This window comes from Limanda limanda, chromosome 12 (assembly GCF_963576545.1).
Source record: "Limanda limanda chromosome 12, fLimLim1.1, whole genome shotgun sequence".
Classification (NCBI taxonomy): domain Eukaryota; kingdom Metazoa; phylum Chordata; class Actinopteri; order Pleuronectiformes; family Pleuronectidae; genus Limanda; species Limanda limanda.
The window spans coordinates 10,406,396-10,528,291 of NC_083647.1; the positions used below are offsets into that span (position 1 = coordinate 10,406,396).

Consider the following 121,896-nt stretch of genomic DNA (forward strand, 5'->3'; position numbering starts at 1 on the left):
GACTGACTGACTATGAATCTGTATGAGCCAGGACTGAGACACATACAGATTGGTCTGCTGAAAACGACGCTGTCACATTTACTTTTAGCAAGATGCGTTACTCACCAGTGACGGCTGGATTTGACTGGGCGAACAGGTTGATTACATAATGTGTTTTCCTTTGGTTGATTAGCATGTTATCTGTGTGTCATGTTCGGTTTGGCTGTCTGGCTTATTCCACTTCCGTTTGATGCCCGTTTTTCCCAAGAGTAGCAAATGAAAGACGAACTGATATTTGTGTACACACACATGCACACACACACACACACACACACACACACACACACACACACACACACACACACACACACACACACACACACACACACACACACACACACACACACACACACACACACACACACACACACATTAAGTAATGCACAGATGGAAGAAGCGTTCTGAGCGTTGTTGGCAGCTCACGTTGGCTATCTGGGACAATGGACAGCTTATGATGTCATGGTCTTGAACACTCAAACGCTGACGCTCATCGACGACAAAAACAGCCCAAAGTGTTATCATCCCTCCTTCCCATCTCGACATGCAGCTGTAGCTGTGAGACCACGTACAGAATATTGCCATCAGCACCTTGCAATACTAATCTACATCACTTCACATGAAATATACGTGCGGTGGAGGAATCTGTAATGACTATGACAAGGAGCTATTCATTCAATTTGTGCGAGGCGCCTTGGGTCACGCGTCTTGAAGCGAGTTATGAGGGAAACCAGGGGTCTTATAACAGGACGAGCCCGTGAAGGTTTGCAGATAGTTAATTGGTTTTTTAAAAATGCGGTTGACGTGGATACAGGTCTGTTTGCGTCGTCAGGGTAACAAATCCTGTTTGCAGCGCTCCCGGTTTCATGGTTCGCGGCCCACTCACGTTGATTTGCAAAGATTAAGGACGCATGTTTCCACAGGCCAAGTTAAGAGGAGCGTCGACTGGAACGACAGTGGAGTGACTCTGGAAATATGTTCCTTATGTAAAGAGACACACATTCTTTATTTCCGTTGCAACGCAGCTGCAGGAACTTTGCAGGGAAGGAACGTGTTGGACTGAATGAGATAGAAACGGGCTGACAGCTTAATCTGAAAGAATTTAATTTGTCATGGATCATTGTTTCAGCAGCTGACATGGATGAAGGCTATGGCAGGGCACTTTCTTATTTCTGGAATGAGAATAATGTGCCACAGCTCTGGATGAGTGCACGAACTGTTGGACACACAGATGGTGGCCTGGCTTGTTATATGAAATCCCCGGTCAGTACATGTTGTTCCAATGTGCGTCCTCTCGCTGGAGATGGTCACTAGCTGGTGTCAGATGTGTCAATTTGAAGCATGTGTGTGCAGTTTTTTTTATTGTGTTTTATGTGAGGCTGAACAACTGTCAGTGCACAGTCTGTCTGCTTGGTTCATGTTTTTAGACTCCAATCAGTGTCCGACTGACTCCATCAGCCTCTTTCCTTTTAGAAAACACACAAACCTGCAGAATGCTAGAGAGGCTTTGAACAGTCACCTCTTCAGAACAGGCTTCCCTCCCTACGGAGAATCCTGAACCGAACCCAAAAGAAATACAAGAGAACAAAGTCCTCTCTTCTTTTTTCCTCAGGCTTCCTCTCTCTTTCCCTCTCTGTTTCCTCTTCCTCTTCTCTCATTCTTCTCTCTCTCCTCTTCTCTGGCCAGTTAGTTTGTTTGAATGCAGCCTGAGCAGGTGCCAGAGCTCAGCCCCTGAGCCACAGGTCAAGAATCAAAGCCAAAAGTCTCATTCACCGAAAACTAAACAACCTCCTTTGCTTCCTGAAAGTTCGACTCCAATGAGCTGCGATTCTCTCTCCCTTTGCCTCCACCAGCAGCTTGTTGATACACCTTCACGCCTCTGCTAGCCACCAAGTCACAGGATGATAAACTGCTGTTCGCTCCGGCACGCCAACATTCTACCGTTGCCTTTTGCTAGTGTAACAGGTTCCACTTCCTTTCTGCAGTATGGCTGCATCCACATAGTGTGTCAAAACTGTTTTATTTCTATAGCCCATTTCCCACAATGTCGATCCATCACACACAAACCATTCATTCCTGTTTCAAAGGAGTAATTCAGCATTTGACTTACAGAGACTAAGACGAGACAATTGATTCATTCTTTGAACAATGAGCTATAGAGGTTGGCCGGGCTGATTGTTTCCATCTATTTCTAATATATTATGCTAATCTAAGCTTCCGAACTTCCTTTTAACATTTACTCAAAATATTGAAAAGACATTTGGTTGTTGAGGTTCCAGAGGATCAGGCTCACAAACTCTGCAAAACTTCAAACCTACAGTTCTCCATTTTCAGTCCTCGTGGGAATCCAAAAGTTTTCAAAGACGGTGAAGATATTCGGCTGAATCTGGAAGAAGTTATATGAAATGATGCCCAAGACTTGCTTTGGTTTTATTGATTTACTCATAATCTGTGGCTTAAATGAAGAATCAGAAGATGATTCACGATATAAATTATATGATAAAACTGTATAATATACGATTTTTTTTATTTTTTTCTGTACCTTAGAAGAAGTTATAGTGCATGGATATTTTATATTATGTTATTAGAGTAGAATTGTATTGGTAGAAGCTGCACTTCCTGACACAACATCATGCATTGATGGATATTGTCATCTAGCAAGAGTGTCAGAACTTATCCCCTCACACCATCACCACTAAACACAGTTCCTTTCATTGCAATAAGGTTTAAAATCCTGTCTGTTTGACAGCACATCACAGGACCTTGCTCCTTTAGTTGCCATGGAGACACCATTAGGCAGTGGTGCCATACAGATTTTTGTATTTCTTTGCATAACCCCACGCCAAACCGGCTTGTCAGGCGGCTCGGCGGTGCCAACTTCCTGCGTGGGTGTGTAGATGGGTGCACATGCACGTTTTTTCTGACTGAGAGGAGAGCGAGTGGGAGAGAAAAGAAAAAGAGATATCAAAACAAGGTGGGAGGGACAAAGAGAATGAACAAACGAGCGGGGAATAGAATGAGAGGAGTGAATGATGGAGACGACAAGCAGGAAACGTACACAGAAGTAAACTGTACACACACCAACACAAACACATACTCACGCATCCTCCAGCAGAGATGACTAGGTAGGGACGTGTGAGTGAGCAGGGGTGTGGGTGGAGGGATGCCGCAACAGTGCAGCTTATTTTTGCTCCAACCCTCTCTCAGGGGCTTCTCCCTGCATCACTTCAAGTTTTCTCTGAGGCCACTTCACACAGCGTGATCCCAAATACAGACTCACTCTCATTATAATCACACATGAGAGTTTGATTACGACTCTTAACGATTTTTAGATCCCAGTAAAACATATTGATTTGTTTTCTGAGAGGGCATGAGCAGTACGGTGCAATACCATTTTAAAAAACAGGGCTAATTTGTCACCTTGTTTTCACCTAATCCCCGTCATTCACTGTGCATAATCATTGTGAGTGACCCAATTTGGGTTAATCCATTGGGCTATTTGCTCCTTCACAAATCTCAAGTTACTACATTAATAGTCTGATTTCCTTTACTTGGCATTCACTGGCAAATAGAATATTAACATATTCAATGCTCAGTGAATGATTTCTGGTATTTCTGTATACAAAGATACAAATATATTTAGATGTGGTGTGAAGAGAGTCTTATATTATTAATATTATATAATACATTCTATTGAGTTTCACTGTTTTTATACAATAAGAAAAGATTACAAAGCATATGAGTTGATCATCTCTCCAGTACAAAAACCAAGTATGTTGAGAAGTGGATAGCTCCATTGGCTTCCCCAGCCATCACAGGCTGAAGAACACATATGGATAAAAGGTTGAAAATATTATGAAATATTCATAAATTGATCAATCAAGTTTATACAAAGTATGTTTTAATAACATTTAAAAATAATCTAAACAAAAGCAATAGGGTCCTTGCAGTGTGAGTGCTCAGGCCCTCAAAACAAAGATGGTATTGTAATGTAATAGCTCTTCGGACACACTGAAGTGCTTTGAAATGCTCCTCGGTTGCATTGTGGATTCTGGTCAGCAGATGTCACTGTCCATGTTTAATACTGTAAATGTATTATTAATGGTGTAATGGGTGTAAAAGGTTTTAGGGCTTTGCATCAGGGTAGGGTTCTCTGTGATAAAGCAAATGTCTTTGTGAGAAAGTGCTCAAATGACCCTTAGGACAACATCAAGCTGGTGATGCTTTTGTCGCTGTCACAGATATGTCTCCAAAACAGGTGTGCGGAATAGGTTAATATGTCATTTAACATGAAGCTATATTAATAATGATCGTTTCTCTCTGCATGTTGCATCTGTCTTAACAACCAGTTCTGAATTCATGACTGTAAAATATCCTCGTTTCCATTTTGACATTTAAAAAATCATTTAGCTTGTGTCATACATACCACGGAATATGTGGAACAGCTGCTGTCTTCATCATGTGAGAACCAAAATGCAGATGCCACATAAGCTCAGATCCAATGCACAGTCTTTAATTTGACTTACAAGTAGGGTGGACAGATTGGGAGTCGGTAAGGTCGCGGTCAGGCAAACGGACCAGACGAACTGGCACTTATCAAAGAGTGACTAAATGCACAGAGTTATCTATACATAGGTAAAGCTAATCAGGGTGGGGCAAGTTATCAACGAAGGGCAGGAATGCAGATTAAGACAGGAAGTGAAATTCTCTGGAAAAACAAAACACAGGTTAGTACAAAATAAAACAGTAAGTAATAAACTCAAATTGCAAATAACTTAGTGAAATCCAAGTCCAAAACCTCAACAATGAGTCCAACAAAAGATCCACTAAGAAATCAAAAAGTCATGACACTTTTCTGATAATATATATGTACTGTATATAACTGTAAATTGTACATAACGATCAACAATGATGTGCATAACAGCACAGGTTGTTCCTTTTGCACATAAACCTATCCAGTGTGTGTAATTTACTGTTTCTAGATATATCACAGAAAGCCATTTTACTGCTCAATGGTCGTCTATCCACATGACGCAACCCTCCCTCTGTCGAGTGCCTCAGAATCATCGCTCCATCCGTACACAGCTCTCTGGTAAAGTGACACAACATGAACTGTGATGAGTATTGGGACTTTTACCATTTGTTTCACAGGAGGTTTGGTATATAAGGCCAGGAGTTCCATCAATCCTGCTTTACTTTACATTGCCATCACAGAGGATGGAGCTGCTGCGACCTGAGACAAATACTCAGGACTTCTGAAACGTGCTGTGGACGCAGTGGATGCACCTGCAGGTCAAAGGCGAGACTGTGCAATCAGAGCGAAAAATGGAGTGGCGGTTGCTAGGATTTGAGATGGAGAGAATGGGGGGGAGACCTGGTGAGATTTCACATCTGTCCAGTGTCATCAGCAGACGAGTGAGGACGATGGCAGTGGCGGCTGTAAAGGTTTTGTTTTGGTTCCTTCATCGATTGATTCAACACAATTGAACTTAATCTTTATATAATCAAATGATTCCACAAATCTCTCTGTGACTTGCATATCTCAAAAAACATTCAGGGAAGTGAAGTGTCACATCCGGACATAAATGTGAATAAACCAGCAAGCAGCTCTTTGTGCAGCAGCAGTGTGACAGTTCAGGATTAAACTGCAACTAGCATCACCAAAGGCCAAACAAACAGCCCAGTCCAATCAGCCATGTTTACTAGGGTTACTGCCGATAAGTTGATTTGAATCATTTCATTTGTCTTTTCGGAGCTGGGTCTTTTGGGAACACAGTCCTCCGTGCGTGATGTTTACCTGCAGTGTTTGTCTCTGCACAAACAAAAATTCAAACATCTGATAAAGATCCAGGATCGTTCATCACAGTTGTAACTGGTTTAAATGACTAAGTAATCATTGGCAGGGCACCACAGAGAGACAGTGTGTTTTCTTGGTGCAGGGACTCAGGGGTTTTCAGGTGCAGATTTTTCAGCAGCTTGTGCCAAATCCTCGGTTATGCCAGGACACAAACGTCTGTGTACATACAGTGTGAACACACTGACCCTATGGATCCGTACCTTGACCAAAATGCTGTCTGGAGTACTTTTGCTCTTTCTCTTCTCCCCGGAACACTTGTCTTTTCCTTTCTTTTCTTACCCCTCCCAATTTACTCTGTCTTTGCTCTCTCTTGTCCGCCTCGTTCACAGAGGTACACGCACAAATGTTCTCATCCGGATCCTGAGCCTCTCATTCCCACTTGTTTACTCTGAGTTTTTTCTTCTGCAGTATGAGCGCATCCAAATTTTAACATTGCTCCGGTCATCTTTAAAGATCCAGTGTGGGGTTTTTTTGTGCTGTAAATTCTCTCCGAACATCTCTCTCTCTCTCTCTCTCTCTCTCTCTCTCTCTCTCTCTCTCTCTCTCTCTCTCTCTCTCTCTCTCTCTCTCTCTCTGTCTCTCTCTCTCTCTCTGAAAGTGTGCAGTTTGGCACCATCAGACACTGAACTGCACAAATACACCATCCTGATCTCCCTAATGGTATTAATGTATTCTCTCACAAGTCTTGCTTGTGTCTCTCTCTCTCTCTGCCCATGCCTTAACAGACCCGGCATTAAAAACACAGCCAGTGCATTTCAGACCATCTGAGGGCTGATTGAAGCACCAGGGTTCTGACCAGACTCTTGCTCGCTAATGAGAAGTACGGGCGCTGCGGCCACATCACTTAGTTCAGTCATGTGATGCACTGACCTGCTCTGAAATTAGCATTTGCATTGTGTCAGGCAAGACAGGATTAGACCTGATGTGGTGACGTCAAAGGCAAAGATTTTTATTTATGCATTAGCCTGTCATTATTCACATGGTTTCTTATTCACATTGCATATACAGCATAGAAATTATGCATTAAAATTAGCATCAAATGGATTTTGTTGCAGACCCAAGATGAATATATGTAACCAAAGCGTGTTTGGCATATTGTGATGTTATGGTACTCTCTTGATGTTATGCTGTTTTGCATAGTCACTCGCTCCTTTAAAGAGCTAAGTAACACTTGTGAAAGCAGCATCATGAGGGGTTAAACCCGATGTGGTGATGAAGCCATTTTGTCTATTCACAGTTTTTTTGTGTTTTCAAGTTTTTTAATAAACGTGTGCAGGGGTGTGCAAAACAAATAATCTGCTTTTTGCATCATCCCCAGCAACTTATACAATACTTGAGTATTGTATTTAGTTACTGTACATAATTTCAAGCTAACATGACAAACTAAAGTATTAAACCAGCATAACCAGGTTTTAATCTGAGTTGTTGTAAACTGGAGTGCAGCCTGCATTAACTAGCCAAACCTGACCCGAACTCCACAGGTTCTCTGGTCTTTGTATCCAAACCTGACACAAGTCTGATATTATCCGTGCAGTGTAAACAGTGAGGTTGACAGCCCGGCCAACATGACCAAACTGAATACCATTTCAGTCTTTTTTCAAACCCGACTCCAGCCTGTCATGCCTGTCAGGCTGGGACAAACATATCTCATTGTTACCCCCAGAGCTTTACTGTACTGTGAGACTGAGCTATATCCGTAGACGGTCATTAAATGAGTCCAAACTGATGGCTGGTTGATCACTGTGTGTGGAGGATTTGGATTTATTCAACAGCACCTTTGAAGGAGCTGGGTGTATTGTAATAACTAATTAATCAATTATGAGTAATTGATTGCGGAGTAACTGCAACATGATTGCCGCATCGTGTTTTTCTTTCCTGACACCAGCAATCACTGGATAGGCTGAATAGCTGGCTCCTGTTTGTGCTCCGCAGTTCACCAAATTGCTGGGTAGAGTTGGTGAATCACAGCTGATGTCTCTGTCACACTCCAAACTGAATGACTGGGAGTCTTTCCTGGAGCTTTTTCAGTCAGAACCAACTGGAATAAAGACGCAGGATGGGGCAGAGGAGGAGAGGGGGTCGTGATTTAACATGTTTTTGTCACTTGGAAGTGTGAAGCTGTTTCTTACTGCAGATATTTAGTTTAAAACTGATCAGAGAGGAAGGGTTATCCTTGAAGTGACCAAATGCCCTGCACTTCACCGCCATCTACTTCTATTGCTCACCGCATTACACAGTCAGTCATCACCAGAATGCAATTACACCCACTCCCCTCACAGCTCCTATTAATAGCTGCAGATAAATCATCAATGTGACATGTCCGTGACACGTTGCCAAATTTTTATCAAATGTCTGTGGCATGAGTGTGGTTTCCCAACAAAATGCATATCTAGAGCATTCAGAAGCAAACATTAAAAAATGTTGAATTAACGCGACAGTGCCCCTTGTGAGAAATGTGCTTAAAAAAAACACATCCCCTTTCTACAAGTGTAGTGCGGGCCCTTCAGGCACAAACACAATTTGCACATTTGCACCTTCTCCATGTGGGCTCGGTAGCAATGTGACACGTTTGATGTGATGTGGTGGCGAGCTAACACCTGCAGGTTTGTGTGTGTTAGGGGAAAAAAAGACACAAATTCATCCACAACTGGAGCCACTCCACCCTCCTCCTTACAGCTGATGGGTACCAGGTCGATCCAGAGACCTGCTGACTAATGGAAGGGGAGGGGGGGGTCATTAGGCCAGGTGGTGCCGCTGTGAGACCCACTGAGCAGCACATGTCTGGCATTATCACCTACAGACAGGACTATAGATTAACACACTCTAAATATTAAGCATTGTTCATGTAAAATACAATCGGGACCCAACCTGCTGGAATGCCATTCGTGTTTGAGGACACATGACAGTTTGTTTTGGAATTAACCAGTGTTTGCTAACAGGTCTAGAGAGGCAGGCTTAAGACTGTTTGTTAATTGGAATCATAGTGTTGCTGCGGCATTGATGCGAACACCTCAGTTGTCCTAGATGACATTTTAAGAGCAACCAACACCAGAGTTTGGTTTGTTGTACAGCTCTTGTGTGTGTTTTTTGTGTTTCTAACTGTTTGAGAGTGAACCAGATCAGATCAAATAATGCTCAACAAGCAATTTGTGCTTCTTATGTTACATTGACGTCACACAGCCCTGCATCCAGAAGGTCATTTAAAAACATTTGCCCCTGTTACTCCTGAAAATGTTTCCAGAATCCTCAGACTCTTTATACCGTCTGGTTAAAAGATGTATTTTTATTTGCTAATTTAGAAAAATGATGACACTCCTGTGAGCACCAGCATTTCAGACACACACAATGAGAAGCTCAACTGGAATAAGGGAGCAATGGAGCAATAATAATTCGTAATAGAGGTAACAGCAAATTAGCTAACTTTACCATGCTTATACTCTAGGAAGTCACAAATAATAATGAATGCAGACATGAGCTTAGGAAATAATTCATCGCAGAGTCTTATGCCTGTTATTTTTTTACTGTGCATGTGACAATCTTGAATCTTTAATCTTGATTAGGAGCGTTTGGGGGGACTGTGGGACCAAATTGACCCCCACCCCCGAAAGAAAACTGGATTCTCCATCTTATGAAAACAAATATTTAATCTGGTCTTTTCTCTTTCATTGTCAGAGGCCCAACCAAACAAGCTGGTTTCTTCAGCAGAGGAAATTCTCTAAGGTCAAATTCACCTGAAGGCTTGATAAGGACTCTGAGATCTCACTTTATAGTAATATAAGAAGGCCTGATGGTTTCACTGGGAAGGTCCCACATGCATTAGTATGCAAATGTAGCCGAATTAGCTACCAAAACAAAGAATAGAGACGCTTGGAGAGAAACTGTGACTTTGCTTCTTTCTCTGCTCAGGGAACATGCACTGCACTATATCTTCACAGAAACAATGAGTGTTGGCTGCTGTGTGAATGTTTAAAGTGTCATATGGTGCCAGTTTGGCTCTCAGGAGGATTGGATGGAGAGTTATGAGACGAGGACGGCACTCAATTAGCTGTTCAAATGCAAGAGTGAACCAGGCTCTGTTAAATGACAATGGGGCATCACAGTGTCAGCTCTCCAAACTATCTGAGTGATTTCAGGAAACAGATGCACTGTACAGATGGGCATTGGTCCTTTTTTCAATAGCAGGCATATGACGCAGGCTGTAAATGTGTTTAATGGGCTTTTAGAAAGTTTGCGATTCTATCATTCAGGCAGGAAACTTGAACGTTTAGGGCCTGACGCATCTCTTCTATTACTGATACGCTGGCATTGTATTGGCATTAATGAACATTTGTAATGGCTGCATACTTGAAAATTACCTCAAAGGCTCTGAATTCAAGTATCTACAAAACAGTTCTCTCACTGGGCCTCAGGCAGGATTTTCTTAATGAATAGAATAGAGACAAGATGGAAATTCTTCGTGCTGTGCCTGTCAGAATAAGTTGGGCATCCATGAGGTTGTGAACCCATCACTAGGATGTCCCTTTTCTTTGTTCATCTGTTTCTTGGGTGTAAGTAGCAAGTAGCTATTACCAGAGGGTCAGGCTCACCTTACCCATCATGTATTACCAGAAATATCACCACAAAGAGAACGGGAAAAAAAACACTGTGATATAAAATTGAAGGTCACATCTCTCACCTTTAACGTGGAGTAAAAAAACTGTGTGTAATAACTTAAGACTATCTCTGGTTCTGCTGCATTGAGGCTTTTAAAAAACAATGTTTTAATATTACGAAGCAAATCAATGGAGCACTATTTTAGAAGAAAACCAAAGTAGACACACACCGATAATACCCCTACGCACAAAATTCCAAACCTGGCAGACACACAACAACTCACTGGTTATTAACCATTTATTAACCCTGTTAATAATCATTTATTATAATTAAAGAGCTTGAGTTTGAGAACATGGAGCTGGTGCAGCATAAGGTAGTTCTGAAGCTGATGATGACGAGCAAAAAAAAACAAATGGACAGAGGAAAATGACTTGAGTCCTACACACGTGGCACATAGAGGGTGGGAAACAGGGAAGTGTAGGATTAACAAGGAGCTGAAGTAAAAAGAAAAGAAGAGGCAGGAAGAGAGCGACTCTTTGAAGTCAAAATCGTTTCAGACCAGAAATTACTTTCACAGTCAGCTGAAGGCTGCTAAAATCACCAGCGAGGGTTGGAGGGTAAAGGAACCGGAGAGTCACATCAGAGTCGCTGAGGAGGAGATTATTATTACATGAATAGAATATAAACTCTGATAACTGTATGCAATGTGGTGCAGATACTATACTGTGTGATTGACAGCTAGTGCCGCTCAATGGGTGCAGGTGGTAGGTTCAAGTGGTAGGTTCAAGGTTCAAGAGCTCTGTCAGACCGACCCTTGACTTGTCCTTTTAAATTATTCAGACCTAAAATACTCCCCTGACCTAAGAAAGACAGGGAAAATATAAACAACTTCAATAAAGTTAAAAATAAAAAAAGTATTTGTAACTATTTGTAAGATTACCAACATCAGACCTGAGCAGTTTTCACAAGCCCTGGATGTCAATGACATTGCCCGTTATATGTCTGCTCAGTCTGCACCTAAAGAAAGGCAAAATTTCCAAGTTTCCTCTTGGATAGCGCACACACATGCACACGCACGCACACACACACTGTACCATCATTCCTGCATGTCATTACTGCTGTTGATGAGGTGCAGGACCTTTAAGCCATAACAGCATTGATTGGAATCATATTTCTTTGCGGGGGCCACAGAAGCTGATCAACTACCAAACTCCAGGCATGTTCCACATATGAGATTCGATGTGCTTGACATTAATTAAATCACCCTGGGCCAGAGACCGCCGGTGTATGAGGGCTTGACATAAATCAGAGGCATCGTGGGAAAAATGCAAACACCTCCCAAGCAAAGTGTTGTTTGATTGGACGAAGTTATTCCCTACAGCTTTGTCACTATGATTTAGACTCCATTTATTTTCTGCAGCCATGGATTGATGTTTACATGTCTGTATTTTATGAGTCATCCCAGCTCTTTGGTTTAATCCAATGCATATTCACACATCAATGCTGTATGTTATAATTTTGCACTCATACACCCCTGTTGTGTTAAACTCTATTACATATAAAGGTGGTTTGCCATCGCCCTAGCAACTTGTCTGAAATTTAATATTATATCCCAGGGTCACTTTGTGAATTAAATGACAGACTCATGTATCACTGCATGTTTTCGGCCTTAACCAGCCACATTTGCTCAACTTTTATCCTTGGGAATTCAAGGCTGGTCCTGACACAGACAGACCGCTCCCCATAAGTTCCAGCTGTTTATTCTCGCCAGGCCATCAATCTCTGTGCGCTGTCTCCAAAGGGACGACAGACTAATGGAGATGAGCCTCAACATCTTTTACGTCTTTCTCCCGGCAAAATTGATGTCTGAGCCTCTAAATGTGAACCCAAAAGTGAACCATCTGTGAAACGCTGATGCAAATCAATTTTTTTACCAGGTCCTCCACCTGTTACTGAGGGTCGTAAATCACGTTAAGAGAATCTACAGTAAGGACGCGGCTCTCTTCTTTTTCCTCTTCTCTGGTTGTCTATTTTTGAGAAGAAATTGTCAGACACTTTTAATCAGTTTTTCTGTTTTGGTGTTCGGCTGTAGCCCCCTTCAGTAACTGTAACTCGAAACATGTCCTCGCTCTCTCACTCATATGACTTCACTTAAAACAAAGTAACTCTAATTTGCTGCATGTTTTTCTGGTTTAGGTAATTTGCACTGTCCTTTTATCTCAATGCACCATTGATGAAAGGATAATATTACAAATAGCTAATTTTGCTTTTTTTTAAGACTATCTAATGCTACATTATAAAGAGATGAAAGTCATTGTTAATCTCAAATGAATGTACAATATTCAATATAATGCATTTTGCTAAGGATTACTGTAAAGATACTATTTCCATTATCAACATACAATTAAATTCTGTTGTAATTATCTTTATTTATTGATTAAAGGTTGAGTTAGTAAGTTGTGTTTTGAAACTTGTCATTATCTTATTTGTCAAAATCCTCCTTGTATACCAATAGCCATCAATAAACAAAGTCTAATGAAAAAAATCGAAGTCCCTCGTCTGACTGTAATATACAGAATAACTCAGTTCATTTGGACAGAATGAAATGATTGGCTGGCGTACATGCCTGTCACTTACCGACTTTCCTATCTGCTCACATTCTTCCTGTGCTCTCACTGCACATGACCAGAGTCTTCACTGAAAATACATAATACAATGAAGGAGACGATAGCTGAAAGTTAGTGAGTGAGTCACAGAAAAGTCAGATTCTAGCAGTTGTCACTCAGGGCGTAGCTCTGAATGAAAGAGCCAATGGGAGGGGTTGGGATGTATCGGTTCCATTTTTTGAAAGTGTAGCTTGCTCTTACTAACTTCTCCAGGATTACCAACCCTATCTTTAATTGTTTGATCAGAAAGAAGATCTGAAAGAAAACAGCAGCTAATCCTTACATTTGAGAAACTAGATACAGCAAATATATCTGACAATGTCAATAATGGCAAACACAAGCTTTTAAAAACTATTGACCTGCAATGAAAAACAAAGGTTTTTTATCCATTACGTCCTTTGACCCTTTCTCTGCAGTTGTCAGTTAAACGATTAACTGACTGATGGGTCAAGCAACAGGTTGCCTCAACAAGCACTTTGCCTCATCTTGCTGAGTAGTTGACTCACTAAGGGCTCAGGTGCTTCCGATTAGCACCAACACTCACTCACATTAAGGAAGTGCTCCACTGTGCTTTTAGAAAAAATAGGGCCAATTCTTTTCTTTTCAGCTACTCCCCTCCAATCTGCCTGTGGCATGTCCCTGCTGACCTGAATGTAAAACAAAATGGAAGTGGCCTTTAAAAACAAAGAAGAATAGTGTGAAGACACCCTCGGGATGTTGCAGCAGCTCGCCTATTCACCTATTAAAGCTTGAGCAGACCAGAGGCAATGCCACACTGACAACCGCTCATTTGGATTAGTGAATAGGTGTGAAGCATGGTAGCTCACGGTGTGTTGCTTGGCAGGAACAGCTTTTTCTAGTCACTGTTTTGGTCTAGTTCAATAACATCTCCCCTCAATTAGCAGTGCATTCTATTCTATGTAAAATATATAATGAAATAGTCGTGCTTCACTCTCTCCTGGCTGTGAGCAGTTTGCGGCCAGGAGAGAGTGGAGACTCCCCAAGAACCTGAGTTGGCCCCATCTGGAGCCGGCCACCACTTAGTCATGGATGTTTAAAGACAGCTCTGATGGACTCCTGCTGTCCTGTTAGTTAGAGCCTGTTAACCGAGATGCTCTGAATAGAAGGTCAGGGCTAATTTACCCCAGTCATTTGGGGTGCAGAGCTGAAACTGGACTGGACTGTCACTATATTCAAATGCACTGACTACATGTATTTATACGCGGCGGGGCATGTCCGGCACATGCATCTACAAAAGCGCATGACTGTTCACATGACTGCACATAGCAGCATATAAATCTGCCTAAATACATGGGTGGACACATGCTAATGTAGGTTAGTGTACTGTATATGTTTGAGGCTGGGGGGGCACTTACTGCTGATATAATCACGTTGGTGTGGGTCATCTGGGAATCAACGCCTGTCTGCTCACCACAGGGCCCGCTGATCAATGCTGAGAGAACGTCTCAGGGAGCGGTGACATTTTTTTTTTATAGATCAGATGCCATTCCCACATTCATCACGCACCTGCCGCTTCTCCGCATGAGCGCGTGCTTTGTGCAAATCAAGGAGGATTAAACCTAATAAGGCCGCGTGCATAAGAGAGTGATTTTGTCAGTGCGGTTCTTGCGGCCTTAGAATGACATAACGTGCTTTGATGAATAGCAAGGGGCTCTTATGTCGTGGCGACATAAAAGAGGACATCGATGTAGTATTAATCAAATTTGCAAATAAACTTCTACTTCAACCCTATGACTCACAAGCATGTTTATCCAGGAGGACCAGGCAAGCATGTCATATTTATTTTTCTGTCGGGGTATAAACCCTTCCTCATGCCTCAACCCCTGACTTCAAGCAGCATCATCATCATTTTCCGATGCGGAGAGAGTAGAGAGTGAAGAGTTTTAGCATCCTCGCTCCACGGGGGCGTCTTGCTATCTGGAAGTGGGCCACATTAAATCAGTCCTGGTGGAGACGGTGGATAAGCTTTATGCATCTGCTCTAAGTAAAGAGAGTGTGAGGGAAAACACTTTGCACGCAGTGAGGAGACTCCACCGACACCTTGCTCGCCTCCTCCTCCTCTGATATCGCTATGGCAACGGATGTCTTCAATATAGGGTGCAAGTGTGCCACATAGCTGCATTGGCTTTTTGTGTATGTGTATGATAAAGGTCTGTGTGAAAGAGTTTGCGAGTCTCTCGAGATGATTGGTTTTGCTGGCTGGGTTCCGTCAGCTGTTTTTTGTCTTTTCAATCCTTCTTGTTTTCTTTCTCTCCGTTTTTCCCTTTCTCTGCGTCACATTCTGTCGCACATATGGGCTCCCTCTTGTTTATTTTCCTCTTTTCTTACGTGTCGTTCCTGATTTCTGAGGCTGTTCGCTCCTGTCTTGTCTTGTCATTCTGCAACTGCAGTCGCTCTTCTTGAACCTATAACATACGACACTGCAGAGCAAAAGAAAAAAGATCTGTATTGTTGTTGCTAGGCTACAGAGGGACATGGAGGATCCCTGAAGATTTCCTCTGTTACGGATTGCCACAATGTTTGGCCTTCAGCATTGAGAAGCTTTTGAAGCAATTGCATTGTTGTTCATAGTTAGAAAGAAAGAAAAAACTCCTCTGCTACATGCTGCACTGCAGTGGCCTGGTGTTCCCCCAGTATACGCCTCTCTCTTCTGATTGTGAGGCGGATGCAGATGAACAGGGCCAAGCCCCGTGTCAGCTTTCTTGTAGCCCCTTGGGTCTCGCACTGTAAGCATTTGCCCCTGTAAGCCACCCCTGCAGAATCTAATGGTTATATCCTGTGGAGAGCAGTAGTTACATTGTATTCCCATCAAGCTGCCTTGACACAAATTCAAGCAGCAGTGACGGCGAGGCACCGGAGGAGGGATGTGGTTACAAGCGCTGAGAGGAAAACAGGTCAGTGGTGCTAAAATCAGCGTCCAGGGGGAAACCCAGCGTGATAATGTTTACATTCGATCAGCAGGCGTCAGAGCATGGAAACACATCCTTTTTCATCCAATATCGTCAAAGTAAACATCTCTCTCTGTGGACCATCAAGCGTTATGTGAGGCTTCTCGATTCCAGCCTATCATGCTTCCTTATTTCCTCTTCCTTATCTTCCGCAGGTCATTTATTGATTTGGATCTTGTGCACCAGTGTATATGTTGTCTGTGTCTCGGCTGGTTAAGGTCACAAGACTGAAATGTCATGCTGTTGTGCTGTGAATTCATTTGTTGTTGTTTAGTGCATTGGCTCTTCTTTTTAATAATTATTTTAGCACAATGTCCTGCGGGAGTTTAAAGCTGCTCAGATCGATATTTTGTGTGTGTAGGAGGGTTGACTGTAATAATGAGAATAATCTTCCAACTGCAGTGCACTTCCATTCCGCTGTACGGAGCATTTTGTCATCTCGACGGCCCACAACATAATTGTTTTTGTTCGCTCTCATCAATGTCATCTCCAGCAGCAGCAGCAGATAGTTGTTCTCCACAAAAAACTAATGTCTAAAGACCAACTGTAGGCTATGTCCAGACAGCAGGCAACTTGCTCGTCACTATAGTTGAGCATTTAGCAGCCAAAGACACATGACTCCAAATATGTGCTTGAGTCTGTTCAGTTCTTTTGTTTGTCAGCAGGATTAAGTTAAAAACACTGGATGGATTTCCACAAAACATGGTGAAAGGATGCGGTATGGGTCATTAGGGAATTAGACTTTGTGGAAGATCCAGAAATTCTTTTGTAACTTTTATGCTATCTCGGGCATTTTTTTACATTTCACCCAAGTTTCCCAGGAAATAATTCATGACTCCTAATGGAAATAAACCTGGCACATTAAGAGGACTGACAACTATGACTGAGTGCATTAAGAGGAGTTTGATGGGATTTGAATGGACTGTTAGGCCTGTGGTGATGGTATGCACTCTACTGAGTGTCAATCTGCTTTTAAAAGGTGTTAATATAACAGTGCTGTGATCCCAGCTTGCTGCACTAACACAAAGTGCACATAAATGTAGGTTTAAGATAGTTTCATGTGGCAGGGCTCGACTTATGTTTAAAATATAGATTGATATTAATTATTAACAACCAGGACCAAACTGGAACAGTGTCTGAGTTGTTTAAGAAAGAAACAATGGACAATTTTCCGATGAAATTACATCATCAGTTTCATAAGGCAAATACAAGAAGGCTTTTTAATTAGTTTAAAATCTAGAATAACACTTTGTTAGTCTGCAGGCGGCAGCATTTGGTTTGGATTCAAATATCACTGAAGGCAAAGTCACCCTGGCTATTCCCCCATGATGCATTTACTAGTTAACAAAGAGACAGAAGGACCCCACACACATCCAATATGGCCGCCCAGTGACATGGCCGACCAGGTGTTAGACACATTGTACGTTGCCTCTGGGCCTGCTTCGTCTGGTTTCTCCTCACGGCCCATTAGGCCTATTCCTGGAGACGGAGAATAATGCAATACCCTGGACAGTACTCGTAAAGTACACACAAACGCACGCATACACAAACACGTGCACTACTACATCTGTACTGTGCTCCAGTTCCAGGCAGGGGCAGTCTGCGCCAAAGGCAGCAGGTGTGTGGCTGGTGAAATCTGCCCTGTGGTGATGCCGGATGCCAATCATTCATCGTTACACAGGCATCCAATCACATCGAACAATGTTGTGACATTATGGTGACAGAGAGAAAGAGAGAGGGGGGGGGGGGGGTGGTTAAAGAGGGGGAGAGGGGAAAGGGGGGGGGTTCCTCAGCTGTGCCAAGTTCTCGGTTACATCTGCATCCAACACATGGGGAGTTTGGCTGTTTGATGTTTGCTTTGATTTGATAGAACTGGTGGGATGCTAGGTTTGTGGATGAGTGAACAGATGAGTGTGTGTGTGTGTGTGTGTTTACCTGAAGGGATGACTCATAACTCATCTGCACACGTGGGAACCTCTGTAAGTTGTGTGTGAGAAAAAGAGAAATAAACGGAAATCAAAGGACGTCTTTACCTCAAATGTTTCCATTGAGCAGAAGTTTTCCAAAGTGAGTTGTGTTTCTGTCCAGAGTGACAGGATATGTTGTCACCGCACAAACGTGCACATACACACTCGATGCAGCTGAGAGTGCTGGTAGCCAGAATAGTTTTCTTTAAATCGTGAGTTGTCAGGAGGTTGATTCTTCTGAAAATGCTCTGTCGCTCCTTCCCTCCCTCTCCCCGTCCATGTTCCCCTGTGTAAATCATGAGCATGGCAGCCGTGTAAATCTGGACAGGAGATAATGAGAGTTGATCCCCGCTCAGTCCAGTGGGCCACCGGCCATGCTCGGCGCCAGTGACATCATCCTCAGGGAGATCAAGTAGACTGATGAGTGCGGTTACACTGTGCCATTGCTTCTGAGTCAGACACACACTCACACCCTTTATGAAGTCTGTGTGTGTGTGTGTGTGTGTGTGTGTGTGTGTGTGTGTGTGTGTGTGTGTGTGTGTGTGTGTGTGTGTGTGTGTGTGTGTGTGTGTGTGTGTGTGTGTGTGTGTGTGTGTGTGTGTGTTTGTGTGTGTGTGTGCTCATGTGGTGCTGGATGTTGCTAGTGTGATAGGATAGTACTGTGATCTATAAGCGAGTCTATACATGGTTGTATATTTTATTCAGTGCAATAATGAGGCTTTAATTGACACTTGACACTTAATATATAACAACAAGTTCCTTGCCTGGCTTGCTAAATGTTCACTTCACTGAATTTATGATTCTCCTCGGCTTACTGTGTTCGTTCCCTGACTTTTCACGTTGAAACAACACATCATAGTTTTCCCCGTCGCTGAAAAATGTGTCTGAGAGAAATGGTTTTGTCCATTTATTTAGCTTTTTACTAAACATTCGTGTATTGAGCAAATTAACATGCTGAGCTACGATGGTAAAGATGCTAGACATTATAGCCCATCTGGTAAAACATCAGCATGTTTACATTGTCTCTGTAAGCATGATCGCATTAGCATTTATCTCAAAGCCCCAGACTTCATATACAGATGGACGACATGAATGATCCCCAAAAGTGAAGCCAAGGCATCTTGATTGCCACCTGGTGGTTGGTTGCAGTATAGGTCCAAAACCCTGGCTCCTCCATGTTAGTGGATGGGACATGGAACAAACTGAAAAGTACAAGTAATTTTAAGTTTCTGAGAAGATTGGAGTTATTTGATGCTTTAAAACTGGGAAGAAACATCATGATTGACATAAGAGACTGATTCATGATTGGTTGATTGTGTGTAACCTGGGACCTTGTTACTGCAGCTCCGTCAGGTGAGTCTCTGGCTCCTAATGACGTTGTCGACATAGGATGGCAGCGTTCGTACCCAGGATGGCTTCATTTCTGGGAAGTGGGAGGGAGTGGAGCCATCATCCATCTTTACATATATTCTATGGTACATCCTCACACATCCACTAGCATGGCTGATGTGTGCCAGTCTCGTTGATAATTTTGTTCAGTAAAATTATGAGACATTGGTGATACACGGCCCTAATATGTTCTTCAAAAAAGCCATCCATCTCCATTGGTGCAAACTTGTCTGGCCTCAGGGTAAAAATCATTCCGCAAATTCTGTGTGTGCAGTGAACTGAGTTTCCAATTCAGGTCAATTTACGTACTTCAATCAAGTCTCATTTGCTTGATGCAAATGGAGTAATTTGCATTGTCTTGTTACATAATTGAAAACTACTGAAACAAGGAAAACTCCCTCAGAAACAAATAGAGTCATCGTTTTCAGTGATTTCAAGAGGCAAAAAAAATTCATGCCTTCAGACAAAGCCCATGCACATACACATGCACAAATAGACTCACGCATTTACTTTTGTGTGTCTGTGTTTCTCCCCCTCTTCTCCCACTTTGTCCTGTCTGTGTCTTGTTTGCTTTGTATCTACGGAACTAAAACGTCGAAGTGAATAAGAATAACAGACAGTAGCCCCAGTACCATTGTCACTGACCTTGCTGATTACTTTAATGCCTGACAGAATATTCTCCTGCTTCTTCACCCACTGTGGTCGAGTACAATGCCGTGCACATGTTGCCGGCAGTGAGCTGCAACAGAGGGCGACAACCATAAAATGTATTGATTCATAACAGTAACAGTTATGAAACGTCAAACCCAGATTTTTCTTGTGCGATTCATTACATCTGTAGTTGAGTCTTAAATGATGTGCCTGTGAAAGTGGGATATGAGGAGGAAAATGCTTTACACGAATGGGCGGTTGTTAATGTAGGTCACATAAATAAAAAGTGATGATCTGCAGGTTTGGCCCCAGTGCAGCTTTATTCCAGTCGAGTCATGAGGTTGACTTTCTTGGATATTTACACACTGGGGGTGTTTTTTTACACTGGAGACTATTAAGGAGCATATGCATTCTGATTTACTGCATGAACCTCATATTTCATCTTGAAATTTTTTCTAAGGCTGTATCTCCAACTGTTTTTTTTATCTTCAAGGAAATGCACATATTTCCCTTCCTCCCACCATGAGTGATCTTGAAAAACTGCTTTATCTCCCTCTGCTTCACCATATTTTGTGTCATAAAGGGACATAATACTTGATTTAACATTTTGACTGGAGGTAGTGTAATATGCAGGGAGAGATTGGGGTAGATGTCTGACACCTTGAGACTGATGATGAAATGTTTCACGTACTGCAGATTTTAGTGGGTTATATTTAATGGGAATGAACTGCAGCACAAGATGACTGACTCTCAGGTGTCAAGACTTACATATAACATAAAAAAATGTATTCAGTAATTCATTTTCTAAGCGTGGAATACTGTGCACTTTGAGGAACTCTTTGATTGTGCGTAAGAGGCTTTAACCCTGTTCCTAACCCCAAGTATGTTAGCAATATGACCCTGAAGGCCATTGTAGCTCCTGTCCCCTTGTATGTTTGTAAAACAGCAAATCTGCCCCAAATATCTCTAAACAAATGAGGACCTGTCTTGGAAAACATATGGAGCTCTCAGCAAGGTGTAATCTGGATATTAACCTAAAGTTGCCCATGTGGTAATTGGGGACTATAGCCTGAGTATTACCAAACAAATTCAGGCCATCCTTTGGCTTCTTTGGTTGACATGCTGCATTGCAGAGGCTTACTTGTGGCTCAGATCCGACAAACGGAGCGGAACCCCCAAGTGGCATCATTCCACAGGATATGTGGGCTGGATTATAGTGTGGTACTGTGACGGTGTGGGCCAGATCTGGGGCAAAACAACTTGCTACGTGGGAAGGTTGTTGGGATCCCCGAGTAAAGTTGTGAAACGTTGTTGATACCTGTAAGTTGTGGATCCACCCTGCTATTGTTTCATTGGGCTGACATGAGTTAGGGTGAGGATGAGTATTGAGCTGTTCGGGGGAGAACGTAGGACAGACATGTAGGTGGCAGAACGTAAGTGCCTTACACCACCTTCTCTTCTGTCTTCTCCGGCCAAAATACTGTGTGTTCAATACCATCGCATTGTTTTGTGAACTGCCAATTTGGATTCCGCAAGTATGTCTTTTTGGCCAGCACAATCTTGAACCATATTTGAAGGAGCATGGGACCGGCACCCATTGGATGGTAGTACCTGTCAATCAATCTCTCTTAATGGGATCATAATTTACAGAATAAATATGATGCTGTACTGAAGAAGACTTGAAACTAGCGAATGAGACAATGAAGTCTTTCAGAATATGTTTAGCGATATTAATCGATGATATCAAGTGGGAATTGGGTCATTTTCTCATAGACTTCTATAGAAAGTCTTATTTTTGCAACCACCTGCTGGTTTCAGGTACTTCAACATTGGCTTCACTTTCTGGACCATATAGAATCTATGGTTAGTTCTAATTTGCATAAGGATTAAAAAAGAGAAATTAATGATGAGTGAAAGTGTTGATGGGAGGATAGAGTGAGCAAGAGTGCAGATGTTGGGGAAGGAGAAGTGACGGACATGTCACTGATGGTGACACCCGATCATCCATCAACAGGTGTCAGTATGCTCATCTACGGGGCCAAGAGCTGCTGATATATACTCCAGTAAGACAGAGGGCTTCAGTGGTGTGGAGGAGGCCATCAATATTCTCTCTTTCTCTTTGTCTGCTTCTGTCCCTTTCTGTTTCAGATGCATTCAATCACTCAAACACAGTTTCAAACATGTACGTCAGTCCTCTGTTATATTTATATCTCCCTCTTCCTTTCAGCTCCATTCACCTACCAGGAGGTGAAAGAAACAACCCATAAATCTTGCCCAGGGCCCTTGGGGGGGTTGATGGAAAAACGATGGGATGTTTTACCTCCTCCTCTTTAAAAACTCCCTCATCCATCCAAATCCATTCCTCCATCTCTTCATCCCTCCCCTCCTCAGTCTAGTTCTCACCTCCTCATGTCACAGTCAGGCTGCTAAATGTGGGGCTCAATGATGAAACTTGAGAAAAAAACTGCAAAACGAAACTTGTATCAACACCTACAGTGTGACCACAATATGTCTAGTCTCACTGTTTTACATTTCACAGTGAACATGCACACACACACACACACACACACACTCACTTATTTGTGGATAGAAACCATTGGCAGACACACATATATGAACATGCGTATTGTATGTCCATATATGTATGTGCTGCCTTTGCAGTTTCACGGCCATATATACTGCACTTAAGGCCTAGAGATAAAGTGCACAGTAGAAAGCACATATAAATGATTTAATTCACCATATAGCTGCAATTTTCCAAACCCACAGACACACTCAAAAAAAGCTGAATAAGATACTTTAGGAGATGCTCCTGAACGAATAAAAACAAACCGACCCCAGTGGTTTTAGCCTCATAGTGAAGTAGGTAAAGATTATTAAGCTCCTTTCACAAAGTGCCTCACCAACAAAAAATAGTTCAAGATAACACTGTTAGAGAGAAAACAAGTAGCATGAAGACATTAAAAAGAGATTACACACGTTAGGACTGCAGAAGGTCAAACAAAGGTCAGTTTAAATTAAAAAAAATGTTTAAGTCAAAAGAGGTCAGAGAACTTTATGTCTGTAGGATGAGCAATCTGCAGTGTCCACAACTTCAATTCAAGCAGAAGAGAAAGATGAACAAAATGTGTGGCTCTCGCACAATGACAGAGGAAAGTGATGTGACATCAATGCGACTCTAATGTCGTGGTCGGACCCCTCGTGATATCATCAAGGTTAAAAGGGTGTGAGGCAATGCTTCGTATGGGAAACCCCCTGGGGTCTAGACACGTGATGGTTGATGGGATCAAGAGAAGACCACACAGGGATCGGGATATGGAGACCAATCTTTTGCTTTAACGTTGTTGTGAAAAAAGTGACCACAATACATTGAAACTATATTAAAGTAAGATATTGCAATCATTAACGTAATTTTTTGAATCCTTATTAATGGAGAAAGTATTACATTTGTGGGTCTCTCTCCCAGCTTGCCGGTGATTTGCAAGGCATTCTGGGTACCCCTAGGGTCTGACAAATCTCAGTTTGGAGGAGTATAAAGCCCGACCCCTTAGCCCTACCCATCCGTCCTAACAGGTATTGGGATGGCCTACCCCTACACGTGAATACATAAAACGAAGGTGAAGGGCCAAGGGGTGAAATGGGATTGGGCCTTAGCTTCATAAGCGCAATCATATTTTGTTCTAGGTTGGACAACCCGTAAGGCCTGGTCAAAAGAGCTGAGGGACCTGCTGGTTATATAAGGGATGGATTCCGATAACCATTTAAACTTTGAGGAAATTCCAACATTGTTAAAAATCCCATATTTAACGAAAGAAGAGCCAAATGCTGAGTCAGGACCTTAGGCATTTGGCGCCAGTAGCGTTTGAAAGATAATATGTGTAAAAGTCAGAAGGCTCCATCTGTTATTTCACTTTGTTGGAAGTTAATTAACTTTTATGTTATTTATTTATTTATGTTATGGGGCTCTATTGTTTTCCAGATAGATTACTAACAAAGGTCAATAAAACATGATCATGTGTTTCAGTAAAGGTGTGTTCACATATTGAAAGATTTAACTCTGTAAAAATTGATTTGGAAGATCAGGATTCAAATTTTATAAAATGCTTTAAAACCCTGTTCCTGTGCAACAGTGAGAACATGAGGAAGAGACTGGGAGTGGGGAAAATAATATTGACTAATGAAGTCACTACTCTAACAATATGTGTTGATGAAGCTTAGAAACCACATTCAGCAGCTGTGTTGTGAATCTCTCATTGCATCTCAAGCATCAATGGCCTCACTAACACACGTGTACACACACACACTCACGCACACACACACACACACACACACACACACACACACACACACACACACACACACACACACACACACACACACACACACACACACACACACACAGATTTCCTGAATAGACAGGGGATGTATCTTGACATGTGACGGCTTTTTACTCGCTGCAGAGTGACAGTGTTTGTCTGTAGCTGAAGGTCGTGCTTAGATCCCTGCACCCGCGTCACACCGAACCACCCACTGCTGCCACGAGAGCTGACGAAAAGCTCTTTTGTGTTAGTTTCCCTTTTTTGGGGGGGGTTGGAGTGTGTGTGCTTTGTTCTGGTTGTACCTTGTTTAGGAGCTCACACAGCGGTAAAGCTGTTTGTAGTATTCTCACAACATCGTCATCCACAAAACCCTGACGGCTGGCTTCCTTTCAAACACTCACTGTTTGATGTCAGAAGCCTGCTGCTCCTTTTCTAGAAGGAAATATTTGGATTATTCCTGACAATATGCTCTTCATTTTTGTACTGCTTCTTTTCTGGCCCTGCAAAGTGATATTTGGGCTCCTCAGTATAAGCAGCTTTTTAATTGGTGTTCCTACTGCTTGTATTGTGTTTCAATTACTTTGCTTCTGTGTGTGAGGACGGTTTTACCTGAGGGTTGATTCAATGAACCTCTTCTCCTCTGAAGGCCTTTGCACTTTAACGGCGACACAAATAAACAACACAAATGAATGGATAATTTAAGGCAAATGTCGATGCGCCAGCATTAAGAAAGAGTAGAAAATATAGATTTGAAAAATATCTGCAGTAGTGTAGACAAGTCTTAATTTTAGGAAGGTCCCATTTGTTTGTTAGCAGTTTCAGTTTTGGTCATATGATGGATTCATTATCTTTGTCTGTTGTCAAGTTTGCTATATCATTTGCTTTTAAAGACAAAAATAACAAGACAAATAACTAAGAAAAATATATTTAGTAATATTGACTAATACACTTAATATCAGTCTGATTGGAGGAGGAAGTGGTTCTTCCTACTACTAATACTGCTTAGAATCTGCAATGTTGTCAACAACATGCTCTCTGATTGGTTAGATGTGTACATGTCGAAAGCAAAACCTTGAAAACATCGACCTTGGTTTAAAAAAAATAAAACCACAATATCTCTCAGCGAAAGGATATGATGTTAAATCTTACATTGCCCGACTATTGGTGTGAAAACTTTTAAAAGGGTGCAAATCAGCTGCAGACTACGAATACATTTAAGAAACGAATTTCCAAAAACATCAAAATCTGTGCTTAATATAAACTTAAGAACTTAGTCATCCATAAATTCTGTCTCCACAAAGTCTCATTGCCGTTGCTTGCATTTATATTCATACCCAAGCGTCTTCATGTGACAGAGCAGAGCAATTAGCCCCTGAAGAGGCAGGCAGGGTTTATACTGGCAGGCTGATGAGTTCTCCTCCAGCCCCGTGCTCAGCACAGCGTCTCCTCGGAGAAGTGCTAGATCAGCTCTGTGGGGAGGCTGCATACATACACAGGGGGCCCTGCTGAAGATGGATTGTGCTACTCAAAGGGAAGGTAAACTGAAACTGGTGACCGTCCACATAGAGGAGGCTGGAAGCCGGGGGGGTGCAGGAGTGTGCTTGTTCCTGTTGTGTGCTTGAGTAGACTTGTGTGAGTCCGTTTTTCTTGGGGCACGTGTGGTCAGGCGTGTCAGTACACAATCATGTGACCTGTAACATAGATGTGCACTTCCCTATAATGACTACACTCATTGACCCTGTCCAAATACAAAGGCCTTGACTTGTGTGCTGCCCAGTTCAGACCCTTAATGAGCTGTTCCATGAAGTAAATCCAAAGTCGTTGATCAAACTCAACAGCCTCTGAACACATTCATCATGTTTCCATCTCACCTGGATTTATATATAACCATGTGTGTTTGATCAGAGATGCAGCATTCTTGTGAAAAAGCCTGCGAACAATCTTAGCACGGGCTAATTAGCACCTGTACCTCTCGCACACGTCGTATGATCAGGAGGGAGAGAGCGAGGGAGCGAGAAAGTGGGGGTGAAGGAGAGATCAGTCAGTGGGGAAGGTGTGATCGAGCCGCGCCGATATGGAAATGCAGGCTTTAATTATGGATGAATACATTATCAGATCAAGGCTGAGGATTTGTACTCTGTGTATGTTTGTGTTTGGAGATTGATATCAGGGGACTTCACAGGCTCCTGTGAGAGTCTGCGTTAGTTTACTCACAACCAGCAAGAGGTCAGCGTTGAGTTGTGCTCCACTTTTGAAGCATGCTAACCGACTGTGGATTTTTAAAATAGACATTTGAACATCACTTATTTCTTTGCCCATGAAGTATGATTAAGACAGTGTTGATCAACTATTCAGTACTAGGCCTGATGTAAATACATTTATACTGGTATTTTCCTCTCTCCCAAAGTCTCTTATTTTGCTGCTTCTCATTCTCTGTGACTTCTGTCTATTTTCTCCTTATGTGAAAAGCTTTTGCAATTCAGGAAGTTGCTTGGAAACAGTTTTATTCAGTATCTTGAGTTGCACAAATAATTAAAAATAACTCTATTCGGCTTTTTGATTCACAATTCAACCAAGGTCACAGGACAGCCATTCTTGTTATTGTTTGCTCTTAGATGTACAACTACTTTTCATTAATCGAAGTATTTGGACTTTTACTTAGTTAAATTATTGCTATACTTAACAGCAACAATCAAAGATAAATAACTGAACTCTTCTGAAAATCTGCCTTTTACTTTAATTAAAATGCGGATAGCTGTGACCTTGACCTGAAACAACTATAAAAAGGCATTTAAAGGCAGTTTTGCCAGTTTAATGAATTTGTCGCTACATTTACTGACTTTTTACAACTTTTTTCATTAAAGCACCTTGTGAGACTGCATCTGATCTGTTAAATAACAAACAGAAATGTGGAGTAGCAGTTTGTTTCTTAAATGGAGGCAGTGCAAATCATGTAGTGCGAGAGATTCATGGTCCCCTGATGATAAATGACCATCTCACTTTGAAAAAAACATCACTCGGATTATTTTTAATTAAATGTCTGACTATAGATCCCTTCAACCTTAATCTTACACACTGGACCTTTAAGAGTTGTAGTGGGTGGCGTGTAGGAGCTAATCCCAGCTAATGAGGAACATTGTACCTCTTAGCGTCTTAGCATTGTCATTGTGAGAATGTTACCATGCTACTGTTTGCATTGAGCTGAAATCACAGGGCCTTTAGAATGGCTGTAGACACAGATTTTTCTCCCTCATTCTCAAAAGCAGAGTATTGATTGGTTTGGATGATGATTTAAGGCTGGCAGCCACTTTACAGCTCCAGCTGTTACCCAAGAACAGATCCTTTGCTGTAAAAAGTTCCTGATCAAGATCAATATGGGCTCCGCAAGGGGAAACTCAAGAGTTTTTTTAATTTAAAAAGGCAGGACAAACGAATAGGTCCAATTGCTCTGAATCCGCAGAATTATACTGTAGGGAGAAAGAGTAAAAAAGGCTAATTAAACCAGTAAATTCTCTCCAGGCTTCAGCCATCCGCCACTGCACTGCCAGCCAAGCCGCTTGTGTGTGGTGAAACTCCACAGACTCCACAGACTTCCTCCACCTGCCCAGGAAAAACCCTCAAGAACAGAGGTCCAATTAAACTTATACAATGCAATTACCTCCGGAAAGTGACAATAACAGCTGGATTATCTTAAAATGTTTTCAGACATGACCTGCGGAAAAATCCCGATATTTGGAGTTCACCCACAGTCTGCCTTAACACAGGCAAAACACAGCAGGGGGTTCTTTGCACAGACAAATTCAAAACAGCATCATTCTGGAGAGAGGTGGCACAGCTGGGTGCAGCAGGCAGAGGCAGGAAGTGATGATTTAACTCCACTGGGTAGATCACGTGATCATGTGTACTGCAAACCTGACACCGTCATCCGCTCTTATCACCACAAACTATCTTGACGTTTTTCGTCGGTATCTCTAAATGTGTGTCACCGCTTTTTCACCACGAGATATTTGATTTCATTTTGTTTTTTAAATGTTTGTGTCTGTCGAGTGTTAGAAATGTCTTCAACCCCCCCACTTGCTCACTGACAATCCAGTGGGGGATATGCTACTGTGTCGACAGATTGTTTTCTCCTGAATTTCTACAGACTTTATAATAGGAGGTCAGTCTGCAGAAACTGCGGAGCCTCTCCCTCGGACATTTTCCTTCACACATGAACCTCCTCCAGAGAAAATACAGAGGATCTGAGGTGTTCATGTCCGAAAGAAGCTTTAGTGGAATTGGCTTTACTTTCTTCTAACACTGTATGGCGGTAACAACGTTCTCAATCTGTCTGTGTGAGGTGTGGCATGCAGAAAAGTCTGACAGGAGAAAAAAGAACCCTATGATTTGGTGTTTTGCTCTGCCAAATGCAGCCATGGTGCAAAGGTAAGATCCGGCAGGCAGTTTTGTGACGAGAGAGTGTAAGGGCTGTGACACTTTACAGCCTGTGCAGACTGACAGCTACAACAAAGCTTTAAAAGTGCTTTTTCACTCATCTGCTGGTCTGCAGAACTGCCCTCACTTCACTCTGCCCATGAGAAAGGTAAACTGGGGAGAAGGGGGCCGAGATATGACAGCAGTTTAGTGTTCTGAACATTTATGGATTTGTTTTATTGTATTTATATGCCCCATGACTGGAGGGGATTGAACCATCAAAAATAGCTGTCTCACTGTTTAATAAAAAAATCTAAATAAGAGAAGTCCTAATTTCAAGGTGGCTGCTGATCTAATTAAGCCTCTAATTAGCAGTGATGAGATAGAGAGCTTTGACATAAAAAGGAAAAACACAAGATGGTCTCTTTTGGCTGCTGCAGCATCAGGGAGCAGAGACGAACTCTGACACAACACAGCTGTTCTGAAGCCGTCTGCAGGAACCATGGCCTGAGGACATGGCGCTCGTTGTGTCTGTCTCTGCAAAGAACAAAACTAATTTAACAATTTTGTTTGTTCAAATTGTTCAGCTCTTATCCAAGGCAGCCTACACTCTGTGGGCTCCTGGGAAAGACTGATACTTCATTAACAGTAATGCCTATGTATTGATTTAGACTTTGAGGCTTGCAGTGCAGTTTGCTGTTGTGTTGAATAATACGGGCTAATAAACAAAATGAAAACCGCACCTTATCTTCCATGTTTACATTCAACCCTAAGATGCATGCGAAGCCTCTTGTATCTTTGAATCAAAGGACCATTCCTAATATGAATAATACAAATGATGGATAGCATTCAATCAAAAATGACTGCTTTTTTTTTGCTTTAATTAGCATTTTGAGTCTCGGCCAGGTTTGTGACTACATATTTTTGTCACCAGCCTCTTTCGCACGTGGCAGTGATGACTTGAAGCAATATGATGTCTCATTTTGTTGTTGTTTTCTGCCTGTTGACGCCTTTGTCTTCATCATTTTATCTTTTTATGCAGCCACATGTGGCTGATGGTCATATTATGCATGGTGGCTGGGTTTCTATTATGTTGCACATGGTTACCGCTCTGCAAGAACATTAGGTGCAAAATAGGCTCCGTTCTCCATGTTGTTTATTCAGTTTGATTGTTTTTATTTGTTTTTGCCGATGACAGACAGATAGAGATGCTGATTCTTGAATAACTGTGAGCGTTTTAGCATTCATACAAGAGCAGTGACGCCAATGTTTGTCCCCGCACATACACACACTAACAAAAACTTTCCCATATGTGTTGCCTCTATTAATCCGCTGTTGTCTCTCTTTGGTCCTTGTTTAGAATCACAGTGCACACTGTGTGGTGAACCAGAAGGTGAGTGGGCCTCACCATTCCCCAAAAGCTTGTGTCATCGTCATCTCCCGGCTTGTTTTTCTTCGCTGTGTGGGGGGGGGTTGGAGGTGGAGCGGGGGCGACACGTTGCTGCAGACACACTGTTCCTCAGTCTTCAGCTCAGTAGAGCAACGGCACAGGCAAGGTTTTATGATCCATGTAGAAAAAAAACACTATACAAATGTTAACTCCTCCTGGTTTTTTATTTAATTCATTGTTAAGTATTCAAACAGCGGCCCTGCACATTTGGACCTACCGCAGGTGTAGAATAGAGAAGGTCCACAGAGTGTTAGCACCAGGAGACGGCTCTTACTGACCTGACTGATTGACAGTGTGAAGGCTGACACTCTTCTCTTCTGCTTCTCATCTCATTAATTATTATTTGTGTGCACATGTTGTTTCATGAGTGTCCGTGCACTCATGAACATGTGTAATTATGTGTTCAGGTGCACAATGTGCTCCAGATGTATTTGAAGGCTGAAAGCTCTGGAGCCTACCACTACATTGTCAGTAATCTCACTGCAATCCATTTAATTTGTCTCCTCATATTTCATTCCTAAAACCAAACGTCATCCCTCTGCATGGGTAACAGTGTTTGGTTGGGCTGCCCACAGTCCGACGCTGCATCCCTGAATGCTCTTGATCGACTAACTTAATGAAAGAGATTGTGATGGATTTAAAACCATTTTTTGATTGGCACAATGTTGAGATGCACCCCCACTGCCTGTTGCTCTTATAAAATGGACAGGGTCCATCGGTGGGATATATCTCCACCAAAGAGGTTGTATTTTCACCTCTGTTCATTTCTATGCTTGTTTGTTTGTAAGCAAGATTACACTAAAACAGATTTCCACCAAACTTGGTTATCAGATGCCGTATGTGGGTAGAACCCATTTAATTTTGATGTGGATCCAGACATTTTGTATTTGTTTAATATTACCAGACAGTGATGTTTTTTTGTTTTTTTTACATTTTAACAATTTTTTCAGTGAATAATTTGTGAATCTTGATGAAAAAAGTGAGGTATATTCAGGTAACTGATATCAATGATTGTGTACAATTTGATGCAGCTAGGTTGAATTAAAGTGGCCGTGGCAGAGGTACGTGCTTTACTACGTGCTGTTCTAGTTTTGCATGTAGATACAGCTACAATCACAGCACAGTCATGGTGTTGTAAGATGATTTTGTAAATCTATGCTTTTATTAAATCAAGATTTTAGCAGTCCAGACCAGCAGCTTATTGGAAACAGGTCTGAAGTGACTGCTGGTCAACATGCTTTTTAATGGGCTGCATTTTGTTACTTTCTCATACTTGTTCTGTTGTCTGATGACAGAACTGAAATAAAACCTGCAAATGAGAACAGCTTTGGGATGTTTGGCTGTATTTAAATATTCTATATTTGTGTACAGAGAAAAGGAAGGAAGCAAATAAGGTGCTGAAAGTGGCTGACACTTCCCACTGCACAATGCAAATAGAACGCTGTGAAGTCATGAGCACGCTAATTGGACTATTCCAGTTCCACAACAGTTTTTAACAGCATCCTTACTTTTGCATATCGACCAATTTATGCACAGTCCAGCTACAAGATAAGACCAGATAAGATAAGATAAAACCTTATCGATCCACCACCAGGGAAATGCACTTGTTGCATTTGCAGATGAATCAGAACTAAAAAAAACAAAAAAAGAAAATATAAAATAAAGATAATAGCAATAAAAGATTCAATAAAAAGAGAGAATATGTACCTGATATGCACCTTTCACAATGGAAATATTACTTTGCATTTAAATGTATACAGCATCTTGTCTGAGGGTTAATCATTACTTGATGCAGATGCTCAATATAACTCAAGCATTTTCGTCTTTTCTAGTTGTTGTTTTATAGTTTCAGATAGAAGTCGCCCATTGCTCAAAATGTTACGGTACATAATAGACCAGAAATCATGAATGCAACAATAGATTTGTTTGCATTTTGCAGCGAGGAAAGTGAATCCAGAAAAAAACCATAAACCATGTCCAGTGACGGACTCTGTGACAGAATGATATTTCCCCCTGGACTTAACCTTGTCCAGGAATCAGACATGTGACTCTGAGCCCAATAAGCATTATTCTGTGTCTCCAAAATCAATGGTGCTCTCTCTGCTTTGCTTGATTGGATTAAGACATAATCAAATTGAGCGCGATTACTGTGTGCCTGTGACCTTCCTGCTGTGATGGACAGAGAGAGGAGGGAGGCCTGAGGGAAGGAGAGAGAGAGAGAGTGTGTGTGTGTGTGTGTGTGAGTGCAGTATTTTATGTGTGGAGCTGTGTAGATGGGGGCTCCCAAGGCACGTCCATGCTGTTTCTTCATGTTGGGCATCAGACCACCGGGAAACGCACAGTGTCAATGAAAACATCTGAAGGGAGATCAGCCTTGGAGAGAAAGTGTGTGGTTGTGTGTGTGTGGTTGGTTGACTTAGAACGATTGTGTTATGAAAGTCAGTCATATGGAAGATGGAAATATTTCCATAAATATGAATATTTTAAACTACCAACAAACATAAGCTGTTTTCCAGTTCCTTGAACGATTATTTATGTTCATGCTTGTATGAAAAACAATGTGGCTTTTTGCTAAACAAACAAAAAGATTAACTTCAACACACTGTTATGTTCTCCTCCAACAGATTTAGCTGCCTTTTCAGCAGCTAAATGCTTCTATATTCACTAGCTAAATTCAGTTTACTGCTGGGTGTGCATATATTTTTCGAAATGTGCAAAAATTGTTAATAAAGATTAGTACTTTCCTTAATTTACTAAAAGAGTGGGCAACTGTTATGTAATCGTTATCCACACCGGTGTATGATATCATCGCATCATCGTGCTGTGTGTTTCAAGTAAATGAAACACACAGCACTTCTCTCTGTTTTTGCTCTGACAGTTGTTAGAGGAGAAACAAATGCATTTACAAGGCCAACCGAGGCCTCACTGCCTGCAGGTAATTACTGTCCTGCAGGAGCGAGAGACAGAGACAGACAGAGCGAGAGCGTGTGTGATGGTGTGAGGGAGAAAGTCTGAAGTGCAAAGATGCGTTTTTGCACATCTCGTCTCTATGTCTCTGTGCTGACTGCCGGGGGGCGACATGTCCTGTTATGACATAAGACATAAAAAAATGAGTCGGCATCATACTGGGGAATAGATACCTCTAATGTTGGGAGGTGAAAATTGATTTCAGTTAAGTATTTTCCAGTTAGTGGTTGTTCTAAAGACCTGGTGTAGTTTTAGGTGTTGTGTTTATTTAAACTTTGCGTGTTTAATTTAAGCTTTAAGTCATTTTTGGAGCGTAGGAGTAATTTGTCATAGAGCCATATTCTCCTTTAAGCTTTTCAAGCACTTTCTTACCATATGGAGAAGAATCTCAATGAGAACTGGAAATGCTGAAGGTGCTGCTGAATAGTTCTTGCAGAATACTTCTGTTTAGATAATTCAGTCTGTTATAACTCTCCATGCAGAAAGGGCACATGTATTGTGCATGAGAAAAAAAGAAAAGCAATATTGACCAATTACCGCTTTTCCTTTGTGCTTCAAATACACGAAGACAAGGCTCCAAATGCTGGAAAGAAAAATTCACCACACTCAGGAAGCACGGTGACATTTGTGTTAAGTGTCACACTTTAATGCAACACAAAGAGAAAATGGGAGGTGTGTGTCTGTAAACTATTACTGCTGCAGAGAGAGAAACCAGAGGTATGGATAATAGCTATTACAGAACAAGGACAGAGAGGACGCTTCCTTAGACGGGGCGGCCTTAAATCTAAACATTACTGAAAAGACTGGGCTCACCTTGACTGGTACTCTGTGGCTTCAAAGCTCAAAACTGAAATTAGGAAGACTGATACCCAGAGAATACATAATACAGCTGATGAAAATTCAAAAAAAGTGAAGTGAAGGTCTGACATATGGTGTCAGTGTCGTTCTGCATTACTCATGTGGGACGTCAGAAGAAGTCAGAGCTCTTTCTGTGTCGGAATGAGCGCCCTGTCCTTGGGCTGATGTGGGTTTACTTACAGATTGCAGGAGCGAATGTGAGAGGGAGCATTTCATCGTTAACCGAACCTTCACAGCGACCCTGAACTTCCCTGTGAGGCAGAAAAAGATAGAAGGGGAAGTGTGAGCTGGATCAGGAAAGAGAAGAGAGAGAAAGAAGGTGACAGGCTAATCTTGTCTTCTAGAAATGTTGTGGGTATACTACTGCTCAGGTTATGTTCATTAGCAGTGAACTGGGGTGAACGGTGCAGACCAAGCATTGATTGCTTATAAAAATGGACGTAGACTCCGGGTTTGGAGAGTAAAACAAATGCCAAAGTACCAGGAACCTGTATTCTATCAAATGACTATCAGAGGGCGACTAATTGGTTTCAGATGATTTCACTCTCTAGTTTCAAGTCTTCATCCATTCACCAAAATGTTAATGTTCTACATTATGGCCCCTTGCACGGTCTGTCCTGGGGGATGGGTATCGTGTGATGGGTATCGTGTGATTGACAGCTAGAAGCGCCCAATGCGTGCAGGTGGCATGTTTGTGGGCGTGCTGGTGGGCACGTAGTGTCATCAAACTCTCATTCAGGATCCATCCTACCCTCACCCAAAAGTGGTTAACCATAGTTTCAAAACACCAAGATGGCATTGACAAAAAGGCCAAACCCGAGGCTTCAAAACGTAGCGCTGGGTTGCCACTTGCTACTATATGTAGGACCTTGACACTGGAGAGCAGTGTTCACATCCTTAGATCGACCATTAACTTACTTCTTTACCAAGAACAAAATTTTTCCTTCTACTTTACCAAGTGCTTAAAGTGCCTGCTACGCCCTGTCCACACAAATGCGACGCCATTAGCAGAGTAGCAGCAGCTCCCGTCCTTACAAAGAAACAACGGGTCAGATGTTCATTTGAAAAGCACTTAGAGCCCAGCACATAAACACTGTTCTTACTGTATCAGTTACATCACTGGAGTTAGAGGTAAGAATAAGCTTTGGGTTGTGTTAATGGGAATATGAACTCCAGCAGTGATGTCCGTGGCCTCTGCAGAGAGCTGGACTGAAGACCTGGATATTTTGTTTCGCAAAATATATTTGAATAAAATGCATTTCTGGCTGATACATGAACTATTCATATTTTATGATTGGGGCTGGATGTTAACAACGTGATAAAAACTAAATCTGAGCGTAATTAAATCTCTATCAAAATATATTTCCCTTATGCTTTATCCAGCAATGTTCTATCAATAAAGCTACTGAGGTAGGATGTTGAGCAAATACTCAGATATAAAAAAAAATTGGAAAGGACTGTAAAAGGCTGTCTCTGTAATGTGGAGCACAGTCTCCTCCATATTCAAGCAGTGCATGTATTCAGTGCCCCTCTAGACATTTCCCCAGGAGAGTGGGGGGGTATCTTGGAGTTATAGGTAATATTATTATGCCCTAATGGATATTCCCCCTGAGCCCATACACACACTGTCCTATATTGAATTGGGCAGCATGGATTTTTAATTTTCAGAAACCCATTTGCATTGTATGTTGGCTAGACGAATGGAAAGCCTGCCAGACCGCTGGCCAAGGTCAGTGTCCAATACCGAGGAGGCTCGTTGGTCGGTGTGACGGGAGTACTGATGCTGTGCATTATACAGTTTACTCAGCAGATAATGCACTCTGTTCCCCTTTAGTTTTCATTTACACTCTGTTTATGGTGAACAAATATTGTCTTATTTTAAAGTTATATGTATATAGATGGATGAATAGATTGAGATGTCAGTCAGAAACTTTTACAAGCTGTACAGGGCTTCAGCTGTTACCACTACCCAGAAGTTGATAGCATGTCGCTTGGCCACAAATGCCCTTAAATGTCAGTAAACCATCGTCGTGAGTCTTTAATGGTTTAATGTCCTCGGGAAGAAAATAGAAAAGAGTGTTTTGAATTAAACTTTGAGTCACAGCACTGAACCACTCAGTGGGATCGAGAAAAATGCCAGGAGCCTCCATAACTTTGACTCTCCTTGTTAGTACTGTGTGCCGAAACCTCACAAAGCTGAAGTTTCTGCTTCCACTGCTCGACTTGGCATGTTCAGAGACCTTTGGCCTTCAGCTTAACAACTCATGTCTCTTAGCTGAGATTTCCCGGCCTTTGCCAGTCGATCTTTCTGCACTCCATACACCGTACTGTACACAGCGGAGGAGCCAGGCAGCATGGTGGCCAACCCTGGGAGGCCAACACAATGTTTTTTAGAGACTTATAGTTTTCGAGAGGATGGCGAGGCAGCAGCTTTATGTCCCTAACAGCCTGATCTGAGAGAGAAAGCAAAAAAGAACATCTGAAGATTGCCCGAAGCTGCCCACTGAAGTGGGATTAAGAAAAACACGCTATTTAAACTGCAAGCATTTTCTTTCTCCTCTTCAGGCGGCAATGAAAAGTGTAGCACGCAGTCAATCTTTTGAGCTTATCATCAACCAGAGTTGCTCTTTCAGCTATTTGCAGTCGCAGACATGCATAGAGAAGCACAAAACCACTACTTACTGTCACACAACACACTCTCCTGCCGCTTTCCTCGGCCACTTTGATATTTTTACATCTAACAATACCCTTCAGTACATCTAAAAATGTATTTTTAATGTCTCTGCAGAGACATCCATTCAGGTGCACGACATACAAAATCTTATCAAGAAAACATAATGGAGGAGGCTGTGTGGAGAAAGTTGTAGCAGATTTGCTGGCGCTGCCTCAGACATTACATGCCATCTAATCTAGCTTCAATTTGAGTGCAGGCATGACAAATGTGCGGGGATGTATCTGTCCTGGAGATTGAAATGGAACAATTCTCTCTCAGACACACTCTCCGCTGCCATCGATCTGTCCACCTCGGACTCTCCAGTAACGCCAAAAATCAGTGGCTGGAGTAATGAGGAGGCAGAGATACAGATGCCTCACCAGAGGGAGCTGAGACCTTCAGGAGCTTTGGCAGAAGTTCAAATCAGAAGCTGCTCCCCCGCTATCAGTACTTTGTTTCTACAGTGTGAGAAAACACCAGGCTGCAGGTGAGAGTAGAGCCTAACAGTGGCTCTGGTTCCAGAAGGGATTTTTTTTACTTGAATATACTCCATTGACGTTTTAGAGAATCCAGCAGCCAAGAGATGAATCGTGATCGTGAGCAGAAAAATATTGGAAAATTGAACAAAGGCAAAGCTACAACACTGTTTACAAAAGATATATAACGGGTATGGGAACCACCTGACTATAAACCATTGTGACTTCCACTTCTTGAGTTTGGCCTTGTTTTGAATAGATTGTAGTTTGTGTCTTTTATGTATGTATATAGCTTTTCATACAGTGTATAGTATAGTAACCCGGTGTTTAATGCTGAACCAACCAATTGTAGTCAATTGTAGCCAACGTGCAGTTTCAATGGTATCAGCGAGCTCAACTAATCAGAGATGTCACTATTACACATAAGGATTGTGGGTAACGAATTCTCCTTGACAACTTTAAAGACTTTTTCTTCTTAAAACATACGTGATATTGTGAAAACGTGTGGCTTCTACAGGAACATGTAACATTGTTTTACATGGTTGTAACTTATGCTTAGTCTACTTTGGATGGTTAAGATATTATGACTGATAATCCAACTCTCTGTTTTCTTCTGGAACACAAACAGTTGAGCTCTATAGGAGCTTCATTGTGTGTTTTATTTGTGCGTCTAGGTGTGTGTGTTTCCCTGGTGAGCAGCTGTCCAGGTTGGGCTGTAATGGCTGCAGGGGGGTGAATACGGTGCAGCTTTGCTCACAGAATCCTGGGATAGCGAGGGGAGAAGCTTGACATCACTCCAGGCGATAGACTGATGAGCAGCAGGAAAATCGGGGGGAAGTTTGAACCAACTCAGACGGGAATGTCTTGAAAAAAGCTTTTTGTGCACTCTCCCATTTATGACTCATTTACAAAAAGACACAGCGAGAGCTTGTTGGCTCCAAAAAAAGAAAGAAAATCATCGAGGTGACTCACAGATGAATTTATCTCCAAATATTTGTGTTGTTATTGCCCATAAGCTTCTTGTTCTGAGGCAGAATAAAGTCAATAAAATGAGAGTGATACTTTTGAATTCATCGCTGCCTGGAACCTCGCTGTAGCTCATGTGGTTTTATTGGGCTCTGGGGGTGATAACAAGAGCAACTGACCGTCTGCATGCAAATGGTCTCATTAGAAGGAAAGCTCCCCGGGGCTGTGATATAAATTGGCCAGGGGAGGTGTCATCACTCTGCTCCTGGTGCACACATCATTCAGCTCCCATTTGATGATGGCAGTTAAATACCAATCACTCCACTTGATCATTTGGATAAGTGAAAGTATTGCGGCGAGAACCAACTTGGCGTTATGTAGCTATTGGTTAGTTAACACTTAAATAGTAAACTAGAAAAAAAAATAACGATCTATAAAACTTATATAATCTTAAACATTATCAAAGCACCACTTGTCCTTCACCACACTTACCTGATGTTTTTCCACTTGTTCACTGTGTTGTCCCTGTTATTTGTACTAAATATAATCTATGTGTTTAAAACCATTTTCACAAATAGGTTTGCACTAATATAAAAGTTTGAATACTGTATGTTTGCATTATGCAAGGCTCACAAACAGGATGAAAGTGCTAACACAGGAATCACGTATTCTGACCTATATCAAAACATGTATTCATGTATATTGTAAAAGTGGAAAAAGGGTCAATGTCAACTCAAACAGACCATTAACATTTAGATTCACAGAGTTATCCTTAATGTGACACTATGAGTGTCTCCAAAGTTGGCCCATCATTCTGTACATTGCAATATACATGTATGCAAAGTTGAAAGTTGATGCAATGTAGTTATACTGCATTCAAATTTCAAAATTCTTCTTGTTTTATAGGTTTTTGCAGTTTTTTAATTGCATCACTGCATTATGTTGCATATTAATTACGTTTTAACCTTGTCTAATTGCTGGTTAATACATCAGCATTGTCTTCTTAATAAAAACCAAGAATAGTGTAACATCCGCTAATGTCTTCCGTAAATTGAGACTAAAGTAAAAAGAATCCACAAATACACAGAATCCTTCAGACTATTCTCTCTGCTTCACATCCATCTCTCCTGCCTGTGCCCTCTTCTCAATGTGAGTGTGTCCACTGCCTCTCGCTGCTGCGGTCAACAGTGTCGAGGTCTTTTCCCCCCAAGGGGAACTGCCTCTTTCTTCAGAGCCGCTTATTAAAACCCCAAACCTGGCCTCTGGGAGCCTCTTATTCTCTTTCTCCTTCACCACCTCTTCCTCGGTCTCTCCTCTTTAAACACACACACACACACTAGAGCAAAGGTGCAAGTTTCTCTCCAGTTTGTTCCACCCAGTCAGGCGTGAGCAACAAGAACCAATTACTGTAATATGACTCATAAAATTCTCTCCCCCCTCCTGAACTACCAATGTCATCATTTCAAACCACTTCTCTGCCGGCCGTGGCCTATACGATCAGGAGCCCCAATGAAATTAATCATCTCTTTGCAAAGCGATGGCACCTCGGAGATGCTAGTGATTACAGAGCAATGCAAACTCACCATATTTAAGCTCTGCATCATTTTTTGATTGGAATCAAAAGTTTACCGCCACATTTTTATTCATAAAGTCTCCACGGATGCATCACTTGGGCAGCCAAGCGTTAGGCAGGCCCAGAGATATCGGATGATGCACTGACTCGCTGCTGAATCGCGAGCAGGCTGTTGCTATGTGTATGCTCGCAGCGTGGAGAAGAATGGATCTGGAGAATAGGAGACTGCTGGCTACTGTCAGGCTGCAGCATGGGTGAATCACGAACACCCCTATTTTCACCCATCTGAATTTCCACATTATGTTCCGCTCCTCGTTGTCTCCTTTTTCGCTGGCGTTTTATTTTTATACGATTTTGCCCAGTCGGGGAAATGAGCTCAGATTCTTTCTTGTTTCAAGTGAACTGTCGTCACAGACATTTTGACAATGTGCTTCCTGAGGATAGCTCATAAAAGCGCGGGGGGGAGGATGTAGCTCGGTGACATGGCGCTCATCAGTTCATTGTGGCGCATTGTTTACAAGTTTGATAAGCTCAAACAGCTTGAGGTCACGGAGAAGCACAATCCCTTTTACGTAATAGGGGAGACTCAGTCCTCTGGGCCCTAGGACAGACAGTCAAGTCTTTTGCAGACCCTGAATCACCATGACGTGGGAGATAATGAATACCACTCGCATCCTACAAAAGAACATTAGGATTTTATTTTTTATTTTTTGTGCACTCAACGATGTGCTGGTTTCATTGCCAAACTCTGCCTCTCACTTCAGGTTATTCCTCTCTTGTCCATGCACCACAATCAAATTATTATGCTGTGCAGCCTCTTCATTTAGGCAGATATTGGGCTCAGAAGTTCTAGGAAAAGATGACAGATCCTGAAAATGTTGACCAGCAGGAAATAGGGTTTATTTTCTTCATACTGTCTTCTATTTTTCTGCCGGAATACCTCGCAGTCCTTGTGAAAACCCATAATGCGACCTAATTGTAGCGCTCCCCTTGGTCATCAAGAAATAGGGTGAGTACCCCGTAGCGTCACATTTGGTACTGTTGTAGGCGTGAACCAGGTAGCCAACATGTTTGCTCCACTGTTTTTTCTTCTCACACCCCAGGGTTCCCAGCATGGACAGAAGAGTTCTGTTGAATCTCTCGGGCTGCGGATCTCCTTGCGGGTGATAAGGAGTAGTCCGTGATTTCCGGATCCCCATCATCTGCAGAAGCTCTTTGATCAGCTGGCTTTCAAAGTCTCTCCCTTGATCTGAGTGGATTCTTGTTGGCAGACCATAATGCAGGAAGTACTTGTCCACCAGGATCTTCGCCACAGTTTGCGCCTTCTGATTTCGGGAAGGGAACGCCTGAGCGTAACGGGTGAAATGATCCGTGACCACTAAAACATTTCCGATGCCTGCAGAATCTGGTTCCATTGAAAGAAAATCAATGCACACGAGGTCCATTGGTCCACTGCTCGAAATGTGATGCAAAGGTGCTGCCCTATGACAAGGGGTCTTCCGTGTGACACACGCTCCACAGTTCTTTATATACTGTTCAACATCACATGCAAGCTTCGGCCAAAAGAATCGGCTCCTCAACAAGTCTGTAGTTCTTTCAATACCAAGGTGTCCTAGATCATCGTGCGTGGCTTTCAACACCAGTTCTCTGAACCCGCTTGGTAGGACAAGTTGAGTCTGTTCTTTTCCGGAGGGCCGCTTGCTTAAGCGATGGAGTAGCCCGTCCTTCATCATTAGCTTCCCCATCTCTTTTTTAAGACGAAAGCTCTCTGGGCTAGATCCATTTTCTTCCGGCCATTTTCCATTTTTAACAGCTTGGATGGCAAGTCGGATGGCTGTATCATCCTCTTGAGCTTCTATCAGCTCCTGATTAGACATCTGTCCCAAGGATTTCAACTCCAGGTGAATCGGGAATGCAAAGACATCAGGCACGCATTCAGGAGAAACTCCCAACTGATCTACGTACCTCGGTGGACTGCCCGCAGTACCAGGGATGCAGATTCGTTTGCAGATGGATCTCACACCAGACTGTGGTATGGTTGTCCATTCCTCGGAACTCTCATCAGACATGTTCCTCGAGAGCAGGTCTGCTTCTATGTTTTGTCTGCCTGGTCGGTACTGGACATCGAAATCGTAGGTAGATAAGGCCGAGAGCCATCTGTGCCCCACAGCGCTGAGCTTGGCGGTCGACAGCACGTATGTAAGCGGGTTGTTGTCCGTACGTACGGTGAATCTGACCCCGTACAAATAATCATGGAATTTATCCACAACCGCCCACTTAAGGGCCAGGAACTCCAGCTGGTGAACGGGGTAGTTCCTCTCAGATGTCTTCAGCTTCCTACTGGCGAAGGCAACTGGCCTCAGACCCTCACTGTGCTCCTGATATAGGACGGCGCCAAGCCCTTTCAAGCTGGCGTCTACATGCAGGACGTATGGCTTGTTGGGATCCGCGAAGGCCAAAACAGGTGCATGGGTAAGGCAGTGGATAATCTTGTGGAAAGCTTCAGTGCAGGACAGGTCCCATCGCTCACCAAAAGGCTCGGACTCTTTGCGGTAAGTCTTTGTGTTGTCTTTCTCCGGTTTCTTGCCCCTCTGGGTTGGAGCGTAGCCTTTTGTGAGCTCAGACAAAGGCCTGACGATGGCTGCATAATTGGCGATGAAACGGCAGTAATATCCGCAAAATCCCAAGAAGGATTGAAGAGTCTTCAGGTGCGTAGGCTGTGGCCGAGTGGTAACTGCCTCTATCTTGGATGAGTCAGGAGATACTCCATCTGCCGACACGATATGTCCAAGGTACTTTACCTTTGGGAGGCAGAACTGACATTTGTCGACCGAGATTTTTAATCCAACCTCTGCCAGACGATCAAGAACTTTAAGAAGTCTCTCTTCATGCTCTTCTAAAGTTCGGCCAAATACAATCAGGTCATCGAGGTAGACAAGGACTTCCAGCAGACGAGAGCGCTCTCTGAAAGGCCGTGGATCTGACATCCGGATCGTGTGCTCTACTTCCTTCGCCAATCCGACATCCCATTCGTGAAGCGAGAACACCTGGGACCTTGTGGATAGCTTCTGACGGAGTCTCTGTTTCCACTCCTCAGAGACAGGTGAGTCTCCAAAGTTGATCAGATTCGGGTCAAACTCGTTGTCAGCTGTCTTGGACGGAGAAAGGTGAGTAGCTGCATCTGTCAGATACATATGCCCGATAACTGTTCCCACTGGTATGACTGTCTCTGTCATGGACTCATTTTGGACCAAGATTCTGAAATGGCTGACGTTCACGTCTTCGCTGGGCACCACCATTGGCTGAAGTAGCACACCAGCAGGGAGTGGCGTTAGGGGAGACGAGTCCACCATCAGGATCTGTTTGTCGACTTGGTGTTTGTACTCGACTTTACAGACTGCACTGCAGTCACCACCAGGGGGCAGAGTCAGTGGGCCAGGGCCTTGCCATAACACACAGCCGATATCATCTTCCTCTTCCAGGGCTGTGGTTGTGTTAGTCAATGCTGGATGGTTGTCTCTGTAACACTGTATCCCCAGTGTCTGTGTGATGTCGATGCCGTTGTCTTTACTTTGCTGCACAAGACGTCGAATGTGACTGGCATTGGTCCCCACAATGACCGGAGTCTGGTCTGCAGTTCTGGGCTGGGGGCAGATAAGAGCAAGGATGGTCACTGTCTGGTCGGCACCTGCTACCTTTGCTGGATATTCAACGTCGACCACTACGTACCCACGGTAGGGATAACTGCCCTCGGATTCACTTAATCCCCACAGAGCTAAACCAGACACAGGGCGTATGGGAACATCAGACAGGTAGGTTTGGTACCAAGACTCAAAGATAATGGTAACCTGTGACCCACTGTCAAACAAGGCGTCACAGCAGTGTCCATTTACTTTCACAGGTACGATGCTGGGTGGACCAACCAAGCCTTCAGGGATGCCAGCCGGCTCCGATGCGGTAACTGCACTTTTCTTGACCCCACAGTTTACTTCACTGGCGGTGGAACCACCAGACTGCTGTTTGTCTTTTGTCATCTTTAAAGCATGAATTAGCTTTCTGATAACCTTGGCTTGATTTTCAGGGTTGTGACACTTGGTGGCAAAATGTCCGCTCTCACCACACCTATAGCAGAAATTCTCCTCTGACTTTTTCGGTGTTCCTTTGGGTGAGTTGGAGAATTGTTTTGAAGCCTCCATGGTCGAAACTGCAGCGTCCTGTTCAGACATCGTGTTGCTAGTTTTCTGCTTTAGTCTTTTCAGTTGTTTTTTCAATGCAGCCAGCTCGGCGTCCTGTCGGTTCTCGGGGCCAGGCGGTGAATGGATGGGTGTAGCCTCCCTGTAATCCTCTTTGACTGGAGTGGATTGGGTCACCACTGATGCAACCATTGATTTCAGTTCTTTTATTTCCGCCTTTAAACTCTGGATCTCTGCTTGCCTTGTATCCACTTCTTGATTAACATGCACTTGGTGTACTGAGGCGCTGAGCTTCTTTCTAGAAGTTTCATACTCTTCCTCAGCACGAATCTCAGTCAAAAGCTGTAGAAAGCTTGGGGGTACAGCCTTCCTTTCTCTCAAGCGCAGCTGGATCAGCATCAGGTCTGAATCGATAGCACCTCTTAGCAGTTGCTCCAGTCGGGCTCGGTCCATGCAGCTCGCAGGAAGACCACCTCGTTGAATCACTTTGGCTAGAGACCTCTCTAAGCGTCGAAGGAAATCTGACAGTTTCTCTCCTTTTTGCTGTTGCATTAATCTGAAAGCAAAGTAGAGATCATCACCGGACTCAGCACTTCCAAAAGCACTTTCAAGAGCTTCCAGGTACTCTTTTGGGCTGGCGTCAGAATGTGTGTGTCGCACTGCTTTCACAATTTCTAGTGCATGTCCCTTTAAACTTCCAATAATTCTGCGTCTTTTTTCTCTGTCAGAGCATTCAGTCTCCTCCACCATGAGCCATGCCTGCTCTAGCCAATGGTCAAATGGTTCCTCACCTGGCAGCGTTGGTAGGGCTCCCGAGAACATGCGTAGTCGACCATAACTCCCTCCATCAGCTGGCTTAGTTGTCTTGTCCAACAAATCTCCAACAGCGCGAAGGATAGATTCAGTGGAGTTAGTGGGCGGGGGTGTACTGGGGAATAATGATTGGAGGTCCTCCATTGTTTTACCTTCAGCCTGCAGCAACCCTTTCAGTTTACTGTTAAACTCTTCGGCAGCTGCCTGAGCCTTTCCTATGATGATAACAGGCCACGCCTCTCCACCATCATCTTGTTTAACCTCAGGAGGAACACTCTCTTCATTCACAGTCTCTTTACTCTCACACAAAACCATCCGTTGGTTTAGTCTTGCACTGAAGTTTCTCCCACGGACACGCACTCGTCCAAAAGACTTGATAGTTTCCAGTGTTGCTTCAACTGCACTGATCTCTACTTCTTCTGGGACGATGGTCATAATCGCATGTGTCTCATCCAAACCCTCACCACGGCACCAGCGTTTTAACTCTGACACTAGTTCTGTTCTTTCCATGTTAATGCTGTTTGTAAGTTAGGTTAGCACTTTAATTAGTTACTTTGCCTTTAACGCTTTAACTTTTTTTTTTTTAATGAGAAATCCAAAATATTCCCAGCGGTGCCTCCATTTTATGTAGCGCTCCCCTTGGTAGTCATGGTGATAAGGGCAAGGCTTTTGGGTTCTTTATCAACTATTTTTAACCCTGATTAACTCAGTTTTAATGTTAGTTTTGAATCTCTCTTTTTTGTTTTAAAGTACACACATGAACTGTTTTTAACTTACTTATAAATTCACCTTTAACCTCTGTTTTTCATAAAGATGTTAACCCCTCAGGTCTGTGTGTATTAAAGATAAGTAAATGAAATACACCACACACGGTTTTAAGAAAATAAGTTCTCAATTATTTACTTATGCAATGATTAATGCAATAAAACAATAAAATAAAAATATAAATGTTCTTTTTGTCGTTAAACCTTCACAATAAATTCCCCTTTTTTAAGGTAAAAACTCTGAATTGTCTCTTTTTTCACAGGAAACACAACAAAGGAATTATACCTCTTTTGCAAGAAATGTAATAACTGAAATAACCCTGTTTCTTCTTTTCAGGTAAACACAGTAAATAAAAATATCCTTTGTTCTGTTTTAGTGAAACACTATCACAAATATTCACAGATATCAATAGACTTTTTAACCCAAAAATATCAATGCAGAACCTTCAATTCACTCAAATTCACTGAAATGCAACATGTGGGCCCACACACCTGATAACTAAAGCCGGCACTTATTACTTTACTTCAAATAAACCTGGGTACCCCTTTAGTGCATCGGTGCAAGCCTGGATGTCGCTTGGGATGGGCTGGTGGTTGGAGAAGAGGTGAGTTGAGGAGAAGATCCGTCCGGAGGAAACGAAGACCCGTCACTGCCGATGTCGCGGTGTTCGCTCGTCGTCTGCAGCTCCACGCTCCTTTCCCCACAGTCACTGCTGAATAGGTAGCTTGCTGCTAACTAGTACAGTCACTGTGAGCTAAACTAGCCGCTGTGTTAGCTTCTAGCTTCACGTCGTCCTCACGGTTTGAGTAATCCACTCACACCCACAGGAAAATCACCATTGAGTCCTCTGGAGAGTCCGGGTTGAACGCCTCCACGACTTGGTCACTAAACGTCTGTATAACAGTCTCTTTTAGTTACTGTTCTTCCTACATACTCCGCGTGTCTTCTCCTTTTTCATCCGCCGCTCTCCCCTTTTCCGTCCGCCCTCTTTTCTTCCCGTCCCGAAACAACCTCAGAGGTTAGGTTCCGGCCCATCTCAATTAACCCCTTACATGCTGGTACATATTACGTTTACAGATACATTATACTTCAAATAAAACAATAAACACATAATATATACTTTTAACTGTTTTAACACTTCTATAGTATTTTAATGAATTTCAACCTTTTTAATCACACTATTTATATGCTTGGAAGAAATTATATTACTTAATATTTTTAACCGGCTTACATAATGTTCCATGGAAAATATTTTTAATAATATGTGTTAGGGAACATGCACATCCACCACGTTGCAACTTAGCAGTGACTCCATCTGCGGCTCTATTAGCTATTAACCTCAGTGCAATTCAGGTGAGCAAGTCAGACAGATTTCCCAGTGGCCCAGAATTCATTGACTCTGCTCGGGCTCAGACTTTGTAGCGACATAACACACAAATGCTCGGAGGACCAAAAGTTTAGCAAAGAAAATGGAACGATGCCGAGGAAACAACATCGCCATTATCGCTGGAACATGGCCGGGTCCTGCTGTATTAAACCTTTCATAATAATTCTGGTCGATAACGTCTCGTCACTGTGCCTAATGAGCTGCTTTGCCACGTTTTCCTTTTTTAAATAATTAAAAACTGTCCCTTCTTTTTAACAGGGAGCACTGGAAACACAAAACTGTATCACGTGTGTGTCCTTCCGAGGTTCAGTTTGAGAGCTGGAGACTTTTTGTTGCAAAAAAGAATTACGTCCTCCCCCATTCTGATTTTTAAGAGGATACAAACTCAAAGAGGGGAAATAAAAAAGAGACCGATGGACAGTGCTCACAGCTTGAGCTGCTGAAAGGGACGGTCATTATTTTCCATCAACAATTATGACAAACCTTCACTGCTGTGAGGTTGGGCCGAATCATCCACCTCTCCTCCCAGCCCCGGCCACATCAGGGAACATTTGAATCATCCACGAGTGAGGCCAATTTGCTCACAAATGATTCTTCCTCCCACACAAGGTTTTGGGAAGTGTTAGGCCACCGCTTGGAAATGATTTATCGTAAATGCGATTTAGAAATTCTCCCGGTAACTACCAAGGGGGCGATCGTTGGTTTTGGAGCTGAATACGAGCCTCTGATGATGATGATGATGATGATGATAATGATGATGATGATGATGATGATAATGATGATGATGATGATGTGAATCAACTTCTACGTGTCATAGCTCCACTGATTACCTCAAACTTCTTTGTCCAGGAAATTCCCTCTGTGCTGAAAAAGAATAATGAGTGCCCTTATTGTTGTCCCCAACCATGTTCAATCCCAGTACCTCCTGTGGCAAACTTAACCTCTGGACACAATAGTCTGCCCTTTTTGCCCTGGTCTGTGTGTGATAACCAGCATCAGTCTGACGTGGCAATAATCCAAGATCAGTGGGGTTAATAGTGTGTACTGTGTCCTCACCCTAAAGGCCCCTCACTTCCCCCGAGGGGTTTTCATAATGACTCTGTGCCTGGGTCCAGTGGACCTCAGGATGCATTAATTCCTCAACCAGCGTCAGTGAAAGTCACCCTGGGTTAATCTTAGTGGCAGGAACCTGGGCAGTGGAGCCGAGGATGATGGATGCCTGCCACAGCTCGTGGTCCTCCATCGGATGAGTCTCGGCGGAATGTAATGCACCCTGTTCCTTAAGCGTCAATAATCACATGAAGGTGGAATTAAACCTGTTTGCAGCAGTGAAGTTCTTATGGCACTCTGCAGCGGGACACTACCTCTGAAACCGTCTGAAGTGCTTTCAAAGAGCACACAAGATACTTAATTTTTGGTTCACCGTGCTTCACAAGGACAGCCGGGCTCACTTAGCGTTCATTTTCAAAAACCAAACAATCCATCACTGTCGGCCACCAGGGCACTTCTGTAGAGGTAATGCAACCTGTGGTATTTCCCCCTGGCGCCCAGAGGAGCTCTCTAACCTGTTGAAATCGTGCCCGCATCGCTACTTATCTGCCCTGTGTCTGCAAAACATTTTGATGGCTAAACAAGACTTTCTGTCTGAATGGCTGAATGTCTCCGTGTCTCTATTTTGCTCTGATTCACTGGGTTTGATTCATGTGGTGTTGGATGTGGGTCGACACGAGCTGCAAGGCGGCAGTGACAACAGCCTGACAGACGCTGGTTCATTATTGTTTGTCATCAGCAGGAGGAGGTGAGGAGGTGGGAATATATCGCCCATGTGTTCCTGCCTTACAGTTAGTGTCATTGTGACAGTAGCTTCACTTTGGCTGCTACAGTAAATATGATGGGGCTGAAACTTACCATTGTTTTAATCAGCAAATCATGAATGCATTACCTTTATATTTTAATGATTCATTGTTGATGAGTGAAGTTAAAAAAATACTAAAAATACTCATCCAGTGTTAAATAACAGATGGGTTGGCACAGTATTTCCACTTAGCCTGTCATGGTCTCCATATGTCTGCAGTTGTTCCCCAACTTTTCTTCTATCAGGAGGCTCACGTTCTTCTCAGTGATTCGATGGTTTGTCATGATATTTTGGGATGCAGTGGTTCGCATAGTCACCTCACAGCAAGGAGCTATCTGGGGTCCGAACTTGCCAGCCGACCAGGGTCTTTCTATGTGGAGTTTGCATGGTCTCCCTGTGTCTGTGTGGGTTTATTCTGGGCTCCTTTCACTCTGAAGCACTCGTCCAGGTTGGACCCCACCTCTCACCCAATGTCTCCTGGGATTGGCTCCAGCCTCAGTACGACACTCAAAGGACAAGCGGTATGAATAATGGATGGTTGGATATTCAGGATGAATAACTATTGCAGACTTCATCATGCATCGATTTTTATTTGACAATTCACCCTTGGTTTGGCCTCATCACATGCAAAGGGAACAACATTCTCATAAATTGCAGCTTTACTTTATGTTCAGCCCTAATTGGCCCACGTGCTGAAAAAAGATGACATTTTACATTTTAACTGCTAAACACATTCCCATGATGACAGTTTTCGTATCCAGGATATTTTGGCTTCATTTCTGAATAATGGGAGGAACTAGAGATGCATCGTCCATCCTTCTGATACAGTCTATGATACAGCCTCAAAGTGCCGCTCCAATCAAAGTATTCAAAACCTAAACAGCAGCTTGTGAGGCTGAAAATCAGTCGTTTTTTTACTTGATGTTGCGCTTGAAAGATTCATCTAAAATCAGGACGTGTTGTGGATTAATTAGTTTCACTAGAACAGGGTTGCATATTAGTGTGTGCTGTGCAGGAAGTGGTAGCAGTCATTTTGATATAGGAGGATGTTTAAGTTTGAAATTAGCTTAAATAACTATTTAGTAAGTAAAAGAGGAGATTATTCACTGCAACACCGGTTTTATGATCTTCCCTTTCCACTGAATAGTTCTTGCAAATGAGGAGATTAGGTACTGTTTAAATTCAAGTGTGCCCACTGGTCATATACCATCTTACTGATGATTCATTACTACATGCAAAATTGTGATAGCAGTTTAAAGAGATCTCAGAGTTTAGAGCTCAATCTTACACTAACAAAACTTTAAAACTCACATTGTACATCGGAGAGTCAAACTGCAGCAGTTGAGGTCTAAACATTGTGACCTTTGCTATCAACTCAGTCTTCACTTGGTGACCTGAGAGTAAACCTACAATCTAATTTGAAAACCCATAAATCTTTCATTAGTTCCAGTGTCATTTAACTTTATATACTCATATAATGCAGCTCTGCCCCTCCTGTGACTGTAACAGAGACACAGCCAGCGTTTACAAATTCATCCCTCCTGATCTGGTCATCGTCACAGCCGCATCCCGGTGGAACTTCAGTGAACGATTCCCTGCGCATTGTGAGCATACACAGCATCAATAAGTCAAGGTAATGAGTTAGTATCTATTCCCTTTATCAGACTGACAAAGCCCATGAACAAGGGGAGCAGCATCAATTAAATCACCACCTCACTGTTCACGTACGGGCGACATTAAAGTATGACAAGTGAAACATAATTAGTTATTAAATTGTATTAAATTGACCATTGAGGGAACCAGATTCACGGCGTGTTTCATACATTCCCTGTTAATTCATGCCAACCAGCGTTAATCCATCATGAGCATGCCTTGCCGCATGCTTCGTCTTGACTCACCTTGTCCTATGTTAATTCATGCTCTGCTCCGGCTCCTTGTCTCTCCCCGTCCTGCGTTTCTCCCTTTTCTGAAGGCTAAAATGATGTGAGACAGCATAACGCTTGTTCTCATTTATAAGAAGATCACATACGCTCGCACAGATTTCCTTACTAACCACCTTCGCTTTATCGATGTTTAAACCATACCTGCAAATATTGAATTCTTTGTAATTCACGTTTTCCCACTGGAGATGAATCCGCTACCTTACCCAAACTGCTCTGCTCTTCATGTCTCTATGATCCTCGGCTCTTATGGCCAAGCGGTTGATGTGGGCTCATTTGCTTGCGTCGTGCGCTCACATCACATATAGGAAATTTCTCAAAGCTCAGGCCTCAAGGACGAGCATTAGAGGCCAATCAGGAAGCAGTGTGATGCAACGATGCGGTCATTACCCTCAGGGGTTCGCCTTGTTGGAAATGGAGATGAGAGTGGGAGCGGCCGCTTAAATGGATTTCAGTCAAGGGACAGACCACACATATGTTGTGCCATTTCAATATTCATACGGATGAATATTTTATCATCCACATTTATAGCGCATTTTGTTGTGCGAGTGTTTTACTGCATGATTTAAAAAATGATGATAACAATGAGGCAAACTACCATTAACAACCTACTGTGGCATAATTGCCAGAGAGGGGACTGGGGGCAGATTTAATTGGTCTTCTCCTCTCAGGACAAAGAGCTCGCACAGCCGGGGCTCGTTCTGCCTCGTCCTTCTGATTTGAATTTTCAACTTGAATCCGATCTTTTGGTACGAGCTGCATCATTGCATATGTTTCAGGTACTCGTGTAGAATGCTTGATAAAAAACACAAAACTTGATATGCTACCTGTGTTTTGCCTCATAATCGATTCATTATTTTGTCAATGAATTGTTAATCAATAGCCCTAAACCCCATGATTATCATAAGACTAAGTATTGTCATTGTCATTTGTAGGGATGAGTATTGATAAGATTTTAACGATTCCGATTCCTTATCGATTCCTGCTTATCGATTCGATTGCTTATCGATTCGATTGCTTATCGATTCGATTGCTTATCGATTCGATTTCTTATCGATTCTCTTATCGATTCTTTTTGGGCAAGGGGGGGGAAAAAGAGCACAAACGGGTTTATTTACATTCATTTTCTTTTATATAATGTTCTATAATGATGCACACCATATACAGTATGTATACATAAACATTTACATTTTTTAAATAACCAAAAACATTCACGTATTCCTCTTGAAGTAAAGATAAACCTGACATTCTTCTGTAGAAATTACGATAAAATAAAACTTATATAACTTAAATAAAACTTACTCTGTTTAATTTAAACATGTTACTAGAAACTACAATGCTCCTTCCTTTTTTAAAAAGGGTATATGAAAATTGAGCTGCCAAAATTAAACTAGCAGTGGCAAATACCATCAAGTCTGCACCAGCAATTGTAATCAACAAAATCAACAATTCTTGTGCAGAAAAATAAGCATGTCTGCTTTCTCCAGAAGGATACGAGATCTCTCAGGACTAATTGTGTCTCCAGCCGTGGAGAACACTCTCTCAGATGGGGTGGAGGATGCCTGAACACACAGATAGGACTCAGCTAGACCTGACAGCAGGGGTAAAGTGTGTCTCTGGTCCCACCACCAAAGGGTGGCGTTATTCGTAGAGGGGATGGAGGGCAGACTTCTGTACAGCTGGACCTCTTGATGCACTCTCTGGGCCATGGACTCAGGGAGCTGTTGTTGTTGCAGGGACTGCGATGTTACCGCCGAGCGAAGCTGCAGTAGCCGGCGAGCTACTGCGACGTTACCGACGAGCAAAGCCGCAGTAGCCGGCGAGCTACTGCGGGTTGCCGCCGAGCGACGCCGCAGTAGCCGGCGAGCTACTCCGGGTGGCCGCCATGACATGTTTGCTGCCGTCTGAATGAAAAAGTTCGCGCATGCGCAACGGCACAGGGAACCGTTAGCAGAATCGTTTAAGAATTTCGCTAACGATTCCAAGGAATTGGTTCACTGGGAACCGGTTCTAAACAAGAACCGGTTTTCGATTCCCATCCCTAGTCATTTGTGAAATTGTCATTTTTTAAATCAAATGACAATCACAGTCAGTTTGTGGCATTTTTATGCCTCCACGTCGGCAACAGGCAATGTGTCTTCGGGTTCTCCTTGTGTCTCTCAGTCCACCCCAACCTTGTGAACCAGATATCTCTCAAACACCTCTATGGTATTCCATCAACGTTCACTTTGACTCATGTCTGAAATAATTAAATTTCGTGGTGAAAGGTCAAGGTCATTGTGACCTCACAAAACCCTTTCATGCCTTGTGAATACGTTATCTTTGGAAAGCCTTGAGAGAATCCTTTCTCATTTGGTACACATGTTCACTTACACTTGCATATTAAGTGATTCAATTTGAGTGGTCAAAGGTCAAAGTCCTAGTGGGGTTTAAAGAAAACATGTCTTTGTCCTCTTTGTGATGATATGTCCAGTCTGCCATAGAAGAATTTCTTGAAAGTCTGACCATTTGTCACTAGTACTTAACTTAATTAACTAATTAAATTTTTGTGGTCTAGGTCATGGTTACCATGAAACTGGAAAAAGTTGTACATACACTGAAACTGCTGTTTGGCGTTATAATGCAACAGCAGTGCAGTAATTCTTGGTTTATTAACCTTTACCAAAAAAAACAGGGATGGACACACATAGCTTTTGTTCTTCAAATTTGGGCACAGGATGCAACATTATGCAGACATTGGAGGGTAAGGCCCTGGGATTGAGACACAGCTAGTGGCTGTTCCGACTGTTGCATCTCCCCGTGCACTGCACATGCCCCAAGGCTAAGACTAACACCCTGGTTCCGGCTGTGATGTGCTCGAGCTTTGTTTCTAAGCAACATCCAGCTCAAAGCTAGGAGGTAATGAACAAGAGAGAGTCGCTGTGGAGTCTCGATGGGGCAGGAGGATGGAGGGAGACATGGAGGGATGGGTGTCTGGTGTGGTGATTCCATTTAAAGGGTTTTGCTTCAGTAACATGTCAGAGATTGTTGTAACAGCAGCGGTGCACTTCAGCAGGATCTCGAGGTATCTAACTTTCGAGCCGTGGCATCAGACTTGGTATCGACAAACATCTTATCCGTAGCTCATAAATTTTATTCTCCAGGCCTGTTTTGCCGAGCAGTTAGAGAGTGAGTGATTTGATGAAAGGTATCTTGTTTGTTATTTACCAGAAAGCTTTCTCTCTGCGGAATGATCTGCATTGCTGCCTGTGTTATTTATCATAACATTGTGTTTACCCTGTTGTTGTTTTGTATTGCAGCAGCAGGAAATATTCCCAAGAGCTGAGTTAAACTTCCAAGTCAAATTGTTTTGTCACCTCCATTTCTAGGACCGTGCGAGTGTTCCTGATAAACTTTGCTCTGTTGTCGCTGAACGCTGCCCTGTCTTTCACCCCCCCACCACTCTTGTTCACCCGCTCTCGCAATCTGACAGCAAACTGATTTCCATACACAAATACATATGTGCTAAGCATTCTGACATTACAAATTGCTCCCGGTCACGTCACAGGGATTCCAAAATGGCTTTTGGAAGAGGCTGCTGTAGGACCCCTGGGAATTTGTGCAAAAAGGAGAGTGAAGTGCGAATATCAACCGAAAAAATGGGAACCATGTTTGGCCCGTCACCGATCAATCTCTTGCTCTTGAGTTGTTTTCTCTGTCTTTCTGTTACACACTTCAACGAGCAGGTGACAGCTCGAGCTTTTAACAACGACTAAATCCAATCCAGTGCGCCTGTCACGAAAGCCTATGGCCGTGTCTTCTGCATCTCCTCTTATCCCATTACAGCTACTTGTATTGGATCTTGGAATGGAGGGGGGGTTGGGCCCATTCACTCCATTGAATTATTACTATAATCACTACCTGGGGGAAGCAAATGAAAGCCAACCTGCCCCCTCAGGAGTTCCTCAGTTGACGTTGAGGTGGCATGAATGTGCCTGAAGGTTCTCTTCTGCATTGCTCTTTTAAGTCACACAGCAACGTGCTGCAGTTGGGAGAACACAGATGCTACAAGTAGCTTTTACCAAAACCTGTAACCAAAATAATGTCCTTATTCGCTGTAACTGCCACTGTCGCATACCAAACCTACAGTATATGGGTATGGCAGTAGTTATCATGCAACGCGTCAAACAGCCCAGTCTCTTATGACCTCTGTGTCCATGGACACTTTTTCTCCTCAGTGGTCTATTATTGTCTTTGACGTTTTTCCATTACTGTGGGAAATTTTTGGCATCAACTCTTTATTTCTAGGAGTCGTGTCTAGTGAGCTGAAACCAGCCCATGAACCAGTCGCACAATATCAGTCAATACAAATGCAAAGGAGCTGAATTCCCTATGAGTGACTATTTTGTAAAATTGTTTTCTCTCCTTTCAATTTACATCATTTATGACCATTTTTATGCAGATGATGCACTATTGAGGGTGTACATTTTCAAGTATCTAAAGCTGAATCAATTAGTCAATGTGAAAATGTGAGTCTGTTCCATCTCCGCTGGCGTTGCTTTTATTGGTGAAAAACAGCACTTTTAGTGGACATTTTGTGGACTGTCGCAGCTGCTGTCGAAAGTGATCTACTGTACAGATGACAAATGTGTTTGTAAGTCATTTATAAACATACGACCCAGGTTTAACTTCTGAAATTCCCCTTTATTAGAGAACTACTTGTGTTAAAGTTTTGATTTACATTTGAACATTACAAGTTGATTTCACCTCCTCCACGTTAGATTTGTGTGTTGCATATAATCAGGCCTTATCATGTCTTATATTCCCCACAGTAATTGCGTTTACGCTCCTTCATTTATTTTGTGGCACAGAGCAACAGTGAGCTTTGCACATGTAGATTTATGGTTGCAAAAAGATAAGTTACGACATCGTTTCCCTGAGTCTCATTACTGGACTACAGCCTTGCAATTGCTGTGTTTGCATTCATTCATTTATGCAGAGTGGCGACTGCTGTGAGCAGAAGCTTTGCAAGTGTACTCTCTGCGTGAAGTGTGTGTTAGTGAAAATGAGAGGACGACTGAGGGTTTATCCTCAACTTCCTTAGAGTTGTACCATAGTGTTGATTCCCCTTCTTACGAAATCCACTCATATTGCATTACAAGCAGGGGAAAACAAAAACAGATAATCACTGTTCTTGTGGGCTGGTTTTCATCTGCATGTCTTTGTTTGTTTGTCTGTTGGCAGGATTACGTAAAGCTTTCGGACAGATTACCACAATTTTGAAGCAGATCCATATCAGGGGACAGTTCCTTTCTTGTATATTTTGGGATAGGGTGTTAATTTTTGTTTGATTCATCGGAAAATAATTCATGTATCTTGATTAAAAAAATTAGCAATTTGGTGAAGATCCAAATAAAAATCCAGATCCTGTGAATTCAAATGTGGTTTCATCAGGGGACTGTGGCCTTGGTGGAGGTGCTGTACTGAGTGATATTCTAAATGGACTTGCACATGTCAGCTATGGCGTAGCCCACTGTATTCTGTAACCTCACAGTCCTTAATGCAGGAGTAGAAATTTAACTTTAGCTGCAGCCTTAACACTATGATGCTGAGTTTTTAAATTACGCTGTAGCATAATGCTACAGGTGTGAGATACATGCTGTTATGTAGCAATAACACCAAACTGTACAGTTACATTAAAAATAATGGTGGGGGCTGTCTGCAGTACATCACTCAAGAGGTTAATTGTATAACGCTTCGTGTAGTGGCATTAGCTGCTGTTTGGCTGCTCCATCGCTGCCTGTTGAATGTGTCTTTTTTGTACGATGCATTTTCAGTGCAGCCGAGGCTTTGTCAATAGCACTTATTTCATTCTACTGCTGTGAATTAGGCCAGTAAAACACTGGGAGAGGCACTTACGCTAATTACATTTTACCGTCAGATGTGTCCAGGTTCGCCTTCGCTCCCTTCAGCTACATGCAACCTTCGTCCATTCACATCAACACGTGGGCGTTGTCGTGCGTGAGAGTGTCTGCGTGTACACAACTAAGTGCTTTTGCTTTTTTCCGTCTGTGAAGGTTTAGCGTAGCAGTATTTGAATTCTTCCATTCACACAAATTTCCCTGCGATCCTCACGGTAATTAAGAGCGTGCATACCATCAGTAGCACTTGTTTCCACCCATAGATGTTGTCAGTGCACTTCATTTTTCGGATTTTGTCCAGATTAACATCACAGCGAATCATTTAAGGCGTTGATTGACTTTGCGGCGCTAATGTTCCGGCTGACTTTGGGCGGGGGGGAAAGGCGATAGAGAGACAAGGATCTGAACTGGACTGCCTGTATCGCCTCCATCTCCAAAAAGTTATTATGGTCGTCCCCCCGCGCTCTGTGCTGCTGTGGTCTGCAGAGAGGAAAATTACATTAGAGGGAAAAGGATTTCAATTGTCTCCTTCAGACTGAGGACTGTGGACGCCTGCAGGGCCCGGGGGATCTGTAGTGTTTTTTAAAATAAGTTCCCTGATGGGATTGTCTCTGGGGGACTGAGGGCCTGGTCTGGATCTCTCACTCTGCCGGGAAATATGAGCTGGGTCCTGGACAGTTAATACGGTGAAGAACCTGCTGCCTGAAAACCTCTTAAATGCTCATCGCCGCCTTTGACGTGTTTCTTCACGTCATTTGTGCAAATAATAACACAATGACAAAATCAAATTATCTCTCATTTTTCTCCCGAACTCCTCGGTGGCTGCAAAGCATGTGAACTTCAGCGCATGTTGCTATGGCAACCCGGGAACATTTCTGAGGCTTCCTCTAACAAGTTGCCTGGCAATGCGGTCCTCGCTGTTACATAAGATGCGACTTACTCTCTTTTTCCCTCCCTCTCTCTCTCTCTCTCTCACACACGCACACAAACACACACACACACACACACACTCACAGGGCCTTTCCAGTCGCAGAATTTCACATTCAGCATGATTAATTCATAGCGGCACTAGATTTATGATTCCACCATGTAAATTCAAGCCAATGCAATCCACCACACTTGGCGAGAGTTTGCGCAGCGGCATTGTTGTGCTGCACGTCAGCGTCTGTGGCTGTTGTTAATAAAAGGAGCTTTGAAATTCAGATTGCGGTCGTCTCCGCTCGAATAAGAAAGCGATACAAAGATACTAAGACAATTTGGCTCCGTTCCCTGCTGTTGTGATGTTGTGTGGGAGGAAATCAGACGAGCAGACAAAAGGCTGTACGTTTTCCGTATAAACATTATAAAAGTCTTTTGTGTTCAATGCCGAGACACAAAAGAGGAAACAGAAATTTGGGCTGTACAAAAGCCTTCAGCCTTGTCATTCAGGGAGGAACAAGGAACGCTGATTCCGTTAAATTTCTTCCCATCACCTATCGTCCCCGTCCTTACTTTGACTGTTGGAGAGAGAGAGAGAGAAGGGAGCCGAGGAGGAGCGCTGAGCAAAGCACAGATAACACACTTCATCATTAGTGGGTCCACGATAAGTATTCAGACATTCAGCGGCTTCTCCTTATCTGGCCGCCATAATCTCTCTGCAGCTAAATACTATATGGCCGCCTTCAGCTCGCCACTCTGCTGGTGAAATTGGGTGTAAGAGAGGAGAAATTGCCATTTTACATTTGTTGGGACAGCCTGCCAATAGCCTAATCATTTTTGAAGAGATTAGTGCCGTGGTTGATAGACTCAGAGCTCTACGGGAATATGCATATCTGCCGTTATAGCTTTGCATCCGTATGATTTCTGCAGTGTGCTACACCTGTTATTTCCCAGGACTCTGCCAAGACATGAAGCCACACACACACAGCCTTCATTTCATTATTACTGTTGTTTTAGAAAATAACTCTGCTACAATCTGTCCCTCCGGGCTGACAGGCAAACCTTCAAATCCTGCTGGGAGAAGGATGATGGGCTCTCGGCTTTGATCACTGCAAAGGTGACCGGGAGTTCTCTGTCTTTGCCGTCTCTCACATCTAGAGAATACGCTCAGGTGTGTAAGCGTAACCACAAGCTGTTATGTGCAGAATTAACCAGCGGCTATGGTGCAATGAGCCAAACCTCCAGTGATGCACATGTGTATCAGTCCAGGTTAGGACTGATGTTTGCCAGAAGACACAAAACGACCACACACCAGTGGACGCTCCTGAGGTGCCTTGGAGGCATTTGTTGTCTGTTAGTCTTTGTTTCTGTTGGTGTTCATCAAGTGCGGAAGTGTGCACATTTTTTATACTAGTATATGAGGGAATAAATGCTAATCATTTTTTTTTTAAAAGTTATTTCCTGCGAATCATTTTCTTGGAAAAAACTGCATCTTTTAGCATGTTTTCTTAAATATATTGATATTAACTCATTCTGTCATTCTGTAAAGTTTAAGCAGGAGAATAGCAAAAATTTAGACATTTTTTCATATTTAGACTCCCTTTTCTTGATACAATGGCTCCACCTCCTGAGTGTTCCTATCCAGGATATTTTAGCTAAAATACTGAATAGATGCGTCATCCATCTTTACATGTAGTCTGTGGTAAACTCTGTAAACATCTTGGCTCCCCACAAGGAGACAAGGATATATATGTGTCGGCATTTGTGTGCATGCACTTAGATAACAGCATCCACGCACGTCTGCAACACTTGACTATGAGATCTGTCAACTCTGTGTCTGTCAACTCTGTGTTTCACTGAAGCAAGTTTTAAGGTCTTTTTTAATAGAGTGAATCATCACGTGTGACTAGCCTCTCACGACATGAATTCCCAGTTTGCCAGTTTGATTTATGACCATTTGTGAGAGCAGGACCTGCCCCATCGCGTAAGCGTGTGAAGGTCCATGTTACCGTAGACCTGTCCATATGTGACACATGCAGAGATGACCCGAGGAAATATAAAAGCCTTTGTATTTTTTTGATCTCATGTCTCGACATTAGGTGTCATTCACAGAATCGAGCATGAAAGAAAGTCTTTTTTCCTGACATTTGCGGTGTCTCGCTCAGCCGGAGACGGAAAAATGTCCAGTAATTGGCTCCCAACTGCTGTGGCAGCTTGAAACAGCTCAGTTAGTTGAGTTTTGCATCAGCAACTGGAATGCGGCAGGTTCACTTTCCGTTCACGGCCGACACTCCAAGCGCATGCATTAATCGTGCTGCGCCGTCAGTTAGATGGACAAGTGAGCGGGATATCTGCCAAAGCTGGAAAACTAGGCCTTATTTCCATCAGTCGCTATGAGTTGATGTGATCGGGCTCGCAAAGCTGAAGGCTTTACTGCTACTTTTCCTTTTTGTCCCTTCACTCCTTAAATCTAATAGCTTAGCCCATTGCTGATTAACCCCTAAGGTTGAGGACACAATTCCTCTTCCTTTGATTTTCTAAGGAAAGGCCAGGATTCTAAGGAGAGTGCATTTAACCTTTGGGAGACGGATAAGAAAGCTGCTCGATCGATTTGATTTGCTCAGGAAAAAAGGGCGTGTGGCTTAGCTCTGGCCATTTGAAAGCGAGGCTGCCTAAGAAGCAAGACAAGCCTTTTTTTCCGGAAAATATATTTAAAACTTATTTTGTTGCTGCGTCAAAAATGGTATCCCAAATAATTTGTTGCACAATATCAAGTGGCACCCTAACAAGTCTTGAGTTCTTGGCTTTTTGTCCAGCACCATCTTGTTCTTTTTTAAACCAGCACGATCCATGCTAGAAGTTTCTGCATTGGCCTCGGTCTCTTCAAACTATGTTAATTCACTTGTTTGTGCAGTACCTTTCAAGAGAAAACATCACAAATTGTTTCTATAAAACTTCCAGATGATTTAGAAATGAAAGATTTTTTCTGTGATGCAAGACAATAAAGGCTTTGCCTCAACACTGGGTCAGTAGCTTTTATCCTTATCTTCCCTTTAAACAAAACTGCGGCTGTGGTTGCTAGCCAACATGCTAATCACGGCCAAGTCTGAAGGTCGCAAGCTTCTGATCTCTCAGTCTAGTCCGGAGCTTTATTATCTTTTAACTTTGTTTTCAACTCCAGTTAGGGTCGGAGCCAGTGGAAGAGTGGGAGCTGTCAGTGATACTCAGTGCAGATATAATGCTATTTAAATGCTAATGTGTTAAGAGGAGCAAGACGACCTTTACTCACACTCTGCACGCAGGCGGAGAAGTAGAAGCACAAAACAGAAGCCCTCAGTAAATGAGCCTCTTCCTTTGACTCTGCTTCCCTTCCCTGCACGGCACGCCCTGTGTCAGATATAAGGTGTGTTTATCACAGTCGAGCCCAAGGGCCTCTGACAACATTATGGAGCTATGATCAGTTCAGGTGTTAAGTCAGACATGATTGGATGGTTTCGGAATGTGCAGAATGTTAAGTCAAATGTGATTGGTTTATATTTTTCTGGGGGAAATGTCTGCTCAAGCTAGGGCTTCTCGTCAGTGCAGTGAAAACATTTGTGCATCTGGTGAATTGGGTTAGTTTAAAGAAAAGATGGTTAATGATTCCTGCATATTCGTTCTTATTACAGATATCATATGCTTCTTGTCTTTATGTACCCCAACATTAGAACTGCATGACTCCTTGTAACCCATTAAAAATAGGAATACGGCCATCTTGTGCATTAGGAGCCAAACTCTCCTATGTAGAGATCAGTGGATGTAGCCGAGGTAGCAAGTTCCCATTGATAGACACACTCAGCCAATCTTTGGCTTCACTTTAAGGGAGTAGTCATGTCATCCATCTTAATATATATTCCTCAAATCCTTCCTGTTCTCAATGGCTTTTGACCATTTGTTTCTTTATCCCCTGTCTATCATTTCTACTATTATTTTCTGTCCTTGGTATTTTCATTCCCGCTTCAAACTCTGTAAAGGGGCCTTGGGGACCTTGCAAGTTCAAAGTTCTTCTTATCATTAATATTCATTAAAGAATATATTTTCTTTCTTAAAATGTGTCCTGCTGTAATTTATTTGCACTCCATCTTCTAAATTCACGCCCCCTCCTAACAGTCCATCGAAGCACTTGGCACCCAAGCCAGGAAGCCGATAATGTGATGGCAGGTGCTTGTATCAGTGTAAAAAAAAAAGGAAAGAAGAAGAAAGTCCACTCCCTGTTCACAGATGTCACAGATACTTGTCTCCCTGTTTGCAGAGCACTTGCCAGAGGGATTCACACTCACCAAGAGAGACGCTTCTCCTCAGTCTTTAAATACATAAATATGAAATAACCATCAGAATGCTATGTAGTGTTAACTCTTTGAATGTTTATTTTATCTTTGCTTTTAACTGGAGTACAATTCTGTATCAGAGGAGGAAGAGGAGAAGGAGAGATGGAGGGCGGATGAGTCTGTCATCTGTCGTATTGTCTCATGAAATACCATAACTCTCCTGCTAATCACTTATTCAGTTCAGCTCCCTGAGATACCTTGAGGAATGGTTGGGCCTCTGAGTAAGAAAGGGACATAACTTCAGACAGAAAAAGTAGCATCAGTCCTCTGTCAATAATCCACCATCATCCTTCTGCTGCAATAACCAGCGAGCAGTGACAGCAACTGACTCGGGACAAGCATGTTCACCTGGTCTACCCTGTTGAATTGTTCCCAGTAGAATTATGTTTTCATTTTCGGCTTAGTTATGTGCAGCCTGACAAAAACACTTCCCCCTGAGGGGAAAAATGTCTTATCTTTTTTTATTTAATTTTTGTTCGCACGCTCAGAGTAGCCTGGATTAATTTTACATCAGGCTGCCAAGTAGGCGTCCTCATGTAAGACCGGTAAACAGTGAGAATTTGTTTTCATCTCGACAGATGGAGGGCGACAGCAACAGAAGAGCATGGCTACACCTCGGGGGTTGAGATCTTAGACCTCATTAAAACTAAGTTTGAAAGGAATACATTTATATCTCATTTGAAAGATGAAAAGGAAGCTTCCGACCTCAGTAACAATTCACTGACAGCACAGCGAGCCATTGTCTGTGTGTGCGTGTGTGTGTGTGTGTGTGTGTGCGTGCGTGTGTGTGTGTGTGCGTGTGGCTTTGTGTGCGTGAGAGAGAGAGAGATTTTTCACAGCTCTTGTCAATAGAGTAAAATCCTCAATATAGCCAGTGATAAACATCAGTAACAGCACCCAGGGGACGTTTACAGAACACACTGGTTTCTAACTTCTGCTACAGTGAATCTTACACTTGTATTTGAATGCAGAGGGATCCAGTAACTATCAAGACATCACAAATATTTAGTTTTAAAATTGCATTAGTACTGCAGTAGTTACAGGAAAGGTTGGGAGATGTGAGACTACAGAGTGTGACTGTCTATAAATTTGTCATGAGTTCATGATTTTCTTGAAATCTGTTCATGTCTCAGCTCTTATCTGAGATGTTTGAGTATTAGTTGGTTTAATCATTATGGAACTTTTTTTCTTTCCTGTCTTTGTGAGGGGATGACATCTTGTCGCCCGTTCCATCAGCCAAACATAACTGAAGCAAAGAGATACTTCTCTCGAAAGGTTAATAAAAACTACATCATATTCTTCATTTCACTCTTTCTTTATGGTGGAACATTATACCTCCAGACACCCGAGGTTTCGTTTGAAATTTCTCCCACAGCTATCTGAGATCAGTAGGCCCTGATAAGTATAATAACTAAGAGTTGTGTTTCAACCAGAAGGAGTTGTTGAAAAAAATGATGAATGAAAATATCATAATAATAATAATCGGAACACATTTTTGACAAAAAGAAAAACGGGTGGAATTAAATCTTTTGTATAATATATTATACTTGTATTTATTTAACTGTGACAGTTTAAACCACACTAACATGCAACAGTACACTCATGAAATTAAATAGCTTACTTAATGACACAGAACAGAGAGGCATGTTCAATGTGATGAGAGTTTTTGGGAAAGACAAAATCTTTTGTCACCATTAGTAACGTGGAAAAAGGAAAAACAAACAGGAAGCAGTTTTCTGGAGAAGAACAGTGGTACTAACAGAACCAGATTAGATTTGCCATCACTGTGCCCCTTTTCTAACCATTATTTGAAACATGTTTTTATAGCAAAGCCTTTAAATGCCTAATTTTCTTTACTTTTAACATTTCTAAAGTTATGGTTCTTATTTTTGTTTTGTCTTGTTTTATTCTGTGCTGTTTCATTCCCATGTATATCGTTAAACCCTTTGTCACCCGATCAGATAAGTGGTATAGCAATAAAGTTGTATTATTATGATTGCTATTACCATACTCATGAGCAGGACAATAACCTACAGTCTGAACTCCATCCTAACTGTATGAAGGCACCGTCACAGATGTGATAGTCTGCTGGTTTACACTTGTTGTTACCTGCCTGGGCATCTGAATAAGCTCAGTCAAGGTGTTTTTGCTCCTCAGTTGTCAAGTTTGCTTTTGGTATTCGTGTCACTGTATCAGAATGAAGTTGCTGATAATATCAAGAGAGTTTATTGACATCTTACTACGTAGATATATTTGAAAAGAGCTTGGCCTACGTCTCCTCTCCGTTCATCGCTGACCCCGGTGGCTCATAAAGTCTCGCCTTTGTTTCATGGGGTTACAATGAAAGTGAAAGTGCATGCGGCTTATCATTGGCCGGCAAGTGAGATGGATATGATTATTCTAAGTTTGTCTTCTGGTTTCTTTTCTTGCTTTGGTGTTTTGTTTCCTGTTTCACAAGACGGGGTGGGGATGAGTTTGAAATATGGAGAAGCTTTTTTTTTGTTGCTTTTAATTTAGCAGCAGGTAATGAGTAAAATAAAGTGAGAGACAAAATGAGTATGGTTTTATAAAATACATTAAACTAATTAATAAGATTGAACGTTGAATTAGCATAATTTAATTAAGAGTCATTAGCTAGTTCAAACCTCATAAATCAAAAATAAAACACCACTGGAGACCCTCAGACTAGAATCTATCTTACACTGGGATCAGCTGAACTTTATTGTTTCCAAAATAACGCCATGTTAAGGCAGAAGATCAAGTATCATATTCATGGTGTCATCAATAACCTAGCACTTGTGTAACCCTTGAAAATGTTACCCCAATAATCACAACACTATTTAAAGGCCAGATACTGTAATTACAGCGAAAGCAGGAGGCGGGTGAAGATAAAGTAATCGTTTCCTCTGATTAAGTTGAATACAATTGTATAACGTGCGGAGACGTCTGCCCTTGGTGACCAATCACACAGAACTGGGTGTTAATCTTAGACTACATGGCTAACGCTAGGAGAAGGAGGGAAGGTGCATTCTGTGATCGCCTCCCAAGGACGCTTATCCGGCCATACGGCTCACAAGCGCTCTCCTCAGGGCTTTGATGGATGACACCAGCGTCACAAAGTGATAGGCTATTACCTCACTTTGCATTGGATAAATGGCAATGCAGGCTCCTACCTGTCGCCCGTCCTTCTCTCTTGTTTCCCTGTCTCTACACCAGTCGGCTGTCCTGAACATAGCGTGAAAAATGGAAGGGCTGAGATCTTGTCTGTGAAATCTGTTGATTTCACTTCCACATTTCCAATGTGCCACATTTTGAGTTTTTTTGTGTCCTTTGTAGTCAAGGTGGAAACAGCGTGTAATAACCAGCCTGTTGAAGAAGACATGATTTGGTACTAGGTTTTTTTTGTGCTTATCATTACGTGTTGAATGCATTTCTGCAAAAATGTTTTTTCTACCCTTACTGAGAGATTAATATTCTCTCTTGCTCTCTTTTGCTTTCAGACCAGCAGTATTCATGGTCACCCTCACATTACTTCGATGAGGACAGCTACTCCCCTCCACCCAGGAACATGAAGGGTCTCTCTGGTGGCCGCCCTGCCCAGCTGCAGCTCACCTCTCCCATCTCAGCTCACACCTGTGGCCTGGCCGAGTGCGACCATTCCCTGGACCACCACCTTTATCATGGCGACTCAAGGTCACCCTCCTACCTCCTTAGCCCCACTGAGAGCTGCCCCCTTGATGGTCACCACCGCTGCTCCCCGCGAAGCTCCATCCACTCTGAGTGCATGGTGATGCCCGTGTCCATGTCAGCCACTGACCACTCCATCTCTAGTAGCACTTTCCCCCGCATGCACTACGGCAGTGCCACACGGGACAACGCTGGAAACACGTCTGGTGGCAGGGACTCCCGAGATGACTGTGGCTCCTCCTCACACGGCGGCAGCGGCAAGATGAACCGAATCCCAGCAAACCTCATGGACCAATTTGAAAAGCAGATGCCGCTGCAACGGGATGGCTTCCACACATTGCAATACCAACGCACCTCCACCACAACCACGACCACAGAGCAGCGCAATGAAAGTCCTGGGCGAATACGCCACTTAGTTCACTCGGTACAGAAGCTTTTCACAAAGTCGCACTCTCTAGAAGGATCCTCCAAGATGAATGGCACCAAAGGCGACTCGCACCGGGAAGGCTCACACCACCACCATAACCATCACCAGGGCCACCACAAACACAGCAAACGCAGCAAGAGCAAAGACCGTAAATCTGATGGTGGTGGCAAGCAACGCTCTGGAGGATGGTGGAGCTCGGACGACAACCTGGATAGCGACAGCACATACAGGACGCCGAGCCTCATGTCGCGACATCCCGTTGAACACATCAGCCACTGTTACCCTGACTCCATGCACAGCCACCTGGCAGGAGACCTGTCGCTAAAACCCTCTAAGAGCAACAACGACGTCAAGTGCTCGGCCTGCGAGAGCATAAGCATGGCACCAGAGGGCAAATTCATGAAGAGGAGCTCCTGGTCAACACTAACGGTCAGCCAGGCCAAGGAGGCCTACAGGAAGTCCTCACTCAACCTGGAGAAGCCCATGACACCAATTGACCTCAAGCCCAACATCAGGCCCTGTCACTATCTACAGGTGAGTTTGGCTGAGTATGCGGTGCCATCAGTATGCACATTTTCTAGTGAAACGCCACAGCTTCCAATTTCACAGATTAACAAAAATTGCATGCCACTTGATTGGGGGAATTCACATACTGCAAAACAATTTAGTTTATTTAAATTTGATGATGTGTTGAGAGCAGAAGATGGTTGTATTAAGGTTATTTCTCAAACATGTTTTATCGTATTCGTTGAAATCCTCTTCACGTCTAGATAGCCAACCTATATATAAAATTGTCTGGGGAAAAAACAAAGTCAATGCCTGTGGCAAACATAGGACTGTGATAAACATGACCACTCATTTCATTCACTCGTGTGTGCTCTCCCTGCCATGCTGTTACGGCACATGACGGGGGTCTTCACTAGCCGGAGAGGCATAAACCGCTGAGCCAGAAATTAGCGAGCGAGTCACGGATAAGTCTTCCTCTAGCGGTTGTCAGGCTGTAAGCATTCACGTGTTTTTGTGGTGTGGCTTTGAGAAGAGGGCAGAGGGGACGTATTTGTTGCATATTTTGTGTATTTTTAAGTGTCACCTGCTCTTGCTAGCTATTCCAGGATTGCAAATCCTAGCTTTAATAAAGACATGCAGTCAAAGGGATGTTAAAAAGAAATTGTCTCCAAGTCCCTACAGTGACTAAGGGTCCAACATAAAAGTACAACGTCCTCGTTAACGTTATTCCCCCGAACATAAGCCGTTCATTGTACAACATAAATCGGTAATTTTCTATAGGTGTCCTCAATCAAGGAAGAAAAGCTGCTTATCACAGCTGAACCACTGATTGATCTGAAATTGCTTTGTTTGTCTCTGTGTATGACAATGTCAACCTGTCCTGTGGCTCAGCGTGTCGCTCGCAGCAGAGAGAACTATCACAGCAGGACGAATCAATCAACTCCATGCAGTGAATGGTCGGAATTCGAAGGGAAGAGTCACCAGTGTGAGGATAGAAGATGAAGAGATCAATGCAGTTTTTTTTACCATGTTGTTTGCGTCGATTTTACATAGGTTTTAACTCTGGAAAAAAAAGATTAGCATTTAGTCCAGGCCCTACCATCAGGCTCTGCATGAGACCCCCTCCCCTAACACCACGAGGATCAATTCAAAATGAGTCAGCGCTTTTCACAGAAGTGTTTCACAGGTTTTTTATATGCATGCTGAAGGGTAACTATGTGGGAGAAGGAAAGAAAGAATGCCCGAAAAAATCGGAAAATTGCAAATCCAAGCAGCGAAAGAAATTGACTTTGGAACAAGGCTGCTCAGTAAACAACGTGGTATGTGAAAGCATCATGTTCGTACCGCCTGTGGCCAAAATAAAGTGAGCACTTCAGCACATTGGGAAAGGGGTACTCCAAGCAGAGTGTGTTGTATAGATTAGAGGCTGTTGTAATCAGAAAGCCAATCAAATCAGCCAATGGAGCTAAAGTGAGCAAAGTTTATGTCGGACAAATATATATCAGGTGGCTAATTTTAGACATGGTGCTATTAAACATAACTGATGGTCATTTTCAACCCGACAGGGACATTTTTTACAATCCCTCTGAGTGTCTCCCAATGAGACAGCCACAGTGTATGGTGCCACCCCTCCACCCTTTCCTTTCTTCCATTTGGTCATTCAGCTGAGGTAGTGTCCAAGTCATTGCACTATAAACACTTCTAAAAATACCCTCCGCTCCTGCTTCCTGCCGCAGGGCTATATTTAGCCGGCCGTTATCAATCCAATCCATGCAGGGTGACACGTCTTCGCTCCCCGGGTGAGAATCAATGCCCTTTTCGGAGAGAGCGGGGAAGATGTATCGAAGAGGAGAGGGGCGGGGGAATGTTCGAGACGCATACATCTGAGGCCCGTTCCCCTGTGCATGCACTGAGATCCTCCAGGAAGCAGAGAGAGGGGAGGGAAACACCGAAAAAAGGATGGCTATTTTTGCTCCCCCACGGCTAATGTTGTTGCTCATCAGCAGGAGCAGTCAGGCAGAGAGATAGAGCCAATAGTCAGGAATGGAGCGCACACCGAGGGGTCACATTGAGAAGTTTTTCACTTCCTGCCGCGGCTGATTAGGATTTATCCCTCAACTGTCTTCACTGTACTGTACTGAATGTGTGTCCATGTATGAATGAATGTGTGAGATGGGGTGTTTTTTTTCTTTTTTCTTTTCATCATTCACCAGATGGTTTGATGACGGGCCAGTCACCTTGTTTGCGTCCTTGGTTGATGACAAAGGGAAGGAAAACAACTTTCTGAAGTGTCTTAGATGTATGAGAACACAAACAGACAGATGTGCAGTGTCTGTATGTTAATGCTTGAGCTTCCAGCAGGTGTTTGTGACACTCTTTGTGTGAGAAGTGTGTACGTATCAGAGATTGATTAACCGGACATTGGGGGAGACAGAGATAGATTCATTTTGGCTGCTCTTTCTCTGAAATTGGCCACAATTAGCCCTCCTGAAGACACACACAAACACACACGTACCGTTTGCTATTCCTTCATGAGTATGATCACAAAGTGGATTTTAATTAAAGGAGGGGATTGTGGATAATAAACATGCAATTTTATATTTCTTTTACACCAAAGTTAGCAGGTATCCATGGGTTTTTTTAAATGCCAAAAAGGCGATTGGACGCCTTTACCATCTCCAGTGTAAGGGTTTGCACTTCTGAAGTGGAAAAAATGACAGACTACTGAAATCACTATAGAGACCAGTGAAAATGTTCTGATGGTTATACTTTTATACCTTTTACTTCAGCTCCTCTTTCAAACTCTGCGGCGACGGAACATTGTGTTGCATCTTGCATGATACAAGAGAAAGAATCGCTGTTTGCACGTTGCTCCCAAGATGTTACAAAAAGTACACAAAAGTCCATGGCCATTTATTCGCAACCATATCAATCATTTGACCCGGATGTGAATGCCGATTGTATCCATTCCGATAACAGACAAAAGCCAGATGTTAGTGGTTTGAATTTGATTGTAGGTGTGTCCGCCATCTCTCTGTTGCTCTTTCACACACTGATGTACACCTGGCTGACGTTAGTGTTGCTATCTGTGCCACCACTTTTCTACGCAAACCTGTAACTTCCCAGCAAAATAAACTTAGTCCTACTGACAGCTCTCAGACCTGTTTAATAAGTCAGCTGCTCCAGCCAACGCCGCTCTGTTCTCTCCTAGCGCACAGTAACCATTCTACAAAGGGAGGATTAGCCTATGATAGTTTTGCTGATGGGGCATTGCGGAGGGATTTAATAAGCCAATTAATTGCCATGATGGCTTGCCAAAGGTGGAGCTTGAGAAGCACAAAGGCTGATGATTAAAACACAAAAGTGAAGTGCAAAGCAGCAGAAACCAAACTGGCACTGTGAAGGAAAGCTACTGTAACCTCCACACATACACACGCCTACACAGGGGTTTCCTAACTTTATCATGAAGGGGTTTCAAGATAACTATCAGGCCAAGAACCATTACCTAAGATTTTGTACTATTTTGTCCCAGGATCAGACAGCAGCTTGTAGATAAATGTTACTCGTCTGTTGCCCGAGGTGACAGGGTGGTTCCATGGTTACCACCGTGTCGGCAAGCATCTGCTCATACTTCTGTTTTGTATTTGACCTGTTGTTATCTAAATCCTAAAGTTTCATTTCAGTCTTCAAGGACATTGTCAGGCCAATTTAAGTAGCAATTAAAAGTCTACGGTTCAGCACATTTTTGCTACTGCTTCTCAAAGACAAATCAATGATATTAGCAAAAAAATCCTTGGAGGTTTTAAACCAATATTTGCTGCTGTATCAGCATTTTCTTTCTTAGATATTTTCTGCATATGACTCTTAACATAGGGAGGTATAGTCATTTGCTGCAAACTATACATTTGACCTTGTAGTTTCTCATATGTCATGAATCCTCCCTCCCCCCCCCCACACACATTTTTGAAAGACTTTTATTGACCTTTTAAAAGTTTTGATTTGTCTGTGGATATATGTTTGACTTTTGATTTACTTCCATGAAACTTTGTGTTGAATTGGTGGAAGTTTAGATTTTTGAACCTGACATAATTTTGTGTCGCTGTACACTGTTAACAGTCCGACTAGTTTATTTTAAGTCACAAACAATGATACTTTTTGGATAATCTCTATTAACAGCTATCTTCTTATCAATGAACATAAAATAAAAAGTTAATAGCCGATGCATTTCGATCAGTGTGTTCTGCCTCTTTTGCTCTTCACACAGACTGTTTACCTGCAGGCAACCAGAGCCTGCTCAATTGTGATTCGTCAAATTATAAACACTTATCCAGATGTTTTGAGCCACCAGAATTTGTCCCAATTAATGCAAATCTTCCTTGTCTGCAGGCTGTAGAAGAACATTTGCCACCAACAGTTTGTTTTGCAATTGTCCTGCCCCTTAATGGTCAGACATGAATCAGAGTAGCAAGATATAGATAAAGAGTCACATCCTTTACACTAATGAAAATATACAAAGCTATCAGTCATTTTTCTCCCGCTAAGAACACACACCTTGGATGTAGCCAGCACGTGTGGATTGTAACGGATGCGCTCAGGGTTTGTTATATAAAGGAAGTTGGCACCAGAGGATTTGTTCTGAACTGTATTAAGTCAACAGATAATTGGGTTCTGCAGATAGGAAACATCGGCAATGAAATGTGTGAGCTGTTTGTTGTGGAGGTGTTAAAGGTGGAAAAGAAGATGATGCAGAGTTGCTGCCAGCTGAAGGGAGACAGGCCGAGCAGGGCACATGGGCGAGCTTTTATAATGATGAGCTGACAACCCTCCACTGTCAGCCGTTTGCCTGCTGAGCTTGACAAGGATAGCCCTCAAGGCAGTGGGAGGTGATTTGTTATGAATATTACACTGCCAATGGTCAGCCAGTGATGTACCACCCATGACAGCCAACTGACTCTCTCTTTCCTGTTATAAGCAAAGTTTAATAAATGAGAAATGGGAAATATCATGAGTTACCACAGGAATATTTTGCATCTGGAGCTTGTTAATATGCTAAAGTTAGCTATCATAGCTGTTAGACTCTTGGACATTGAGACTATATGGATACCTCATGCAAGTCTAATGGGACTTATCGATACGCAACGGGTCAGGTCGAGATCGGACAACAAATTTGGAAGAATAAAAGGGTGTGCTGTCCCGAGCGCATGACCTGCTTTCTTGTCCTTTGTCGGCTGAGGCAGGACCTATGATACAACCAAACGCTCGGCTACATAATTATTAGAACTATGATGATTTTTCAGTTGCCTATTTTTCGGTGCCCCCTCAAGACTTGGTGCCCTACGCACAGTGCGTAGTGCGCGTTATGGGAGCGGCGGCACTGACCATACAGGCTTCTAGATGTCGCATGTGTGGGCGTGAAAGAGAGTGTACGAGAGGTACGTGTGTGTTCAGTCAGTTGTCTGTCAAATAAAATATGTGTATTCAGCCTCCCCTGTGAGGCAGAGAGAGGAGACGCAGAGAGAGAGAAAAAGGAAAACAGTACCCGTTCTGTCATATAAAGCTCATCCATGCAATATTGTGGGATGAAAATGAGGGGCTGGAGCCTGTTGGGTGGGATTAGCAATGACTGTAGCTATAGGAGCTCTCAAACTCTACCCCTCCCTTTCCCTCTCTCTCAGCCACTTCTCCATCTTACTGCAATAGATCCCTTCCATCATTCTTCTCTCTATCTCTCTCCCTCTCTGTCTATACAACTCTATTTCTTGACTTAATAGCAGTGACTTATGTTTCTTAGTGGGAGAAGCGCTGTGTATAGATGGAGCTGCAGAGTTAATCAATGAAATGCACTGCTGCACTGCAGGAGCATGAGCTGGTGCCTACACACACACACAGACAGACAGACACACACACACACAAACACACACAGCACACACGTCTTCTTGCAGAGTCCGAGAAGTAAAGGTAACAACAATGCTATTTGAGGTTAAATGTTGAAGTCCTAAAGTAGCTGTGTAAACAAGATGCCGGTTGTGGTAATACCCCAGTTTGCAAAAAGAATACTCTCATCATACCATGTGGAAAAAAAGAATTCCCCCCAAGTCATGTCTGTTCTTTACTAAGCAGAATCTAGTTTATTAAAAGGTCAGAACCATCAAAACGTCTCGGAAAAAAAACATAGAATGGTTTTATGGCAGTGAGCCTGTGGGTGCATCATAACCTCTGAACCCCATGTCTTCCCTCAAAGGGATTTTTAGCTCAAGATCTATTTTTGATCTTTATTCAGGATTCTATTTTACTCTATTACAGTCTTAAACTGTATGATGCACAGTGAGTCTGTCCACGTCCTCCCATTATACAAAGATTTACCAAAAGTAGCCAAGATACGATTGCTGCTGTCATACATCTTGACATCTTTTGGAGTCAGAGTCTGCACAGCAGGGATTTTGTTGTGGAACCGTGGTACTGAGGTCCCACTGATACATACGCTCAACCAATCACAAGTCGGTCTCAGCTGTCAATCATGTCGTTTCACCCCATTTTAATAGTCTTGAATATCCAATTAAAACCAAACTTAACATGTCATTGGACTTGTTAGGTTGTTCCTTGTCCAATCTGTCAACATGGAGGAGGTTTATGATGACCGGGGGGCATCCAGACGCTCCACAGGATTATGTTCTACACCTGATCTGTGTGTGAAGCACTTTTAACTGCCCGAACCTGCATGAAAGGTGCTACACAGTTAAATTTGATTGGCTGAATGATTGACGGTGAAACCCCGTGTTGAAAAGTGTCCATACTGATTAGCATGCTGGGACATCCTGGTGTGTTTCCACAACAGTCAATACAATCTCACATTTTTTTTATCTTCACTGGGAGACACCTTGCAATCTGTCCGGTTTATCAACCAATCCAAATTAAACAAACCTCTACACAGCTTGCGCCTGTCCTCCGGCGTTCCGTTCATTAATTAGACGTCTAAAAATACCAAACCCCTCCTAGACTTAATTAACCCATCGACTCCATTTGGTAGCTGCCGCATAGCCTGTCTTTGCAGGGGAGATGAATGACTGTTATCAGGATGTGTTGGAGTGTGTTTGCATTGGCTGGGATAAGAATCCTTGTCCGTGTCTGTGTGTGTTCTGGATAGAAGACGACACGATGAGCTTGTTTATGCTCAATTCAAACGTGAACGTCTTTGTCTTTTTCTGCAAGAGCGTGTGTTCGAGTATGATTTTTGCTGCAGCAGTGTTTTTGTGCCACATACGTATCGACCGACACCTCAGCTTTTCACTGAGATCTGCTCCTCAGCTTTAAAGACTGGGAGGACACACCATAATCCCCCATCAGTCATGCCCCCCCTCCATCCTAACTTCACATCATACATGAAACATGAGAGTCAAAGGCTGCTTCGATCTCTGCAATTAACCAAGAGTATCGTAATGAAACCATAACTGATCAATTATTCGAGTCGTTCTGATTTGACGTGACACTTGTTAGCATAGTAATTGTTGGTGGGCGTGTGCTAATGGCAGAGGTCAGTAGAATTAGTTTTATGTGGAAATGAATGGATACAATTAACAGATGCTTTAAGAGCTGTTAATGAATGAATGACTCATCAGTGTCACAAGCCGGGATAATTTCTTTTTTCAAACATTTCCTTTTTGAAAAGATCAGCAGCTTTGCTTTGCCTTCACGCCGGCCATAGCCAGCGGCTGGAGGCATCATGTTTTCAAGTTTTCCATCCGTCCCACTCTTGTGAACATGATATCTCAAGAACGCCTTTAGAGAATTTCTTCGAATTTGGTGCAAACTTTTACTTGGAGTCAAGGATGAACTGATTAGAATTTAGTGGTCAAAGGTGTAAGTCACTGGGACCTAGAAAAAACGTTTTTGTTTTTTGGTGAATGCATCATCTCAGGAACACATTGAGGGAATTCCTTTAAAGTTTGTACAAATGTTCACTTTGACTCAAAGAGGAAGTGATTGAAATTTGGTGGTCGAAAGTAGAAGGGTAATGTCATAGTGGCCTCATCCAGCTTGAAAATCCACTTCAACTTATGAATTAGCTGATTACGAATTGGAGATCAAAAGTTAATGTGATTGCACAAAACCCTTTTATGCCCCGTAAATGTGTTACTTTTAATTATCTTTACGACGCCATGAGAAGATCCTTTCAACCTTGACACAAATGTTCACTTAGACTATCAGATGAATTGATTAGATTTCATTTATCAAACGGTCGAAGGTAATGGTGAAAAAAAAATGTTGTAGACTAAAACCGCACTGGTTGGAAGAGGCCTTCGACTACAATGTGGTAATTCTAGTTTACCTATTGAATAACCATCACATTTCAGTCAGGATTTTCCCATGAGCTGACATTTGTCTCAGAGAGTAATTAGAGTCACAAGTTTTACGCAGTAATGACATTTGGATGCCACCTATCTCCTCCTGACATTTGCCACAGCCAGTCAACTGCCACCAGTTCACTGTGAATCTGTGAATAATGACTGACTCATTTACTGGTACAAGAACGTGTCGAAAGAAAAACACAGAATCCGTCTTATCCATAAAATCACACAGTTATGCTGGGTTTTAATAATTAATGGTTATTGTGGGGAGCGGGGGGTTTACAACTTGTCTTGACGGCATGAATGGCTTTAAAGTCAACAAAATATGGACCTGAGTCAGATTTAACTTAATGAAATCCAGGGCTGGGTGGACTGGCACCGTGCCGAGGCTGGCTCCGCTGCCAGAATGTTAAAGTGAGGGATGGCTACAGCATTGGAGAAACCTTCAGCTTCCACATAGAGTTTAATGATTACTGACAATGTCATATTTTGTGAGTGCAGCCCATTGACCATGTAAATGAGTGTCCAACTAAAGCTTCTGACCATTGCACACGGTCAACAGAGTTCAACAAGGTAAATCTGGACGGGAGGAAACAGAGAAGGAGACGTGTATTTGTGTATGTGTGTGTGTGTTTGGGAGTACTTCTACCTTTGTGAGTACCATTTTTAGCATAGACCTTACACAGTGAGGACATTTCAGTCGGCATCCCTATTTCAAAGGGATGTTTGAGGGTTTAGACTTGCTTTTAGGGTCAGGAAAAATCAAGTCCCTATAACGTTAATCATTACATTTTAAGATAGGTTTTAAGGTTAGGTTTAGCTTAAGGTGTGATGCAATGCAATGTTGTATGTGCGTGTTTGTGTGTATTGTATATAACACACTTGAACAATCATCATCATTTAATAAGAGCACAACCATCACTAAAACAGAAACATGTTGTTGAGTGGCAAGTGCCATAATGGAGTGTGTGTGATCTGCTTGAAATTGAATCTAATAGTTTGACGAAAGCGTTTAAGACCAACATGGCCGTTAACCTACATTTAACACTGTGCTTCCAGATTGCCTGTACAGATGCTCTGTTTTTTTAATCCCAACCTTGATGCTGCTTGTTCAGTGTGAAATATTCACTCCATATGCAGAGAAGATAGACAGGCAGCAAGAGCAAGTTCTCACTCTGAATGGGATAATGGTGATGAAAAAGTCTGTATACTCAATTACCTGCTTTAGCGAATGGAATAAAATTGAGGCATGTAGGCAGCCTGGCTTGTTTTGACGGAAGTTTTCCTCACGGGATAGATGCCACCTGCTGAGCAACGTTAGCTCCTGTTTCCTGAGATTTAATTTGAACAGAATATCAGTCGAGATTTTGTGGAAGCTGTCGGGTTGACGGGTTTGACGTGTGTTTCTTAATCACCTGTGTCGCTCAGTTGATGGGAAGTGATTTTTTTAGAAAAGAAAATTGCAGTTTTTATGGGTGAAACGAATATACTGTAAATTAAAAACTAATACACTTAATGTACGTAGTACATAGATTTGCATACTTGATACCCGATCTGGCGTTTTCAGCAGTATCAGAGGCGGTTCCAATGATGGTATCAATATCGAATTATAATAATAGCATGTTGTAGCCAAGGTAACAGATAAGTCTTTCTGTGAAGTAATTATATTTCATATAAAATGCTTCTTTCATGCCATCAAAAGTATAGACACATTTCTACTCTGATATCATCCTTGTCATATTGTCACATATGTTGTTTACAGCTGTAGAAACCAGTATGTGTTTGTCCTTGTCCCTCGCTGTTTCACACAGGTGCCCCAGGATGAGTGGGCGGGTTACCCTGGCGGCGGGAAGGATGACGAGATCCCCTGTCGTCGGATGCGGAGCAGCAGCTACGTTAAAGCCATGGGGGACGAGGAGAGCGGCGAGTCGGATTCCAGCCCCAAGACTTCGCCTCAGAAGCTGGTGCGGCCAGACGCCCTGGTCAAGGCCATCATCAGACCAAGGGAACTGCTTGATTCTCAGAGGTACCACACACTCAACTTAAAGCTTCCACAATAGTTCATAGCGTTTGGCTCTTTCTTAGATTTCTGTTATTTTTGGCCTGTTCTTGCGTATTTGCATCGGCTCTGGTGTAGATGCAGTGAAGCAAATAGTTATGTATATGATAGTTAGGTGATTATATCATTTGTCAGTTTTATTTGTTGATATTATATAAAAAAAACATAGTACAGCTTATCTATTGGTTTCAACCACAGACAATACATATAAATATATATAAATACTCGACATAGCAAAATAATCTGGATCGCTACCTGGTGGCTAGCTGCAGTATAAGTCATTAAGCCTGGCTCCTCCATGATAGTTGAGGGGACAAGTACCAAATGATTGGCTATTTGCGAACAGGGTGAAACGGTATGATTGACAGCTGAGACTGACTCGGGATGGTCAAGCATCTGTATCAGTGGGACCTCAATACTGCGGCTCCACTTTGTGATTTCTGTTGGGCAGACTCTGACTTCAAATTATGTCAAAATCAAAAGATGGCGGCGCCTGTATGCCGGATAATTTACTTTAATGGTGTGTAAATGAGAGGAAGTGGAGACACATGGAGACTTTTATTGACGTTTCAGCCCATCAAGTCTTAATACTACCACTAGGTGGTACAAAATACGAAGCCTTTCAAATTCTACATTTAAGTAAGTTTTAAGTAAATGATTCTTCCTTAGGGATCCGATAGTCCGATAGTTTTTTTAAATATCCATATATCCCAAATTAAAAAAATGTATAAACGATTTGATATGTTGAAATTATCTCAGTACATTGGGATGTCCTGCTAGCCTGACGTTGTCATACTCATTATTCTAGTCAGAATATGAGTCTGAGACCGCTCCATTGGGCTGTGATTATGGGGCGTGTTTCAACGGAACCAGGAAACAAAATGCCTCTTCGCTCAATTGGATAGACCTAGAACCAATCAGAGCAACGTAGTATGTGACGTATGTCAAGCGACGCATAGTAGTTGTCTGTTTCACGAGTTTGTTCACTCTATAAATAAATCAATGGAAATGCTGCAAATGCCGCTCGTATCTCCACCGGAGGCAAAGCCCCCAGGAAGCAGCTGGAGACCAGGGCTTCTAGTGAGAGCCCCGGCCGCCGGCGGCGTGAAGAAGCCTCACCGCTACCGGGACCCGGGACCTTCCCGGTCCCGGGACCGAGGCTCTGAGAGAGATCCGTCGCTACCAGAAATCTATGGAGCTGCTGATCCGCCAGCTGCGCTGCAGAGCTCCGCTGTCATGGCTCTGTAGGAGATCAGCGAGGAGAAACGGCAGCTAATCGTTTTTTTCAAGCATTCACTTCCTTGTTGCTCCAACATTAACAGCGTCCCAACATGTGTGTTTTTTGTCTCATATGTGCTGAGGAGCGTAGCGCGCCCCCCCACCCCCCACACACTCTCTTTTTATTTATATAACTGCTTGTGTGGCTGCAGCATGGGGGCCAGCTGATAAATTAAACTTTTTATGAATCCCGTAGGAGGACGGCAAAAACATCTGTTCGATCTACAAATGCCTTGATCGCGTTCCTCTGTTCTTCTTTCAAAATGAATGCGCTGTCGATGTCTCTGAAACAGACTCGATGGCAGCATCGACACATCTCAGCTCATAGATATAAACACTATATATGTCTAAATATGTCTCAGCTCTCCAGCGGCAGGCAGCGCTCTTTGCTGACGTGGTTGACTACGTCACTGTAGATCATCTGTCAATCATCGTATAAAGCCCGCCCTGACGATTTGATTGGATCGACCAGCTTCTGTACGAGCATAGTTTCTCCCCAACGGAGCGACTCCAGACCGAACTTCCCGAACAACAAATGTTGTGGGCGGGGCTAAGTTCGTCTGGCACCCAGGCTAATGTCCTGCATGACTTCTAAGACATTTTTATTTCTGTATTATAGTTGTCGAGGGTGCACCTTTCTATAGTTTGTATCTGTTGCTGTTCTGAGCGAGACCACGCTTGTTATTTATTTGCTAATTTACATTCCCTCCAGCAGTGTTGGCAGTTCTCTTGTTGTCGGGGCCCACCGCTGCAGCAGTGTCAAACACTTGATAGCTGAACTCTGTTCTCATTAAAATCCCTTTATGGATAGTCATATCAGTGTCTTCAACTGTAAGAAAGTGTTGTAGCGCGTTCTTATGGGATGTGTCCTATTAAACGCAGAGGAAATACAGGGCTTTTGTTTTTGGTAGCTTGGCAGCGGAGGAAAATGCTCATAAGAGGATTACACGATGAGACAAGCTGAAGACAATGTCACGAGAAAATAAACACGAGAAACTATGTTATGGAGAGATGGGAGAGGAGTTGCTTTGATTACAGCATTAACAAATCCATTAGATTAGAATTAAATTAGATAGCAGTGGAGTCGGATCAATGAAGAAGAGTGATGAAGCCTCACCTGCGGTAATGTTGTAGCTGAGAGAGAATTAAGTAACCGCATTTCTCCTAGAGGGATTTACTGTGTTGTGTTATCATCAACATAAATATGAAAAGGATCTACCTTTTCAATATTCATACGTGAACGTAATTATAGCTGAACAAGATACAGGAGTGATACACTGCCGAGGTTACTGTGAAGCTGGTAAAGGTCAGAGGAGGATTCCCTTGTCTATTCTGTTCCTTTTCCTGTGTGTTGCATGTTCTAATAATCATCTACCTTCCTCACCTTCTCGTCCTATCTCCATCTTTACTTCATCCATTTCCTGCCCAGGTAATTTCCACACAGAATGACATTTACAGTTACAAAATTAAAAATATTTCCTCCACCTGAATCCATTTGTTCAGCAGTTGTTAGCTGTTCTTTTTTCAATTATGAATCCGTAAGTGAAACCATTTCGATGTTGCTTATCGCTTTATTTGACTGCCTATTGTGGTTTTTAAATTGTATTGTTAAAGTATATATTTTAAATTATTGCATTTAGCACGGACGGATTCATCTTTTCCAGAGTCATTTTTTCAAGGTGGCAACAGAAGAAAGCTAATTCATTTCCGCTCCCCATTCAAAGAGACCTTTTCCTCTTTGTTAGCAGCAGAATGTAAAAACAGTAATTGCAGCTGAGGCAGTGATTTTAATAATGTGATTATTTAAAAATATATATATATTCCAGACCTGCTCTTTTAAAATACAACCTTCTTTATGCTCTGATTTGTTAGCCGTGTATGTTGAGTGAATTTATCAGCTAACACGTTATGTGCTTGTCACATGTAGTTTTGGTTAAAGCTTTTACAGGGCATGAACAACCAAGAGCTTGTTTTTGTGTTGATCAAAGCTGTTCAACAAAAAGCACAACTGATATCAACTAATTTATAGGTTGAACTAAAGTTTAAGAGAAAATGATTTCAGAATTTGTTGTGCGCCCTGTTTAAATAACCTCTTTTGTTTCCTAACAGTTCAAATCAGTTTTCTTCACCACAATCTACAACAGAGACTAAAAAATATCTTATTATATGGAAGTTGTTGTACATGACAACACTGAGAATCAATAGTCAGGTAAAGTCAGATTTATTTATATTGCACAATAAGACAACAGGAGTTGAGCCAAAGTGCTCAAAGGAAAAGAAATACAAGTATGGAGAAAAGATTAGAAGTAAGATCTTAGGGAAAAAAATTGTTAAAGGTATTGTATATAAGTTAAAGGGATAGTTCACCAAAAAAAGAAAATCCAGTCATTATCTACTCACCACTAGGCGGATAGAGTGGTTGAAGTCTTTGTGTTCACAAAACACTTTTAGAGTTTCGGGGGTAAACAGTGTTGCAGCTAAATCCAACTGGGGGACAACTTCTTAAAAATGCAAAAATACTGCTCCTGTGGTGTCAAATTCAACTCGAAACAGCATCATTTACATTAGAGGTAGCGTTGCTGTACCACGCAGCCTTGGGCGAGAGCTTGTGTGCGGTGCGGGCAGTGTCTGTGCACAAACGTAAATGCTGCTCCGTGTGCACAAATGTGAACGCGGCTCCAGATGATGATATCAGAGGACAAGAAATACAAATAAACCAAAAATAAACAACAGAAAATAAAAAGAGAAAGACCGGAGCTATTTATTTTTTTCTTTCCTTGTTTTGAATCAGAGGACACGTGGCAGAGGTGTTTTGCGGTGACCTCAGTTATTTTGATATTATATAAAAGTTATCCAGGTGGTCATGCAAATATTGAAGGACTTGGGAGTGAAAGAAATATTTACATAAATCCAGTACTATAAATAAAAAGGCGGCTAAATTTAGGCTTTTTTATTAGCATTTTGGTGTAAATAGAGTGTGTGTGTGTGTTTGTTTCCATCCTCTGGAGTCTCTCCTGCCAGTGTCATGATAGAACAGCTTATACAACAAAGCTTATACAGCTCAGTGCACACTGACACTATAATCAAACACAACTTCCTCTTCAATTGATAATCGGTTAATGTGGTATAAACATTTTCCTATCAATATAAGATATTATATCAGAATTATCTTTAAATTAAATATGAAGAAATGTTAAATATATATTTGTCTTGAGAGAGAGAAATAGAGGAATAGTCGTACTGTTTACTGTGGTTACACAATCACAAATGGCTGAAGAAAATGCATGTAATTATGAAAATGGACCATATAACAACAAAGAAACACAATGTGAAAGCAGCCTGTTTGATGTCTCTTCCATGAAGAGCAATACAGGCTTGTTCTACTGTGAAGACAGACTCTAATAAGCCACTTCGCTCTGTCTGTCTGTCTGTCTCCTCTGTTTCCGGTGGACACAAACCCAGAGGAGAATAATAGGACATAAATTATAGATATTATGCAAATACGACCTTGTGTCTGAACTCTGTGTAGCGGTCCACCTGTGACAGACACACAGCTTTAGTATGTCACAGGCAGACATAGAAAGCACCTGTGATTCATATACTGAGTAACACTGATGATTCCCTCACTCTTGCTGTCATATCCTTGCCGCTCACATACCTGACCCCATGCTCACTCCCCATTCAGCAGAGATTTTTAAATTGCTCTTTCTACTTCGAAGCCTGTAAACCACAGCGAGCAACAACCATTCAATTCGCTTAGAGATTGGTGCAAGCGATAATACAAGCAGAATTAATGATGAGCATTGTGTCATGCAGAGGTGGAAAAGGACACACAGTCTTCACTCAAGCAGAAGTACAGATACTTGTGTTAAAAGCGACTCAAGTAAAAGTATAATTACTGATTCAAATTTATAATTATGAGATCTTCCCCTCTGAAGGTCATTTCTTCTGTGCAAAGCAAACTGAGACTCGTGTCACATACAGGTCGAAGACAGTTTCCCTGAAACCACTTTTATTTAAAATAAAATAAAACAAAATATACTACAAATGGCAATAAAATATTTTTGAGCATGAAAATAATCCAAGAGAATATATTTACAATGTGCTGAATGAAATATTCTTAATTTATAAAAAACCAGGGATGGGAATGTTTTGATGCTCTGGATGTTGTGGACATTATCAGCATGTTGTTAGTCTTTGTCACGGACATAGGCACTGCCCCTCTTCTCCCTTCCTACACTTTTATGCTGTGTGTGATATGCACTGACAAACCAAGAATTGTCTTTCATATGTTTCTCTGTCTCTGAGGCGTCACTCGATGATGTAAAATAAAACCAAAGGGATAATCTCCTGAAATGCATATAACAAAAGTAATGATCCGGTTGTGAAAATCTAAGGAGTAGTCAGTACAGACATTTGTGTTAAATTGTGGGGAGTAAAAGTAAAATGTTTGGTTGTAAACTAACAAAAAACTACTGCAACAAAGTATTTGTTATTTTCCACCTCTGGTGACGTGTGTCTGAAGGATGGAAGAGAGCAGAGATCCACATCCATAGAACTGAGTGTAATCTCAGTGGATATACAGTAAAATGATAAATCGAACGTTATGGACTGAGATCAGGCAGCATGATAACGATATTCAGTCAGAGAAGATGCAGTCGTTTGGCCATTGTAGCCGCTCTTTCTCATTATAATGTAACGTCTGAGGCCGCCACAGTGAAGTATGCTCCTTTTTTTTTTACGTCTTCCAAAGCACCCCGTGACAATTCTTTGTGAATAGCTGCAAACAGCGAATGATTTATGAGGATGCAGCAGCAGGAAGGGCTATCAGTTGCTGTTATTGTACTCCAAGGCCCCGTCTGAATAATGGCTCTCTCAGTGGTTCTACTGAGAGTCTGCTGAAAAGACCAGCGTGGATCAGGCTGTGTGGCCTGACTCTGAGTCTATTGACAGCCGTGGCATTATCATCGAGTCAGGGGGAGAAGGCTTGTTTTGTGTCCCCAAGGGAGACGTTACTGATGAATCCTGATACTCCTCTGAACCCACTCTAAGAAGGCAATAATATGCTGTCTTTCCTCTTGGATTAAGATGGAGACGTACTTGGTCTCCTCCTCTGCTTTTGTGCGTCTGAGATACCGAGTGGTGGGGTTTTTTCTGATTGGGACAATTTGAGATTGATTTGCTGCATCTCCGGACCAATAAATCAGCCGGGTCGATATTAGACAGTTTATTAGCTAATGGAGTAAAACGTATCTGTTTGTTCTGCTTCCTGCCACGATCTGGAAAGGAAACAAAAATATAAAAATATTGAGCCAAAATAGAAATGACCGCTGCCATCATGAACATTTGTACCCAAAATCTGAGTAGTAGCAGTTAGGAGCTGGAGCTGAGGGAGCGAGGTCTCACCGAATCACGCACTTGACCAATCGTGAGTCAGTCTCAGCTGTCAATCATGACTTTGAAGCCCATAATTACAGAATAACATTACTAATGAAATCCAAATTTACTGGAAATAATATTACCGATCCATTAACCATTCATAACTTATTCTGCAGTCAGCCACCAGGGGTCAATCAAGATGCTTTTGCTTTACTTTTTGGGAGTTTATTTTCCATGTAATTTCAATAAACAGAGATTTATTTTTGATAAAAGTGAGTGGAGCAAGAGGTGAATTTCTGAATAGATTTAATTGCCCCTAAAATCAGTTTATATGAAAGAACACACTCATGTTTGAAAAATAGAATTCCTGCACAGTCTTGTTTTATATGTGTATGATTAGATTAAATTAGATTGTTCATAGTTCTAGTAAGGTCTTGAATTTAGTACCTTAAGAAAATGTATGTTGTGATTTGTTGCAAGTATCATAGTACAAATACATTTAAAGTGAATAGAATTTAACTAGATTAGGCAGCATGGTAGTTCAGTGGTTGTCATTGTCCCCTCAAAGCAAGAAGGTTCTTGGTTTGAAACCCAGTTGCTTAGGGTGTTTGCATGTTCTCTCTGTGTCTGTTTTTTTGCTTTTATTCCGTCTTCCTCCCTCACTCCAAAGACATGCAGATTGGGTTTATGGTTAATCATAGATACTAAATTGACCATAGGTTGTTGTTTATGTCTGTATATTTGCCCTCTGACAGGCTGGGGACCTGTGAGTGTTCACTGCCTCTCGCCCAAAGTCAGCTGGGACTGGCTCCAACTCCCCCAGCAGTATAGATAATGGATGGATAGATTAGATGGATAGATACCCGACTATCTCGTCATTTGAAGTTGGACTATTTTCAGTTTTTATTGTTGGTTACACAGCACTATGGTCCATATCTAGATCTGTTTTTAATCCACACATTAGAGCCTCTGCGGATGCGGTTGACACTTGGAATGAGAGCTCTCGTACTATTATTGTTCAATCTGGATTTTTGGGAGGGAATTAGATTGGATTCAAGACAGAGGTTGGTGTTTTCTCTGCACTTGTAGCAATTTGATGTCTTGCTGGGGCATTGAGATGGGCCAAACACAAATTTGTCAGCAGCAGGTCCCTGAAGCAAATCACGTTAAAGTGAGGACACGCTGTCAGGTCGTGTCCCCTCCATCTTTCTCTCTTTCAGGCGCTCTTACGTTGTCGCGGTTGACAGGGTTGTCTCTTTGTTCGTCTCACCATCAAGGAATACGGCACAGAGCCTGCTGAGCCCAAACATCCTGCACACTAGAAAGTTGGATGATTTCATTAATAATCAATTACACCCCCCAACCCCTCCCAGCCAAGAACCCCGTAAGATACAAAATATCTCAAGGACCCACTCATGTATGCCTCTTGAAATAATTTGACAGGACTCTGGAGAAAGTCCGCTCTCAATTGCATTCTCACATATTAGCCCCTCTGGAGAATGTCAGGAATTCATTGCAGTTCATTATGAAAGCAACTTTAGAAAGATATTAGACACGTTTTAATAATATTTTCACCATGTCAACGCAGAAAATATAATGACAGTTTAAATGGATGAATCTGGGACATTTTCAAAGACCCCTAGCAGTGTGCCACCAACCCGGGCCCACCATTTCCGGACCACTGCCACCAATATGATGATGTCGAAATGAGTCAGCTTTATTATAAGTCCTCCTAAACACGTTTAACAGATGTATTGATGATGATCATATCTAAATGACATGTGGCAGATTTCCCCATTAGCATGATGAGCCCCTGTGTCTGTTATGTGTGATACTGGGTATCATTGACACACAACCACGGGAGAGAATCGACATCAGTCTCTTTAGATGACTGTGGCCTCGGCGTCTCAACACCACAAGCAATTCAATCACACCCATTTCTGGCAGTTTCTAAAATAACTCATGTTTGTTTGCCTCCCATCCATGATAAGCTTCTTGAATCGCTATTATTAATCAAAGTTAACACCGACAAAGCGTTCAATAATAATTGATTTGACATAATATAATTACTCATTCAAACATCACCGGTTATGAGCATTTCTCTCTCGCACGTCAAGGTCAAAGCAGGATTCCATTCCACTGATTTGTGGCTGTGTGAGACGTGTCCAGCATAGATAGGCTAATTTTCATTCCACCACCGTGAATAAGTCAATGTTTGTGCCAATTTACTTCATTTTTTGATGAAAAAGCTTTGCAACTGTTTGTAAATGACTCTTGATTTGTTTCGGCACTGACACAAAGTCAGTAGCTTAAAAAGAAAACGTTGTGTGTTTTCGTAAGAGAGCGCTTGTTAGGGCACTTTCACTCATACCTAGTTTAGGCTAAACCTACAAAACCAGTGTGAAGGGTTGCTCAGACCAAAAGGGGTACAGATCAAATTAAACCATAATACGATTTGTTTACAGTGCTAAAACTCTTTATTCTGACAGTTTGGACTTTTGGACCAATGGCATGTAGTTGAGACAGCATTAAACAATAAAAGAAGAAAATGAAGCGTCTCTCAGGATTGTTTCTAGTCTTCATCTCCAATCGTATAATGTTTAAACAATGAGGATGTTCATCAAGCACCTTCAAACTAGTGTCAAGTACTGTAACTGAAGTTGATGATGGTGATAGTAACCATAGGGGTTTTACAGTAGCAATGGAATTAAGGAGTTCAGGTAAAGGTTCATTTATTTATTCCAAAGACAACCAGCTGTCTACAAACCAATCAATGTCCAGTATAGGTAGACGCAGCCCACATGTTGTAAAAAAATTCTTAATCACAATGTGACATCAAAACTAACCAGAACAGATGTAAACAGTTTAACAAAGACATTGACTTTGGTGAAGAACATGGTGTTAAACATCATCAGTGTTAGTTTGTACATTTAAATTTTAGCCTCTTTTGATGAACATAAGTTTTAGTTTGGTTGAAAAAAAGACACAGTAGTCTAGCTTATCTCATTTTCATCTTCAGGGTATTTTGAGTCAATAGCTATCACCATCTTTCTGTGCAGTTACCATGGTTACATGTGTAACCATCTGAGTCACCTCAATAAATCCAGTTAGCATTTCAGACCTCTGTCTGTTTGGACAGTATCTAATGTAGAGGCGTCACTCCTGCTCAACCAGGATCACTGCAGCTATAAGTGCTTGGTGCCCTCACAGCAGTGAGTCACTCTGAAGTCACTGAGATACTGTTCATTTTCTGGATTTAGTTTGAGAGGAAACATGATATTATCGTCTAACATCAAGTTTACTTAGTGAGCATCAAGAAGACGGTGGACTTGCAATATTACTGCTGAAAGATACTCCCTACTCCCGAGAGTAAAACTATAGATGAATGATAGTTACATTCATGTCATAGCCTGAAGGTTGTCCTGTTTCAGCTGATCTTTTGTGTTGTACATTTTACATGGATTAAGTCCATCTAGTCCAGAATTAGTTAAGTTTTAGTTTCAATCTATTTCTTCCGAGAACAGGTAATGTTATTTTTACTTAAAGGCTTGTAACTTTACAAGATGATTCTTATGCAACAGGTGAAGCCGTTAAATCATCCGAGCATTGGATATTTCCCACAGCGAAGGTTGTTAAACAATATTTTACGCTTTTGTAGAATTCACTTTCAAATTAACTTAATCATTTAAATATTGTCCCCTGTAGGCTTCATATACATAAGAGACATTTTGCTGTGGCATGAATTGATAAAACAGCCTCACTTCCCTCAGCCGTGCATTAAATAAGCCTCAGCACTTACATCTTATCTTGTCAGCTAAAAGCTCGACTAAATTCATTGCTTGGGGAAGGACGTGAGGTCGTTTTTTTAGTTTTAACTCTCATTTGGCTCAATTAACCAAATATAATTAGCCACACAGGGAAACAACGGGTGGTGTGTGATGTCCTGTCACTGTTTTCCGTGTGCAGCTTTTTCATCATCAAGTGCTTTGTTATCATTTTTGTTTGGTGCTGATGCAGTGTGTGTGTGCATGTGTGCACCTACTTCTAATTCACTCCTCATTCACTGTGTGTGTGCGTGCGTGTGCTTCATTCAGAGGATGTGGCCTCGGCCAGCCATTGCCTTCTGTTTTGTGAATGCAACCGCAACATTCTCCCACTTTTGTCAGTCACATGGTATCGCCCTAATGTTTGCAGCACTTTGGTGAAACCCCCCGAAAGCAAACATTTAGTGCACCACAAAGGCCATAAAGAGTCCGCTACATTGGACGTGGTCCCAGTGACATCACATCCATCCGACTCTGAACTGTTGGACCCAGTAACTCTGTTTTCTTCTCTACCTGCAGCTCTTACCGCCTGGATAGAATCAACAGTGACATGCGTAACTACATCACCAATTTTGCTGCAGACTTAAGGTGAATAAAGGGCCCCCCCCCCCCAACCCCCCCCCCCCCCCCCCCTCCCTGTTGCTGCCATGTTGAAGTGGTCGGACTCAAACGTGGGCGCCAGCTGGCTCGCTTCCCTGCTGACACACTCGATACGGACGTCTCACACAGCAAAACATTCAAGACCAGTCAGTGAGAGGTCACCTGGGGCAATCTGCACACACGAAGCAAAGCAGAAGGCACTTCCGAACACATTATAGATAAGATTTCACTGCTTCACATTACAGCAGCGTGGTATTTAATGACTTGCCCATACTAACAATGAAAGCATCACTGTTATTTTTTTGTTATTTATTGTGTGTTTAGAGCGATTAACCACATCATTTAAAAGAGGATTTCTTCCCATTTACAGCTTCACCCCTTAATTCAGTCTTAATATCTGGATATTTCTGCTCTAGGACGTCTTTGGGTGCTTAGAAGGTTGATATTGCTTTGCAAATAACGCACAGCCTGGCTACAGCGTGACAAGATGGATTGAGGGACTTTTAATCATGCTGCCATTTTCCTCGCTGCCAAACACCAGCGTTTATCTCTATAAAAAGCCCAACAGAACTGCTTACTCATCCCCGCCTGCCATCACAAATAGATCTGACTGAGGGAATCTCACTTTGGTCGTCCTAACGTGACTCACATAGTATTCTTCAGCTTTACTTAAAGCACATTTCTCCCTCTGTGTCATTCCGTTCATCTTCTCTCCAGCGGATTTCTACCCAGTCACGGGTCTCTGAGCAGCTCTCCCGCCCCTGCATGCTGGGGTAGCACATTCATTTGACCTGGCTGACACCGGAGTGCTCTCTGAAGTGCTTGCTCGTTAACTAGCTCCCGATTTGCATTTCTCTCATTTCCAAGCATTGATTAGATGTTGCAACCCCGCAGAAATCTTTTTAAGGACTCTGGCGGTGGAGAGCTGCAGAAAGAGGAAGGCACCCCGGTTGGAAGACACAAAATGTCATAACCAAGCCTACCTCTTGAGTTCAGGTTACCCAGAGGACGCCTGCTGAGCTTAATAGCACGTAATTGCTTTTGTCAACATGTTGCACCTCTCAGCCACTCATCAAACTTTACTTAATAAGCTCAATTATATCTTATTTAAGAAATAAACCCCATCGCTGTCGTCCCACTCCCCCCTCTTCCTCTCTCTCCGTTCAGTCAGAGCTACCACCTGCAAGCCGCCAGGGACATGCACCCCGGCATTGCCCTGGATCCCTCAGCCAACTACAACTCGCCCAAGTTTCGCTCCAGGAACCAGAGCTACATGCGGGCTGTCAGCACCCTCAGTCAGGCTAGCTGCGTTAGCCAAGTGAGCCAGGTGAGTCGACACCCTTTCAATTAGGAATGATTCCTGAATCCATCTCGAGCAGTGGTTCATACACCGCAGAGGGCAGAGGGGCCCAGAGGAGGCCCCAGGGAATCTCCAGAAAAATAGAATCCGAGGATTTCACCACAGTTCTTCATTTAAAATCGCTGAAAGATAGAAAATTGATTCCTCCTTCACTGCAACTCTTGTTTGAGTATATTTCATAGATCGTTTTCCAAAACCCACAAATTATTTTTTTCATTTAATTATCAATTTACATGATGGATCATTGCACAATTTTTATGAATTATAGAACTCCAGCTGTGGTTGTTGAGATATTTATCTCCCTTGAATGAGAGCAGTATTGATTTGTTCAGAGTCTTAAAAGCCCAACTAAACTCCCACTAATTCCAAACCTCAGTAGAACAAGATGTTTATCTATGATTCTTGATCTCGCCAAATGAGAATGAAACGATAGTCAACAGATTTCTGCTCAGTAAAAAAAACATGTGTAACAATTCAATGTCACACACACATCACATTGTTATTGTTTTTCTAGTAGTGTGGAAACGGTGGAGTAATTTCTATACATCATTCAAAAAAAATCCCCAAATCTGTTTTGTGCCATTAAATAAAAACATTTGTTATCGATTTCTCTGCTTCATTTTGCACCATTTCATTGAGGTTCAATCAAATGAAAATTTAAAGAGAACACTGTCCGGCTTTACAACTAAGTAATTAATATATAACAACGAAATATTCCCATTGGCTTGAAAGAGTGCTGATGGCTTTTGTTTCTGGCAGGTGAGTGAAACAGAAATAAATGGCCAGTTTGAGTCGGTGTGCGAGTCGGTGTTCAGTGAGGTGGAATCCCAGGCCATGGAGGCCTTGGACATCCCCGGCTGCTTCCGCACCCGCAGTCACAGCTACCTGCGAGCCATCCAGGCCGGCTACTCCCAGGACGATGACTGCATCCCCCCCATGGCCTCCACTGTCACCTCCACCATCAGAGCCACCACAGGTAAGCACAGACTAACCCTACCTTCAATTAGCACAAGAAAACATATAACATCCTGGATGTTGACATTTGTTTGCTTGAGTGGAAGTGACAAACGGACACCAGAAGCTTACAGTTGGCATTGATGTGTGGTAATGGATGAATCTAGAACAGTTAGTGCAAACCAGTTGTGCTGTCAAACAGCTTTGTATCTTTGCATGAATCACTCCTGTATGTTTCCATTGTTTTTGATGGAGGTCGACCGTAGCTATCGCTTGTGAGCTGTACCAGTTCATCCTACTGTATTTTGGATACAGTGCCTCATCTGCTCATCCATTGGATGCATCAGAGAGTAAAGCAATGAACCCTATTGAAAATCACAGTTGGACATTATCTGAAATATCAGGTCATAAGGACACAATTGCTTTTTCTGATATATTTTGGCTGTGTGATTTTTTTTTATGAGGCCACATGGTGACACTTACTCACAGCTCTATTGCAAACTGGTGAAATTTCCAAATGCAAAGTTTGCATTCTTTATGTGTGAACTCAGTGCACTACACTGTGCTGCATACACTCAAATATTACACCATACCCTATGAAATTTGTTTGCCCAGAGATTGTTCACTTCACAAAAATGATTTTGTCTGATTGCAAAGCTCATGTTCGCACACAATGAGATCTTATTACAAAGCTGCACACTATTGTGTCCAAACAATAGTGTGGATAATGGAAAATGTAAAGTTGGCTCTGAATATATCGCTAACTGAAGTGTCCCACTGGTCAGTCACATATATCACATATGCAAACTTGCTGCAATAAATCTAAACCTACTTAGCTGACACATGCATTTATTTGTGGTACTGAGCCTGATACTGATTGTAAATTGTAAGCTGGTGGTGGTTTCAACAATTCCCATGGTTGCTGGATTCACAGAGGACATGATAACGTCCATGTACAGATGAAGAAGGTGGGAAGAAAAGAAGACAGTTTCTGGACAAGAAGTCTGAGCGGATTCCACCTCTTCCCACAGTAGATTCATGAACTAAACGCAACAGTCAGCCTATAATAGGGAGGATTAGAGGTGTGGACACCTGGAGATGTGCTTATTATCAATTATTCATACCTATACATGTTTGCTTACACTGCTTTCTCAGTCAATTTAAATATGTTTGCATTTTTAGAATTTTTGGTATTTGATGGATTTGGCTATTATTCTGGACATTGGGCAGGTAGTGCTTTGAATGAATCGATCAAACTGGACCTCATATTTTCAATAGGGTTCATACTATACTTCCTGAATTTTTGAGAAAATGTTTTGAAGCTTTGCTCATCTTTGCCTCTTTTCATTGCACAAAGTACATTTTGCTTTACCTCAAATGAAAGCAGAAGAGCATGCAAGGGTTGTTCTTACTCCTCATTTATAATAAATATTGTCCATTCTCTGTGATGTATTCTGAGAGCTAGGAAATTCAGCTTTGTGCTTTGAAAAGATGTGAAGATTGCATGCTACAAATGAAGGTTGAGAAGGCAGTGTAAACCATTGATGGAAATGAGTCAAAATGGGAGCACTTTGATTAGGACTATGATTTAGAATAGTATTACAAACAATTCAAATCTTTACTCCACATCCAAGGTATACAGATAAGTGAATTGGGGCAAAAATCCTAACACTAGCACCGAATGGTTGTAAATTTCCTTTCTTACCTTATTTTGACTCATGGCATTCAGTGCATGACTTCTTGTTATTGGTTTGTGGCAATTGAAAGCACATTCTCTCCAGCTGCTCACACCTATGGCAATATTACAGATACATATTTACATTTGTCTTGCAGACAGAAATTATGTGCAGGAAGACTCTTGTTTACCTGACCAGACCGGTATACTTGGGGATTTGGCAGACACAGCCCCTTTGGCACATGATGATCTAGGCTGCCCCATCAGAAGGGACAGGCTTTACCAACAAGATGACATGGGGGCTACCGCCAAACCTCTGTCTGGACCACCTGTTTCTCCAAGCCTCTTCAGATCACCAAGATCTAGTGCCCCAGAACGGCCATCACCAATAGCCATCCAGGCCAGTATCAAAGAGTCAGCTAGCTTAGCTGCAGCTATCAGCATGCAATGGAAGGAAGAGGTCTCTGCCATGCGTCGAGAGCTTGCTGATCTCAGGAAGGACCTTTGTAAAGAGCTTCGTGCTTTCAACAGTAATTTCAATACGTTCACGCAGCATTACAACACATGGTCTCCTCAGGGTGGCCAAATGACGGGTGGAGCCGGGGTAGGTTTAGGAGGAGGGGTTGGATCTGGGACAGGAGCAAGGGCAGGGACAGGTGGAAGGGCGGGTACAGGGACAGGAGCAGGGGTAGGGGTACAGCCAGGGGCAGGGACAGGTGCAGCTGCAGGTGCAAGTGCAGGGGTAGGGGAAGGGGCAGAAAGACTTGGAACCTCCTCAGTAGATAGAGGGAAAGGGGGAGCCCGAGAAAAGAGACCCCAAGTTTCCAAAGTGTCTGTGGGGACCCAGGCCAGAAGCAAGGTCCTTGTTCGTCAGAGCACTGCCGATGCAGCCGTCAATTGTCCAGAGGAGAATGACGAAAAGAAAAGTGCCCGTCGAAATCTGCCAAAACAGCTCTCAATGGACCCAAGCATTCTTGCCTGTCCAAGGTCAATGTATGTAGAGAGTGCCATACCACTTTCTCTGGACCCGATACGTCCAGGCTCTGTTAGAACAGTCCAACTAGAGCTGTTTGAGTTGACTGCTGTTCCCTCCAGAGATACACCACAACCAAAATCAGATGTACCAAAGCATGCAATTTTGAATCCAACTGACATTGTCACTAATGATCCAGTAACAACTCATGGTGCGGTGCCACTTCTGTCAGGAACAGCCCCTGAAAGCCCTCAGGATTCAGGGACAGTGGAACAAGAAATGCCAATCACCCCACAACTAATAAATATAAAACCAGCTAGTGAGTTCCATGCAGATACTGAACCATCTTGTTCTGATGTCATGGCATCCCAAGATATAGAACTAATTAAAGTAGATAAGATACAGCTACCATATCCAGTCCCTGTTCTTACTGTGTCTCCACCAGAGGAATATGAAACCATTTCAGTTTCAGAATCTACAGATCCCAATGCTGTGGACCAGCCAGATCCAGTATTTGAAGATCCCACTACTGTATCTCTGCCATATTTAGGTTCGGAAGATCCTGATCCTGCTGAATCAACAGAACCAGAATCAAAGCCATCAGACTTAGCCATAGAGTCTTCATCTGATGCAATTAATCCAGAGCCACTTGCAACCTGTGATGACCCTTGTAATCTTGATGCTGTTAAACCATGTCATTTAGAGTCTGACATCAGATGTCCCTTCATTGTGGTGTCAGAATACCTTGACACAGACTCTCCTGGAAGTCCAACTGACAGTGACACAAATCCAGATCCCATTGTGGTATCAGAATACCTTGACACAGACTCTCCTGGAAGTCCAGCTGACAGTGACACAAATCTAGATCCCATTGTGGTGTCAGAATACCTCGACACAGACTCTCCTGGAAGTCCAACTGACAGTGACACAAATCCAGATCCCATTATCACCTTTCCAGATGATCCCCCTGACCCTCTACCAGAGCGAACAATGCTGGTTTCCACCTTTGCTTCCATTTCGGAAGAAACTCAACCAAACACTGAGTCCCAAGACTCGGAGTGGCCACCCCTTCCAGAACCATTGGATAACATCACCATATATCAAGCTGATCTGGTCCACTTTGACTTAGTCATGCTGACTTCCTTTGATCAAGATGATCTTGACTCTGTATTCATGGACCCTGAACCAGAGCCATTTGACCTGAATTATGACTCTTCGTCTGATGCTGACAATTTAGACCCACCCTTATACCAGTCAGATTGTTCACCCATATCCACTGACCCTGATGACCCTGCCACGCTGTGCCCCTTGGATCCTCCACAGTTAACGGAATCCATCTGTTTGGATCCAGCCATGCACAATTTCCTATCTCACTTCCCTCAGGACATCGCCTTGGAACTAAACAAAGTCCCACTTCCCCAGGTCACTGTTACGGTATCCCCTCCTAGTTCTGAATCCCCAGATACATCACTGGAACTAGATTTTGGACCCACAAATACAGCCTCAGATCCTCTTTCACCAGATACAGATTCATCGCTACCAGATCTTGAAGTCACATCCTCAGTGGAAGTGGCACATGAGGAGCCAGATGATTTTATAGTAGAGACACTGCAGTGTATGGCTGTATACCAGGAGTGTGGGGAACAAATAGAAGAAGAGACCCCGGATAGTCCGGAGAATTCATCGAGTGAGAAGGCTTTTCTGTGGTGCAGGTGGCAGAAGAGGGGCAATAGAAGAGAATCAATGCACCGGAGTGCAAGTATGGAACTATGGAGCGGTAGATACGAGTACAATAGTGCAGAAATTACATATGTATCTCTCACTCTGTGAGTTCGTACCTCGTTCTCAGCAGATGAAATGTAGCTCAAACTAAGTATATATATATATATATATATATAGTTCATGGTTTGTAGCTGTGTGCGGATTTAAATGTCATGTGAACATTGGTATTCAAGCAAGGACTTCCAAAGTCATCAATCTGTATTGATATTGTAGGTGAGAGACTGAATCAAGCGCGGTTAGAACCACGCGCCATGGACTGCAAAACTGTGATGATCGCTCTGATGTTGTGACTGAACAATGATGTTTCAGACACATTTACTGAAAGAAAAAAACTGTGAACTCCTCTGAAACAACCACTACTAACTTCCAGGACAAAACTGCCTACATCAGAGTACCTATTTGAATCACTTGATACACTTGTAATGAACGTTCTTGTTCTGTCAGTGGATATCATCAAAGTCATTTTTCACATATTTTTCAGAGACTCTTCTGAAGCTCTTGTTATAGGCTACGGACAAAATGGCCAAATGTATGCAAGGTCCAGGCAATCCTTGCTTTGCTTCACTTGTTTTTGGGCTCTGTGTTTATTTTCACTCCAATGTGGAGTGAAGTAAATGTTGGCAGTTATTATATAACTACAAGGACATTCTGTTTACTATGTGAGCTGCTGGGTGGACTCGGCAGTTATAAAGACGAGTGAAATGATACTGTGGAATAGTGTTTGCACAATCGACAGAAAACTGTACTCTTTATTTGTTGGGAGAGAAACTCAAATATAATTATAAACTATAAGAGTTATGGTATGTAGCCTCATAACCTCATGTTACCTTCATGCACCTACACTGTACACACACATCATTGCTGGACAATATGTATAAATACATCTATTTAAGAAATATACAAAAGAAAGTGATTACATGTGTTTGATAATCTGACGACAGTATCAGCAGGCCTTGTTGAGAGGTGACATTGTATTTTTTATCATGAGATATCATCTTATTGCTCAGGAATCAAAGATTGAGAATGTATCACAATGGGGACATAAGTGTAATGTGATTAATTGAATCGTGTTCCTTCCTGAAAAGAGGTGTACATCTTTGTGTGGCTATTTTTCAAAACGTGACAAAAACTATGGTATATTGGTGCATGACAGATGGCCTCAATATTTTGTGCATTTCATACCCGGTGCCTCAATGTACGTGTTTGGTTCTATTCATGGTTTCATTTTGATAATCACTGCAATGAACACATCCTGCATACCACCGAAGACGCGGACATCTGTTACCAGCATTGAACCGCTTAATTCAGGCAAATCACAAGACGCATATCTGTGCTATCTGTCCAATTAATGGGCTCTGTATAGGATCTGCCACTGGAGTCTGGGCTCTAATAAAGTGCACTGGAACAAAAAGAATCTTTCAGCTGAACATCAGAGAGCTGCCAGACAAGACCTTCTTCCTGTGTGTTGTTTTAAATTAAATCTGCGCAGAGCACTTTCTGAAAGTTTGCTAAATTGACTGAATCTGAAAGGGTTCTCAAAGGGGAGGGAAGTTAATTAGGTTGTATTGTTTTATTCTTTACACCCATTTCTCTTTCTTCCCTGGGCCGCTTCCACATTTAACTTTGTGTTAGCAAAATTGTCATATAAAAGCAGCACATTTAACATGTACTGCAGAGATGTAATGTTTATTCATAAGTGGTAGTCTGAGAATAAAGGGCATCAGGATTCGATCATGCCATGAGAGATACTGGTAAATGATAACAGGTCCTTTCTTTCTGCTGTGAACTGTTGAACAATGGGAACGATGCTGCTGGGTGGATGTGACATTTCTGCTTAATTCAAGGTTTGCAGACAAAACCTGACATGCAAGGTGTGTTTGTAATAACACGTGATTTACTGTAAAATTATTAAAAGACAAATGAGCCAACAACATGGTAAACTAATGAACTGCCCTTCTTTGGTTTGCATAGTTTCTTGATTTTCTCTCTGTGTATATCCACTTTCATTCTTTGTGAACACATTTGTAGGAGCATCGAGTAGGGTGGTAACATTTACAAGGTTGAACGATAACAAATATCATGATCATTTCATTTTGCCCGACCCTTTTCACATATTGAATGGTTATAACCTCGGTTGTTGCCATTGTTAGCACACATTAAGAGCACATCTTCTTGATATATGACTAAATCAGGTCATACTGTCTAAATCAGAGGCAAAATTACTGCCCTAGAAGCATTTTAGAAAATACTCAATAGACTAGATCATTAGAATGCATTGATTATTGATTTCAGTCCCCTTAATATGCCTGATCTCTGCATTATTTCTTTAGAGATTCACAAATCTTCCAATGTAAAAGACAGAAAAAAAAAATCCTGGATTAGCTCATTAATTAAATCCACTCCATAGTTAATGGGTTCTGTCTTGGGCCATATGCTACTCTTTCAAAAAAAATCTGTTCAGTAGTTCATGAGTAATCCTGCTAACGGACAGGCACGCAACAATTAAAAAAACATATCCGAATAAATATACGTATGAAGTATGAATCACGATTTATACACCGCATTGCTAATAGCATTGATGCCTGGTTAGCACAGTGCACACAGTTGCAGTTGCAGGTCACCTGTAACGGTGACGCCATACATGTCACTGCTACTCCACAGAATATTGCAGACCGTCACTTTATTAAATTAGTTGTTAAAACTAATTTTGGAGCAGTGTCACAGAGTCAGGTTAGATTTCACAACCTGTTTGCTCAAACATGTTGAACAATAAGGAACATAAGTATGAGACAGATGATCACTCAGAGACGTAACAAAAAAAACTGTACAGGGAAATAAAAAGTGTTTTTATGAATGCTGATTACTGATTTTAAACCTGACTGAAATAGTCCGATTCTGATCCAAATGCTCATTTAACGATCTATGTGCTTAGACTTTCTAGGCAGTGCTCTTTTCTAGTGATGCCATGTTTTAGAATAGTATTTTCTTCAACCCACTATGCAGGATGATCCCCACTGCCTGCCGTCTCTCCCTGGATCCACTCTTCCTTGTTTAATGTTAATAGACTGTACTGTACTGTATGTTGGGGCAGATACGCCCATTCTTCTGAACATCCACCCCACTCCCTTGTTTTCAGGGATCCAGTTCTGCCTCCCCTCCACCTGCAGCATTGATCGGACTCCCCAACAAACCCCAGGTAAACCTGTTACCTGGGCCGTCCTCCACTGCTCCTTATTAGTGCACTACATATTAGCTTAATGGGAGGTGAGTTTTCCTGCAGCAAGCTGATGTAAAAAAAGGCCATATGATTAATGGACTACAAGTTACCAACACAATTCAGGGCCCCTTCTTTTGGAAGACGTTGCCTACACAGCCCATGAAGACCAAACCGAGACTAGATGATCGGGTCTTAGAAGGATTTCCACAATTTAATTCACCGGCTTGTCCTAACCTTACCAAACTTGAACTATGTGCAGTTGGACACGTCAAGAAAGTTTTAATGCCCCTTGTTACTTTAACATGTTTACCGTTAGCTGTTTGGTTGAATAGAAGCCTAATACAGTTGGAGTGTAAAAGTGTCAGCATCGGACGTCTCATCTCTTGCCACTGCCATTATCACAAATGCGAATGCAGGGGAATGTTGTGGTTCAAAGTTTGCTGATGTTGAACTCCATGCTAAGCCACACTGAGGTTTGGCACCGATGCACAATGAATCCTGGGGCAGGTTGGCCTCTGAATGCTCCACCCACAGCCATCATTGAGCAGGTGTGAAAGTATGCCTTTGTCCGCCATATTTGGAGGATTCTTCGAAATGGAACAGCGTAATGTTCAAATGCAGTCTCGGGATTTGGACTGCATTTGGGTCCATAATTATAACAATCTCTTTACACAACAGTCTCTCCGTATCTGTGCGACTTGACCAGTTGTCATTATCTTCCCCAGAATTCTTTGTTGATTCATGAAACACTCAACCCTACAGTAGATAGATTGACTGGAAAACCCAGTTGCCCCACTGCACATAAATCATCCGGCTGTTTTGATTGAGGGAGAGACCACAGTCTTGACAGACTCTCAATTGTTGAGAGTGCTTCCTCTGCTGTTGCCTGACATATTTACGATTGCATCACATTCTCAAACCTGCCCTTTCTCCAACATCCCCCATCCTCCAGAACATGAGCACAGACCCGCATGTACACATCACCCTCTTGATGCTTCTATTATTAGCTTCCGTCTGGTGTTTTAGTGATCCATCTCGTCGACAAGAAGCCAGTTTGTTTTTCTTAAAAGGGTTAGGGTTAGGACCACAGGGACATGCATCTCCGTGGTGACGTGCAGATGCTGCTCAGCGTGCCACCAGGAACTAAAGCAGAGATTTGCTCCCGAACAGACGGCAGCAGCCATTACGTAAAAGACAGAGTCGACAGTGTGACTTTCATGAACAGCAGGACGACATCAGAGGCAACAGAGGCGAGCGAAAAGAAAAGCAAAACTAGCTATGAAGTGACTACATTTGCATTAGCTGGGTCGGTTGTTCTCAGGGAACTTTTAAACTTCCACAAACTCACTTGCACTCACGTAGTCTCGTTTTTTACTATCTAGTGTTGCTATTTTTATATTCATTTCTTTATTGTTTCTGTCTGCAACACGGTGACGGTGCCAATAATGGATCTCACCATCCATCTTCCGTTGCTCCCCTCCCTCGCTCCCTCCCTCGCTCTCATCATTTGCATATCCTTAAAAGCCTGCTGCAAAACAAACTCTGCTGCATTTCCTTTACAGTGATAAATCCAATCGGGGAGAAAGTCTCTTAATGACGCGTCACTCAACTGCACTCCGCCACCCCCCCTTCGCCAGCCCCACCCTCATGTTAGCATAGAAGCCAGTTCCTGATAGATAGAGAGGTCCTAACAGAGATGGAGTGGTTGAATCACTACCTTTGGGTCTCGCGTTAATCAGCCTCACTGGCGCTGTGTGTGTGTTTGTGTGTGTGTGTGTTTTTGTGTGTGTGTGTTTGTCAGAGGGAGAGATTAAGTCGAGTATTCTCACCAAATACATTTAGCAACCTCTGAGCAACCTCTATCATTCAAACTGTTCCTGCTGCACATACTGTGTGTTGAAACTTCACCTGCACACCAGGAGACATGTTGTTCTTCTTGCTGTCAGGGAGACGTTTGGCACATCTGCAGTTGTAAATGTTGTTTTCTTGCATGCTACAGAATTTCGTATTTGTTAGTTTCCTTCCGCTGCACACACCAGTTGTACTCCTTTAACTACTTTGATCGACTTGGCCCAGACATCATGTGTGTCTTCCTTTCAGGTTCATTTTGTTGAGGAATATGCACAATGTGATCAAAATATGAAACCGTGGTTCACAAACATTTTTACGTTGAGAATCCCCTGATAGACAAACAATGTACTATTAATGTACAATGTACTACAAACACGGTCTTGGGAAGCCATGTTATCCCACTGTGTCATTGGTTTGTGAACTTCTGCTGTGAAACCTTGAGTTTGGCGTTTTTCCAGAGCCATCTTGGTTTTTTGAAACAACAAGTAACCATATTTGGCGGTGGACAAATGCGACCTGCACCCATTGGACAATACTAGCTGTATTCAATCACGCCGTATTTATGCCCCAATACATACCTTGCTTTATCTTCTATTTGACTCTTAATGGGACCATATTTTGTATAATGAACGACATGCTGTTTTGAAGAAGACTTGAAACTAGAGATAAACACCATAAACTCCTTTTAAAAATGTTTACTAATGAAATGTAAATGAAGTTAAAAGTATGGTCAATCTCTCATAGGTTTCAATTTATGCAACAAATTGTAACAAGTCGCCATGTCTTTAGTTCTGACATGATGGTTTTAATTTAATATTTTGAATGTGACATAAAGAAAAGAACCTTATTTTTCTTTTCATTTCTTTTGACATATTGCAAGAGAGCAAGATCATCTTTGACATATTTCAGATTTGACAGACAAATTAGTTTGAAGAGGGTTATTTGTTTTTCTTTCAGACAATCTTTTACTTCACCTGTCAGTTTTCTGATGGAATTCATCGGAATACTGTTCGCTTTGCTACATTCAAAACATGCCAATTGAGCCTTTATAAATCGGATTCATTCAACCTTAGATATGTGACATATTACACCCTCCCCCGAGTCAACTGTTGGCTGAACAGACGAGTATGTCTGGCTGTATTACACCGACCAGATTGACAACCAGTTTGTGGGCATGGAGGTGGCTGAGAGAGCTGGGAGAGCTGGGAGAGCACCTCCACCTGTACCAGAGGATCAGGCAGTGTAGCTGAGGGATGTTGGCTGTTGATCCTCATGTTTAAAAGGTAACAGCAGAACTGCCAGAGAGAGACACAGAAACACGCATGGAAAGGAGAGAAGCACGAGAGAGGCATGGAAAAGACTGAGCTGAGCTGCCAGGCCACCAGAAATAGCTGGACCCTTTAAGTTGAGTTGAGTTTGAATTTATGTTTGGTGAAGAGTAAAAATTAAGAAGGTAAAAAAAGGAATGGCTGCTGTGGGGAGACTCGACGTCTATGACGTCTGTGGGGAGACGCAACGTCTATTGCCACACAGTAATACAAAGTTCATAAAATAAGGTTTACTTTTTGACAAAGGGCCCTGCAACAAGAAATTGACACATGAGGAACAACTGTCTATATTTGCAAAAGATCCACTGAGATCTTCAAATAAAATGACAACTTGTGTCGTTTGTATTTGTCCTTCAGAACAACACACAAAGCATTTTCTGATTCTAAGCTCTAGGACCAACAGGACAAAGTCATTTGCATGTTTGCTGTAGATTTCTTGCTGAATTAGTGTGTACAAATACAAAGACTGAGAAGAACACTCTGCTTTGCTTGAAGATTAACCAAATGATATTGATCAATGGGGGATACAGCTCAGCAACTTGGTGAGAATCAATTAACCCAAGTCATACAGAGTAGTACTCTAATTCTTGGAGAAATTAGATGCACAGAGATTGGCTAAAATCCTATCTGCTGGAAAAAGAACCAGTTATTTTCTTCTTCAAACCCTCAGACCAAATGTAAGTCCTTTGAGGCTAGGTTTGATTAGAATCAAACCTTTTCTATATCCTTCCCACCATGTGACATGTCCAGGCTTCCATTTAATGGAAGTACAAATAGGACAAGATAACAACTATAAACTATATGATCTATAATGATCTACATTTCATTCCACATTCCCAGAAGAGTTTTCCATAAGAACCTTTGAGGAAGTTTTTACATTTTGTCTTATTTAAATGATAAATAAACATCTGATCCTTTGTTCACTGTCACATTTTTCTACAAATCACCAATGCAAACGTGAAACCATCTTCTGATCTGACACAGTTATAACCAAGGTCAGGAGCCAATGTTTAAAGAAACCAAGGTTGACTATTAGAAGGGAATGGGAAACTGCGGACTCCTATCTCTAAGTCCTCCTCAGAGATAGTCCACCACCAGACTAAATTCAAAATTCCTTGGACCTCTAAGTGCTGGTATCTGGTGGTCTGGAGATGTTCCAGACTCTGGGGCATGGAACATAGAACAATGATAATGTTTAGTTAAGGTACTTTAACAGTGTCACATTTTCCTCCAGTGGATGAGCTTAAATGAGACATATGATGCTTTTTTACTTCTTCTCTTTCCTCCAGTGTATTACAGCTTTTCTCCCAATAACACTTCTCCTGAAACACCTCAACACTACTCTGTATAATTGTAATGCCACAATACGTCATATTTGCATTATACAGGCCAAGCAGCAGGTCTGGCACAGTCCCTAACAAAGCCAAGTAAAGCAAGATAGGATGCCAACATTTCTTCTCATGCTGGAAGGGTTAGGGTTAGGGTTAGGTCAATCACAACAAACAGAGGCTGAATAGAGGAGCTGCAGCAATGGACAGTTTGAGGAAAGGGATCCGAGCCTGACAAGAACCCGACAGGCATTCTGTGTCTGGACCTGCCCTGCAACCAGATGCAGTTAAAGTTTTACCCTGTCCCTGACATTATTTGTTGTTAAACTTGTTTTGTATAAAATCTGTCAGGCCAAGGTGACTCAGTCTGTCGGGATTCGGTTGGGTCGGGTATCTGCACTCTTAACACACACCACATGGTTTTATTTTCTTTCGGAGGCTTTCATACACTAATGCCTCTAATTTCTATTTTGTCCATGTCACAGTGGTGCATTTATCACAGAACATTGTTCAGTGAGTGAGTGAGCGAGTTGAATAGATGCTGAGAAGGGCACAGGAATAATGACTCCCCCATGCTCGACTGGCTGGGGCTAATAATAGCTCTATTTTGGTCGTTCTGCTGAATCATGCCCCCTGAATGGGTCATCTCTCTCTCCTCCTGATCTCTGCTCGCTCTCCTCGCTTTCCTCCACACACAAACCCAAAACCCCTCTCCCTCTCCCTCTCCCTCTCCCCCTCTCTTCTTGTCTGCACAGATCCACCCTCCCTGCCTGTCTCTCTCTCTCTCTCTCTCTCTCTCTCTCTCTCTCTCTCTCTCTCTCTCTCTCTCCCCCTCTATCTTACCTCTGCATCTCCGCGCTCTCTTACCTCATCTTCCTCACTTATGCATCAGGAGGAAACACATTTTCTGAATGGACGGCATTGTGCGTCATTAAGCACCCGGAGCAGCAGAATGCTTTTCATAGACCAGATGTGGTTGTGTTTACTGTATATTACTATATATAACACAACCACAATACAGGAAAGGGACAGACTTGAGACCGATCATAGGTGCTTGAGGTTTTGTTTTGATCATAGCGGATCCTCTTTCAAAAAAGGGATGCAAAAGAAAATGCATCCCTATGTTTTCTCTGTAATTGTGTTGTCCAGGCTACAATTAAGTTAGGGTGAAATGCTATTAACTCAATGCCCTAACTTTTTTTTAAAGGAGGGGGCGGGTTTCCATGAGAGATGCAGCTCATTAGAATTCAAAATAGAACCGGTTTCAGTCTCATAAGGACTTCCTTAATTGCCTTGTGTGATGTAAGCTTTTGTAAGACAGGAAAGGAAGCAAAGTTCAGCAGCGTTCACCTCTCTGTCAGGGAAAAGGATAACCCATAACTTAACCTAGAGCGTGACTCACTATTTTTCCTCGTCCGTCCGTCCCCCCCCCCCCCCCCCCCTCTCTTGTTGGCTCAGAGGAACCTGGCACGCTTTCAGCTTTGATCGCAACATGTGAAACACAGCTTGCGCCTCAGATGTTTTGGCCCGTAACTACGCCGAGCGAGCTTTCCTCTCAAAGGCTCGCTCTGAAAATAAAGACCTGTCAAAGCCTAGAAGGCGTTCGTGACCCGTTCCTCAATCCACCTCTTTGTGGAATATCTCCATATTCTCATTTGCACTTGAAAGAGAGTAATCTCCTCTCGTTCTGCCACTAAATGGACAGAATAAGAAGATGGGAGTTGTCAGCCGTGCTCGGGCGGCACGAGCACTGTTGATTACTTCTCGGGGTTTTTTCCCCTATCGTCCACATCTGATGAGAGTCTCGTGTCACAAATGCTCTGATGTTCTCTCTTTTTTTATCGACTTTATTCCATTATTTATCTGTCCTTATTGCCCTTATCCGAGCACTGACAGAACAAGAGAGGAGGAAAGGGGGTTTTTTTTAGCAGCGGACTCATAAAGATTCAAAACACACCTCTCAAACACAAAGTACTCACGCCCTCAAGCGCAGATCAACAGCATGTTCGGGAACAAAAGAGAATTTTAAATGTTGAACTCACCTTGTATAATGTGCCATAAATTAATGCTTATACATAAAAACAAATGGCTTTTAAGCTTCATATTATATCATTAAATGAACTTATATCAGCTCACCACATGCTAATGAGGTCATTAAGTGATGATGGTGCATTCATTAAGCAGTAATATGGAGTGATAGGGTAATTTTTATCCCAGTCGTCTTTTTTTATAACAACTATTGATTTCTGTGCTGCATATTATCAGATGTGGAATATTTCGGCGTATTGTGCTGACAAGGGGGCTTGTAGACACACAACTGTTTGTATCATGGTGAAGGGAAATTACTTTTAAAGCGAAATCAGGCATGAAACAATCTGATTGACAGCAGAATAGGTTCATTTCTTAAAGCATGTGTTTAATAACAGTTATCAGGTGGTGGAGAGAGAAATTTAACAAATGAAAAACGTTTGTTTTTCTTACTTTTTGACATTTCAAAAATGCAAGAGTATCGCTGTCTTTAATGGTAAAAATACGTTGTCATCACTCAGAGTGTCTTTCCACTTTTTCCAGCCATCACCTACACACCCAACTACAAGAAGACCCCCCCTCCGGTCCCCCCGCGCACCACCTCCAAACCCCTCATCTCCATCACAGCCCAGAGCAGCACCGAGTCCACCCAGGACGCGTACCACGATGGGAGGCACCCTCACGGTGGGATGTGGGCCCCCGACGGTCTCAGCCTGGGGTTTGGTCCGGGTCGGGGACTCTACAACTCCACCGACAGCCTGGACAGCGCTAAAGCCGTGACCATAGCCATGGAGGCAGCCGGGGTCATGGCGGGAAAGAGACACCCGTCCACAGACAGCCACAGCTCGGTGCTCACCTGCGACAAGGCCGTCCTGGTGTCCAAGGCCGAGGAGTACCTGAAGACACCTCGATCGTCTATAGGGATACAGGTCAGTCACGGCACTGAGGCTACTTCCTCACTACTTCGTTTTCGTTAAAAGATCTCTGTCCACGTGAGCTTTTTGGCTCTATATGAGTTTTACTATTAACAGCGTATTAACACACCTGAAAATGCATATTAGGTGACTACTCACGCACACTGGGCACACACACGCACATATGGGTGCCCGATCAAGCTTCAAGTTTCAAGAGTTTATTTTCATATGCACAACGATTACATTAAGCAGCCGCTTGCAATGAAATGCTTGGGTCACAGGCTCTCTTGTGGCAATTCTCAGAATATTACAAACAGACAAAAAAAATAAAATAAGATGAAATAGAATATAAAAATGTAAATAGAAATAACATATACATATCTAAATATATATATATATATATATATATATATATATATATATATATATATATATACGCCTGAAGAAAAAAAAGAAAACAATAGTGCAAGTGTGTGGAATAGTGCAAATATGCTAAGGTGCAGAGATGGTGGAATTATGACAGATTGGAGGAGTTAAAAAAGTCTTATGGCCTGGGGGAGGAAACTGTCTGTGAGCCTGGTGGTGCGGGCCCGGATGCTGCGGTACTGTCGGCCAGACGGCAGCAGGCAAAAATGTTTATGGCTGGGGTGAAAGGGGTCTTTGATGATGTGGTTGGTCTTCTTCCTACACCGCTCGGTGAAGAGGTCCTCCATGGATGATGGCGCCAACCTGGTGACGTGTTGAGCAGACTTCACCACCCTGTACACAGGAAGGCATGCCTGTCAAGCAAGATGCAGATAGTTTGTCTCCTACATATGTGAGCTGTTGAACATTGTAAAATGCAACTGTACAACAGTTAGCAAAGACAACAGGGTCAGCGAGGCTTGTAATTGATTATCCATGCTGCTTTATAAACTGGTAGCTCTGGTTGATGCAGGTGGATTTCACCCGGGAAGGGTTGATGTTGATGATTTGTCAGGCTTCTATAGAAGCCTGACAAATCTGCGAAAGCTACGTTGTGACAAAAAGACCCAATCAGCAAGCGGTTGTGTCTACGTCATACTTTCCAACTTTTTCCTGTTTCGACCCGTCCAGACTAAAATACAGCCTCCGAATTTTCAAACGTCAGCGTTTTAGCGGCTCTAAAACTCTGCAGGCGTATTTGTAGCAGCGTGTGGTTATGTAATGATGTGATGCTTACACACACACATACATTCACCTCAGAGACTGTCCTCTTGTTTCAGCCGCTAAAAATAGCAGGAATGACTCATATCACTGCGATCCATCATTTAAGATTCAACTCGTGCGGGAGCAGGTTGTAGTGAATGATAGTTCACACCACGGTTCATTCACTCCTCCTCCACTCACTCCTCCTGTCTCTCCTCCTATCCAGTCTCATTCCCGCTCCCTCTCTCTCCTTCTCTCTTCTTCTTCCCATCGCTTCTTCGTGTCTCTCTCCACCTCCCACTCTACGTGATCTTACCTTGGGTTTGTCTTACTTATTCTTTGATATAATATGAGTCTCCAGTGTTGTTGATCTCATGTCATAGTCTAAAGGTCGCAGAACAGAGAGAGTGGAGTCTGTGGCAGCTCACATCATCACCTTGGGGCCATTTATAGTATGTTATCAAAGCAGAAGGTCAAAGTTACCTTCTGAATTTGAGACTTTAAAAGTCATTCTCTGTCTCCTCTTCATTTCCACTCCTCCACACTCACCCAATTTTTCTTTTCTTTCCCACACATAAATCTATACATTCTCACGCCCAGTCACTTCTTTGCTGACTGTCCAATTTTCTCCGACAGGTGCAAAGGTGAACTCGAGAACCTTTCAGATATTTGAAGGGAGAAAAAAAGCCGACCACTCCATTAATCTCATCCTGGGAGTGTTGCTGGGTACTGTACTGTTCTTGTAGAATAAATCAAGCACACCTTAAAGGGTAATTGCTGCGGGGGTTTTCTTTTTCCAGCCGATGTTGAGAAAGTTGGCTGATGGCCGGGGAATTGGTCTAACACCCAAATTACACCAAAGCCGCTGACTGTCAGACGCTGGCATTGAGGATTCGGCCAGCAAATAAATGATCTCCAAGAAAGTCGATTAATCCCGTTATACTCGCTGCCTTGTATCACATACAAATTTAGGGAGGGTCCAGTAGCACGTTTCACCCCAAGACCTTAAATTACTCTATTACGTGTAAATGTTAGTAATTAAAAATAGCATCCAACCGATTAGTTCTTGTCGACTATTAAAATTATGTACTCTCATTTTCTGCACTCGTTTTTAATCAACTTGTTACTTTTTGTTCTTTGAAATAGATTCCAGATTCCTTCATCCTTGTGGAACCTGGGAAACTTCATCCATCCATTAATATGTCTTATCCTTTGAGATTCATGGTGGGGCTTTAGCCAATTGCGTGAGAGGCAGAGAACAACATAGATAGGTTGCCAGCGTAACACAGGGCTGAAGTATAGAGACAAAAAACATGCATTCACACCTACGGGCAATTTAAAGTCAACAATTAACCTAAACTGCAGTGTTTGGACCGTGGGAGGAATCCGGAGTATCTGGAAAAATTTCACACAGGGAGTTAATGCAAAGTTTACACAGAAAGACCCTTTCCAGCCATGAGGATTAAACCAACAACCTTCCTGCTGTGCCGCCCAGCCTGGGACAAATTATTTCCCTAATTAGGGCGAAGGATTGAGAGAAATTTAAATAAACACAACTACATCTCTGCTGAACTCCAGGTCAAATATAAGTAAATTTCTAACACCTGTGCATATGGCCAAGACACATTACAAACTTCAACACTGCTGACGGATTCTTATACTTTTACTGATGAGAAATAAATTACAGGATTCAACTGAAATGTGTAAAAGTCAAACTCTAAAGGGGACATCACTGGGCCTGGAGATATTTTCACACCTTATATATATATATATATATGTCAAATGATATTTCAACGTGCACTGCTGCTAGATTCAAACTCTGAGCAGGTTGATATTTTTACAGCTTGTCCAGCCATCGATCCCAGACTGTAAAAATGACTTGTTTGTTGAGCCATCACTTGCTTTGCTTGTCTTCAGAATAGATTTGTTTGGCACATCTCAAACTCAGGTCTTCCCAAAAATAATTAGAATTATCAACTTGAAAATAATCAACAATACTTAAATTAAAAGTGCAACTGAGGTAAAGTAAATATGTTTGAATAAGCCTCCCTCTCTATGCTAAACAGTGGAGTGTTTGCACAAAAAAACAGTAAAACCCCAGTGCAGAGGTTGTGTGATTGTAGTGGAAACGTGATCCATTTTTATATCAACTGAATGTAAAAGCAGGTTTCACAGTTACCAGGTTACATTCCTTTGCTGCCTCGTGTAAACATTCAAATCTCCAGCTCATCGTGTTTTCATTCATTTGTCTTACTTGTATCACCAATCCCTCAATGAGCAGATGACTCCGTCTCTTCAGTCCCTCACTCACACACACAGTACCTTCAGGTTCTGTTTCCTGTTAATGATGCTCAGCGTCAGTCATCCAAGGCTGATGCTGCCACCTGACAACACTGATGACTGTTCATTGTTGATTCCAGGACTGCCACATCAAAACCACATGGATACAACACAATTAATCAGGAAGCTTTTGATAAATAACTGGGTCCCAGGCAAGATTCAGTTCAACTCCTCAATGTCAGTCCAGCAATGCTTTGACTGTTGGTTTAATTTTCCACACCACAAAGTTGGTCAAAACCTTTGATGAAACTGAGGTCATGACCTCAGTACTTTCTCTGGGAATTAAAGGGATAGTTCACCCAAAAATGAAAATTCACTCATTATCTATTCACCACTATGCAGATGGAGGGGTCTGTTAGACAGGCCGTTGTTTGTTTATTCGCACAAATAATATGGCATTAAATGCTTTACAGAATATTAGCAATAACTCCAATCTCCAACCCCATCCATGCACAGAATAAAGCAATACGAACAGGAACGGAGGAAACCTTTGTGAATCTCATAAATCTGAAATGAGGAAACCAAAGGCTGGTAAATAAAGATAGATAAAATAATTAAATACCAGAAGAGATGAGAAGAAGATAGCAAAAAACTGAAAATATTATAGATCAAATAATAATAGTACCCCTCTGTTTCCATGCAGGAGCAGCTCTGTCTGACTTTGTTTGGTTGCCATTTCACTAGATTGGATGGCAATAATGTGCTGCAGCAAGCGACCCTATAGGGACTTATCAAGTATTGATTTATCTTCACTGCAGATTCGGTTGACCTCATCATATCAGTCAGTCTGCTTCACCTGCTACAGGAAGGACTGTATAATTAACTTGAATTAACCTGCCTCTGTATTGATCTGCAGTTTTTTATCTTTAAACGCCTTTTGATCTTTTCTCCCTGAACATGTCTCCTCTTCATTAATCCTTGGAGAGCATTAAATCAACGTTAAGGCAGCGACTTGTCTGTTTTCCGAGGCGCTGATTGATTTATTATACTAAAATAGATTTAATTGGAGCCATAATGAGGTTATGTGAAAAACAAGTCAAAGCTTTTAACCTCAAACGCAGTCACTGGCTGAAAAAAGTCACTATAGGTGGTGTTTAGTTGTTAGTTTGAGACAAAAAGCTCAGTGGCTCTGTTCGGGTTTCTGCTGATGCTCGCTGTTTCCACACCTGTGCTTATGTTGTGACTGTGATTACTGATGTTGCATGTATATATATATATATATATATATATGTATGTGAGTGTGTGTGTGTGTGTGTGTGTGTGTGTGTGTGTGTGTGTGTGTGTGTGTGTGTGTGTGTCTGAGAGAGTGTGTGCCTGCATGCCAGTGTGTCCCAGGGTACGTACACCACCGCATCTACAGGATGGGTAAACCTATTGGACATAAATCTCCCAGCCTCCTGGATATTTTGTCTTCCATGATCCATCCATCACAGACATGAAACCCATTCTATTCTCATGTTGTGGACTCTTCGCTCTGCCTCTAACACAAAGTAATGGAGGACGCCTCGCCGAGCGGCTCCGCACTCATTTCCTCGCCGCTAACAGCTTCCCTCCAGCGTCCTGACAGAATACAAAATGGCTCCCCCACAAAAAAGTCACTCCCCCAGCTTTAGCACTGACCACTCCAAACTGAAGATAGAGTTGACATTTCTCTGTAACAGAAACATGTCCTATTTGAAGTGGTGCCTTTGACTCACTCTCTTAGTCATAAAAACACATTGAGCTGAAGATGTATGAATGTCAGCCGCTCTAAAGGCCTCATGCTGACTTTTCTGGATGTGGCCTGTATTCATTCTGGTGAAACAGGCATAACTCTCCCTGTATGACAGAAAAACACTGGTTTATTTTTATTAAAACTCATGCTATTACAAAATCACAATATATATATAAGAAGTGTTTTCAGCAAGAGCTACTTTTAAAATAAAAGAAAGTGCACATTGCGTCCTACCAGCGAGCATATCAGCCCGATCAAATTTTTGATTTGCAAAGTGTTTGTGATATAGTCAAATTGATAAAAGGCTCACTGGGAACTGAATAGGGAAAGATTAAAATGACAAAAAGAGAGGCTTAAGACAGCAAAGATTGTGACAGTAAGCAGCAGGAAATTTTGAGCGGAGCGGGCAGCGATTAACAGTCTGTGAGTCGGGGGCTGCTGGGTCAGGAGCTCCGGCCTCGAGGGCCAGAGAGGGTCAGATCATTTTTCTGTTGCATTCTCTTTTTAGCCACTTGGAGGCAGAAGTGCAAGACGCACACACAACATTGGCAATATGTCTGTGGAGATCCTCAGTCATCCAGGTTTAACTCAACCAAGTCCATGTCCGTGACCTGTTGGATTTCAAAATATACACTCATCAGTCCGTCTGGAGTCGTTTACATTATAACAAATTGCGTGTCATGTCAAATTTGCTCTAACGTGATTTTGGAAAAAGTTACAATAATGGAGCAACGCTTGACCTTTGTTTATTTGCTCATCATTCCGATCATATCTATGTTATCATATCCGGAGTAAGGATTTAGTCAGAAACACTAACATGTTCTCCTGCTGCAATAAACATTTGTAAACGGGAGTTGTCTGACTGAACTAAAATGCTACGTGCATTCAAACTAACACACAAAACAAAAGGGACATCTTGCCAGAGGTAAACAATTCTGCATTCAGAAACAATGGTTGAGTTGTGTTTGGATCTGCACCAAATTGACAATCATAAACATCCGTACCATAAACAAAAACAGTAAAGTATTGGGCTATGAGCTGAGAGATGGTACAAAGTTCCACAAAGCAAACAAGAGCTGCAGGGACAGGTGATAATTGTGTGAATTTATTATTGTAAAAAAAACACATATTTATCTGATCCATAAGTCATATTTAAATACTGATTAGTACAACATATATCCTGGGGGCCTAAGGTACATCTTCAACAATGAAAACTGTATCAACAGCCAAAATATTCTTACCCTAATTTTTGCTTCTTTTATTTTTTGTCAAAAAACCATTGACCTGAATTATAGAGAAATTATAATTGCACTGTAGCATAAACAGATCAATGAGAAAAAATCTGTTTTTTTTAGACTTTATATACTGTGCAGTGTAGCATACAGCTCCTCCTCCATCAATTTGATATTAATTATACTGTGGAAATCCTCTGCAGGAAACCTCTTCCATCTTGTTGCCTTTGCAGCCTCCATAAATCATGCAGTGTTTGTACTTTCTGACAGCCTCTGTTCAGTTAAGGTGCTCTGTCCAGTCCCAAACCAATAAACCCAGTAACACCAGGGAATGGTAGCTCACATAATGAGAAGCACTGTTGCTTTGTATCATTTCTTCATATTAGGTGGAAGCAGCCACCGACTCCGAATCGGAAAGCAAAAGCTCACCGGAGTACCACTCTGTTGGGATCCAGGTAGAAGATGATAAGAAAGGGTGAGATAATAATTTAAACCTTATTAGAGAAGCAGAATGTTTGTTGTTTACCCAACTGCCGCTGCCATTATCTGTCATCTTGGCCTGTGTGTGTGAACTGCATCCCTTTACAGACAGGGCAGGTTCAAGCGCTCCAACAGTGTGACTGCAGCTGTGCAGGCTGACATGGAGCTGGAGTGCTTCCCCACCATGGAGGACAAAGGCCTGCAGTTCGGCGGGGGCTTCCAGCGCCACTCGGAGCCCAGCACCCCCACGCAGTACGGGGCGGTGCGAACCGTACGCACCCAGGGACTCTTCAGCTACCGCGAGGACTACCGTACCCCCAGTGAACCCCCCAGCCCCAGGGAGACGACCAGCGAGGCCACATGGCAGCTGGAGCCCCCCTCCCAGCGGGAGAGCGCAGTCTCGTCAGTGGAGTCGGGCAGGGCGTCCCCCTCCCTGCGGAGGGACGGGAGCTGGTTCATGCAACTGCTTCACACGGAGACCAAGAGGATAGAGGGCTGGTGTAAAGAGATGGAGGCCGAGGCTGAAGAGAACGACCTGTCAGAGGACAGTGAGTTGTCTGCTATAAAACTTCACATATTTGTGCGCTTGTGGGTGTGTGTGTGTGTGTGTGTGTGTGTGTGTGTGTGTGTGTGTGTGTGTGTGTGTGTGTGTTGTACAATATTTGACATGCTGTGTGTGTCTTTCAGTCCTAGGGAAGATCCGAAGTGCAGTGGGAAGCGCTCAGCTGCTCATGTCTCAGAAATTCCAGCAGTTCTATTGGCTGTGTCAGCAAAACCTGGTGAGAACCCAACCACAGAGTGTGTGAGAATATTCTGTCTGAACCGATTTGTCTCCAACAACCTCCTTGAAGTATCTTACAATTGACAGCATTATTTCAGACTCAAATACCCAGTCAGCTGTCTCACCTGATTACAGAGACTGTGTTTGTTTAATTTTTTTATACCCCAGACACAATCAGATCTTTTATATATATTTATCGCTAATCAAATATATCAATAACAGCAAAAGAGATGAAGAAAAAAATGTGTGTCCTGGCACATCTGCATTACACATACTGAAAACAAGGGTCAGTAAGTCATGTTTATCTTTCAATAATAATAATAACTATAACAATAATAATCATCACCTTCATAATCATACATCAAAAAAACTCAATTTATAAAGCGCCTTTCCAAGCACAGTTACAAGGTCATCTACAGGTTATCGAAGAATTGAAAGCAAACAAGAGGAATAATTAAAAGCCAATTAAAGATCAAACAGAATTAGAGCACAATGTTATGGATGAGAAAAGAGTGAAATGGAATTAAATAAAACATGATAGAATTATTATTATCGGAATAGTCGGTAAAGGCTTGGTTACCTTGGTTACCAGACAAATAGCGAGGCATCCAAGGAAAAAGTTTAAAGATATTTGAGGTTATACGTGAATTTATCTCTCATCTATTTATCTATCAATGCAAAACTAATGTCGAGGAATAAGTAGAAAAGTTTAAATAAAGCTACTCCATTTGACTTTCTCAGAGAACATCACATCTGAATTTTAAGTGATGAGAAGAGATATTTGTTTTTATTGTTTGCAATGTGAGGAAAAATGTCAAGATAAAAGATATGCACGTGTTATGAAAATCAACTTTTTACCTTTGTTCTCCAGCCTTCAATACAAATGTTATGCTTTAACAAACCGAATCAAAACCCCCTGAATATATCATTGATTGTGGAAAGCTGCACTACTGAGAATCGATATCTCGGACATTTATAGGTGACCTGAACGTTGTTTTGAAAATGAACATTACGTGAGCGCGGATGTGTGTGTGTGTGTGTGTGCGCGTGTGTGCGTGTGTGTGTGTGTGTGTGTGTGTGTGTGTTGTGGGGGGAGGAGATGAGAGAAAAAGCGATTTTAAATAGACCTAAATATCCAGACGGCAGCTGCTCTAAGAAACACATACAGGGTGTGGGATGCTCTGCCTCACATTTTTATTGCACTATTCACCAACTGGTTTTATTGATCCCAGCCAAATGCCCAATATTTCACATTAGGTCGGTGCGGAGTCATGAGGTATAGTGATGCCGTTTTCGCATCAGAAACTGCTCATTCAGGGGGAGTTGAAATGGCGCAGGGATTAGATGTAGTGAAGGAGCCTTTTAAACTGAGTCAAGCCCTCTGCTAGTTCACTAAAACAGCTTTTTCATTCCAAACAGCTGCAATATTTCCCCACATAACAAACACATGAAGAACAAATTTGTGAAATTAAAGTTCTCAAACCGGCAGCTTTAAAACATGTTTAACTGTGTTTCATCACCCATCGACCTCTTGGATCGACTTTAAATAAAGTTTGACTTCAACGCTGCTTTAAAAACAGAGTCTGTGTGGAGCTCCAGGATTAAAAGCACACAACACTGTCAACAGCCGCAGCTTAAAACTTACAGACTCCTCCTGAATCCGTCACCTCTGGATGTTCAGAGCGTTATGACTTCTGAGAACTGTTTGCAGAACATCATGAGTTCGGGGGTCAGAATAAAACTGAATAAGTGCGGAGGCAGTGCTACGGTAATTACAGGGAACAGAAATGTGTTCTAATTTTCCCTTATTTTCCCTTAAATGATGGATATTATCATGAGTCTATTTAAAATCTAGTGGTTTTTAAGCCTCCATGCAGACAACAGCCAGTGGCCACAGGCAGTTTGTTCAAATTACTTAAGATTTTGTATAAATGTTCAGTTGGACTCAAAGATGAAGTGATTATATTTTGGCAGTCAAAGGTCAAGGTCACAGACCTCATGTGCTTGAGAACTTGAAATATCAGAAACACCTAAAAGGAATTTCATCACATCTGGCACAAACATTCACTTGGACTCACACAGGATGACCTGATTAGAATTTGGGTTATCAAAGCTCAAAAGTTAACCTCACACATCACCTTTTGTGTCTCATGAAATTGAACATCACCATTAATGAATGTTACCTTAAGACCTCAGGAAAAATGGACTCACAGATTAACTGATTATCTTTAGGTGGTCAAAGTTCAAGGTCATGGTTGGAATTCACAAAACATGTGTTCTGCCCTCAAGAATTTCTTCACATTTTGACCAGTTGTCAATCGGACTTAAAGGTTCAGTGTGTAGAATTTAGTGACATCTAGTGGTGAAGATACATGTTGACGCTGATTACCGCTCACCTCACCCTCCCCTTCCAAACATGAGAGACAATCTGTGGTAACCTTCAGTTGTCATTAAAACTCAAAAGGGGTTTAGTTTGTCCAGCCTGGGCTACTGTAAAAACCATTGCGGCCTCCATAGAGAGGACCTGCTCTCGATGTGAATATAAAGTATTTAAATATAAAAGGCTCATTCTAGGATAAAGAAAACAACAATTTGTACAATTTAGATGAAACACACTAGTGAAAACATTACTAGGATTATTTTATATTTAATTTCTGCCAATAGATCCCTTTCACCTTTTTCTTACACACTGAATCTTTAAAGGTGAATTGACTAGATTTTAGTGGCATTACCACCATGCTGTCAATCTGTCGAACCATCCGACTGCAGCACCCTAGCCCAGCCACCAAGTCTTAACAGCACAGGGTTTAGAGTGTGATGTAGGTCTGGGGTTACAGAGTCGTCACGCTCATCACACACGTCGAACATGACAGACACCAATTCTCCTGACTTGAGACAAATAAATCAGAGAGACTGGAGCACTGAGTCGAGTGGAACACTTGGACAGCTTAATTATACACCGTGTGATTACTGCTCTGTTTCTTAGTAACAGTGAAAAACCTCATGTACTCAATTGTCCATCGTTCATACAGAACGTAAAGTTGTGACATTGGTATTATAACCATTGTTACAGAATCTGTGTGATTCACATCAGAGTTGTATCATAGCTCCTTACCAGCCACAGTGTCTCTTTGTAAATCAACTGAGAATGAGGGAACAAAGCCCCATTATACAACTGCACACATTAAACTAATTACAGATTTTACAGCTGTGATATTTGATGTTGAGATATTAATGTGTGCAGCGCAGAGCAAAATGTAAACCACAGACTTTGATTTCTGGATAAACAGAAATTCCTGTTTTTGTTTCAGGCCCTAAAGCTACTGGGTGTTTTTCTAATTACATTAATAGCAATATCTTTATATCAATGAACCAGATGATGCTAGGTGTTTGTGTATTGTCTTGTCTTTGGGGTTGTCTCTGCTTAACGTCTGATTGCCCCTATTTGGTTTGGGTTTTTAAACAATGGAAAAAGAATTGACTGAATTAATGGAAGAAAATCAGAAAGTAAAGACAAAAGGTGGAATTAGACCTGTTACCTGAACTGAAATGGCCCTCCTGTAGAGCGCATACTTCCACCATGGCCCCTTATATTCAATCAAGTAGCACCAATTTCCTAAATGTGCTTGAATTTTTCATCAAGATCCATAAAATATTCCCTGGGAAAACAGTCGAAATGTTGAATCTTGCAATGAAAGTGAAAGACTCCATCTGTTCCTCTCTGACCTCATCCCACATCAAGTTCCATGGAAATCCGTCCAGTTGTTTTTGTGTCATACTGCTTCCAAACAAACAAACAAACAATCAACCAAATGGAAAGGGGTGCTCTTCATTCTGATGTTCATTTCATTTCAGCAGTCGAGTGATGAACAGGACCAAACTGACAAAAGCAGTTTATTACTTCTGAACTCATCTGAGAAAATATTGTTGTTACCCTTCATTTCAAGCAAAAGCCTCCAACCTTGTGTATCCATGCCTATTTTGATGAGTCTGATAAGGACCTCTAGTGGATCTAAGGATAAGTGCACTACTGACTTAATCCATATACTCTATGAGTATGTGTTTCTAATTTCTATGTGTGTACCATTGCTGATTGTGTTTTGATTTTTGGACTACAGACACTGAACCATTATTGTCACCACAGACACCGGCACCATATTTTTGTACCGTAACTCCTCTCACCCGTATCTCTTGCAGGACCCCAGTGCCATGCCGCGGCCCACCTCTCAGGACCTGGCCGGCTTCTGGGACCTGCTGCAGCTCTCCGTCGACGATGTCACCATGAAGTTTGACCAGCTGCAGCTCATCAAGAACAACAACTGGAGGCCCGGCGACAGCCCGGAGAAGAAGGGGAGGAGCCTCCCCGGCACGGTGAGCCCTGAACCCAGTCAACTTTCAAACACATTTCAGTATGGATGTAGCTCCTGCCTCAAAGTGTTACTGCTCTGTCAGCTGCATGTGTGTTGTACACAGTGATAGTGACCAAAGTAGAGACTGAATTTATTCAATGTTATTTATTATTGTTATTATTTAACAATAATAATTGTTTAACAATATTTAACAATAATTGTTATTTACTGATAAATGGAGGAAATAGTCAGTATTTTTAAATTACGATAATTATTATTGTTGTTATTATTATTATTATTATTATTATTATTATTATTATTATTATTCATATCAAGCAACTAGTCAAGAAGCTTGAAACAAAATTAATTACATTTATTTTTTTATTTATGCATGAAGGGTTGATAAATTTGGAGCCGGAGAAGGTCTTTTAACATGTGTCTCACTCTAGAATATTTTATATATTCCTTCTTTGGAGATCTACTCTTTCAAATACACATCTAATGTGCAATTTAATGACCTTTGATTTGATCAATAATTATTTTGTCTTTTTACATTTTATTTTGCAAATATCTTTGTATATTGTCTATTTTTATTTTTGTATCTATATTGATTATAATTTGGGCTTTTCTCTTACTCAAGATTAGATTTTCCCAAAAGAAATATTATAAGCCCCCTGGAAGGATTTAAAAAATAACAATGATTTGCATACAGTGTCTTAGGAAAAAGTGTACAACCACCACAAAGTTATTATCTATTCTTCTTCTTAAAGCCCCCAGCTCCACTACCAAAGAAGACAGTTCGACAGAGGAGTTTGGTGACAAGGGAGAAATCCTTGGACCTCCCAGACAGGCACCGACAGGAGGCCCGGCGGCGGCTCATGGCGGCCAAGCGGGCGGCCTCCTTTCGGCAGGACTCGGCCTCGGAGCGAGCGGACAGCATCGAGATCTATATTCCTGAGGCTCAGACCAGACTTTGAGAGGATAGGGTCAGGGGTCAACATGTCTCCCTGCTCCACACGTTTAAACAACTTTAAAACTAGCCTTTTTCTAGACTGCTATTCTCTCTACTCTTCCTTTATCCATCTGTAGCCATCCTCAATATCCATCGCCATAGATCTGTAGGATGAGCCGATCCTCCTCTCCCATTGCCAGAGTGTGTGTTAGCAGGAATAAATGTCTGACACGGTTGTGTTTCTCCGTGGTTTGCTGGTGATCTCGATGCCCAGCCTACAAGCGCTCTCTCTCATCCAACCTCCTGGATGGGTACATCTGTAGTTTTTCAGCATTTGCAAAGTGCCATTCAAAAAGTGCAGCTTTGAAAACCTACCAGCAACCAGGCCTTTGAGCTCAAATGAGTAAATGAGAGAAATTCTATTTATTTCAAGTTGTTCGAAAACGGTCAAAGTCAGTAAACCTTCAGTATTTTTAGATGATGAAAAGTTAGATGGTGGCAGTTGTTTCTCTGTACTTTTTTTGGAGTAAATGTTAATTACAGGATAAATATCACAGAATTGTTGTAAGTTCTAAACTTTGAAAAGTGCCAATGCTTGAAATACCTCAACTATGTGCATGTGGGACTGATCACCCATTCAAGGTTATTCAGGCAGCCCTTATAAGCTCTGAACTGGTCAGTGTTGAAAAATGCAGCTTTCTACCCTATCTGGTTGTTCTCAAACATTGTTTCATGGTCTGGACTGGTGGAAGAACGACATCCATCAGCTCATTAACATGCACATTTCAATCTGCTCTCCTAATATATCTCATGCTCCTGTCATGCCAACTTTTAAATACGGACATTTGCTTGAAGCAGAAAACATGCAAGTCTCGTGCCAACACCTGCATCATTTCATTGCAGTAGGAAAATAAACTATGAAGATTTGTGTAACTCCTTAGTTAAAAAATGTGTAGACAAATGCACTTATGCACTTATTACAATTCTCTCTATTTCCAAGGGAAATGTATATACCCAAGTTCACAATAGTACTGTTGTATTTTTTAAATTGTGAGCGGGAAGAATATTCATTGTGTTTATTTTTTCCCCACACATCCGCTGCTTCCCTGCCCTCTCTATTGCTTTGGACAAATCAGGATCTGTCGCAGCTTCATCACACACACACAGACACACACATAAAACTGTGTTTTCATTGAATACACTTCTCTCAGGCCCTTACAACTAGTGCCCCCAGCCACAGTTAATGAGAAGTGATGGAAAAATACTATCAAAACATAAACAAAATATCTGCATGTTAGTTTCTTTAATTAAAGAGCTTTGCAATGTTCATTTTTTTTTAAAAGTTTTGCGTTGCTGAAAGTCCAAAGAAGCAGAATTTTAACTGTGCTGACTCAATCAAGAAAACTCTGAGAAGTAATGAAAAATAATTAGGTCAAAGGGACTCGAGAGGGCTGGAAGAAGTGAGTCCCCAAATCTAAAAATTGCATATCTTCTGTTGAAAGGAAACACGAGTCACAGTGTGTAGCTGTGCAGACCCATGTGTGATATCTTAACATTTAAATATCTGACTATGATGTAGTTTATTGAGATATTATTTGCCATGGATAACCATGGTAATGCTGAGATCGGCTCTGGTTGCACCAGCTCTTTGTAAATGTAACCTTTAGTTATCACAAGTGTTAGATGAAGTGGACATTTCCACATATATTACAATTGGATGCACAATGTAAACTACCTGCCTGGTGTAACTGCAACCTAGCTAATTGACAAGCCAATGCTAGCTTAGTTTACGTGACAAGTTCAGATTTAAGCGTGAATGTACCTGAAATGTCTTCACTATACTGTGTCTGACTGATAAGAGCGATTGACCGGGAAGCGTCACCAACCGGATGTTGCGTGCTTGTTCTAAGACATGATTTCATCTATTCTTTAGTATTTTGCTGCAAAACAGAACACACGACGTTGGTCCTCGTGTTCTTTACCAGGCTTAAAGGGACTTCTTTGGCGATATATATTGAATTTACCATGCTAGCTACTTTTCCTAGAATCATAAAGGCCTAAGGAGACACATTTTTGCACTACAACTCAATTTAATAAATGAATGATGAAATAAAATCACCCCATAGATTCTAAAAACTCAGGAGGGACATGAGGGACATGGAGATGGATTTACGAATTCCTGGTGCAACCCATATCCTGGTATGTGACACGGTAGTACGAAAAACACTAAAGTTGCGAGGCTTGAATTAACGTGTCTCCACTTGTCACAGTTTACTCCCAGGTATAAAAAATAAGCTAGTCTTGAGCAGAGGCCAAAACTCTGCTGCTCTTTCTTCTGCATCGCCAAGCTAAAGACTGTAGTCTGTTGGTAAAAACTTTGAATAATCAATCAACTAAATGGTGCTGCTTTTTATTTAATCAATACAGTATTTGACAAACAATCAATGCGACACAGTGTCCTGTTACCAGATCGATACATCACTTAAAACTCTATTTTTATGACTATTTTTGGTTGATTAATTGTGCCAGTGTGCCACTGGCATCATTAAGCGTTGGACCAGGGAGATTCATCATAGAGCATTAACAAGAAAAGTACACTTCTGTGAATTGTAGCTCACGCAGAGATACAAATAGTCCCTGTGTCATCAGCACTCAGTTGAAACATATGTTAGATACCATAGCATTTCATTTAACTTTTTGTGCTACAGATTGTATTTTTGATAAATACAATCCTAATTTTTTAACCATATAGGCTCTTTGGTAAATTTAAGAAGACACAAAACAAAAAAGGCTCTGAATCCTTCAGATGAGTTCAAACCGACTTTTTCAACCATTTTCAGTTGCCCTTGATTCAACTTTGACCAGAATGACAGAAAATCTCTTCCGACGTCAACTTTTCACTACATCAGAATGGAATGTTCACTTTTAATTTATCATCAACTCTTGTAGCAGAACTCAGACGATACATTTCAGAGAACTAAGAAATATCGCCAAGTAACCAAATTCATCAGTAGAGTGTTTCTGATATGTCATGCCATTCTTCAGTTTAAATAAAACACACACACACACACACACACACACACACTCATCTATATCTCTGCCCTTTTGTCCATACAGAGGCAGGGACCTTTAACAGCATGACAGCAGGTTTCTGGAAAGCGTCTGGGTGTGTGATGCCAGGCAGTTGGCAGAGCTGCGACTTTCCCCTGCTGTTGCCACAGTGGCAGGCAGACGGGGTAGAGACAGACTCGGCCTGACATATGCTGGCTTAGAGGAGACGAGAGCTCCGCACTGAGCCCCAAACCGCTGCTGTTGTGTAGCTGCGAGGCTGTTTCTGTGTGACGCGCTGGGCTGGGTATTTTTT

The 121,896-nt window shown here is 42.2% G+C and overlaps 1 protein-coding gene across 1 annotated transcript; it reads left to right on the forward strand.

The window, feature by feature from the left end:
• The first annotated feature begins 65,569 nt into the window (after positions 1 to 65,569).
• dlgap2a (discs, large (Drosophila) homolog-associated protein 2a) lies at positions 65,570 to 118,557 on the forward strand. Its single transcript, XM_061082869.1, has 11 exons — positions 65,570 to 66,649; positions 76,779 to 76,993; positions 89,275 to 89,425; positions 90,227 to 90,443; positions 97,988 to 98,047; positions 105,147 to 105,532; positions 112,357 to 112,445; positions 112,559 to 112,998; positions 113,138 to 113,229; positions 117,429 to 117,602; positions 118,351 to 118,557. The coding sequence occupies exons 1-11, from the start codon at positions 65,570 to 65,572 to the stop codon at positions 118,555 to 118,557; spliced, it is 3,111 nt and encodes a 1,036-aa protein (XP_060938852.1).
• The last annotated feature ends 3,339 nt before the right edge of the window (positions 118,558 to 121,896 follow it).

What these genes read in the sequence shown, in the direction of transcription:
- dlgap2a (XM_061082869.1), top strand. Translation starts at nt 65,570, where the DNA reads ATGAAGGGTCTCTCTGGTGGCCGCCCTGCCCAGCTGCAGCTCACCTCT. An exon ending in GAACTGCTTGATTCTCAGAG is followed by an intron (nt 76,994 to 89,274) that starts GTACCACACACT and finishes CTCTCCGTTCAG; the next exon opens with TCAGAGCTACCACCTGCAAG. An exon ending in GGAGGAGCCTCCCCGGCACG is followed by an intron (nt 117,603 to 118,350) that starts GTGAGCCCTGAA and finishes TTCTTCTTAAAG; the next exon opens with CCCCCAGCTCCACTACCAAA.